Source organism: Gossypium arboreum, chromosome 4, assembly GCF_025698485.1.
Source record: "Gossypium arboreum isolate Shixiya-1 chromosome 4, ASM2569848v2, whole genome shotgun sequence".
NCBI classification, from domain to species: domain Eukaryota; kingdom Viridiplantae; phylum Streptophyta; class Magnoliopsida; order Malvales; family Malvaceae; genus Gossypium; species Gossypium arboreum.
In genome coordinates this window covers 24,011,262-24,155,440 of record NC_069073.1, presented here as the reverse complement: position 1 = coordinate 24,155,440, position 144,179 = coordinate 24,011,262, and the positions used below count along the sequence as shown (strand labels likewise).

The window sequence follows — 144,179 nt, the reverse complement described above, 5'->3', positions numbered from 1 at the left end:
AACCTTAAGGTTAGATTTTGTTTGATCGTCTCACAATCATACCCGATGCCGGTTTACTTTGCCACACACTAGTGGACACATGTTGTTTGATACTTAAATGCCTTGGAGAAAGTATTCCTTCCATAACATCTATCGCGTTAAACTGTTTCTACCAATTTATCTTATTATCCTATTTTCCTGCATTCCCAGACGTAACAAGTCCATTTTGTCTTGTAACTTTTCATACAAGTCACACCGCGACTTCTTCTTAAAACCTTGACAGGTCTCCTGGTTTATTGATTTACAGACTCTACATGCTAACATAGCCAAGCTATGGTCTTACACACATAACCCCATGTTTAATGTCCTGGCGGACTCCACACATTGCCATAGTCGAGCTAAGGTCTTACACATGTACCCCATGTTTAATGTCCTGGTGGACTCCACTCGTTGCCATAGTCGAGCTAAAGGCTTACACATGTACCCAATCTTTAATGTCCTAGCGAACTCCATATGTTGCCATAGCCAAGTTCATGTCTTAACATGTAACCTCTTTTGAGGTCGCCCCGAAAGACCTTATTGTCATCACAGTGTCACTCCATAGAGTCAATAGATCGTAGTTACAATGTCACTGTAGCGAGCCAGTCGATACCATCTCATGATGCCACCCAAAATCCCCTTGGATTCCTATTGTAGTTCGCCCATTCCTCCATACCAGTTTTTCCTATCTTCAACTAACCCCTCACAGTAATTTCTTCCTTCCTCTGCATAAGATAAACATGAATATCATTCAAGTTCTTGCACTTATTACTATGTCATACAATACGCCATTGATTACTTAGCCTATTCATATTCATATAACATCCAGTGTACATAGTTACACGACATGATTCATACTTAGTGTGCTTATGCACCATTTCCAAACACAACCAATAGATTCAGACAAACTGAGATCAACTCAAACACAGACCATTAAAATAATGCAATATTAACAAACACCCAGGGTAGTGCATAGAAACTTACTTGAACTTCTTCATCCTCATCAACTTAGCCTTTCCAAGTGCCTAAGCCTCCATCGTCCTACCAACTAAGCAAGACAACCACATATATAGATTAAATCAAAGGTATTCTAACCTTAAAACCTAAAACCCTTTTATACAGAAACTTATTAAGAAACCCTTACTCTTATTCATCCTTTAATTCCATGAGTACAGAAGGACAAAAAAGCTTACCAGTTTCTCAAATTCACTACTTTCAGACTTCAAATCTCACGACTACTGCTCTATGTAGAGCTCTTCCAAATTTTCCTCTTCTTCAGAACAACCGAAGAAGACAAGGAAGAGGAGAAGAAATTTGCTAACATAGTTGAGAAGAATTTCTTTTGCAGGAATATCCTTTCTAACCCAAATTTATAGCTCTTATTGCACAGTCTTCGATGCTCAAATAACCATCCATCGACAATAATTGTGGCTCCCATTATGGAATCAGTCAGTTCCATTTTAACCAAACCAGATTTGAAACTCAACTAATTGCTCAAAAGTCACAAAATTTCCAAAATTCCTCAACAAGGCCCGTCGGAATCTATTTTTATTTGATTTTTTCTCGTCTCTTCTTTAAATTCGGTGTTGGAGAAAAATTCGATTTGAAAAATATTTTCTTGCACAACAAAAAATTAAAATTTTGAAAATCAACCTATTTGTGATATTTATAGCAAAAAACCCTAACTGAATTCATACATGTGTTTTTGGCTTAGTGGACGTTCATTGTTCCCACTTTTCAACCAAACAATTTTATTCACTATTCTTGCACTATGAATTCCTTCGAGTGTGGGCTCAAACCAATTGAATCAAAACACAGGACTAGAAAAAGTTCTATCTATTTTATTTGGGGTGAAAATGGATATTTTCTCTTCTTTGTTAGAAACTTATAGAATTGTTATTCTTGAAAAATATATTTAATAGTTGAGAATAAATTCTCTCTATTTTTTGGTGGAGTAACAATCTATCAAAGTTGTGTCTAATGCCCTACCAGTGCCATCTATTTATAACAAGAGAAGGTAGAACCCTTGTTAAGCTGTAGTGGTTTATTTCAAATAGAAAAACAACTTTCCACTTAGAGTACGAGTGGGGTGGATGGCACACCCTAGTATTCCTACTAGTGTTGCTGCCAGGGGCGAAGCTAGAACAATTTTTTAGGAGGGCCGAATGAAGTTTTAATTTTTTGTAATCTATATCTTTATAATTTTTAAAGGATTAAATTGAACTTTTATAATTTTAGGAGGGGCCAAAGTGCAATCTTACTTTTATTAATTTTAAATTTTAAAAAAATTTAGAGGGCCTAAATAACAATTTTCCATTTTATGGGGGGCCGGGGCCCATGCCAGCCACCTAGATTCGCCTCTAGTTGCTGCCCCCTTCATGTTATATGAGTGGTTTTGGGCATCTCACATATCAGATCTAATTATGAGTACTTCTTGGCCCTTTTAACCTAGTACTCTGTAATGTGATCCAACCCAATTTGGTTTTTCTATTTCCCAAAATAAAGTTTAATATTCTATATTATACAATTTTCTCATCCCTATTTTACCCTAAATAAAATTTTGACAATTTTACCCATAGTAAAATTTGAAAAAATATGTTTAATATTTCACAACTCAACATGTTCATTGTGACTGAATGGTTTATTTTCATTTTCATGCTTCAAAAATAGCTCAAAACATAAACTCATTCTTCCAATCATTTTAAGTAATCCGTAGAATTGCAAATGAATCATTTCCATTTTGAAAACCTACATTCATTTCCAAATGATTCTATTTTTCCATTTTGGAAAAAAGTATAACCATTTCCGAATATTTCTCATTTATCTTTTCCTATTCATTGCGTTCATTTCTATTCAAACACGTAATTCGTTTCTGGTTTCAATAAGCTAGTGGAGGGATCGACTGGGCATATGTAATTAAGGCTCAAATGATTTATAATTAAGTTCCAGCTTTTCGCCTATTAATTATAAACTCATATAGTCACGAAGCCATTCCACTATAGTATTATGATTGAGCGCTCCCTAATGACATACCATTACAAAAGTATCTACTCAATGCTCGTCCAATAACCTTGTCATAAGTGTGTTACCCTCAAAAGATATTATTGATCTCTTTGGGATAATATCCACTCTCCCAATATGATTCTATTTTATCTCATAGTAACCATTACCTCTTCCTTCATGAAAAGTCAATCACTATCAAATAGTGATCAAGTCATTCATCACAAAGATGAAGAACCCGTGGCCACATTTACTTTTCATCAACCATGTAATGCCAATGAGAGGATATGATTTAACCATGTCTTGGGAAATGAATTCCACTATTTTGAATGCGCTAAGTACTACAAAATTCGTACACCCAATGTATCAAATTTTGGTTCCTTATCTATTCAAACTTGGGATTTTACTTACATCAAAGTGTACTAGTCACACAAACATAGACCACCATCCACTCAGGATTTAGGTATGCCACACTATGAACGTCACAAGTGAATAGATCCATAAACGGATTTAGGATCTATTCTACTTGATTCCAATCCGATGTATTTTCGGTCCAGTCAGTCACTCTATGTCTCTATCTTATGGGAGTCATCCGCTTTCATACCCAAGACAAAACATCTCCCCAATTGGACTTGATAGCCAACATATTATTCTTTCAATCGGTTTGCTCATTTTTTATACTAAGGATATGTTTAGGTTCATCTACTAATACAAGTTGTCTTACTGTATTATGATCCCACCATGTAATACCGCTAAATATTAGTTAAACAATAGACAACCAGTGAACAACATTTGCTTCCATTTTGCTTTGCGTCCAAAAACATGTGAAGACAATATAAAAAGTATTTATGTAATTCAAGAATAGTTTTATTAACTAATTTGTTCGAAAAATTACAAGTGTACTTAGACGAAAATACTACACTTAGGGCACTAAATCCAACATTCGGGCCTTTAATAGGAACCGAGTGTAACAGGATAAACCAATGATACGTATAGTATGAGAATCTACAACAAATTCTAGATCTCGTAACATAATGTAAATTCCTGATCAATTACATATATATATAACCCTAATGGCATGCTATACATATCCTAACCTTTTACAAAGTTCACTTGGGAATCATTCCCGAATAATGACATTATCAATTCTTGTATTCAGTTTTATTTCTCATATGAGAAAATTATTCAGTCAACAATCCCGTTTACATCTGGTTCTATTTCCATATAACTAATATTCTTAAGAATTTTACACTTAAGTCTATTTTGAGCTATAAGTTCCAAATTCACTAATTCATTCCAATGTAACATATAAATGAAATAGAACACAAATTAACATAACATAAAAATGAATAGTAAGTTCCATATGAACTTACCTAACCAAAACAACAAAAAACTTGAATCTTCAAGGACTAATCGACAATTTTGGCTTTTCCTCGATTATCATCGGTTTGATTCAATTCTTAACCTATACAATTATTCCATTCAATTCATCAATACCAAAAATTTATTCACTATTTCATGATATGAATGAACCTATGAAACTTTATTTTTTGATACCCCTAAATTTTTACGTTTTATTCGATTTAGTCCTTAAGATAGAAATAGTTATAACTTTTAATTTTTAGCTTCAGTTTAAAAATCGAATTCTATTACATCCCTTAAGGACTCTCTAATTTATATTATTACCGAAATTTTACATCAATTTTACAATTTATTCACTTTAATCCTTAAGTACAAAACTAATAATTAAACATTATATTCTAGTCCTTTTTCACTTCTAAGCTTAAAATCTATCAATTTAACACCAATTTCTTCAAGAAATCATCAATGGAAACTTTCAAAAACTTTAATAATTTTACGAATTGGTACATGGGCTAGCTAAATCAAGCTCTTATCGCCTCAAAAACATAAAAATTACAACAAAAAGACTTGAATACCTTAATTTCACCATGGTCAAATATTAAAAGCTTTGAAAACCTTATTCTCTTTTGTTTCTTATGAAAGAACAGTGGAGAAGAAAAAAATGACAAATTTCTCTTATAAAAGCCTATTATACTCTAATTAAGTCTTAATCACTTAATTAATTCAATTTAATCAAAATTTATTAACTTGATCCTTTATTAAGAATCCTAAGTGGAAACTTACATCATATCCCCATAAGATATGTTATAAAATGGTTTAATTGCCATTTTGTACCTTTGGTTAATTATAATTCAAGTCCCTAAGTCTGTGGCCAATTAAAAACTTATAGTTATTAGACTTTTACAATTTAGTCAATGTACACTAGTTAAGCAATTAATAGACAAAATTGGAAGACGAAACTTTGATAAAATTTTATAAAACCTTCATAAATATTTTTAGTTAATATTTACGGACTCATTTTACAGAAATGGGATTCTGAAACCACTTTTTTTTGGCACCATTGTAAATCAGGTTGTTACATTGCTTGCTTGTTTATCATCGTTCTTTGAAGTCCATTGTTGATAGGATTTGGTATTTTGAAAATGGTTGTTTTCAACACAAAATAGGTAACCTATTTGACTAATTTTGAAGATTCTCCTATTGAAAATGTTACTTTTGAAGATAGGAAGAAAGGTCAGATACTTGGTAAAGTCACCTAAAACATTCCAGGCATGGCTCGTTTGAAGAATGTTCTATTGGTGGATGATTTTAAAGCCAATTTCGTAAGAATCAGTCAATTATGTGACCAAGTTATACTTTTAAATTTCAATAAAATCAAGTGTATTGTTACTAAAGATGTAACGTCCAAATTTTTAGTGGTACCGGAAAATGCAATTTCAGAATCTCATTTTTGTAAACCGAGTTCATAAATATTAAATAAGGATAATATAAAGATATATTAAAGATTGGTCTAGTAATTTTGCCTAGTTAATAGTTAGTTAAAGCCTAAGAATCGCTATAGTTTTTTAATTGAAAAAAGGCGTAGGGATTAAAATAGTAATTAGCCAAAGGGTTAAAATGGTAAATAAACCATTTTTCAAGAAGAATTGGCAAATGATGATGTCATCTCCATTAAGTTATTAATAATATTAAATTATCTTAATTAACTAAATTAAATTAATTAAGTTAAGTTAAACTAAATTAATAAAGTTAATCTAAAGTATAAATAGAAAGTAAGTGGGAAAAGATGGCAAAACATTGTCATCATCTTCTTCTCACTGTCTCTTTTTTCTAAAGAAAACCTAAACCTTAGCTTGATATTTGAACATTGATTTTAAGGTAAATTCAAGTCATTTTCTTGTAATTTTTATAAATTTGGGGTCATGGGAGATTGATTTAGCTAGCCCATGTACAAATTTGTAAAACTGTTAAATCTTTAGAAAGTTACCATTGTTGATTTCTTGGAAAGTTACCATTGTTGATTTCTTGAAGAATTAGGCTTGAAATTGACAGATTTTAAGCTTAGAATATGGAAAGGACTAGATTGTAAAGTTAATTTAGCTTATTGTTAACATTGTTACAATAAGGACCAAATTGAATAAGTGTAAAACTTGACATGGAATTATGATAGAAATAGAAAGTATAATGTCCTTAATGAAAATATATGAAATCGAATTTAATCCGAAGCTAGGAATCAAAAGTTAAGTTTTTCCCGAGTTTAGGGACTAAATTGAATAAAATAAAAAATTTAGGGGAAATTGAAAACTTAATTTCTATAGGATTATGCATATCATAGTGTAGTATGAGAATGTTTGGTATTGATTAGTGATATAAAATAATTGTTTAGATCATGATTTGGATTAAAGTGGAGTAAATCAAGGAAAAATAAAATTAGTGGATTAGTCCCTAAAGTATCCTCTCTTTTAACATTTTGAACAAGTAAGTTCATATTGAACTTACTACCTTATTTATATTAGTTATGATTTATATATATATGTTTAAACATACTGAATTGTAATATTTTATGATTGGTTATTACGTAATAGCTCGAGGTATCAATGTGAAAATTGATTGATTAAGGGGCAAGTAAATGAAATATGTGATAATGTACATGGTACGTGTTAAATTATGGATATTTATAGATATTGATAATGATATACATATATATATATATATATATATATATATATATATAGAAATGATGCTCGTATGAACTTAGTAAAATGTTAATATAAGTTTGACAAGCCAATAGGGTCATACACAGGATAGAACATGGATTTTACATGTTATAAAGAGTTCTAGCATTTTTTTTGTAGATTCTCAGAGTTATATTTACCATAGGTTTAACCGAGATGGGCAACCTCGATATAACATTAGCTTGTGTGAGCAACTTATTTACCCATGTATTTGGGTCCATTTTACTATAATTCCACTGGAAGATAATGTGAATTTTAAAGCAGACATTATATGTTCGATATGATAGGTGTGTGATTTCATTAATATAGTGATATTACTCATGATATGAAAACATGACTAACATACTTGATTGGTAATGTTGATATGTCACTAGTTATGCCATTATGTGCCAAGGATAGCCATGTTGAGTGCCAAAATGATTAGTTTAATTATGCTTATAACGATCAAGCTAAGTATGGTAATTCCATTTGAACTTACTAAGAATTTGTATGCTTACTTTGGTTGTTTCATTTCCCTGTAAATTGTCACATTGTGGAACTTGTCAAGCCGAATTAGCGTGACACACACACACTATCATCGAGATGGTAGATATATGTTCATTTTGAGTCAAGAAATTATGGCATGTACTTAAGGGTCTTTGTTATGCAAAAGGTCATTTTAAATTAGTTATTATGTGGTAAATGTGGCAATGGTTAAATTTGAATGCTTAAAGTGGTATTTAAGTTATAGTTGCATGTTTTGGTCAAGGTTGCAAGTGAACTAGTTGAAATAACTAGGTTGATGAATTTTTAGAAATGTAAGGTTGAATGATAAGCATGATACATAGCTTAGTTAATGGTTGGGTTAATTCATGTCCTGTTAGCTCCTTTAATGGCTTAGTTCTAGTTTGCATATTGAAACCTATTTGAATTGGTAAATGTAGTATTCAAATATGAATGGATGAATTGGAAATTGAATATGCTTAAATGAAAAGCATGTTTGGTGTTTTATGTTCAATGGTTGGTTCCAAGAGATATAGATTGGTGTTAGCTTAAATTGTATTGATTTGGCATGGGAAGAATTGGTATATGTATAGGTATGGTGATATGTTATGATTGGAACACATGAATTAGGTACCAAATATGTATTTTGTCAAACTAGAGGCAATGTCATGATCATGATGTGGATACATGATCTATCATAATTTAATATGTCAAATTAGGCTTCCCTGTTATACTTAAGGAGCTTGTTTTCGAGCAAATTAGTGTTTTTTCTGTAGTTTAATGTAGATTTAGATTTCAAATTTAATAAGTGCAAATATCTCTTTTTAATCATTTGAGACCCAAATTGGCCAATTGTGCCATTGACTACCCTAATGTATGATGGAGTACTGTAAGTACTCAGTGTGGCCCAAAATTATGCAAAAATATCACTAAAGAAAAGGGTATAATGACATCAGAGCAAGAGAATTGTTCTACCACAAATAGGCCCGAGATAAAGACCACCTACAATGGTATCGTAATATCCACCTTGGGTATCGCAATATCCACATTTTAAAAAGGACCCCATTTCGATACTGATCTCGGTATCGCGATATCCTTTCCTAAGTATTGTGATACCCACATCGTGAAGGGGACAGAAAATGATGCAAAGGGTAATCTTTGTTCAATTGAAGCACCAATCAGAGAAGGCCTATTCAAATGCATTTTGGTCACAAAATAAGGGTCAGAAATTGCTGCTAAATCAACTAATTTTTACTAAGGAGAGAGGAGACACACATTAGGCTTAGTTTTGGATAGCTTTCTCTTTACTTTTCTCTTAGTTTCTCTTGTTTTTTTCTAGGGTTTCATATTTTCCATCTTCTTCTTAGTTATAGATTTAATATTTCTACAATTTTCTTCTTGTTCTTATTAATCATCAAGTAAGTTAAGTTAGTTAACACTGTAGCTAGGGTTTATTTTCATTTTTAAGACCTCTACTTTTCTTGTAATCACACTTTTCAATTTTCTTTGTTTTCAACTATTAAAAATTTCATCGTTAGTGTTATTTGTTTAGTATTTGGATATTAGAAACTTATTTTTACTTTCCTTTTAAGTTTCCTAGATTAAAAATCCTAACTTTCATCTTTTTATCAAGCTTGATGTTCATGCTTGTTATGTTTCTCTCTTTCATGCTTATTAGTTTAGTTTTTAGCATGGGAAACTAAACTCTAAGGGGTTGGTTGATGGAGATGTGCGTAAGCTAATTTTTGGATGAGGGACTAAGTTGCAAATAAACTGGACTAAATCGAATAGAAAAAAACTTAGGATTGACTCCGTTAAAGGAAAATCAAGATAAGTGAGGCTAATAGAATATCTTATTGGGCACCAATTTGATAAGTCCCAGCTTAGCCAGTGAGGTCAAGAGATAATCCAGGCTAATTTGTTTAATTTGTTAAAGTTGAGGCCAAAAGGTAAAACGAAACCACTTTAAAAGTTTAAGCAATTTATATCACTAATTCAAATATTAGTGAACCACATCGAAGTCAATCAACCACCATTTTCTATTCATTTGTTAATTTCATAATTTTGCATATTTTATAATTTAGTCCTCATGTTAATTAACGATAAATTAGTGTAATTATTCTTGATTTTATGGATTGTTTTACTATAGTGTTTAGCGAGTAGTCAATTATACTTTTTATTTTGCATGCTTATCGCTAGAATTTGCTCAATCACCCTCTATTTTGGGTTCAATCCAAGGAGTACTCCCTACCCGTTGTACAAATGTATTAATACTGAGTTGTCACACTTGCAGATACCAGAAGATAATATTTTTTCTGATATTTTGTTTTCTTTAATTTTTGGTTTATCTTTCTCGATTCTAACATTCACGGGTCACGCGCCGAAGGATGCGATCAAGTTGTTGGCACCGTTGTTGGGGATCCAGCACTAGATTGAGCTATTTTTAGTTTTTTTTTTGCATATTACTTAGGGAGATAATTGACGAAAGCTAAATTTATAGATATGAATTTAATTTGATTTTTTTTTGTTTGAATTTTTTGCTAACTTGTTTTACATTCTTTTGAATGTAAGAAGTGATGCATGACTCGAATCGGTAATGATATCATGCCTTTCAAGACTTGAGGGTAGAAAGATAACCACCACAACCACCACCAATGGAATAATAAATTTTACGAGATTACGCTATGCCTACTTTGGAGGTTGTTCGTTATTAATTGCCCCACGATTAATATGTATAAATTCTAAATCAAGCCTGCTATGATCCATATGATACAAGTGAATCTCCAATTTCGGGGATCGACAAAAGAGGATCCTAACCAGCATCTCAAGTGGTTATTAACTATTTGCAATACATTTAAGTATAATGAGGTATCCGATGATGCTATACATCTTCAGTTATTCCCTTTCTCTCTTGCTGACAATGCTTTTATGTGGCTAGCTTCACAGTCGGGTTATTCGATCAACAAAAGGGACTAGTTGGCTAGGAAGTTCTTGGCGAAATACTTCACCCTAGCGAAATAATGAAACTACGGATGGACATAAGGAATTTTAGAAACTAGAAGGCGAGTTGCTTTATAAGGCATGGTAGAACTTCAAAATCATGCTCTTTAAGTGTCCGTACCATGGCCTACAGGATTGGTTACAAGTTTAAGTCTTTTATAACAAGTTGGATGGGAACTTTCGTTCAAGTCTTGATGGAGTGCCTGCTTGGACGTTCATGTGACAAACATACGTAGAACCTTGCCAACTCATCAAAGGGCAATGAATTCCTATATGTTTCCAGTTGAACAGTTCACATATAAAGCCAAACAATCAACCATTGATACGCTCAGTAGTAAGGGTAAGTACCAACAAATCCTCGAAAGGCTCAATCAACAAGAGATGAGGAAAGGACACAAGTTCAAAATTCACCCCTTTTAACCAATTCTAATGTAGGACACGGTAGTGAAGGAACACATTAAGGAGGCACAAATGAGAATAATGAGGTTAACTATATGGGAAACCGAGGGTATAACCCATTCTCCAACACCTACAACCCAAGATGGTGTGACCATCCCAACCTTAGATGGGGAGGGAATGAAGGAAGTCTCTCCAATCATGGAGTCCAAAATTTTAATGCACCTCGACCTAATCATTTATACCAACCTCAACAACCTTATAGGCCACCGCAAGAGGCCGAGAGGAAGCCAACCTTTAATAGCACCCCCTTTACCTATTCACGTAAGTAAGTTAAAGGAGAGTGTGCATACTTTACAAATTAATGTGTGCTAAATACATGGTCGGTTAGACCAAATGTTCCAATGGATGCAAACCCACACCCCTTCTAGCATACCGAGCAATACCGAGACGAATCTAAAATGAAAAAAAAAAGAGCATGCCAATGCCATAACACTTAGATTAGGAGTGGTGATTAAATACCTGATTAGGTTAGTGAGTGGTAAAGAAGAAGGTAAGAAGGAAAATGGTACCCACACTCCTAGTGTTGGAGATAGGGTACAAGAGGAATTGGGACTCGAGGCAACCCAAAGTCAGGATCAATTATACCCCCTAGTCAAGAATCGATTCCTTTTCCATCCCGTTTAGAAGAGCGGGAAAAGATAGAAAGTGAAGAATTTTTAGACTCCCTCAAAATGTTTAAAGCTTTGAACGTCAACCTCCCTTTTTCTTAAGGTCTTAGAAAAAATGCCCAAGTATGCAAAATTTCTTAGAGATGCTGTAACGCTCTCAACCTAACCTGACCTATTGGATCCGAACCTCAGGTGTTACTCCTTATTAAGATTTAACTTAAAACTTTTCTTCCTTATTCATTAATGTAAACATCTATCTCTGTATAACAAAATTTCTTATGGCGTACATTGTATGGCTACTATTTATGGCTACTATAGAAGTTCTTGTAAAAATACAATGTGTGGTTATCGTTTTGAATCAATAACATTTCAAACTTTCCTACTTATCTCTTAGTCTACCAGGTATACTTTCGCATGCTACTTAATGAACTTCAGCGTAGAATTAGACACTACTTGTTTTCCTCTATATGCATAACAGCCTAGTGCATCGCTTCCTTAGCGTAGCCTTGGCATCATCTTTCGGCGTACATTCCTTTACAGACCTAAAAATAGAAACAACTTTTGTAAGTTCGTAAAACTTAGTGAGCTAAACCTTAGAGTACTTTTTCCATTCATTGCACGTTGCATATGTTATTTTGGACATCTTTGGGTATTTATTAACCTTTCTTTCTTCTTTCGTGGGTACAATACTGAGGCTACCGTCTTTCTCTCTTCAGAACCATTTTCTCTTCTCTTGAGCTTACTATACTTAACATTTCTTTACCTTTTATATTGTTTCTTAAATCTCACCTTAACCTCTTCACTTTCCTTCTTGTCAGACTTAATAACTTATTCCATACTAGTCTTATCATAGTCATCGAGTAGGGTAGACTGCACCCAATACTTTAGTAAACTCTTCCTTACTTTAGTGCACTCCCTTTACTTACTTTTAGCTCACATCTTTTCCTCGCCACCTACTCTGACGCACACTAGCCTTTCTATTCAATCCTTGTAACTATACGAGGTTTTCCATTCAATTGGTGTCTGCCAAAGGCGTTGTCTTCAGATGGTTATCATGAGATCCATTCTTTATATTTCGTCATTAAGGCATTCCTTTCCAAAAATAGCCATAGGGCTTGTCTTTTCAGAGTCTCACCATGAAGGCGTTCTTTTAGTAGAGTTTGTCACAAAGCATTCCTTTAACAGAGATGGCCACAAAGGCATCCTTTTGAAATAGATAACCACAAAAGGCATCCTTTTGATAGAGATAACCACAAGATATCCTTTTAACAAAGATAGCCACATAGGCTTCCTTTTCATAGAGATAGCCACAAAGACATTCATTTAATTGAGATAGCCACAAAAGCATCCTTTTAACAAAGGTCACCTCAAATGCTTCCTTATAATAGAGATAGTCATAAAAGCATCCATTCAGAGATAGCCATAAGGCTCACTTATATGAAAATTGGTGTTTTTGACGATAGGGATTTGCCTAAACTCAACATCATGAGGTTTGCCCCTTATTACCAGTACTCACACAACTGTCCTTTACATATTCCATAGATGTCATGGCCTAGCAATGGTCTTACACTATATGGTCTTTAGAGTGCCATGGCTATGGACTTGTCCTTATCAGATATTCATGTTTTTAGTCTTGAGAAACCCCTTTAGATGACTCAGGAGATAGGCACATGCTCAACATGAAAACTCATACTTGATAAACTTATTCCTTTCAGACTTCTTTATGACATATACATCCGTGCTTCTAGACATGTAACACATTCCCTTAAACTTCATGCATAGACCCTTCATGTGGTGACTTATCATGACATACACAATCATGCTTTCAGACATATTTTACACACATATACTTTTCTTATCAAAGTCATATAGTCATGTTTTGTTAGTTTAAGTTTCACGCTCTGGTCACTAGACACAGAAATATCTAGACTATAAACATACATCTAAGAGTCAATCTATGGACTCACCTTACTTGCATCTTTAACATCTCTAAACACCAAATTCAAGCTTCTATCGAGTAGATCGACAACCCCTATTTGACAAAACATGGGAACTCATCAAGATTTGTATATTTAACTCATTTTCTTTCACTTTGAACATCAAAAATCTCTAAATAAAACTTTACCATACTTATTTTACCTATCTAAATTGAGCTGCTCCTTAATAGCTTAGTATGTAAGGTTGCAAATCTTACCTTAACAAGGGACATCTTAAAGCCTAGATTCATATCTTCAACTCAGCTTCAAGGATGATAGGGATTCTCTTTGTTTCTCCTCTTTTTATAAATAGAGATTACTTCTTGAAGAAGAAGGAGAAAGGTCCCCTATTCTTACCTGAGTTATCTTGATATTTTACCTTTGTCCCTATGAATATTAGACTCACATCCCAGTCCTTACAATCCACCTAATAATTTCTTGATAGTTGTAAAGAGATGTGTACAGGGACACATATATTTGCATAGCATACCCTTATGCCTTAATCCATCCTTTGTCCTTAGTCATTACATTAGAGCGTAGCTGGTATCATAACTAATCACACTTGGCGCATCATGCCTTCTTGGCAATAACCCTATTATCCGAGTTTCCTTAATACCTTACTAGACTACTTTTTTCTTAATGATTTATTCCTTTCTAAGGCAATTTCTTACCTTAGTACAATATTGTTTACGCGTCCACTTAACATGCCAAGAGCATCAATGGGGCATACAACACTTCACCCCTTTTAAAGTAACAATTAGTTTACTTATGAAGTTCAGAGCATGCCTAATTACTAGGCGTTATCCTACTCTTAAGGAAATCTTGTTCAATCATCGTGGTCTCAGACTTAGATTAGAGCGGTATCTCGCCTTTTTTCTAGTCCTATTATTTCCAGAAAAGGAAAAGAAAAGATATTTTATCCTTGACCTATCTTAAACACTTAACTAAACCCAAGTCTTTATTGAAACTTTTTAAACATCATATCAGTCATTAGGTGATCTTATCCAAACCTATAATTTTCAAGAAAAATAATCGAGTACTTGCCTTTGATCCTTAGCTATCTCGGTTCTTGTTTGGTTCGTTCCTGACTATTGTTCCTTCCATCTTAATTAGCTTAAATCCAATCTTCTAGGATACTCTACACTGATAACGTAAAATCACATCAGAAATATCGTTTCCTTATCTATAATGAAGTCCGCCTACTCTATGTGCCATAAAAGGTTTTGGGCGAATCCTTCTTAACTCGACACACTTCTTGATTACTATGTACCAACCTAGTGCTCGCCAATATCAAGGCGTCACAAGCGTGCTCAACGGGTTGTTATACTTAGTCTAGTTCTAACATTATACCTATTTGAAACTTATCTCATTCGCCTTACTTACCTAAATAGTATCCAGACACCAAGGTTTAGTCGGGCGGGGTGTTACAGATGTAATATCTCGAAATAAGAAGATAGGGTGAGGAGAGCAAATAGCTCCCAATATTGAATGTAGTGTAATGGTGTACCTTAAGGTATCCCTCAAACTTGAGGACCTCTCTAGCTTTACCATTTCCATAGAATTAGGTGGAGTTAAATTTGGAAGAGCCTTCTACGAATCGTAGGCTAGGCCTAGGTGACCTTAAGGAGACATTAGTAACCCTTGAACTTGTTAATAGGTCTTTAGTTAACCCTAAGAGAGTCTTAGAGGATGTCTTGGTGAGAGTTCGACAGTTATCCTCCCCGTGGACTACATTGGTTTAGATTTTGAGGAGGATCAATATATCTCAATGCTCTTAGAGAGACCGTTCCTAGCCACCTATAAAGCCACATTAGATGTAGGCAATGGAGAGTTGACGATGGAGGTAGGTGGGAAGATAGAAATCTTTATAAGTGTGTTGACCCCGAACCTAAGCCTAAAGAAGTCTCAACTTATTCGTGTAACACCTCATACCCGACCTGGTCACTGAATTTGAACTATAGGTTGTTACGCTTAACATATGATATTTTTAATACCTTCTTGATTAATATTATATATATTTGTATTTATTCTGCCATTCAAAATTAACGGAACTTATATTAGAACAAGATTCTCTAGTCATTCCTGCCACATGCATTCGAATTTCATAATCACATAGTATAGTATCATAGAATCTCAATCATTTAATGAACCTTGCAATGCACATGAATTACTTCCAATTATATGTTAGATCCTCTACTAATTTTACAAGTAATCTTTGACATACTAACCATGTACCTAAGTTGAAAAATAACATTCCAAATGTAGCTAGTTACAATTATAACTAAGACTTTAGGCTTCGCCTCAAGGCCGCCCCACTGTTTGTACATTACGACTAAAAGATAATCTATCTTAGCGCGGTAGATTCTGACCTAGTGCCATCCCGAACTCTCAAATTCCTCTTTTTACATGCAATACATAATAACAAACATGCAAGTCCTAAAGAACTTAGTAAGTTTTCATACATTTTTAATCACAACACGATTACGCTTAAGTTTCACCTTGATTATTCTGTAACAGGACAATTCGCCTATCTCTTTTACGTCATATCTTCCTCACACAAATTGACTTACTTGTATTTGGCATCTCCCCCTCTATGATACTATCACATGTTTGATTTTAATAACTTGAAAGCAGAGATTTTATGCGGGACTATACAAATTCTAGCACACTTATGACTTCCACTGATAAGATCTCATAGATGCAATCTTATTAGCAATTTATCTCTTGGTGGATTTATCCTTGTGGATGCTTTCTTGAATAGTTGACTTCACAGCTCCATATGCATTTATTTCCATTAGAGGAAAACTTTGCAAATGCTTACCTACATACCGGTGAAACATGACCCCTAGAAAATATTCATAACATACCTTGCACTGCTATAAGCAATATGTACTAATGAATTCCTATTCGTATTAAGATCCTTATAGGCTCTTATTCAAACCCACGTAAGCGGATTTATGCTTTTCAAACATAATAGTGGGTTGATAAAGAAAGCCCCATCTCGTCCTGCCTCTATTTTGTAAGAATGAATAACCCATTCTTGGCGGTCTTCTCTTTGAATCAGATAATAAATAAGTGGATTTTTAAGAGCGAACCCCCTAGTTACAAAGATATACATATGAGATAGTCATGGCTGACTGTTATATTCTTCATATACGGCTTACATAAGCATATAACTTATGCACATTAATAAATTACCAGAGAACACATTTATTTTTGGTGAACTCATACAAGTGAACATAGTGTGGAATCATATCTACAAGATAGTTCTGACGAACTTTCCTCACAATAGTAGTCCTGGCAAACTTTCCACATAAGATAGTCTTGGTGGACTTTCACATAAGATAGTCCTGGCGGACTTCCACATAAGAGAGTCCTGGCGGACTACCACATTTAAGATCCTCCTGATGGACTTCCATATTTACAGTAATGCTATGGCCATGGACTTCCATTCGTCCCACTAAGGGTTCTCATACATCCCACACAAGGGGCTCTCATATACTGGTGTGCACCATTATCCGTATCATTTAATCTCCTTTTTTAGCTCAGTCCAACCGAACCTCCCTGAAAGCTACATAAATATAATGCATAAGCAATCCCATGTATGACCATCCGAACCTCCTAAGCCACATAAATAGTATGCATCACATACATGGACCTTCAACCAATAATTACTATTTATCACATGCCATATAACACGCCAATCATTCTATTGATTCATCGTAGTCATACTTACTACCAATCATTCATATCAATTCAATACGCAACAATGCATCACACTAAACCTTCCTTTTACTTAACATAATTAACTCACAATCATTTGGGCTATTGCAAACATAACCGATACAATTATTATACATCATTATTTTCCATAACATACTCATCATTTATAAGTTCATCACATACTGCATGCAATATGACACCTGTAACACCCCAAACCCAGCCTAAACGTTATGGCCAAATCTGCAATGTCACATTGAAGTGTGTTTTGAAAAACATTGTTCTGTTCGAAAAGTTCGTACTATATTAAAACCCTCGTAGTGATCTTTAACAAAACTTTTAAGTTTCTTGTTTGTTAATAAAAACTCAAATAGGTTTTCTCAATTTAGGTTGTTATTACTTTAAAGATATTGTTTGTTGAGGAAGCTTTTGATAGATATTGTAATGGCGAGGTGTTTTGAAAACATTTATCTTTTTGAAAATTCGCGTCCTACTACTACTAGCAGATATAAATTAAAGTAAGTAAACCCCAAGTTAAAGTAAAAATTTAAAGAGGCCTTATTACATAGCAAATACCCAAATTTAATAGCTTAAAGATTAAAAATTAAAACAACAGCAAAATCAGTAGTGTGGCCTCCTCAAGTCCCTCGTAGCACTTACCCACCTAAGGATTACCTGTACAGGAAAGCAGAAGGGTGAGTTTATGAAAAACTCAGTGTGCATTCCCTTTATAATAATCAGTCAAACCATAGGCAAAAACACATTGGGCCTAAGCCTATTTCAGTGACAGTCCAGTATCAGTGTGGCCTTAGCCCATTACAGTAACAGTATCAGTGTGGGCCTTAGCTCATTACAGTAACAGTATCATAAATGCAAATAGAAGTTCTACCCATCCATCCTCTACACTTCACTTCATCCAGCCCTACACTTTATGTGGGGATAAAATCAACCTACCCATCCCTACACTCCAAATATAGCACCAGTTGCAGCATTAAACAGTATTTGTAGCAGAGCTACCAGTACAGTACACTACCTCCAAATATATCAAACCCACCCCCATGCAACATGTCGTGTCATAATATCATACGTGTATGCAAAATGTCATGCTCGAATACAGTTAAAAATATCATAGGGGTATATCAGTCAATTTACCTCTTAGGGGTATAACAATCATTTCATCAGTCTGAGGTCTAAGTGTACTTACCGACCCAATAGTAGGTCCACAGTCGTCTCGGGCGACCCGTGCAACCTTAACAGTCAAACAGTGAAAATGGGCCCAAAGCCCATAACACGGCCCATGTGGGCCCACACGCCCATGTGGCCCAATAAGCCCAAAAATGGCCTTGGCCGTGCGAACTACACGGCCTAGCCCAATAATATTCACACGTCCGTGTGGTTTACCCGTGTAGGCCTACGAGCCCGTGGGACCACATGGCCTATTTTGGCCCACATGGCCCAAAACGACCTAAGCCCATGAAATCGCTCATGGTGGCCTCTACTGTCTAGTGCCCACGTTTTATGCGTTCGAACCACCACACAAGCGAGTGCACGCTCGTGTAGTGTCAGTAGACATATTTTTCAACTTTTTCCGATTAACAGTTATTGTAGTGTGATTACACACTTGATCGCGAAGAGTGCTAAAAGTCTACAAGCACCACAGCCTACATTCATACATGACATACAATCAGTCTTTAAACACTAGGGTTAAACACCCTTTTAATAACACTTAATCCCAACATGGTGATTATTACCTGCCTTGATTGACAAAAGTGTTTCAACCCACTTATCCACTGACCAAGATTAACTTCAAGATCCTTGGAGAATATTTGCATTAAAACCTACTCTGTTAACTAGAACCCTAAACGTAAACAACTTGAACCCGGTATGCAACTTACCGAAATGTAGAACTAAAGTGAAGGGTAGCAGAAATCGGCCTACACAAAGCACAACCTAAACTGAGGTACAAGATGGCGCAATCACCCTTGACAGCAACCGGTAGAGAATAGCAAATGTTAGATAAGAAAGCTATTGAAAGAATAAAGAGTACAAGCAACTGCACTTACACCTACAATGGTATGTTCAGCTAACCCCATAAAGTGAAAAGAGAAGAAAGCCGAAAGTAAGAAGTAAAGAAAAGAGAAGTAAAGAGCACTTACCCAAAAACTGAAACAAGAGGGAGATGGAGAGAACTGATGAGGTATTCAGCCTAAGAACAAGGTGAAAGGAAAAGAAATATTGAGAGGAATAAGAAAGAGAGAATCGGCCAAAGTATACTAAAAAAAAGAGGGAAGTAATAATCTCAAGAAAATTGAGAGGAGGGAACAGAAGGCATTCTGCCAAAAGATCACAAGAGAGAACATGCAAGTTAAAAAAGTAGAGTAAGAAAAAGGAGCCAGCTTAACCAAAAGAATAATCGAAAGAAAACACGATCACAAAATGTAGAACCTGAATGGTCAAGGAAATGTTCGGCTACCAAAAGCACAACTAAAAGAGAGGAAGGAAACAATAGAGGAATAGTTACTAAAAAAGAGAGCAAAAACTAAATAGTTTCGGCACTAATTGCCTATGACTGATTTCGGCACAAAGAGAATCCCACTTTCGGCAAATAATTACCACTCTACCCACTCATTGATCCACTTCTCAAATCCCTCCTATAATCTCTCACCCTACCAATTTTAACCCCTTTCAAACTCCTTAGAGTTTCGGCTAACCTAAAACACCTCCACCACGCTTGCAGCAAAATAAAAACACTCTACCACCCCCACTTGGATTCGAACCCCTGACCTCTAGCCTCCTCAACACACCACTCATCCACTTAACCAACAGGCTTCTTATGCTAAGAAATAACCACATAAATTTAAGAATCCCACTACCAAAAGACAGGGTTAATTCCTTGAAAAAAAATAAAACTTTTGCCCATGCCCAAGCTTGAACCCAAGACTTCTCAGACACTTCCCAGAGCACTTACCCATTAAAGCAAGCAAGCCAATATACAACATAATATACAAATTTAATCACTAAATATTATGGGCGTTATAACACCTTTACTTACAACCATAGAATGATTCATCACTTACATAACATTCAATCAATCATTTTTAGCACACAATATTCAAATAGGAACCTCCGTTTAAGATCTAACTTCTAGAACTCACCTGGAAGTTGTCTCTAAATCCATCTTCTAAGCATATTCCTTACTATGCGAGCCTCTTCAGTTAATAAAACACAACAACCATTTCAAAATCCAATTGAGACCATTCATCACCATAAAAATCTAATTCTTTTGCATGCAGAGACCATTTAAATGATCATTCGTCTCTTTACCCAAAACAAAATAGAATCAATAATCAACTGTAATCCATAACTTCGTTATTTTTCTTAAATCCACTAATGCAGATAGGATAGAAAACTTACCAACATTTAAGATTTCTAATTTTTATTACTTAAACCTTAGTCTTTCCCCTTCATGCAGTAAGTTCCTTGATCTTTCTCTGTTCCATGGCAAGCAAGGGAAAAGAAAAAGAATAGAAAAAAAAAAGAATCATCCCCGGAGAAGAAAGCCTCTCCTATAAATATATAGTCCCTCTGACCCCTTTTTACCGAAACCAATTCATAGTTACCCGTAAATGCCTTAATCATTCTGTCTTCCACTAAGAACTATCTAGTTCTTAAGTAACCAGACTAAATTTGAAAGTCAAATTTTTTTGAACCAATCTGCGAAAAACGTTTATTTACAAAAAAAGACCCGCTAGAATAGAAAAATTTTCAATTTAATATGTAAATCTCCCGTATAACTTAAGATTTAACAAATTCAAGTGTGACAATCCGGGTCACTGTCAAGCCATTGGTGTGTAGTATGATCATGCTGCTAATGAAAGGAGATGTTTCAAGTGGTGTGTGTTTAAAGGTTCCCGAAAAAGAATGCGAGGCATCCAAATGAAGAAAAAAGGTGTCACAACGAGGCGATCGTTGAATCAAATCATACGGCTCAAGAGAATGAGGCATGTGCTAGTACCTGAAAACTTGTGCAAGCACCATTGTGGTGGCGTAGAGTATCGCCCAAAGTAGATTTTTAACTTGTCACATTTGACAATTGGACTTTATTTTGTAATTATTTGAATTTTCGAGCATGGACTCCATTTATTTTTCTTGTTTATACTATGATTTAAATTTGTGTATGTTTAATTTTTAAACTTAGCAGGACAGATTTTGGATGTCTAGGAAAACATGATAATTTTGTACGTGTTTAGGGCACACCTACAGTGAAATTGCGATATCCAATGGAGGTATCGTGATACCCTTACCAGTTTCAAAGGGTGGCCAAAAATTGATTGGGTGATACCAAGCCTTGGATATCGCAATACCTCTAGAATTTCAAAAGTCAAGTTTTGGAAAATTTTATAGTGGTATCGTGATACCAAACCCTCAGTATCGCGATACCTAAATCAATTTCAAAATAAGGGGTCCAAAAATTAAAGGGTATCGTAATATCCACCCCTAAATATTGCGATACCCATGTTGGGTCAAGCGATACTCGGTTCTATTCTCGTGATTCGCATGAGCCTCTAAAACCTCCAAAACCCACTCAAATACCTTATTCCAAACCCTAAACACTCCTATTCTTTCATTTTCCCCCTAAATCCTTTCAACTTTCTTTTCAATCTCTTGCCAAATTTTTTCTAGTTTTACTTTGTTTTTTTTTTCTATTTCTTCTTTTCACTTGCAAGTACTGTTGCTTCTTACCTTGGAAAGATTGGAGAAACAAAGTTTAACCCATCTTGCCACTACCATTAACAACGATTTACAGTTTAAAGTTTCTTTCTCCTTTTACTTTCTTTCATATTTTATTGTTGTTATTCTTTTTTTTTTTTGGTTTACTTTAATTTATTTTTGTGTTATTGGATTGTGGCTAGTTGGTTAGTGTTGTTGATAAATAATTTACATTTAGAGGATAGTAAGGCTTAGTTTAGCATTGCTTCTCAAAAGTTCTTTTGGGCCAATAAGCACTTTTGAGCAAAAGCTAAATTTTCTTGCATCTAATTTTGGCTAAAAAAGTTCTTTTGTAAAGCATTTTTTGTCCCAAAAATAGTTTTAAAAAGCTCAAAAGCATCTTGTTTAGGAATGCTTTTCTCTCAAAAGTGTTTTTTGCCCTAAAATTTGCTGCCTAGAATGTTGAATTTTTTATCGGTTTTGATAAAAGGTGTCCTTAATATTCCTAGTCAAGTGTTATTTATGTGATAATAGGCCTTGGTTAAGTTATGAGTTCGAACTTTGGGGTGAAGGAAATTATAGTTAATAATTAAAAGAACCTTGGTGGCAAGTAGTTTGGTTTTTAAATAAATGAAGGAGGAATTGGACATAAGGAGCCCTATGTTGGAGTGGCAAGTAGCATCACATGTGTGGCTTAGAGGTGGTGTCACATGCATGGCAAGGAGGTTTAGGGTTCGAATCCCTCCTTGCTCAAAAGAAGGATTTATTTTTCCTCAATAAATGGCCAGTAGTGGCGCTGGATGTGAACTCTGAAGGGAGTGATTAGAGGAGAAATTTAAGGAAGGGGTTAAGGAGTTATTAGGGAGAAAAGTATATATAGGTGCCGATTTTGGGAATTCAAGGCTAATGCCGAATTCTTCCTTTTTTTTTTTACCAAAAACACTTTTCTCTTCAAATATCTAAAAGCTGAAATCCCTTATTCTTTCTCTTTTAGTTTGTGCTGATTTTTTCCCTTCCTTTCTCATCAAACTCTTTTCTTTCTCGCTCCTAGTTACTTTCTCTAAAGGCAAATATCTTTTGGCCAAAATCCTGTTGTACCGCCATTTTTTCTTCAACGTTGGCCGATCGATTCTTATGTAAGTGCTTTAATTTCTTTTAATTGGTCTTCCTAGTACCGATTTATTCTCTTCCTCACTCTTTCTAAATCGGTTTGATAGGGGATTAGTATCGAATCTCGGATTTTTCAGATCTCTACCGAATTACTCCTTAGGCGTTTTGGGGTTTTGGGTAAGTATTCTTCTTTTATTGGTTAAGGTTGGTCGAATGGTCATGGATGATTTAAGAGTGACTTAAGATGATTGCAAGTCACTTGTTGTTTGGTTCTTAATGATTAAGATTGATGCGAATTTAAGAAATACTCGTGATTAGTGATTAAGGAAGGTTGTTAAGGCTTGTCGTTCAAGGTAAGGCAAAGGTGAGATTTTTAGTTTTTGGTGATCGTATTTGATAAGCATGTGATTAATCATTGAGTGACATCGTTTGTAGGTTCGTGGCTAAGGAGATTGCGACACGTTTTAGTACCAGGTGTGTACATACACTACACACACACAGTAGACCGACAAATTCTGAAATGTCGAAAAGCTGAAATGCCGAAAAGTCAGAAGTTTTACTACAATAGTCTTGCGAGTGTGCGAACACTCGTAAAGGGGAAATCTATAGGTTATCAGAGGCCCCAGGAGCTATTCCATGGACTTGGGCCGTGTATTGGCCAACGAGGTTAGAACGGGCAAAATGGGCCCGATGGAATGTAAGGCCCATAGTAGGCAAATAGATACTATGTGATGAAAAATCATATGGTTGCATGACTATGAATGTAATTGGGCCTGACGGGCCATATGAAAGTGATTGGGCCCGATGGGCCATATGAATGAGATTGGGCCAAAAGGGGCCAAATGAATAAGTATGGATCTGTTAGTGTTTAGTAAGGGCTTGTGGACCCAGTTTTTTGGTAACTACTCAATCAGGCATAAAACTTAAATAATTAATTAATTGCGACCGTGGATGAATCATAAGGTTAAAGTGTGACAATGGGTATATGCATGTCTAGAATTGGATCTAGGGAGAGTTTGGTACTTAAGCGGTCTTAATGACTCACCTCCTTTTCTCTAGAATCCTACTTGGTGCATAGTATCTGTTCACTTTAGCCAGCGAGGACTTGTTAATGGGCCAAGGTAAATAATAAACCCATAATAAAGAGAAATTTTCGAAAATGGCCCTAAGCGCAGAAAAAACTAAAATACCCCTATGTGTGGAATGTAAGATTTATGGATGTTCATGTATAATTGCTGCATTCATATGATATTCTGTTTAGGTTGCATATGGGTTGGAAATTATGGAATGGAGGAAGTATAAGGGGATCGCATGGTTGCTTGACGACCATGGATCCATCGATGGCTATTAAGCCCAATATTTGAGTAGCAGCTTCCTACAACGTAAGGTAGTACCACAACCGGCCTACCATTGGAGTGTATCGGATGGGTGGGTCGATATTTATATCCTCACATGGTGTGTATCGAGGGATAGAGATGGTGTGTAGCGGTTGGATATGTGGGATTCGTGTATATTTGATTGCTTTACATCTGTTCTGATATTGAATTGGGCTCAGGCCCAAAAATACTTGCTATTGCATGCTTTTCTTTTTGCCGAGGGTTGTACACACTGAGTTTTCGAAAACTCACCCCCTGTAACACCCCGAACCCGAGACCGTCGCCGGAGTCGAACACGAGGTGTTAACAGACTTCAAACCACTTATTAAAAATTTCCCAGACAAGCTGCCAATCTGCGCACTAGTCGCTTCAAAAATCATATCTTGAGTTCTGAAACTCGAAATCCAGTTCCGTAAAATTTCCCCGGAACTAGACTCCTATATCTATATGGTAGAATTTTTGTAGAATTTTTGGTTGGGCCAATTGGTACAGTTTATTAGTTAAAGTCACCCCTGTTTCAGGGTTCGACTACTCTGACCTTCATGCATTACGACTTAGATATTTCCCTTTACAGAGCTTCAATGCTTATGTCGATTGTTTCTAATGAAACTAGACTCAAAAGGAAATCTATACATATAAGGCATGACTTCTAATTGTCTCTGATTAATTTATGGTGAATTTCTAAAGTCGGAATAGGGGATCCAGAATTCGCTCTGGCCCTGTTTCACAAGAGTTTAATTATCTCCTAACATACAGCTCATATGGTCGTTTCGTTTCTTCCATATGAGAATAGACTCATCAAGCTTCGATTACATAATTTATTCCTTATTTAATTCCATTCCTACTATTTTTAGTGATTTTTCAATCTCACATCACCGCTGCTACCAGCATCTGTTACTAAAGCAAACTATGCCTATTTTGTGATTTTTCCTTAATCTAACTAATAATTCATCATACATATCATGAATTTAACACCGAGAATAATCAGCCATGACAACATTATCAAACCAATTTTACTAAGACTTATGACGAAGTATCATAGGACCAAAATTCAACTTAATATTTATGCCATTTTCGCATGGCTAAAGTTTACATACCAAAGTTCAACAAAACATAATAGCCTATACATGCGAAATGTTCTCCTAGACCAACTAAGAAGAAGATACCCCAAAAGTTGAAATCCGGTGTGATGACTTAGATGACGGTCCGAAACGCGCAAAAAGACGAGTCCAAGGAACCTAAAATAGGTGACAAGCAAACACCGAATGAGTATATAACTCGATGAAGTCATAAGCAATGCACTACCATCATTTTGTTTTCGTTACAATCATACAACTAAATGACCTTTCACTTATTCCACGATAATTCTTATGTACGTGACTTCAATTAAATTGTCACATAGGTTCAAAACTTACCAAGCTCAACTCCAAATATAGACATAGCGCCTATTAGCCATGAACTCAAGGTACTTACCCGATCCGTTGTCCGTGATCAACTCAATAATGTCGCACACTCGGTGTCAATAGTGATTCAAAACATATAGTGAGTCCGCACACTTAGTGCTATATAATCAACTCGCACACTTAGTGCTATATAATCAAACTCGCACACTTAGTGCTGTACAAATTTTAAACCCGCACACTTAGTGCCAATCTCATGATCATAAATGTTTATACCCGCACACTTAGTGCCGAAATCAACAACTCAATACATCTCACCTCTTTTCTTTTCATTCAATACTTTCATCACCACATACATACACGTATATAAATTTATCATTCCTTTCGGCATAATTACATAGACATTATGTCTATTTAAATCAACCTTGTGTTGGGTAAAATAGTTCCAAGTCGGCTACTCGATGACCTTCGTCTTTCCCTTGCTTGATTCTCCTCCTTTAACTCCTTGAGCTTAATCAATAAATCAACTAGTTTAACCATCTTGCTAAACATTCATAATTCAATTACACATGCATATGTATGTTTGTATATTCGGCAACCATCCTCACTAATTACCCATTTAGTCGATTATACACATAATTAAAGGTAACATCACGAACGGGCATACTTATGTATATTTATATATACATATATACACTTCAAATGGGCATCACAATTAGATTTAACACCACCTTCATACTCAATTAGATGGCGAATGTATGTATATATATACAATGTCAACTATAACATCTTTTAAACACCTAATTTCATCTCATGAACACTTAATCAAATTTTCCTAATCTAGCATATATTTTCACATCTATTTGTAACATCATGTAAATTCACATATAACTACATTTCTTAAGTTCTACATCTTAATGCCCATTATAGCCACTCCCATGGTCTAAATCTAACAATCGGCAACACCTACCTTTTCACTATGTTAGCAGAATACTCATTCTCTTCTTAGTCCTAAATTCGGCACTTCCAACAAATTAGCTTAACAATTCCAACTTTCATGCTAACATCCCAAGCAACTTAACACATCCATATAACTAGCATGCTAATAGCATCAAGGTATCAACCAAAATTTTTAGGCTCCTTAGCCAAATTCTAACTCTCCATCAACCCCAAATCCAACCATGAGATAGATAGAATTTAGACTCGTCACCCAAAGGTTGTATATACTTCCAAAGATACCCTTGAACATACCTTAATCTAGAGGACCACCTTGGCGAATCTTCCTTCTTCCCTTCCTCTAGTTACGGCAATTGCAAAGAAAGAAAACATGAACACTCCTTCTTCTTCTCAAGTCACGGCAATGGAGAAGAGAGATGAGCATTTTTTTTTCTTTTTCCTTCTTTTACTAACATTATTTTATTTCCAATAACCCAATTTCTTATTATAATATCTAATTAAACATATGTATTGCCCATCAACATTCCATCTTGGCCGGCCACTATAAAGAAATTGGGCAACTTGACATGCAAGTCCACCTTTGTGTTAACATGCACTAATAAGCCATTTAAAATTAGCCTATCATATTTCACTATGTCTCATATTGATCCCTATTTAATAATTTCTCATGCAATTGGCAAAATTAGAGAATGAAACTTCCACATACTCATGTACACACATAACAAGCATAGAATATAGCAATTAATTATTTTTTTATGACTCGGTTTTGTGGTCCCGAAACCACTTTCCGACTAGGGTCACACTAGGGCTATCACAACTCTCCCCCACATAAGAAATTTTCGTCCCCGAAAATCTTACCAGTGAACAATTTAGGATATCGATCCTTCATAGAGTCCTCAAGTTCCCAAGTGGCTTCTTCGATTCCGTGTTTATGCCACAACACCTTCACTAATGGGATCTTCTTATTTCGCAATTCTTTCACTTCACGCATCAAAATGCGAATCGGCTCTTCTTCATAACTCAAATTAGGCCGAATCTCGATCTCAGATGGAGTGATTACGTGCGATGGATCGGACCTATATCGTCGAAGCATCGAGACATGAAAAACGTTGTGAATCTTCTCAAGCTCAGGGGGCAAAATTAATCCGTATGCGACTGGTCCAACTCGTTCGGATACTTCATACGGGCTGATGAACCTCGGACTCAATTTGCCCTTACGGCCAAATCTAAGCACCTTCTTCCAGGGTGAAACTTTGAGAAATACCTTGTCCCCAACCCGATATTCAATGTCTTCTCTCTTTGAATCCGCGTACGACTTTTGACGATCCGAAGCGGCTTTCAAACATTCATGAATTACTCGAACTTTCTGTTCAACATCCTTAATCAAATCAACCCCAAAGATTTTACTTCAACTAAGTTCCGTCCAAAACAATGGGGTTCGGCATTTACGACCGTATAAAGCCTCGTAAGGTGCCATCTTAATGCTTGATTGAAAGCTATTGTTGTAAGCAAATTCAATCAAAGGCAAATATCTTTCCCATGAACCACAAAACTCTAAGACGCAACATCTCAACATATCCTCGAGTATCTGAATTGTTCGTTCAGATTGGCCATCAGTCTGGGGGTGAAATGCGGTGCTAAAATGCATCTTAGTACCCAAAGCTTCTTGTAATTTCTTCCAAAATCGCGAGGTAAATCTTGGGTCTCTATCCGACACAATGGAAATGGGTACCCCATACAATCGAACTATTTGGGAGACATATAATTCTGCCAATTTATCGAGCGAAAAATCCGTACGGACAGGGATAAAATGAGCAGACTTGGTCAACCTATCGACAATGACCCAGACCGAGTCTTTCTTACTCTGAGTCAACGGTAACCCAGATACAAAGTCCATTGTTTTTCGATCCCATTTCCATTCGGGTATCATGATTGGCTGAAGTAATCCCGATGGCACTTGATGTTCCGCTTTCACTTGTTGACATATCAAACACCTTGAGACAAATTCGAAATGTCTCGTTTCATCTTACCGCCACCAAAATTAGCGTTTGGTCATTGTACATTTTAGTACTACCGGGTGGATGACATTCAACTACTATGAGCCTCGTCCAAAATCGTCGAAATAAGTTCCGAATTTCTTGGAACACATAATCGACCTCTGAACGTCAAGCAATCATTGTCGTCAATCCGAAACTCCTATTCCTCATTCGAAGCACATTTAGCTCGTTTAGTGACCAATTCAGCGTCGACTTTCTGAGATTCAAGTATTTGACGAATCAATAATGGTTTGGCCTCTAATTCAGCTACTAGCACCCCATCGGGTGAGACGGATAAGTGAGCATTCACCGCTCTCAAAGCAAACAGTGCTTTCCGACTTAAAGCATCGGCAACCACATTAGCCTTTCCCGGGTGATAATCAATAACAAGTTCATAGTCCTTCAACAACTCAAGCCAACGTCTTTGTCGTAGATTTAGATCTCTTTGAGTCATCAGATATTTTAGACTCTTGTGGTCCGAATAAATATGACACCTTTCTCCAAACAAGTAATGTCGCCATATTTTCAAGGCGAACACTATGGCTGCTAATTCAAGATCGTGGGTCGGATAGTTTCTTTCATGCGGCTTTAATTGTCTCGACGCGTAAGCTACAACTCGATCTTCTTGCATCAACACACAACCTAGCCCAAGTAAGGATGCATCACTATAAATGACAAACTCTTTGCCGGACTCCGGTTGTACTAGCACCGAGCTTCGGTTAAATAGGTCTTTAGTCGATCGAAACTCTTCGACGGTTTTACGTCATTCAAACTCAACATCTTTTGGAGTAGTTTAGTTAATGGTGCAGCTATCATCGAAAACCCCTTACAAACCGTCGGTAGTATCCGCAAGTCCCAAAAGCTCCTAACTTCAGAATATTCCTCGGAGGTTTCCAACCGAGTATGGCCAAATTTTGTTCGGATCCACTCTAACACGATCACGGACACCACGTGCCCCAAAAGCTAACCTCTTTCAACCAAAATTCACATTTATGAATTTTGCGTATAATCGCTTGTCTCATAAAATCGTAATACTAACCTCAAATGCTCGGCGTGTTCGGCTTCACCTTGTGAATAAACTAAAATATCATCAATAAACACAACCACAAATCGATCCAAGTATGGCCTGAACACTCGATTCATTAAATCCATAAATACCGCAGGGGCATTAGTGAGCCCAAACAGCATCACTAAGAATTCGTAGTGACCATACCTCGTTCTACAAGCGGTTTTGGGTATGTCCGAGTCTCGAACCTCAACCGATAATAACCAGATCTCAAATCTATCTTGGAAAATACTGAGGCTCCTTTAATTGATCAAACAAATCATCAATACGTGGCAACGGGTATTTATTCTTTATGGTCACTTTATTCAACGGACGATAGTCGATGCACAATCTCATGGTTCCATCCTTCTTTTCACAAACAATACGGGTGCGCCCATGGAGAGAAACTTCGGTCGGCGAAACCTCTATCCATCAACTCTTGCAATTGAACTTTCAATTCCTTTAATTCCGTTAATGCCATACGATACGGGGCTATTGAGATTGGCGTGGTACCAGGTACAATCTCGATGCCGAATTCCACCTCTCGAACCGGTGGCAACCCCGGTAACTCCTCAGGAAAAACATCTGAATACTCACAAACCACTGGTACTGATTCAAGTTTCCTTTCCGTCTCTTTGCTATCAAATACATTCGCAAGGTATGTTTCACACCCTTTTTTCACATATCCCTGAGCGGTCATTGAAGATATTATCGCTGGCACCCCCTTCAACTCGGTAGACTCAACTCGGACTACCTCATCATTTGCACCCCTCAAATCGATGGTTTTTCTTTTACAATTCACCACTGCATCATGTACGGTCAACCAATCCATACCAAGAATAACATCAAATTCGTCAAACGGTAAAAGCATCAAATCGGCGGAAAAGCAGATTCTCGGATTATTAGAGGCATCTCTTACACACTTTATCAACAAGTGCGTATTGACCCAAAGGGTTTGACACTCAAATTACAAACTCAGTAGACTCAACAGGTAGAGTCTTACTGGATGCTAAGGTTTCACATACATATGAATGAGTAGAGCCAGGGTCAATCAATGCAATCACATTAGTATCAAAGAGAGCGAAAGTACCAAGGATGACATCGGGAGGATGCCTCCTCTCGTGCTTGCGAATGGCATATGCTCTAGCAGAGTACGGGTCTCGGCTCGAACAGTAGTGATCGAGGCCCCTCTCGACTACCACCCCTACCCCTGAAATTCTCGGTGATCTACCTCTAGTCGTCATTCTACTAGGTCTTGTACCTTGCATCTTATTCTTCTCATCAAGCTCGTGCAATCTTTAATGAAGTGGTCCTTGAACCGCATCCATAACAGCCCTGTTAGTAAACTTACCCCAACATTCACCTAGGTGTCGTCTTCCGCATTGGGGACATTCAGTTTCTCTTGACGATTATTGCCCACACTAGCTACCAAGTAGCTCGAGTCCGTCGATGGTCGTGCTCTAATGGAAATTCCGCCGTCATCCTTGATTTATTAGTGTCCTCCACGAACTTCTTTACGGTAGAGAATGGAGCTTTACCCGTCGATCTTTTACGATAGTCTCTAGCTTCAAATTCAGCCTTCTTCTTCTCCTTTCCAAGTTCTTCCGCCTTGCGAGCTCATTCAACTAGTGTTACTTAATTCTTTTATCTCCAAAATACCCACTAGTAGCTTTAAATCTTCATTCAATCCTTCTTGAATCTTTTGCACATAGCAACCTCATCGGCCACACACTCCGAGCATACCGATCGAGTCTTACGAACTCATGTTCAGATTCGGATCTTGTCATACGGCCTTGCTTGAGTTCCAAGAATTCCTTACGTTTTTGATCGATGAACCATTGACTAATATATTTCTTTCGAAATTCCGTTTAAAGAAATCCCAAGTAACTCATTCGTTTGGGACTATGGAAATCAAGGTCCTCCACCAATAGTAGGCTGAGTCCCGCAACAAGGATATAGCACACTTTAGACATTCATCGGGTGTGCATGATAGTTCATCAAACACCGAATGGTGTTATCAAGCGAAACTCGGCCCTTTCGGCATCATCAAGAACTATGGCCTGAACTCCTCGGCCTGCGCTTCCTAATCAAGTCTACAGTGGTGACTCGACCTCACGGGATCGATGAATCGATGGCATTACGGGCTCTTGGGGTGGATTTGTAACAGCCAAAATTGACCCTAGTCGGAATGTGGTTTCGGGACCACAAAACCGAGGCATAAAAATAATTAAAATTTATTTTGATGCCTATAATATGTGTGCTCATGTATGACATTTTATGATGATTGATTTAGTGTTATAAAGGTGAATTTCACTAGAAAGGACTTGTGTGAGAAAATTTAGAATTGAGATAGGCAAATGTGGAAGTGGTCTATTGATGCACACTAGGAAATGTTGTCCTTGCATGTCAAATTCCCCCAAATTTGACTATAGTGGCCGGCCAAGGTGGGCATGATGGGCAAGGGAAAACATGTTTCCAACATGTTTGGCTAGTGAGTTATGTAGGAAGTATTATAATAAAAATAAGCATAAAAAAATGAAAAAAAAAAAGAGAAAGATGAGCTTGGATGCCCCTTGTTGCCGTGAGTGTGGAGAAAGAAAGAAGAATTTTTGTTCATCATTTTTCATTTCCTTTGGGCTGAAAATTCTAAGGAGGAAGGAAGGAATTCTTGTTTCATGTTGGTTTGGAAGAGGTTTAGGAGGAGGTTTGGCCATACTTGTACCTAGATTAAGGTAAGTTTGATGTTTTGCCATGAGATTCATGTATATTTTAGTTGCTAGCTTGATGTTCTTGTTAGCCCATGGTCCAAATCTTTGTTATGTCATGGGAATGAAATTCGGCCAAAGTGAATATGGTGTTAATGCCATTGCATGCTAAATATCAAGCTTGATAATGATTCATGTGATGGTAGATTGAGGATTCTTAGATTTTCTTTTAGCATTTTTGAATGAGATACTAAGTTCTTTGTTTAACCATGACCAAATTGAAACGGTATGGTGTTGTGGTATTCGGCCATGTTGTATCCATAAGTATGATTCATGCATGTTGCATGGTAAGTAAGATTTAAGCTTTGGATATGTGTGTATATTTGGATATAAGCCACTTGAGAATTCGGCCATTGCACCTACATGAATATATGTTTGCACATGATGAATTGGTATGACATGTATACTATTTTAAGGTGTCTATTTGCTTGTGATGTTGTTTGGTTATGAAATAAATGAGAGATGTGTATAGAACTACAATATGTAATGCGTTAATTAGGAAAATGTATGCTGTTTTTTTGTGTAGTATTAAGTGTAAAATTAGCCTCCACATAGACATGCATATTCGCCAAAGGAAGTAGATTGGTGTGCATGTATTCGGTTAGAGGCAACCATATTGAAGCCTTATCTTGGCTTAGATTGTTGACCAAATGGGTAATAAGTGAGGATGGTTGCGAATATACAAACATACATATGCATGTGTAATTGAATTATGAATGTTTAGCAAGAGGGTTAAACTAGTTGATTTATTGATTAAGCTCAAGGAGTTAAAGAAGGAGAATCAAGCAAGGGAAAGACGAAGGTCATCGAGTAGCCGACTTGGACTGTTTTACCCAACACAAGGTAAGTCATTAAGCATATATTTGGTGTTGATTTAAATGATCAATATATATATGCAAATGTGTTTAAATGAGTTGGTGTGTAAATGGAAATGTATGTGTATGGAATGATGCCATTGTTGAATGTATAAAGGCAGCAAAATACATAAGGTATTGGTCTCGGCACTAAGTGTGCGGGTATAAATGGACACGGTGACAAGATTGGCACTAAGTGTGCGGGTTTAAAATTGTACAGCACTAAGTGTGCGAGTTTGATTATATAGCACTAAGTGTGCGAGTTGAATACATATAGCACTAAGTGTGCGGATTCACTATATGTTCTTGCATTACAATTGGCACCGAGTGTGCGACATTATTGAGCTAATCCGGACAGCGGATCGGGTAAGTACCTCGAGCTCTTGACGAATAGAAAATATGTTCATGCTCGGGGTTGAATTTGGTAAGCCTTAAATCTATGTGATGATTGAAATTGTATGGTTGTGGTGGAAAATGAGTTAATGTGTAAAAATGCTTGATTATCTTGTTGTGTAGAATATGAAATGTGGATGTATGACTTGAGTATTTAGATTGGACCGAAAGGTCCGAGGTATTATGGTATAGATTCGATATGGACGAGTACCTAGCCTCATTTGTTGTACATGTAGTAGTAACTTTATCGGTGGATTGACGAATGCTTATGACTTACTGAGTTGTAAACTCACTCGGTGTTTTCTTGTCACCCATTTTAGGTCTCTTGGACTCGTATTGTTGCGTGCTCGGAACCGTCGTTGAAGTCATCACACGGCTGAAATCTTGTGGTATTGTTTTTTTGTTGTTGAAGAACATTTGGCATGTATAGGCTATTATATTTTGTCGAATTGTGGGTTGTAAACTTTAAGCCATGTGAAAATGGCCTATGTGGTCGTCGAGTGGGATGCTAGAACCTATAGCCACGAGTCTTAGAAACTCAAATTTTGTTAAGGTGGCCATAATTTGTGTCACGTATGATGGATGATTAAGGCCAAGGAAAAATTCATGAAATTGGCATAGTCTACTGCAGTAACTGTTGCGGACAGCAGCAGTGAGATGAGATTGAAAAATCACTAAAAATAGTAGAAGTAGAATTAAATAGTGAGTAAATTATGGAACTGAACCTTGATGAATCTATTTTTATATGGACGAAACGAAACGACCATATGAGCAGTATACTGGGAAATATTAAAGTTCTTGTGAGACAGGGCCAGAACGATTTCTGGGTCCCCTGTCGCGACTTTGAAAATTTACCATAAATTATACAGAAAGAATTAGGAGTCATGCCTTATATGTACAGATTCCATTTTGAGTCTAGTTTCATTAGAAACAAACGACACCAGTATTAAAGCCCTGTACAGAAAGATATTCAAGTTGTAACGCGCGGAGGTCAGAGCAGTCAATCCCTGTAAAATGGGTGACTTTAACTAATAAACTGTACCAATTGGCCCAACCAAAAATTCTAAAAATAAATCCATGGATGGGTATATGAGTCTAAATTCAGGGAAAATTTACAAAACCAGTTTCCGAGTTTTGGAACTCGAGATATGATTTTAAGGTGACGGTGACGCAGTTTTCCAGCCTGTCCAGAAATGCCAAATTGGTCGGTACTTTAAGAGGATTTGTCTCGTTAACCCCTCGTGTCCGACACGGCGTCGGTCACGAGTTAGGGTGTTACAATTTTATTGGTATCAGAGCTATGGTTTAGTCGGTTCTAGGACTACCATAGCGCGTGTGAGTCTAGCTATACATGCCAAATTGTTAGCGCTTAATAATGTGATGACTTCGACGGTTGGAATTTTTGTTTTGATTAGCAATGGAACCCGGGGTAGAGACCCTTGGCGGATGACGTTGAAAGTGTAGCGGCTGCTCTGCGCAAGGGACACCGCCCGTTGAGCCTCGATCATCCGCGAATAATCAAAATGAAGGGGCGAAACAAGCCTTCTTCACCATGATGAATGAGTGGGTCGCATAATATGCCCGAACCAACCCGGCTGTCCAACCATTCCAATTTAAATACTCCACCCCAAGAGCCCGCAATGCCTCCGATTCTCGATCCCGTGAGGCTGAGTAAACCACCGTGGACTTGATTAGGAAGCGTGGGGCGAGGAGTTCAAGGCCATAGTTACTTGATGATGCCGAAAGGGCCGAGTTACGCTCGATAACACCATTAGAGTGTTAGATGAATCGTCATGCACACCGACGAATGTCTTAAGTGTGTTATATCCTTGTTGCGAGACTCGACTTACTATTGGTGGAGGACTTTAATTTCCATAGTCCCAAATGAACGAGTTACTTGGGATTTCTTCCAATCCAATTTGAAAGAAATACATTAGTCAACGGTTCATCGATCGAAGCGTAAGGAATTCTTGGAACTCAAGCAAGGCGGATGACCGTATCTGAATCTGAACATGAGTTTGTAAGACTTAGTCGGTATGCTCGGGAGTGTGTGGCTGATGAGGTTGCGATGTGCAAAAGATTTGAAGAAGGATTGAATGAAGAGTTAAAGTTACTAGTGGGAATTTTGGAGATAAAGGAGTTCGTGACACTAGTTGAGCGAGCACGCAAGGCGGAAGAACTTGGGAAGGAGAAGAAGAAGGCTGAATTTGAAGCAAGAGATTACCGTAAAAGATCGACGAGTAAAGCTCCGTTCTCGGCTGTAAAGAGGTTCGTGGAGGACACCATGAAGTCGAGGACGCATCGCGGAATTTCCATTAGAGCCCGACCATTGACGGACTCTCGAGCTACTTGAGAGCTAGTGTGGGCAATAATCGTCAAGAGAGACCGAATGCCCCCAATGTGGAAGACGACACCTAGGTGAATGTTGGGGTAAGTCTTAATAGGGCTGTTATGGATGCGGTTCAAGGACCACTTCATTAGAGATTGCACGAGCTAGATGAGAGGAATAAGACGCAAGGTGCAAGACCTAGTGGAACGACGGTGGAGGTAGGCCCCAGAATCTCTCGAGGTAGGGGTGGTAATCGAGAGGAGCCTCTAACACGGCTGTCCGATCCGAGACCCGTACTCCTGCTAGAGCATATGCCATCCGCGCACGAGAGGAGGCATCCTCCCCTGACGTTATCACTGGTACTTTTACTCTCTTTGATACTATTGTGATTGCATTGATTGACCCCGGCTCTACTCACTCATATGTATGTGAAACCTTAGCATCCAAGAAGACTCTACCGTTGAGTCTCTTGAGTTCGTAATTGAGTGTCAAACCCTTTGGGTCAATACGTGCTCGTTGATAAAGTGTGCAAGAGATGCCCCTAACAATTCGAGAATCTGCTTTTCCTACCGATCCGATGCTTCTACCATTTAATGAATTCGATGTTATTCTTGGTATGGATTGGTGACCGTACATGATGCATGGTGGATCGCAAAAGGAAAACCATTGATTTGAGGAGTGCAAATAATGAGGTAGTCCGAGTCGAGTCTCTTGATTTAAAGGGAGCGCCAATGATAATATCTTCTATGACCGTCAAGGTATGTGAAAAGGGTGTGAAACATACCTTGCGTATGTGTTTGGAAGTAAAGAGACGGAAAGGAAACTCGAATCGGTACCGGTGGTTTGTGAGTATTTAGATGTTTTTCCGAGGAGTTACCGGATTGCCACCGGTTCGAGAAGTGGAATTGACATCGAAGTTGTACCGGTACTACGCCGATTTCAATAGCCCCGTATCGTATGGCATTAACGGAATTAAAGGAATTGAAGGTTCAATTGCAAGAATTGACGGATAGAGGTTTCGCTCGACCGAGTTTTTCTCCATGGGCGCTTTGTATTGTTTGTGAAGAAGAAGGACGGAACCATGAGGTTGTGCATCGACTATCGTCAACTCAATAAAGTGACGATAAAGAATAAATATCCATTGCCACGAATTGACGATTTGTTTGATCAATTAAAGGGAGCCTCGGTGTTTTCAAAGATAGATTTGAGGTCGGGTACTATCGGTTGAGGGTCCGAGAATCGGACATACCCAAAACCGCTTTTAGAACGAGGTACGGTCACTCTGAATTCTTGGTGATGCCGTTTGGGCTCACTAATGCCCCTGCGGTGTTTATGGATTTAATGAATAGAATTTTCAGGCCATACTTGGATCGGTTCGTAGTTGTATTTATCGATGACATTTTGGTCTATTCGAGAGATGAAACTGAGCATGCTGAACACCTGAGGCTAGTGTTGCAAATCTTACGGGATAAGCAGTTATACGCAAAGTTCAGTAAATGTGAATTTTGGTTGAAAGAGGTTAGCTTTTTGGGGCACGTGGTGTCCGTGACGGTGTCGGGTGGACCCAACAAAATTCGCCATAGTCGATTGGAAACCACCAAGGAATGTTACCGTTAGGAGCTTTTGGGGCTTGCGGTTATTACCGACGATTTGTAAAAGGTTTCTCGACGATAGCCACGCCAATGACGGCTTACTCCAAAAGGATGTTAAGTTCGAATGGACGGAGAAATGTCGAAAAGTTTCGATCAACTGAAAGCTTATTTGATGAAGCCCCAATTCTAGTGCAACCGAATCGGGCAAAGAGTTTGTCATTTATAGTGACGCATCTCTACTTGGGTTAGGTTGCGTATTAATGCAAGAAGGTCGAGTTGTGGCCTATCGTCGAGGCAATTAAAGCCACATGAGAAAAATTATCCGACTCATGATCTCGAATTGGCGCCATCGTATTCGCCTTAAAGATTTGGCGACATTACTTATTTGGTGAAAGGTGCCATGTATACTCGGATCACAAAAGTCTCAAATATTTGATGACCCAAAGAGACTTAAATCTGCGACAAAGACGTTGGCTCGAGTGTTAAAGGATTATGAGTGATCATTGACTATCACCCGAAAGGCGAATGTGGTTGCGGATGCCTTGAGTCGTAAATCGTTATTCACTTTACGAAGCGATGAATGTGCACTTGTCCGTCCGATCCGACAGTGTGTTAGTGGCTGAATTGAAAGCCAAACCATTATTGACACACCAAATTCGAGAAGCTCGAAAGTCGACGACGAGTTGGTTGCAAAACAGTGCATGTGTTCGAACAAGGACTCGGAGTTTCAAATCGACGATGACGATTGTTTGAGGTTCAAAAGTCGTTTGTGTGTCCCAAAGAATTGAACTCATTTCGATAATTCGAATGAAGCCCATTGTAGCCGAATGGCAATCCACCCGGGAGTACGAAGATGTACAATGAATTGAAACGTCGGTTTTGGTGGCATGGTATGAAGCGAGACATCTCCGACTTTGTTTGAGATGTCTAATATGTCAACAAGTGAAAGCGGAACATCGTGCCTTCGAGGATTACTTGACCAATCACGATACCCGAGTGGAAATGGGATCGAGTCACAATGGACTTTGTATCCGGACCGCCATTGTCGCAAGTAAGAAGGATGCGGTTTGGGTCGTGGTAGATCGATTGACTAAGTCGGCCCACTTTGTCCCCTCAGACGCACGGATTTTCAATGGACAAATTAGCGGAATTGTACGTTTCTCGATTGTGAGATTACACGGGTGCCTATTTCTATCGTGTCGGATAGAGATCCGAGATTTACCTCGCGATTTTGGAAAAAGTTGCAAGAAGCTTTGGGTACCAAGTTGCATTTCAGCACCACCTTTCACCCCCAAACCGATGGTCAATCCGAACGGATAATTCAAATACTCGAGGATATGTTGAGATGTTGTATCCTTGAGTTTAGTGGTTCATGGGAACAGATCGCCTTTGATTGAATTCGCTACAACAATAGCTTTCAATCAAGTATTAAGATGGCGCCTTACGAGGCTTTATACTGATCGTAAATGCCGTACCCCATTATTCGGACCGAACTTAGTGAAGGTAAATTCTTGAGGTTGATTTGGTTAAGGATGCCGAGCAAAGAGTTCGAGTAATTCGTGAAAGTTTGAAAGTCGCCGGATCGCCAAAAGTCGTATGCGGATTTGAAAAGAAAAGATATTGAATATCGGGTTGGAGACAAGGTCTTTCTCAAAGTTTCACCTTGGAAGAAGGTGCTTAGATTTGGCCGTAGGAAAATTGAGCCCGAGGTTCATCGGGCCATATGAAATATCTGAGAACGAGTCGGTCCGATCGCGTATCGCTTGATTTTGCCCCCTGAACTTGAAAGGATTCACAACGTCTTCCATGTTTCGATGCTTCGACGCTATAGATCCGATCCATCGCACGTGATTAGTCCATCAGAAATTGAAATTCAAGCTAATATGAGTTATGAGGAAGAACCGATTCGTATCCTATCACGAGAAGTGAAAGAGTTATAAACAAGCGGGTTCCGCTAGTGAAAGTGTTATGGCTCAAGCACGGGATAGAAGAAGCTACTTGGGAGACCGAGAACTCTATGAAAGAACGATATCCAAACCTATTTACCGGTAAGATTTTCGGGGACGAAAATTTCTTAAGTGGGGGAGAGTTGTAACAGCCCAAAATTGACCCTAGTCGGAATGTGGTTTCGGGACCACAAAACCGAGGCATAAAAATAATTAAAAATTTATTTTGATGCCTATAATATGTGTGTGCTCATGTATGACATTTTATGATGATTGATTTAGTGTTATAAAGGTGAATTTCACTAGAAAGGACTTGTGTGAGAAAATTTAGAATTGAGATAGGCAAATGTGGAAGTGGTCTATTGATGCACACTAGGAAATGTTGTCCTTGCATGTCAAATTCCCCCAAATTTGACTATAGTGGCCGGCCAAGGTGGGCATGATGGGCAAGGGAAAACATGTTTCCAACATGTTTGGCTAGTGAGTTATGTAGGAAGTATTATAATAAAAATAAGCATAAAAAAATGAAAAAAAAAAGAGAAAGATGAGCTTGGATGCCCCTTGTTGCCGTGAGTGTGGAGAAAGAAAGAAGAATTTTTGTTCATCATTTTTCATTTCCTTTGGGCTGAAAATTCTAAGGAGGAAGGAAGGAATTCTTGTTTCATGTTGGTTTGGAAGAGGTTTAGGAGGAGGTTTGGCCATACTTGTACCTAGATTAAGGTAAGTTTGATGTTTTGCCATGAGATTCATGTATATTTTAGTTGCTAGCTTGATGTTCTTGTTAGCCCATGGTCCAAATCTTTGTTATGTCATGGGAATGAAATTCGGCCAAAGTGAATATGGTGTTAATGCCATTGCATGCTAAATATCAAGCTTGATAATGATTCATGTGATGGTAGATTGAGGATTCTTAGATTTTCTTTTAGCATTTTTGAATGAGATACTAAGTTCTTTGTTTAACCATGACCAAATTGAAACGGTATGGTGTTGTGGTATTCGCCATGTTGTATCCATAAGTATGATTCATGCATGTTGCATGGTAAGTAAGATTTAAGCTTTGGATATGTGTGTATATTTGGATATAAGCCACTTGAGAATTCGCCATTGCACCTACATGAATATATGTTTGCACATGATGAATTGGTATGACATGTATACTATTTTAAGGTGTCTATTTGCTTGTGATGTTGTTTCAGGTTATGAAATAAATGAGAGATGTGTATAGAACTACAATATGTAATGCGTTAATTAGGAAAATGTATGCTGTTTTTTTGTGTAGTATTATGTAAAATTAGCCTCCACATAGACATGCATATTCGCCAAAGGAAGTAGATTGGTGTGCATGTATTCGGTTAGAGGCAACCATATTGAAGCCTTATCTTGGCTTAGATTGTTGACCAAATGGGTAATAAGTGAGGATGGTTGCGAATATACAAACATACATATGCATGTGTAATTGAATTATGAATGTTTAGCAAGAGGGTTAAACTAGTTGATTTATTGATTAAGCTCAAGGAGTTAAAGAAGGAGAATCAAGCAAGGGAAAGACGAAGGTCATCGAGTAGCCGATTTGGACTGTTTTACCCAACACAAGGTAAGTCATTAAGCGTATATTTGGTGTTGATTTAAATGATCAATATATATATGCAAATGTGTTTAAATGAGTTGGTGTGTAAATGGAAATGTATGTGTATGGAATGATGCCATTGTTGAATGTATAAAGGCAGCAAAATACATAAGGTATTGGTCTCGGCACTAAGTGTGCGGGTATAAATGGACACGGTGACAAGATTGGCACTAAGTGTGCGGGTTTAAAATTGTACAGCACTAAGTGTGCGAGTTTGATTATATAGCACTAAGTGTGCGAGTTGAATACATATAGCACTAAGTGTGCGGATTCACTATATGTTCTTGCATTACAATTGGCACTGAGTGTGCGACATTATTGAGCTAATCCCGGACAGCGGATCGGGTAAGTACCTCGAGCTCTTGACTAATAGAAAATATGTTCATGCTCGGGGTTGAATTTGGTAAGCCTTAAATCTATGTGATGATTGAAATTGTATGGTTGTGGTGGAAAATGAGTTAATGTGTAAAAATGCTTGATTATCTTGTTGTGTAGAATATGAAATGTGGATGTATGACTTGGTATTTAGATTGGACCGAAAGGTCCGAGGTATTATGGTATAGATTCGATATGGACGAGTACCTAGCCTCATTTGTTGTACATGTAGTAGTAACTTTATCGTGGATTGACGAATGCTTATGACTTACTGAGTTGTAAACTCACTCGGTGTTTTCTTGTCACCCATTTTAGGTCTCTTGGACTCGTATTGTTGCGTGCTCGGAACCGTCGTTGAAGTCATCACACCGCTGAAATCTTGTGGTATTGTTTTTTTGTTGTTGAAGAACATTTGGCATGTATAGGCTATTATATTTTGTCGAATTGTGGGTTGTAAACTTTAAGCCATGTGAAAATGGCCTATGTGGTCGTCGAGTGGGATGCTAGAACCTATAGCCACGAGTCTTAGAAACTCAAATTTTGTTAAGGTGGCCATAATTTGTGTCACGTATGATGGATGATTAAGGCCAAGGAAAAATTCATGAAATTGGCATAGTCTACTGCAGTAACTGTTGCGGACAGCAGCAGTGAGATGAGATTGAAAAATCACTAAAAATAGTAGAAGTAGAATTAAATAGTGAGTAAATTATGGAACTGAACCTTGATGAATCTATTTTATATGGACGAAACGAAACGACCATATGAGCAGTATACTGGGAAATATTAAAGTTCTTGTGAGACAGGGCCAGAACGATTTCTGGGTCCCCTGTCGCGACTTTGAAAATTTACCATAAATTATACAGAAAGAATTAGGAGTCATGCCTTATATGTACAGATTCCATTTTGAGTCTAGTTTCATTAGAAACAAACGACACCAGTATTAAAGCCCTGTACAGAAAGATATTCAAGTTGTAACGCGCGGAGGTCAGAGCAGTCGATCCCTGTAACATGGGTGACTTTAACTAATAAACTGTACCAATTGGCCCAACCAAAAATTCTAAAAATAAATCCATGGATGGGTATATGAGTCTAAATTCAGGGAAAATTTACAAAACCAGTTTCCGAGTTTTGGAACTCGAGATATGATTTTTAAGGCGACGGTGACGCAGTTTTCCAGCCTGTCCAGAAATGCCAAATTGGTCGGTACTTTAAGAGGATTTGTCTCGTTAACCCCTCGTGTCCGACACCGGCGTCGGTCACGAGTTAGGGGTGTTATAGGATTATTCAAATTCGGGAATTGTTGGACAGCCGGATTGGTTCGGGCATATTGCGCGACCCACTCATTCATCATGGTAAAGAAGGCTTGTTTAGCCCCCTCACCTTGATTATTCGCAAATGACTGAGGTTCAACAGGCGGCGTCCCTTGTGCAGGAGCAGCCGCTACACTTTCAACGTCATCCGCGAAGGTTCTCTCTACACTGGGATCCATTTACTAATTAAAATAAAAATTTTAACCGTCAGAAGTCATCACACATTTAAACATTAACATTAAGGCATGTATAGCTAGACTCATACGCGTTATGGTAGTCCTAGAACCGACTAAACCATCACTCTGATACCAATTAAATTGTAACACCCCAAACCCGAGACCGTCGCCGGAGTCGAACACGAGGTGTTAACAGACTTCAAACCACTTATTAAAAATTTCCCACACAAGCTGCCAATCTGCGCACTAGTCGCTTCAAAAATCATATCTTGAGTTCTGAAACTCAAAATCCAGTTCCGTAAACTTTCCCCGGAACTAGACTCCTATATATCTATGGTAGAATTTTTGTAGAATTTTTGGTTGGGCCAATTGGTACAGTTTATTAGTTAAATTCACCCCTGTTTCAGGGTTCGACTACTCTGACCTTCATGCATTACGACTTAGATATTTCCCTTTACAGAGCTTCAATGCTTATGTCGATTGTTTCTAATGAAACTAGACTCAAAAGGGAATCTATACATATAAGGCATGACTTCTAATTGTCTCTGATTAATTTATGGTGAATTTCTAAATTCGGAACAGGGGATCCAGAATTCGCTCTGGCCCTGTTTCACAAGAGTTTAATTATCTCCTAACATACAGCTCATATGGTCGTTTCGTTTCTTCCATATGAGAATAGACTCATCAAGCTTCGATTACATAATTTATTCCTTATTTAATTCCATTCCTACTATTTTTAGTGATTTTTCAATCTCACATCACTGCTGCTACCAGCATCTGTTACTAAAGCAAACTATGCCTATTTTGTGATTTTTCCTTAATCTAACTAATAATTCATCATACATATCATGAATTTGACACCGAGAATAATCAGCCATGACAACATTATCAAACCAATTTTTACTAAGACTTATGACGAAGTATCATAGGACCAAAATTCAACTTAATATTTATGCCATTTTCGCATGGCTAAAGTTTACATACCAAAGTTCAACAAAACATAATAGCCTATACATGCCGAAATGTTCTCCTAGACCAACTAAGAAGAAGATACCCCAAAAGTTGCAATCCGTGTGATGACTTAGATGACGGTCCGAGCACGCAAAAAGACGAGTCCAAGGAACCTAAAATAGGTGACAAGCAAACACCGAATGAGTATATAACTCAGTAAGTCATAAGCAATGCACTACCATCATTTTGTTTTCGTTACAATCATACAACTAAATGACCTTTCACTTATTCCACGATAATTCTTATGTACGTGACTTCAATTAAAATTGTCACATAGGTTCAAAACTTACCAAGCTCAACTCCAAATATAGACATAGCGCCTATTAGCCATGAACTCAAGGTACTTACCCGATCCGCTGTCCGTGATCAACTCAATAATGTCGCACACTCAAGGTCAATAGTGATTCAAAACATATAGTGAGTCCGCACACTTAGTGCTATATAATCAACTCGCACACTTAGTGCTATATAATCAAACTCGCACACTTAGTGCTGTACAAATTTTAAACCCGCACACTTAGTGCCAATCTCATGATCATAAATGTTTATACCCGCACACTTAGTGCCAAATCAACAACTCAATACATCTCACCTCTTTTCTTTTCATTCAATACTTTCATCACCACATACATACATGTATATAAATTTATCATTCCTTTCGGCATAATTACATAGACATTATGTCTATTTAAATCAACCTTGTGTTGGGTAAAATAGTTCCAAGTCGGCTACTCGATGACCTTCGCCTTTCCCTTGCTTGATTCTCCTCCTTTAACTCCTTGAGCTTAATCAATAAATCAACTAGTTTAACCATCTTGCTAAACATTCATAATTCAATTACACATGCATATGTATGTTTGTATATTCGGCAACCATCCTCACTAATTACCCATTTAGTCGATTATACACATAATTAAAGGTAACATCACGAACGGGCATACTTATGTATATTTATATATACATATATACACTTCCAAATGGGCATCACAATTAGATTTAACACCACCTTCATACTCAATTCGATGGCCGAATGTATGAATATATATACAATGTCAACTATAACATCTTTTAAACACCTAATTTCATCTCATGAACACTTAATCAAATTTTCCTAATCTAGCATATATTTTCACATCTATTTGTAACATCATGTAAATTCACATATAACTACATTTCTTAAGTTCTACATCTTAATGCCCATTATAGCCACTCCCATGGTCTAAATCTAACAATCGGCAACACCTACCTTTTCACTATGTTAGCCGAATACTCATTCTCTTCTTAGTCCTAAATTCGGCACTTCCAACAAATTAGCTTAACAATTCCAACTTTCATGCTAACATCCCAAGCAACTTAACACATCCATATAACTAGCATGCTAATAGCATCAAGGTATCAACCAAAATTTTTAGGCTCCTTAGCCAAATTCTAACTCTCCATCAACCCCAAATCCAACCATGAGATAGATAGAATTTAGACTCATCACCCAAAGGTTGTATATACTTCCAAAGATACCCTTGAACATACCTTAATCTAGAGGACCACCTTGGCCGAATCTTCCTTCTTCCCCTTCCTCTAGTTACGGCAATTGCAAAAGAAAGAAAACATGAACACTCCTTCTTCTTCTCAAGTCACGGCAATGGAGAAGAGAGATGAGCATTTTTTTTTCTTTTTCCTTCTTTTACTAACATTATTTTATTTCCAATAACCCAATTTCTTATTTTTAATATCTAATTAAACATATGTATTGCCCATCAACATTCCATCTTGGCCGGCCACTATAAAGAAATTGGGCAACTTGACATGCAAGTCCACCTTTGTGTTAACATGCACTAATAAGCCATTTAAAATTAGCCTATCATATTTCACTATGTCTCATATTGATCCCTATTTAATAATTTCTCATGCAATTGGCAAAATTAGAGAATGAAACTTCCACATACTCATGTACACACATAACAAGCATAGAATATAGCAATTAATTATTTTTTTATGACTCGGTTTTGTGGTCCCGAAACCACTTTCCGACTAGGGTCACACTAGGGCTATCACAACTCTCCCTACATAAGAAATTTTCGTCCCCAAAATCTTACCAAGGAACAATTTAGGATATCGATCCTTCATAGAGTCCTCAAGTTCCCAAGTGGCTTCTTCGATTCCGTGTTTATGCCACAACACCTTCACTAATGGGATCTTCTTATTTCGCAATTCTTTCACTTCACGCATCAAAATGCGAATCGGCTCTTCTTCATAACTCAAATTAGGCGAATCTCGATCTCGATGGAGTGATTACGTGCGATGGATCGGACCTATATCGTCAAGCATCGAGACATGAAAAACGCTAGAATCTTCTCAAGCTCAGGGGGCAAAATTAATCCGTATGCGACTGGTCCAACTCGTTCGGATACTTCATATGGGCCGATGAAACTCAGACTCAATTTGCCCTTACGGCCAAATCTAAGCACCTTCTTCCAGGGTGAAACTTTGAGAAATACCTTGTCCCCAACCCGATATTCAATGTCTTCTCTCTTTGAATCCGCGTACGACTTTTGACGATCCGAAGCGGCTTTCAAACATTCACGAATTACTCGAACTTTCTGTTCAACATCCTTAATCAAATCAACCCCAAAGATTTTACTTTCACTAAGTTCCATCCAAAACAATGGGGTTCGGCATTTACGACCGTATAAAGCCTCGTAAGGTGCCATCTTAATGCTTGATTGAAAGCTATTGTTGTAAGCAAATTCAATCAAAGGCAAATATCTTTCCCATGAACCACAAAACTCTAAGACGCAACATCTCAACATATCCTCGAGTATCTGAATTGTTCGTTCAGATTGGCCATCATTCTGGGGGTGAAATGCGGTGCTAAAATGCATCTTAGTACCCAAAGCTTCTTGTAATTTCTTCCAAAATCGCGAGGTAAATCTTGGGTCTCTATCCGACACAATGGAAATGGGTACCCCATACAATCGAACTATTTGGGAGACATATAATTCGCCAATTTATCGAGCGAAAAATCCGTGCAGACGAGGATAAAATGAGCGACTTGGTCAACCTATCGACAATGACCTGCATCGAGTCTTTCTTACTCGAGTCAACGGTAACCCGATACAAAGTCCATTGTTTTTCGATCCCATTTCCATTCGGTATCATGATTGGTCAAGTAATCCCGATGGCACTTGATGTTCCGCTTTCACTTGTTGACATATCAAACACCTTGAGACAAATTCGAAATGTCTCGTTTCATACCGCCACCAAAATTGGCGTTTGTGTCATTGTACATTTTAGTACTACCCGGGTGGATGACATTCAACTACTATGAGCCTCGTCCAAAATCGTCAAATAAGTTCAATTTCTTGGAACACATAATCGACCTCTGAACGTCAAGCAATCATTGTCGTCAATCCGAAACTCCGATTCCTCATTCAAGCACATTTAGCTCGTTTAGTGACCAATTCAAATACGACTTTCTCGAGATTCAAGTATTTGACGAATCAATAATGGTTTGGCCTCTAATTCACTACTAGCACCCCATCGGGTGAGACGGATAAGTGAGCATTCACCGCTCTCAAAGCAAACAAGTGCTTTCCGACTTAAAGCATCGGCAACCACATTAGCCTTTCCCGGGTGATAATCAATAACAAGTTCATAGTCCTTCAACAACTCAAGCCAACGTCTTTGTCGTAGATTTAGATCTCTTTGAGTCATCAGATATTTTAGACTCTTGTGGTCCGAATAAATATGACACCTTTCTCCAAACAAGTAATGTCGCCATATTTTCAAGGCGAACACTATGGCTGCTAATTCAAGATCGTGGGTCGGATAGTTTCTTTCATGCGGCTTTAATTGTCTCGACGCGTAAGCTACAACTCGATCTTCTTGCATCAACACATAACCTAGCCCAAGTAAGGATGCATCACTATAAATGACAAACTCTTTGCCGGACTCCGGTTGTACTAGCACTGGAGCTTCGGTTAAATAGGTCTTTAGTCGATCGAAACTCTTCTGACAGTTTTCTGTCCATTCAAACTCAACATCTTTTTGGAGTAGTTTCGTTAATGGTGCAACTATCATCGAGAAACCCCTTACAAACCGTCGGTAGTATCCGCAAGTCCCAAAAAGCTCCTAACTTCAGAATATTCCTGAGGTTTCCAACCGAGTATGGCCAAATTTTGTTCGGATCCACTCTAACACTGATCGCGGACACCACGTGCCCCAAAAGCTAACCTCTTTCAACCAAAATTCACATTTATCAATTTTATGTATAACTTCTTGTCTCGCAAAAATCGTAATACTAACCTCAAATGCTCGGCGTGTTCGGCTTCACCTTGTGAATAAACTAAAATATCATCAATAAACACAACCACAAATCGATCCAAGTATGGCTGAACACTCGATTCATTAAATCCATAAATACCGCAGGGCATTAGTGAGCCCAAACAAGCATCACTAAGAATTCAGTAGTGACCATACCTCGCTTCTACAAGCGGTTTTGGGTATGTCCGAGTCTCGAACCCTCAACCGATAATAACCAGATCTCAAATCTATCTTGGAAAATACCGAGGCTCCCTTTAATTGATCAAACAAATCATCAATACGTGGCAACGGTATTTATTCTTTATGGTCACTTTATTCAACCGACGATAGTCGATGCACAATCTCATGGTTCCATCCTTCTTTTCACAAACAATACGGTGCGCCCCATGGAGAGAAACTCTCGATCGAGCGAAACCTCTATCCATCAACTCTTGCAATTGAACTTTCAATTCCTTTAATTCCGCTAATGCCATACGACACGGGCTATTGAGATTGGCGTGGTACCGTGTACAATCTCGATGCCAATTCCACCTCTCGAATCGGTGGCAACCCCAGTAACTCCTCGGAAAAACATCCAATACTCACAAACCACTGGTATCGATTCAAGTTTCCTTTCCGTCTCTTTGCTATCAAATACATACGCAAGGTATGTTTCACACCCTTTTCACATATCCTCGAGCGGTCATTGAAGATATTATCACGGCACCCCTTCAACTCGGTAGACTCAACTCGGACTACCTCATCATTTGCACCCTCAAATTGATGGTTTTTCTTTGCGCTTCACCATCGCATCATGTACGATCAACCAATCCATACCAAGAATAACATCAAATTCGTCAAACGGTAAAAGCATCAAATCGGCCGGAAAACAGGATTCTCGGATTATTAGAGGGCATCTCTTACACACTTTATCAACAAGTACGTATTGACCCAAAGGGTTTGACACTCGAATTACAAACTCGGAGACTCAACGGTAGAGTCTTCTTCGATGCTAAGGTTTCACATACATATGATTGAGTAGAGCCGGGTCAATCAATGTAATCACATTAGTATCAAAGAGAGTGAAAGTACCAAATGATGACATCGGGGAGGATGCCTCCTCTCGTGCGAATGGCATATGCTCTAGCAGAGTACGTGTCTCGGCTCGAACAGTAGTATCGAGGCCCTCTCGACTACCACCCCTACCCCCTGAAATTCTCGGTGATCTACCTCTAGCTGTCATTCCACTAGGTCTTGTACCTTGCATCTTATTCTTCTCATCAAGCTCCGTGCAATCTCTAATGAAGTGGTCCTTCGAACCGCATCCATAACAGGCCCTGTTAGTAAACTTACCCCAACATTCACCTAGGTGTCGTCTTCCGCATTGGGGACATTCAGGTTTCTCTTGACGATTATTGCCCACACTAGCTACCAAGTAGCTCGAGTCCGTCGATGGTCGTGCTTCTAATGGAAATTCCCGCCGTCATCCTTGATTTATTAGTGTCCTCCCTGAACTTCTTTACAGCCGAGAATGGAGCTTTACCCGTCGATCTTTTACGATAGTCTCTAGCTTCAAATTCAGCCTTCTTCTTCTCCTTTCCAAGTTCTTCCGCCTTGCAGGCTCATTCAACTAGTGTTACGAATTCTTTTATCTCCAAAATACCCACTAGTAGCTTTAAATCTTCATTCAATCCTTCTTCGAATCTTTTGCACATAGCAACCTCATCGGCCACACACTCCCGAGCATACCGATCGAGTCTTACGAACTCATGTTCAGATTCGGATCTCGTCATACTACCTTGCTTGAGTTCCAAGAATTCCTTACGTTTTTGATCGATGAACCGTTGACTAATATATTACTTTCGAAATTCCGTTTGAAAGAAATCCCAAGTAACTCATTCGTTTGGGACTATGGAAATCAAGATCCTCCACCAATAGTAGGCTGAGTCCCGCAACAAGGATATAGCACACTTTAGACATTCATCGGTGTGCATGATTCATCAAACAACCGAATGGTGTTATCAAGCCGTAACTCGGCCCTTTCGGCATCATCAAGAACTATGGCCCTGAACTCCTCGGCCCGCTTCCTAATCAAGTCTACAGTGGTGACTCAAATTCACAGGATCGAGAACTAATGGCATTACGGGCTCTTGGGGTGGATTATTCAAATTCGGAATTGTTGGACAGCCGGATTGGTTCGGGCATATTATGCGACCCACTCATTCATCATGGTAAAGAAGGCTTGTTTAGCCCCTCACCTTGATTATTCGCAGATGACTGAGGTTCAACATGTGACACCCCTAATTTGACCCTAGTTGAAAAGTGGTTTGGGACCACAAAATCGAGTCATAAAATAATTAGCCGTCATATTTTATGACTATTATATGTGAATACTGAATGTGTGAAAGTTTTAAGCTTTGATTTAGTAAATTGCATGTGAATTTAGTCAATAGGACTTATGTGCGACACTTTTGAAATGTGATAGGACATAATATAAGGATCTATTAGTGCATGAAATAAAAAGGGGGGACTTGCATGTCAATTTCCCCCCTAATTTGGTAGTGGCCGGCCATGAGCATGAGAGGGGACAAAATGTTATGGGGTGAAACATGTTGGAAACATGTTGTGTTAGTGTGTTAGGGAGAAAGAATAAAATAAAGGGTTAGTAATAAAGAAATGAAAAGGGAGGGTGATGAGAAAAAAAAAAAAGGTTGTCTCATCCATGTTCCCCCCATTGCCGTGACTTGAGAAGCAAAAGAAAAGAAGAAATCGGTTCTTCTTAGCTGAAATGAAAAGAAGAAGAAAGGAATGAAGCTAGAAAGGAGAGGGCAAATGCATGTAGTGGAAAACCATGGAATTTGTTTGCTTAGAAGTTAAAATTTTCAAGTAGAAGGGTAACTCTTCTAAACTCTCCCTTGCCCATAGCTTTTCGTTGACAAATTCTGGTTGCATTGTTGATTTGAGCTTGACGAATATGTGGGAGAAGAGAAGATTCTCTTTTCTAGTTGCAAATGTTGCATGTCTAGTAGATGAAGAGTTTCTCACTTGTGTTAAAAGAATCTAGTGAATGCTTGTGTTGTTATAATCTATTTTTGTAACTTTGGGGTTGATTGTATTTAGCTAACAAGGTAGGAGAAGGTGGTAGTAGACAAGGAAAGAGCAAATTGAATAGGTGGAATCGGAGTTGGGAGCCTTGGTGAGTTTTCCTTGAACTTTTATTTTCTTGTGTTTGATAATTGTTGAAACCGTTAAATTGCTGTCCGAATTTTACCTTGTTGGTATCGTTAATTGCTGCCCTGTTCATGCTGTCTAAATGTTGTACTATTAATGCTGTCCTAATCAGCCTCCGAATGTGATATATTACAGCAATTAAGCCAAGTGTTATGGGTCCTCTTAGGCTGCCCACAACGCAACCTTTCAATACTAATGTTACCATGAATTAACCTTCAATTGATGGTGTGGTGTATGATCTCATAACTCGGTTTGGTATTGAGATAAAGATTAAATGATATGTGATTGTTAAGTGAATAATATTAGTTAAGTACTTAAGCAAATCTATTGTTTTACTTAAGCTTAAGAGCAAAGAGGATCAAAGTCGGATAGGGAAAAGAGAGTAAACGAATAGTCATGGACATCTAATCGTCGACCACTCCCGAGGTAAGTTTTAAGTATTAAACGTTGAGTAAATTCAATCATATTAGGACATAATGAGTTGATTTAATAAGATATGATGTGGCCATGATATGTCTTAAACTCAAATGGTAAGTTCATAAGTGTTTGGACTTGGAAATTTAAGAGCAAAATGTAATAGTTTGCTTGGGACAGCAGCAGTAACGTGATTTTAGAAAATCACTATAAATTGTTTGTGTGGAATTATAGGCTGAATAAAATATGTAATCAAAGCTTAGTTGGTCTAGTTTCCTATAAAAGAGACCGTGGAAGCAAAGAAATTTCCTATAAAGAGATATTTAAAGTTGTGTGGGACAGGGTCAGAATGACACCGAAATCCCCTGTTCTGTTTTGAGAAAATCACTATAATTTGTACAAAAATGGTTACAAGATAAAATTTATATGCTTAGACTCCTTAATGAGTCTAGTTTCAAATGAAATCAAATAGAACATACTTTGAATTCTGTACAATGAGAATTTTGATTCGTAGTGAAGACTGGTCAGGTTAGTCAAACAGTGAAACAGGGGAAACTTTAAGAAAAATCTGGTATTGATTGGCCAAACCAAAAATTCTGAAAAATTTATAGATGGAAGATATACGAGTCTATATTCAGGGAAAATTAACGGCACTTCATTTGGAGTTTCGTAGCTCCATTTATGAATAATTTAATGACTGTTGCTCAGGAAAAACAGCTTGTGCTGAATTTGGGATTTTGTTGTAAACCTTAATAAAACCATTTGAGTTGCTTATAAGCCATTGCTGAAATTGATATACAAGTTAAATATATATATGTGTGGTAAAGCCAAATGGCTAGTGTGAAATATGTATGTGATATATGTGTGGTAAAGCCAAATGGCTAGTGTGAAATATGTATGTGATATATGTGTGGTAAAGCCAAATGGCTAGTGTGAAATATGTATGTGATATATGTGTGGTAAAGCCAAATGGCTAGTGTGAAATATGTATGAGATATATGTGTGGTAAAGCCAAATGGCTAGTATGAAACATGTATGAGATGTATATATGTGATAAGGCCGAATGGCCGATGTGATGAATGTCAAAGTGTATATAAGTGATAAGGCCGAATGGCCAATGCGATGAATATGAAAGTGTATAAATGTGATAAGTCCCGAGGGGCATTTGTGTCAGTACTATATCCGGGTTAAAACCCCGCAGGCATTATGCGAGAATATTATCCTGATTAATGTCCGTAGGCTTCGTTGCTCGCACTAGATCCGAGCTTTAAAGACCCGATCGCTAAAGGCTAGGATTCAAGTAAGACTTTGATATTGAGTATCCGCATTAAGTTACCATCAAATAAGTATTATGTATTTAAGATGTTCAGTATCGTATTACTTACCCATCGGTGGGGTGATTTCGAGGTGAATTATCAAGATCGAGAGGTAGGTAAATGTGACTAATATTATAACTCCAAATATGAGAATGATCTAATTGGTAATGGTATGTTGTATAGTAAAGTATGCGATGAAATATTCTTATGTATTAGTGCATATTCGCCCAAAAGCCTATGATTTGAGTATGGGTTGGGTTGAGCTAGATGTGCCAAGACAAGGTAAGGATTATGATTTGTAAGCTTACGTATATGTGATAAGGAATATGTTTGGTTCTTTATGTGCCTATGGTAATTTAGTACTTGTCATGTTGAAATACTTAAAAGCATGGATGTGATTATGAACAAGTGGAAAGGATTATTGAAGTTGAAAATCGATGAAGAATGTGCTTGGGAAATATTTGACCATCTAGGTCATTATTATTCAAAGTATTTATGTTGCGTTTAATGATATTATAGATCGAGATGAAGCCCGGATTAACTTCATCGAACAGTTGATATGAACGACCAATGATAGTGATTGAGAACACTTTGTTTTGCTTAAAACTTACTAAGCATTAAATGCTTACTCCGCTTTCTCTGTTTCTCTGTTTTATAGATTTTGCTAGTTAGCTATCGGATTCGGGATCATTGAAGTCGAAGTCATCCACACTATCAAAGCCCCCATTTTGGTACAATTTTGGTTGAACTTTGAAATGGCATGTATAGGACTACCCTTTTGTTGTAGGTTATGTACCTTTCGGTTTTGTGTAAATTCGGATAGCCATGCGAAAATGGCTTATATATGCTTTCTAGCATAGTACTATAATCGTTTGTATGTTGATCATTATGAGGTATGGAATTGTTTTGAAACGATTAGCCATTGGAATGGTTAATCATGATCACACCTTGTGCTATGTATGCAAAAGGGGCCAATTGAATCATGGAAACCATGAAATAGGTCAAGCCTACCTTAAAGGCAGATGCTGACAGCAGCAGTGATGTAGATGTGAAAATCACTAAAAATAGTAGGAATGGTATTAAATAGTGAATAAATTATGTAAATGAACCTTGATGAATCTAATTTCATATAGAAGAAACGAAACGGTCATATGAGTTATATATTAAGAGATATTAAAGTTCTCGTGAAACAGGGCCAGAACGGTTTCTGGATCCCCTGTTCCGACTTTGGAAATTCATTTTAAATTAACCAGAGATAATTAGGAGTCATTCCATATATGTATAGATTCCTCTCTGAGTTTAGTTTCTATAGAAACAAACGGCATCAGTATTGAAGCCCTGTACAGGAGATATCCAATTCGTAATGCACGAAGGTCAGTGCAGTCGGTCCCTGCAACAGGGGAGACTTTAACTAATAAACTGTACTAATTGGCCCGACCAAAATTCTAGAAAAAATATGTTGATGGACTTATGAGTCTAGTTTCAGGAAAAATTACGAAACTGATTTTCGAGCTTTAAAACTCAAGATATGATTTTTAAAGCGACAGTGACGCAGTAACCAGCTAGTCTGGAAAATTTTTTTATGGACCGTGAAAACAATTAAGCTAAGTCTGTGTGTACCTTGTGTTCGACTCGAACGGACTCGGCACGGGTGTTACAATTTTATTGGTATCGAGCTACGGTTTAGTCGATTCTAGGACTACCGTAATACGCTTGGGTCTAGCTATACATGCCATTATGTGATTATTTGATAGTGTGGTGATTTGACAATTGAAAATGTGTTTATTTATTGTAATGAATTCGATCCCGATCGAGTCAGTAGCAGATGGTATTGAGAGGACTGAGACATGCTTATGATGTGTCAATATTAAGAAGGGTATAACATAAGTACGCTTTTGAGTAAGTGAATTTGGTATTTAATTTAAAATGCCATGATATACATGTATGATAGATGAATGATGTCCCATTGTCCTTATCATAATAAGGTTATTAGAGAAATGAACAAAGGAAGAGATTGGGGATATATGCTTTTGTGTGATTACTTATTGAGCTGAAAGTTTAGTAAAAGAAGCATACATGTATTAGATTTGAATGATATTTACGACTTAAAGTCAAGAATCATGTTATATGTTTACATGTGAATGAATTGATTAAATTATAAATGTGATTTGTGCCATGTGAAACATGATAACATGTGAATAAATATGTATGAGACTCAGTGATGTGAATCCGAGTTTAAAGACCCGCTGACTGTATGAAGAGATTATGTCCGGGTAAAGACCCGATGGCTAGGTACAGAGATTATGTCCGGATTAAAATTTGCTGGCTTTGTGTGGAGATTTCATCCGAGCTAAAGGTCTCGACGATGATCCGGTTAAGTCCCAAGAGCATTCGTGCTAGTGATATATCCGGCTAAGTCCCAAGAGCATTCGTGCTAGTGATATATCCGGCTAAGTTCAAGAGCATTCGTGCTAGTGATATATCCGGCTAAGTTCAAGAGCATTCATGCTAGTGACGTATCCGGACTAAGTTCCGAAGAGCATTCGTGCTAGTGATGTATCCGGACTAAGTTCCGAAGAGCATTCGTGCTAGTGATGTATCCGGGCTAGGTCCCGAAGAGCAATCATGTCGGTGACGTATTCGCCTCCGTGCCTAGTAGGCTTCGTGCCGGTAAATTGAGCAAAGTTTAAGTGTTCATTATTATACGAATTCAAATTTATATGAGACGATATGTTTAAAAGTGTACATACGTGATGTTTATAGACTTGGGTAAGTCATTTCAATGTGTAATAACGAATGAATAAGAGCACTAAGTGTGTGAAGTGGAATTATGTAAGACCTCGTCTGGGACGAAGGCATTGATTTGAGATAATGTGTAAGACCATGCCTGGGACATGGCATCGGCTCGATATGTGAGAATATGTAAGACCATATCTAGGATATGGCATTGTAAGAGCCATATGTGCTTGAATTAGTTGAGCCCTTACAAGTAAGTATTCGCCGCTTGATAAACGAGCTACCGCCTTTGGCTAAGTTGATCTTTTGTGTATGAACATAAGGGTTGGTAATGTGAAGTAAGTTCTTGAGTAAATAGAGCTTAAATTATGATTTGATTAGATCATGTTTTAAGCAAATCGAAATCATGCTCTTGGTGTGTGGCTATTGAGCCGAAATTGTAAATATGATAGGTGTCTTGTGTTTGAGCTTTGGTAATGAGAATGTAATAAGAATGTGTATTGATTTGTTGATATATGTGCTTGGTTATTCGAATGGTATCTCGGCTAAGTCCCAAGGCTTTTGTGCGAAGTTACTAAATCCGGGCTAATTCTCAAGGCAATTGTGTGAATCACTATAACCGGCTATGTCCCAAGACAATCGAGTGAGTCGCTATATCCGGTTAAATCCAAGGTACGTGATTCGAAATGAGCAATCTTGCTGTAAAATTTCAGTTAATACTCTTGCAAAAATTCTAGCAATGAGGTATGTTAGTATGTCTTGAATGAATTAAATGTTCAGTGTGTGGAAGTTGAATTTTCTGTTGGAAATAAGTTAAGTTGAATATTGAGATACGATGGAGTTATAAAGGATATTTATTGGGATGTTTGAGTATATTTATACTTTCGGTCAGGTTACAGCTTATACATGAATGAAAATGTGGGTTACAAATATGTGGGTTGATGATGTGAATTATACATGTTAATATGTGCTTAATATGTGTTTGAAATGCATTTGTGAATTAAATTAAGTGATTATTGCTTATGAAATCAAGAAAATGAGATATATGTGCATACTTGTAGAAATGCTCATATGAATATAATTCAATAAGAGGACGTTATCCTAAACTATGCATCGGTAGAAATTTTCGGGGACGAAAATCCCTAAAGGGAGGGAGAGTTGTGACACCCCTAATTTGACCCTAGTTGAAAAGTGGTTTCGGGACCACAAAATCGAGTCATAAAAATAATTAGCCGTCATATTTTATGACTATTATATGTGAATACGAATGTGTGAAAGTTTTAAGCTTTGATTTAGTAAATTGCATGTGAATTTAGTCAATAGGACTTATGTGCGACACTTTTGAAATGTGATAGGACATAATATAAGGATCTATTAGTGCATGAAATAAAAAGGGGGGACTTGCATGTCAATTTCCCCCCTAATTTGGTAGTGGCCGGCCATGAGCATGAGAGGGGACAAAATGTTATGGGGTGAAACATGTTGGAAACATGTTGTGTTAGTGTGTTAGGGGAGAAAGAATAAAATAAAGGGGTTAGTAATAAAGAAATGAAAAGGGAGGGGTGATGAGAAAAAAAAAAAAGGTTGTCTCATCCATGTTCCCCCCCCCCCCATTGCCGTGACTTGAGAAGCAAAAGAAAAGAAGAAATCGGTTCTTCTTAGCTGAAATGAAAAGAAGAAGAAAGGAATGAAGCTAGAAAGGAGAGGGCAGCTGCATGTAGTGGAAAACCATGGAATTTGTTTGCTTAGAAGTTAAAATTTTCAAGTAGAAGGGTAACTCTTCTAAACTCTCCCTTGCCCATAGCTTTTCGTTGACAAATTCTGGTTGCATTGTTGATTTGAGCTTGATTTAATATGTGGGAGAAGAGAAGATTCTCTTTTCTAGTTGCAAATGTTGCATGTCTAGTAGATGAAGAGTTTCTCACTTGTGTTAAAAGAATCTAGTGAATGCTTGTGTTGTTATAATCTATTTTTGTAACTTTGGGGTTGATTGTATTTAGCTAACAAGGTAGGAGAAGGTGGTAGTAGACAAGGAAAGAGCAAATTGAATAGGTGGAATCGGAGTTGGGAGCCTTGGTGAGTTTTCCTTGAACTTTTATTTTCTTGTGTTTGATAATTGTTGAAACCGTTAAATTGCTGTCCGAATTTTACCTTGTTGGTATCGTTAATTGCTGCCCTGTTCATGCTGTCTAAATGTTGTACTATTAATGCTGTCCGAATCAGCCTCCGAATGTGATATATTACAGCAATTAAGCCAAGTGTTGCGGGTCCTCTTAGGCTGCCCACAACGCAACCTTTCAATACTAATGTTACCATGAATTAACCTTCAATTGATGGTGTGGTGTATGATCTCATAACTCGGTTTGGTATTGAGATAAAGATTAAATGATATGTGATTGTTAAGTGAATAATATTAGTTAAGTACTTAAGCAAATCTATTGTTTTACTTAAGCTTAAGAGCAAAGAGGATCAAAGTCGGATAGGGGAAAAGAGAGTAAACGAATAGCCATGGACATCTAATCGTCGACCACTCCCGAGGTAAGTTTTAAGTATTAAACGTTGAGTAAATTCAATCATATTAGGACATAATGAGTTGATTTAATAAGATATGATGTGGCCATGATATGTCTTAAACTCAAATGGTAAGTTCATAAGTGTTTGGACTTGGAAATTTAAGAGCAAAATGTAATAGTTTGCTTGGGACAGCAGCAGTAACGTGATTTTAGAAAATCACTATAAATTGTTTGTGTGGAATTATAGGCTGAATAAAATATGTAATCAAAGCTTAGTTGGTCTAGTTTCCTATAAAAGAGACCGTGGAAGCAAAGAAATTTCCTATAAAGAGATATTTAAAGTTGTGTGGGACAGGGTCAGAATGACACCGAAATCCCTGTTCTGTTTTGAGAAAATCACTATAATTTGTACAAAAATGGTTACAAGATAAAATTTATATGCTTAGACTCCTTAATGAGTCTAGTTTCAAATGAAATCAAATAGAACATACTTTGAATTCTGTACAATGAGAATTTTGATTCGTAGTGAAGACTGGTCAGGTTAGTCAAACAGTGAAACAGGGAAACTTTAAGAAAAATCTGGTATTGATTGGCCAAACCAAAAATTCTGAAAAATTTATAGATGGAAGATATACGAGTCTATATTCAGGGAAAATTAACGGCACTTCATTTGGAGTTTCGTAGCTCCATTTATGAATAATTTAATGACTGTTGCTCAGGAAAAACAGCTTGTGCTGAATTTGGGATTTTGTTGTAAACCTTAATAAAACCATTTGAGTTGCTTATAAGCCATTGCTGAAATTGATATACAAGTTAAATATATATATGTGTGGTAAAGCCAAATGGCTAGTGTGAAATATGTATGTGATATATGTGTGGTAAAGCCAAATGGCTAGTGTGAAATATGTATGTGATATATGTGTGGTAAAGCCAAATGGCTAGTGTGAAATATGTATGTGATATATGTGTGGTAAAGCCAAATGGCTAGTGTGAAATATGTATGAGATATATGTGTGGTAAAGCCAAATGGCTAGTATGAAACATGTATGAGATGTATATATGTGATAAGGCCGAATGGCGATGTGATGAATGTCAAAGTGTATATATGATAAGGCCGAATGGCCAATGCGATGAATATGAAAGTGTATAAATGTGATAAGTCCCGAGGGGCATTTGTGTCAAGACTATATCCGGTTAAAACCCCGCAGCATTATGCGAGAATATTATCCTGATTAATGTCCGTAGAGCCGTTGCTCGTACTAGATCCGAGCTTTAAAGACCCGATCGCTAAAGGCTAGGATTCAAGTAAGACTTTGATATTGAGTATCTGCATTAAGTTACCATCAAATAAGTATTATGTATTTAAGATGTTCAGTATCGATTACTTACCCATCGGTGGGGTGATTTCGAGGTGAATTATCAGTATCGAGAGGTAGGTAAATGTGACTAATATTATAACTCCAAATATGAGAATGATCTAATTGGTAATGGTATGTTGTATAGTAAAGTATGCGATGAAATATTCTTATGTATTAGTGCATATTCTGCCCAAAAGCCTATGATTTGAGTATGGGTTGGGTTGAGCTAGATGTGCCAGTACAAGGTAAGGATTATGATTTGTAAGCTTACGTATATGTGATAAGGAATATGTTTGGTTCTTTATGTGCCTATGGTAATTTAGTACTTGTCATGTTGAAATACTTAAAAGCATGGATGTGATTATGAACAAGTGGAAAGGATTATTGAAGTTGAAAATCGATGAAGAATGTGCTTGGGAAATATTTGACCATCTAGGTCATTATTATTCGAAAGTATTTATGTTGCGTTTAATGATATTATAGATCGAGATGAAGCCCTGGATTAACTTCATCGAACAGTTGATATGAACGACCAATGATAGTGATTGAGAACACTTTGTTTTGCTTAAAACTTACTAAGCATTAAATGCTTACTCCGCTTTCTCTGCTTCTCTTTTATAGATTTTGCTAGTTAGCTATCGGATTCGGGATCATTGAAGTCGAAGTCATCCACACTATCAAAGCCCCCATTTTGGTACAATTTTGGTTGAACTTTGAAATGGCATGTATAGGACTACCCTTTTGTTGTAGGTTATGTACCTTTCGGTTTTGTGTAAATTCGGATAGCCATGCGAAAATGGCTTATATACGCTTCTAGCATAGTACTATAATCGTTTGTATGTTGATCATTATGAGGTATGGAATTGTTTTGAAACGATTAGCCATTGGAATGGTTAATCATGATCACACCTTGTGCTATGTATGCAAAAGGGCCAATTGAATCATGGAAACCATGAAATAGGTCAAGCCTACCTTAAAGGCAGATGCTGACAGCAGCAGTGATGTAGATGTGAAAATCACTAAAAATAGTAGGAATGGTATTAAATAGTGAATAAATTATGTAAATGAACCTTGATGAATCTAATTTCATATAGAAGAAACGAAACGGTCATATGAGTTATATATTAAGAGATATTAAAGTTCTCGTGAAACAGGGCCAGAACGGTTTCTGGATCCCTGTTCCGACTTTGGAAATTCATTTTAAATTAACCAGAGATAATTAGGAGTCATTCCATATATGTATAGATTCCTCTCTGAGTTTAGTTTCTATAGAAACAAACGGCATCAGTATTGAAGCCCTGTACAGGGAGATATCCAATTCGTAATGCACGAAGGTCAGTGCAGTCGGTCCCTGCAACAGGGGAGACTTTAACTAATAAACTGTACTAATTGGCCCGACCAAAAATTCTAGAAAAAAATATGTTGATGGACTTATGAGTCTAGTTTCAGGGAAAAATTACGAAACTGATTTTCGAGCTTTAAAACTCAAGATATGATTTTTAAAGCGACAGTGACGCAGTAACCAGCTAGTCTGGAAAATTTTTTTTATGGACTGTGAAAACAATTAAGCTAAGTCTGTGTGTACCTTGTGTTCGACTCCGGTAACGGACTCGGGTACGGGGTGTTACACAACAGGCAACGTCCCTTGTGCAGGAGCAGCCGCTACACTTTCAACGTCATCCGCGAAGGTTCTCTCTACACCGGGATCCATTTACTAATCAAAACAAAAATTTTAACCGTCAGAAGTCATCACACATTTAAACATTAACATTAAGGCATGTATAGCTAGACTCATACGCGTTATGGTAGTCCTAGAACCGACTAAACCATAGCTCTGATACCAATTAAATTGTAACACCCCAAACCCGAGACCGTCGCCGGAGTCGAACACGAGGTGTTAACAGACTTCAAACCACTTATTAAAAATTTCCCACACAAGCTGCCAATCTGCGCACTAGTCGCTTCAAAAATCATATCTTGAGTTCTGAAACTCGAAATCCAGTTCCGTAAACTTTCCCCGGAACTAGACTCCTATATATATATGGTAGAATTTTTGTATAATTTTTGGTTGGGCCAATTGGTACAGTTTATTAGTTAAATTCACCCCTGTTTCAGGGTTCGACTACTCTGACCTTCATGCATTACGACTTAGATATTTCCCTTTACAGAGCTTCAATGCTTATGCCGATTGTTTCTAATGAAACTAGACTCAAAAGGGAATCTATACATATAAGGCATGACTTCTAATTGTCTCTGATTAATTTATGATGAATTTCTAAAGTCGGAACAGGGGATCCAGAATTCGCTCTGGCCCTGTTTCACAAGAGTTTAATTATCTCCTAACATACAGCTCATATGGTCGTTTCGTTTCTTCCATATGAGAATAGACTCATCAAGCTTCGATTACATAATTTATTCCTTATTTAATTCCATTCCTACTATTTTTAGTGATTTTCAATCTCACATCACTGCTGCTACTAGCATCTGTTACTAAAGCAAACTATGCCTATTTTGTGATTTTTCCTTAATCTAACTAACAATTCATCATACATATCATGAATTTAACACCGAGAATAATCAGCCATGACAACATTATCAAACCAATTTTTACTAAGACTTATGACGAAGTATCATAGGACTAAAATTCAACTTAATATTTATGCCATTTTCGCATGGCTAAAGTTTACATACCAAAGTTCAACAAAATATAATAGCCTATACATGCGAAATGTTCTCCTAGACCAACTAAGAAGAAGATACCCCAAAAGTTGCAATCCGTGTGATGACTTAGATGACGGTCCGAGCACGCAAAAAGATGAGTCCAAGGAACCTAAAATAGGTGACAAGCAAACACCGAATGAGTATATAACTCAGTAAGTCATAAGCAATGCACTACCATCATTTTGTTTTCGTTACAATCATACAACTAAATGACCTTTCACTTATTCCACGATAATTCCTATGTACGTGACTTCAATTAAAATTGTCACATAGGTTCAAAACTTACCAAGCTCAACTCCAAATATAGACATAGCGCCTATTAGCCATGAACTCAAGGTACTTACCCGATCCGCTGTCCGTGATCAACTCAATAATGTCGCACACTCAGTGTCAATAGTGATTCAAAAACATATAGTGAGTCCGCACACTTAGTGCTATATAATCAACTCGCACACTTAGTGCTATATAATCAAACTCGCACACTTAGTGCTGTACAAATTTTAAACCCGCACACTTAGTGCCAATCTCATGATCATAAATGTTTATACCCGCACACTTAGTGCCGAAATCAACAACTCAATACATCTCACCTCTTTTCTTTTCATTCAATACTTTCATCACCACATACATACATGTATATAAATTTATCATTCCTTTCGGCATAATTACATAGACATTATGTCTATTTAAATCAACCTTGTGTTGGGTAAAATAGTTCCAAGTCGGCTACTCGATGACCTTCGTCTTTCCCTTGCTTGATTCTCCTCCTTTAACTCCTTGAGCTTAATCAATAAATCAACTAGTTTAACCATCTTGCTAAAGATTCATAATTCAATTACACATGCATATGTATGTTTGTATATTCGGCAACCATCCTCACTAATTACCCATTTAGTCGATTATACACATAATTAAAGGTAACATCACGAACGGGCATACTTATGTATATTTATATATACATATATACACTTCCAAATGGGCATCACAATTAGATTTAACACCACCTTCATACTCAATTAGATGGCCGAATGTATGTATATATATACAATGTCAACTATAACATCTTTTAAACACTTAATTTCATCTCATGAACACTTAATCAAATTTTCCTAATCTAGCATATATTTTCACATCTATTTGTAACATCATGTAAATTCACATATAACTACATTTCTTAAGTTCTACATCTTAATGCCCATTATAGCCACTCCCATGGTCTAAATCTAACAATCGGCAACACCTACCTTTTCACTATGTTAGCCGAATACTCATTCTCTTCTTAGTCCTAAATTCGGCACTTCCAACAAATTAGCTTAACAATTCCAACTTTCATGCTAACATCCCAAGCAACTTAACACATCCATATAACTAGCATGCTAATAGCATCAAGGTATCAACCAAAATTTTTAGGCTCCTTAGCCAAATTCTAACTCTCCATCAACCTCAAATCCAACCATGAGATAGATAGAATTTAGACTCATCACCCAAAGGTTGTATATACTTCCAAAGATACCCTTGAACATACCTTAATCTAGAGGACCACCTTGGCCGAATCTTCCTTCTTCCCCTTCCTCTAGTTACGGCAATTGCAAAAGAAAGAAAACATGAACACTCCTTCTTCTTCTCAAGTTACGGGAATGGAGAAGAGAGATGAGAATTTTTTTTTCTTTTTCCTTCTTTTACTAACATTATTTTATTTCCAATAACCCAATTTCTTATTATAATATCTAATTAAACATATGTATTGCCCATCAACATTCCATCTTGGCCGGCCACTATAAAGAAATTGGGCAACTTGACATGTAAGTCCACCTTTGTGTTAACATGCACTAATAAGCCATTTAAAATTAGCCTATCATATTTCACTATGTCTCATATTGATCCCTATTTAATAATTTCTCATGCAATTGGCAAAATTAGAGAATGAAACTTCCACATACTCATGTACACACATAACAAGCATAGAATATAGCAATTAATTATTTTTTTATGACTCAGTTTTGTGGTCTCGAAACCACTTTCCGACTAGGGTCACACTAGGGCTGTCCCATCCCCTCTTTTATTTTTCTTAAGTGATCTTCAGTAAGTGGTTCGACGGTTGGAGGGACTCCGAGGTGGCCAGCTAGCAAGACAACTTGGACTTCTTTTCTTAAGCCTATAATTTCTCGTATTTAAAGTTATTTCATTCCGGAATGTAATAAGGCCTTTCCTCTGGTTATTATTCAAATTAGGATTATATTTATTATTATGCTTTATATTTTCTAGAAGTAGAACATGGTTTTCTTTAAACCATAACTGTTTTGAATACTACGTTTCCACAACTCAATTTTTAAATGACAAGTTTTTATAGATCATCTATTTTAAAGAAAGCTTCCACAACTGAAAAGAGATTTTAGAAAGTAATTATTATCACACAAGAAGGAATATTTTTTCTTTAAAATACACCTTGCTTTGAAAGCAACAAGTACAAGCTGGGATTTTACTCAAGGTTTTTATTTCAAAGAAGGGTTTTCAATGAAAACAAGGTTTTCGATAAAACACTTCAATGTGACACGCTGGATTTGGCCATAACGTCCGGCCGGGTTTTGGGTGTTATATTTAGTGGTATCAGAACCAAGTTACAAAACTTGGGCTGTGAAGTGGGCCTTATTATTCGGGTTTTTTTTTTAAAAAAGAATTGGATCACAATGTTTTGGAAAAAGTTCTTACTGTGCGGCACACCGAGTCTCCGACGTCGAACCAAGTAAGTTCCTTTATAATTAAGGTTGTTTAATTTGATATACTGTAGATAGTTAGTGGGCTACTTTAGATGATTATACTAAGGCTTTTAGTTGGAGTGAAACTGAAGCCTGTAGGACCTTGAAATTGTAGAGAATTTACGAAAATAACTTTTTTTTTAATACTTTCATAAAACATCAGCTTAATTATTGAAACTAATTAAAACTTCGTAAAATTTCTAATCCAAATAATACGCGAATCAACGATGATTGCTAGGAGAGGTGCAAGAGGCCATGGCTGAGGCCTCAAAGGTGTTAGGGCTGGATCGTCTACATCGGGCCATATACCCAATGTTAGAGTAGGAGAGGCTCCAGCCTCACCCGTGTCTGAGACTAGACTGTATGAGGCAATGCTGAGGATTTTGGAAATGGTCGCAGGGCCCAATAATGGCACAGGAAATCGAAGGTCAATTCTGGAGCAACTTCGATAAAATGGGGCTGAGATCTTTAAGGGTGTGGCTGGTGTGGCTCCTAACGTGGCTGAATTCTGGTTAGAGGCCACTAAAAGGATAATGGAGGACTTGGACTGTTCACCTGAACAAAAGTTGAAAGGGGCAATATCACTGCTTAGGGAAGAAGCTTACCAGTGGTGGCTGAAAGTGAAAGAGGACACCCAACCTGAGCATGTCACTTGGGAGTTCTTCAAAACTGCATTTCAAGGGAAGTATGTGGGTACGAGTTATGTGGATGCTAGAAGGAAGGGTTTCCTGAACTTGACCCAGGGAAACAAATCTGTGGCAGACTATGAGGCGGAATTTCTACGCCTTAGTAGGTATGTAAGAGTTATGGTGGCAACGGACTATGAACATTGTGTTAGGTTTGAGGATGGTCTTAGGGATAGCCTCAGAGTATTGATAGCTTCACAAAGGGAGTGAGTTTTCTAGGAGTTGGTAAAACTTAAGGCACAGATTCAGGAATTGTTGGATCGAGGTTTCATCCGACCAAGTGTGTCTCCGTAGGGAGCAACGGTGTTATTCACAAAGAAGAAAGATGGGACGTTGCAAATGTGCATCGACTACCGGCTGTTGAACAAGTTACCTATTAAAAACAAGTACCCTTTATCAAGAATCGATGATCTTTTTGATTAGTTTAGGGGAGCTTTCATTTTCTTGAAGATTGATCTACATTCAGGGTTTATAAGACAACTTTCAGAACTCGTTATGGGCACTACGAGTTCTTGGTGATGCCATTCGAGCTGACAAACGCACCTGCCACTTTCATGGATCTCATGAATTAGGTCTTTCAACCCTACCTGGATCAGTTCGTGGTGGTTTTTATAGATGACATCTTAGTGTATTCAAGAAATGAGGATGAGCATGATGCACACTTAATGATTTTGTTGCAGATTTTGAGGAAGAAGCAGTTGTATGCCAAATTCAGTAAGTGCGAATTTTGGCTAAAGGAGGTTACGTTTCTAGGACATGTGGTATCAGTTGAGGGGATTAAGGTAGATCCCCAGAAAGTTGAAGCAGTGTTAGACTGGAAAACACCTAAGTCAGCGTCAGAAATCTGAAGTTTTCCGGGCTTGGCAAGGTATTATAGGCGGTTTGTTGAGGGCTTTTTATTAATTGCTGCACATTTAACTAAGTTTTTGAGGAAGGGGGTACCGTTTGATTGGACGGACAACCAGCAAGAAAGTTTTGGAAAGCTTAAGAAGGTTTTAACTGAGGCCCCTATGTTGATTCAGCCAGAGCCTGAGAAGGAATTTATGGTTTTTAGTGACGCGTCGCATGTGGGCTTGGGCTGTGTATTGATGCAGGAAGGAAAGGTGGTTGTGTATGCATCACGTCAACTTAAGACTCACGAGGTGAATTACCCAACCCATGACTTGGAGCTAGCTACGGTGGTTTTCGCGCTAAAAATATGGAGGCATTATTTATACGGAGAGAAGTGTATAATTTAATCGGACCATAAGAATTTGAAGTACCTCCTTACCCAAAAGAGCTAAACCTTAGGCAGCGTAGGTGGGTAGAATTATTGAAGGATTATGATTGTACGATTGAATACCACCCTGGCAAAGCAAATGTGGTGGCTGACACGTTGAGTCGTAGGGTTAAGTCAGACTTAAAGGCTATGCTCGCCCGTTTAAGCTTGTTGGATGATGGTAGCTTGTTAGCTGAGCTTCAAGTAAAGCCGGTGTGGGTCGAGGAGGTAAAGAGTAAGCAATTAGTGGATGAGACCTTGGGTGCTCGTTTTAGACAAGTAGAAAATAGGGAGACGTCAGACTTTGGGATAAATAGTGAAGGAGTGTTGTGTTTTCATGGGAGAATGTGTATACCAAAGGATGATGATCTAAGGGAGTCTATTCTGCGGGAAGCGCATAGCAGTCTCTATACTATGCATCCTGCAGGAAATAAGATGTATCGAAATTTGCGTGAGCTTTATTGGTGGCCTGGACTTAAGCGCGAGGTTATGGAGTTCGTGAGTAAATGCTTGATTTGTCAAAAGGTGAAGGCGGAACATCAGTTGCCTTCAGGATTGCTTCAGCCAGTAAAGATTCCACTTTGGAAGTGGGAAAGGGTTACTAAGGACTTTGTTAGTGCGCTACCCTTGATGCCTACTAAGAAAGACTCGATATGGGTTATAGTGGATCGATTAACCAATTCTACCCATTTTGTACCGGTCCGTACCGATTACTCTTTACAAAAGCTGGCTAGGTTATATGTGGCAGAGATTGTAAGATTGCATGAAGTGTCAGTTTCTATAATATCTAATAGGGACCCATGTTTCACTTCGCGATTTTGGAAGAAGCTGCACGAGGTGTTTGGTACTAGGTTGAACTTCAGTACGACATTCCACCCTCAGACTGATGGACAGTCGGAAAGGGTGATCCAAGTTTTGGAAGATATGTTGAGGGGATGTGTAATTGAGCCAAAGGTAGCTGGGACAACTATTTGCCATTAGCCAAATTTGCGTACAATAATAGTTATCAAGCAAGTATTAGGATGGCTTCGTATGAAGCACCGTATGGGCGAAGGTGTTGAACTCCAACATGTTGAACAGAATTAGGTGAACAAAAAGTTTTGGGCCCTGAGTTAGTAGCAGATACTGAGCATAAGGTAAAATTGATTCAGGATCGGTTGAAGGAGGCCTCGAATAGGCAGAAAATGTATGCAGACCTTAAGTGTCGAGAGTGCACAGTAGGGGACTTAGTTTTTTTTAAGGCCTCTCCGTAGAAGAAGGTATTAAGGTTTGGACGGAAGGGGAAGCTAGGCCCAAGGTTCATTGGGCTATATCGGGTTGTAAGGTGGATTGGGCCAGTCGCTTATTAACTAGAATTACCTTCTGAACTAAGCCAAATCCACGACGTGTTTCATGTTTCCATGCTAAGGCGGTATCGCTCGGATCCTTCATGTGTCATGTCGGTTGAGGAGATCTAGGTTAGGCCAGACCTAACTTTCGAGGAAGAGCCCATACAAATAATTGGTCATGATGTTAAGGTACTGAGAAGGAAGTCTGTCCTATTAGTCAAATTACTTTGGCGTAATCACAAGGCTGAGGAGGCTACTTGGGAACCTAAGGAACTGATGCGACATCAATATCCTCAACTGTTTGGGTCAAGTAAAATTTCGAGGATGAAATTTCTTTTAGGGGGTAGAGTTGTAACACCCCCAAAATCCCAAACTTTCTTTTTTATTGGTTTTGATAAAAGGTGTGCTTAATATTCCTAGTCAAGTGTTATTTATGTGATAATAGGTCTTGGTTAAGTTATGAGCTCGAACTTTGGGGTGAAGAAAATTATAGTTTAATAATTAAAAGAACCTTGGTGGCAAGTAATTTGGTTTTTAAATAAATGAATGAGGAATTGGACACAAGGAGCCTTGTGTTGGAGTGGCAAGTAGCGTCACATGTGGGGCTTAGAGGTGGCATCTTATGCATGGCAAGGAGGTTTGGGGTTCGAATCCCTCCTTGCTCAAAAGAAGGATTTATTTTTGCTCAATAAATGGCTAGTAGTGGCGTTGGATGTGAACTCTGAAGGGAGTGATTAGAGGAGAAATTTAAGGAAGGGATTAAGGAGTTATCACAGAAAAAACTTAAGAGATGAGGGGGGTAGAGAAGTGGAGCCGAATTGGGTATTTGGGTATAGGTAAATTCGGATATAGAATATATAGGTGCCGATTTTGGGAATTCAAAGCTAATGCCAAATTCTTCCTTTCTTTTTACCGAAAACACTTTTCTCTTCAAATATCTAAAAGTCGAAATCCCTTATTCTTTCTCATTTAGTTTGTGCCGATTTCTTCCCTTTCTTTCTCATCAAATTCTTTTCTTTCTCGCTCCTAGTTACTTTCTCTAAAGCCGAATATCTTTTGGACAAAATCCTGTTGTGCCGCTACTTTTTATTCAACGTTGGTCGATCGATTCTTGTGTAAGTGCTTTCATTTCTTTTAATTGGTCTTCCTAATACAGATTTCTTCTTTCCCTCACTCTTTCTAAATCAGTTTGGTAGGGGATTAGTATCGAATCTCGGATTTCTCATCTCTGTCGAATTGCTCCTTAGGCATTTTGGGGTTTTGGGTAAGTATTCCTCTTTTATTGGTTAAGGTTGGTCGAATGGTCATGGATGATTTAAGAGTGACTTAAGATGATTGCGAGTCACTTGTTGTTTGGTTCTTAATGATTAAGATTGATGCAGATTTAAGAAATACTCGTGATTAGAGATCAAGGAAGGGTTGTTAAGGCTTGTCGTTCAAGGTAAGGCAAATGTGAGATTTTCGAGTTTTGGTGATCGTATTTGATAAGTATGTGATTAATCGTTAAGTGACATCATTTTTAGGTTCGTGGCTAAGGAGATCGCGGCTCGTTTTAGTATCAGGTGTGTACATACACTACACACACATAGTAGACCGACAAATCCCAAAAAGCTGAAAAGCCAGAAGTTTGGCTACAATAGTCTTGCGAGTGCGCGAGCACTCGTAAGGGGGGAAACTGATAGGTTATCAGAGGTCCCATGAGTGATTCCATGGACTTGGACAGTGTATTGGCCAACCGGGCCAAAATGGGCTAAATTGGCCCGATGGCCTGTAGGGCCCATATTAGGCAGAATTGGCAAATTGACACTATATGATGAAAAATCATATGATTGCATGACTATGAATGTGATTGGGCCTGATATGAAAGTGATTAGGCCTGATGGGCCATATGAATATGATTGGGCCTGATAGGCCATATGAATGAGATTGGGCCTAAAGGGGCCAAATGAATAAGTATGGATCTGTTAGTGTTTAGTAAGGGGTTGCGGACCCAGTTTTTTGTTAACTACTCAATCAGGCATAAAACTTAAATAACTAATTAATTGCGATCGTGGACGAGTCATAAGGTTAAGGTGTGGCAATGGGTATATGCATGTCTAGGATTGGATCTAGGGAGAGCCTGGTACTTAAGAGGTCTTAATGACTCACCTCCTCTTCTCTGGAATCCTACCTGGTGCATAGTATCTGTTCACTTTAGCCAACGGGGACTTGTTAAAGGGCCAAGGTAAGTAATAAACCCATAATAAAGAGAAATTTTCGAAAATGCCCCTAAGGGCGGAAATGACTAAAATACCCCTATGTATGGAATGTAAGGTTTATGGATGTTCTTGTATACCTATTACATTCATAGGATATTCTGTTTAGGTTGCATATGGGTTGGGAATTATGGAACGGAGGAAGTATATGAGGATAGCATGGTTGCTTGACGACCATGGATCCACCGATAGCTATTAAGCCCAATATTTGAGTAGCAGCTAGCTACAACGTTAGGTAGTACTGCAACCGGGCTACCATTGGAGTGTATCGGATGGGTGAGTCGATATTTATATCCCCACATGGTGTGTATCGGGGGATGCAGATGGTGTGTAGCGGTTAGATGGGTGGGATCCGTGCATATTTGATTACTTTACATCTGTTCTGATATTGAATTGGGCTCAGGCCCAAAAAAACTTGCTATTGCATGCTTTTCTATTTGTTGAGGGTTGTACACACCGAGTTTTCGAAAATTCACCCCCTCTTTTATTTTTCTCAGGTGATCCTCAATAGGTGGTTCGACGGTTGGAGGGACTCCGAGGTGGCCAGCTAGTAAGACGACTTGGACTTCTTTTCTTAAGCCTATAATTTCTAGTATTTAAAGTTATTTCATTCCGGAATGTAATAAGGCCTTTGCTCTGGTTATTATTCAAATTAGGATTATATTTATTATTATGCTTTATATTTGCTAGAAGTAGAACATGGTTTTCTTTAAACCATAACTGTTTTGAATACTACATTTTCGCAACTCAATTTTTAAATGACAAGTTTTCATAGATCATCTGTTTTAAATAAAGCTTCCGTAACTGAAAAGAGATTTTAGAAAGTAATTATTATCACACAAGAAAGAATATTTTTTCTTTAAAATACACCTTGCTTTGAAAGCAATAAGTACAAGCTGGGATTTTACTCAAGGTTTTTATTTCAAAGAAAGGTTTTCAATGAAAACAAGGTTTTCGATAAAACACTTCAATGTGACACGCTGGATCTGGCCATAACGTTCGGGCTGGTTTTGGGGTGTTACAATTACGATCTCGGAGATGATTAATAGTTACATGTTTACGCATTTATTTTTATTTTTATGTGTGTGACATGTAAACTATTTAAACTACCAAACTACTTTTGGATTTGTTTTTTTATTTTTTTTATTTTGCCATTATTTGTTTTTGTTTGTTTTTGTGTGTTCGTTTATTTTGTGTGCAGCCACTTATGTCGAGAGCTACACAACCTTTTTTACCATCAACAAAGAGGTGGAAAACCTGAGCTAGTCTGGCACTCCTTCTAGGGAACTCCAATAACCTTTTAATCTTTAGTTGTGAACACTTTTGAGGACAATATGTAGCTTGAGTGTAGGGCGATACACATAGTTTTCATTTTTCTTGTTTTGGTGCGTTTCGCGTGTTTATTTTTCATTTTTATGCATTTTTCAAAAAAAAATCCAAAAATATTTTTCTTTTCTTGTATTTCCTTAAATTTTTATTTTGTGTGTTTGTATGGTGCTTGGACAATAATTGGGCAATAGGTCATTGCTTGTACAAATCAAATAAGTATGATTAAACTACCAAGCATGTAAATTTTGACTGATATTAGATAATTCAGTTTTCTTAATGGTAGATTAATTAGTTCAAGTAGTTAATCTGCATATAAGACTAGAGGCAATAACCTTTAATGAAATTGTACAAAGTGTGTCAGGATGAATGAAGTGTGTGGATACTTGTAGATAAATAAATTTTATTTTTAATTATTCATTTTAATAAATGTATGCATGATAGAATTTGTGTTTTTTGAACATTTCAGTAAAGACCTTAGATATTTTTTACTTAGCCTAGAGCCTAAAAGCTTACCTTTTGCTATATACAACTAGTTCTTGTATTTTGAGCCTCAAGTACCCTTTTCTTGATAAGCCTTAATCTTGAAGACTTGAGCCTAAATGAGTCAACAATTCAAACCTTTGTTGTCCTAATGCTAAAATGCACTATACAATAGACATTGGGCATTGAGGGTTAGGTAGAGACGTTATGGTGGCTTCATGTGCGGTAAAAAGAAAAAGAAGAGACTATGCGATATAGTACATATAGAACCTTGTTAAGTCGAGTTATAAAAAAATAATGTGTGTTATGAAAATAAAAACAAGGTGAGGGTTAAAAGGATTGTGAGTGAAAGAGTTCAAAAAGTATAAAAGAGCTTTAAATTAAAATCGAGCTCAGAAAAAAAAAACCCTTTCAAGTAACAATTTATTAACACTTTCTAGTTTTGTACGTGTTGATATTTCATAATATCTTCTAAATTTTTAGAGAAATAAGGAGCCGAGCTTAAGAATCATTTGGGGGAAAACGGGAGACAATGTCATGCGCTTAACCATTATTGATGCTTGGAACCATTTTGAGCTACCTTTTGTTTGAATGTCGAACCATTCTTAGCCTCTAAACATTACAACCCTAGAAGACCTTTGGGACTCTAATAGTTTACTAACACAATGATTCTTGAATTGTTTTCATTTATTCGAATGAAGACTCGTACATACATTCATTTTAATTTGCCTCTACATTTGTTAGCACTTTAACTTATTAAACTAATTATGTTTACATTAAGGATGCCTGAGTTATCAAAATATCACTCTTAAGTTGTATGTGAGGTAGTTCTCATACAAATTTGATATTTTACCACTATGTGACCTAGTTGTCCTATTTAGTCCAAGATCCGTCTATTGCATGTTTAGTGTGTTTGCTTGAGTACAAGAAAAGGCTTAAGTGTAAGGGGGTTTGATTTGTCGTAATTTGATATGTCAAATTAGGTTTCCCTTCTATATTTAACTAGCTCGTTTTTGGGAAAATAACATATTTTTCGTAGTTTAGTGCAGATTTTAGATTTCTAATTTAACAAGTGCAAATATCCCTTTTTAATCATTTTGATACCCAAATTGGCCAATTGTGCCATTGCCTAATGGAGTGTTGTAGGAACTTGCTGATGGCCTAAAATTGTGCAAAAACATCACCAAAGAAAGGAGTATCATGACATTAGAGCAAGAGAATCATGATACCCCAAACAGGCCCAGGATGATGACCACTTACATTGGTATTGTGAGTAATTGCTTATTATTTTCATATGAACTTACTAAGCATAAAGCTTACCTATCCTCTCCATTTCTTTAGTATTGGCAAGTCGGCTCGGGGTTGGAGATCGTCGGAGGCAAAATCACACTATCAAACTATCATTTTTGGGAAAATTAATTCAAATATTAGAAATATCAAGTGAGTGGCATGTATAGGAAGTTGGTTTGTGATAAGTATTTTTATTATGATTTTGACCTTACGTATTAGTCTGCATTGAGTTATCGTATATGATCATGAGATGTGGTCCTTATCCATTATGGTTTATAAGTTTAATTAATCGTGCCATGTCCTATGTTTTGATGTGATGATATAGTTAGCTTTGTTTGTTATGCATGTGTTCGAAAAGTTTTGAATTAAATGAAATTTTATGGCCCGGTTTTCGTCTATGTGTATTGTTAAGTATGGTAATGCCTCGTACTCTGTTTCGGCCTTGGATACGGGTAAGGAGTGTTACATGTTCAAACTCCCAAGCTCGATTGTAAGTGCTCATTAGCCTCGTTTTTAAAGTTCTTTACATTTTTGAAATCCCGGTAACTTGGTTAAGCTTATTCTAGCAATAATTTAACCTAAGGTTTATATTTGGAAAAATACCCATAGGTGATATGTGTTTATTTTGATGTTTTATGGTAGAATATGAAGCTTGAAATTGTGTTAAACAACTTTTACTAAGCGATTTTACGTGAAAACGAGTAAAACGACATAATCGGTAAAAATACCTAATGTTCATAAGTACATGTTAGAGTGTGAATTTGATGTTGCTATAGAAGGGAAAAATGATCAGTATGTCATAAAACATAAGAAAATAGAATGAAGTTTAATTTACGAGCCTAGGGACAAAAATGTAATTTTGACAAAGTTTAAGGGCAGAATTGTAATTTTTCCAAAATATGATTTTGGGTCAATTTGAATAATGTGAGTCCTAATTAGGCTATATTTGTAATGATAGAGCAAGGAAAATTGAAATTTAGGCTAAAATCGGTAAAATACCAAGTTGGGGACAAAAAGGTAAAAATGGTCATTTTCGTATACGAGGTAAGTTCGTGTGTTAATAATAATGCAATACCATACTTGAATAGTAATTTTCTATTGTTATGGCATAAATTGTATGATTTAATATGTTTAGGAGAAGTTGATGGATGGTGTATATGATATGGAAAATGTGATGCTTGTTGTGTCATGTGAAATTGAATGGCAAATTATTGTTACATGAATTGAATGTTAAATTACTATTACATGGGTTGTATGAATTGCTACACGGTTGTACCTGATGAGATTTCGACAAGTTTGTACGTAAATAATTTATCGATTCTTTTTATTTTATTATATTTTGTTATCATATGAAATGTGGCTGAGAATGATTATTTGTTGTAAATTGCAAATTGAAAAAGGACTATAAATAAATTTGTAACATGTTGGAAAGTGAGGAATTTCCTGGTTGAGCCTTAGGAATAGAACGATACAATTGATCTATTGTGAGGTCACATGTGTAGTACTAAGTGCAGGCTACTATGTGTACTGGATAATTGGTCGCATATGTAGTACTAAGTGCAGGCTACTATGCGTACCCGATAACTTCGATCACGTGTGTAGTACTAAGTGCAGGTTACTACGTGTATCAGATGGTTAGGTCACATGTGTAGTATTAAGTGCAGGCTACTACGTGTATTGCATAATTGGTCGCATGTGTAGTACTAAGTGTAGGCTACTATGCGTACCAAATAACCTTGTCTACAAGTGTGAAAATATGTGCAGGCAACTGAGTATCAGTTATTATTCCGAAGAGTTCAACGGGAAAATCGATTAAGTAAAAATACATGTGAACATGATTATATGATGAATAACTGCAGGTATATGTTTATGAAAATTATGAGCAATGTGCTCGATATTTGAGTGAACTTCGATAAGACAAAATGGATTAACTGAAATTATGTAAGAGTGAATTTTAGTAGTAAAATAGTGTTGGATAGTAGCAGTTGTGTGACTTTGAAAATTCACCAACAATTGTGTAAGTTGAATTAAATTTCAAAAAAATTATATAATTAAATATTAATAAGTCTATTTTCATATAAAAGAAACATGGGGAGCAAAAGAGTTATATATTATGTGATATTCTAATTTTTGTGAGACAGTGTCAGAATGAATTCGAGATCCCCTGTTTTGACTTGGAAAAATAGTTAAAAATTGTAAAAAAAAATAATTATGAGTTATAATTTATATGAATAAAATCCTCAATGAGTATAATTTCATGAGGAATTAAATGAACATCATCCGATTCCTGAAATATGAGATAAATAATTTTTAGTGAAGAGAATTCAGAGCTGTTGGACAGCAAAACAGTGGAAACTTTAATGAATAAACTGTATTAATTGGCTAAACTAAAAATTCTGGATATTTTATGGAAGAAAGGTATATGAGTCTAGTTTCAAGGAAAATTAACAAAACTAAATTTGGAGTTTTGTAGCTCTAGATATGAATGATTTAGTAATTGTAACTCGATAAAACAACTTAACCTGACCATGTGTAATTGTACAATTATAGTGTTTTATCTTGAAAAGCATGTTAGTAATTGCTTATTAATTTCATATGAACTTACTAAGCGTAAAGCTTACCCATCCTCTCCATTTCTTTAGTATTGGTAGTTTGGCTCGGGGTTGGAGATCGTCGGAGGCAAAATCGCACTATCAAACTATCATTTTTGGGAGAATTAATTCAAATATTAGAAATATCAAGTGAGTGGCATGTATAGGAAGCTGGTTTGTGTATGTATTATTATTATGACTTTGACCATACGTATTAGTCTGCATTGAGTTATCATATATGATCATGAGATGTGGTCCTTATCCATTATGGTTTATAAGTTTAATTAATCATGCCATGTCCTATGTTTTGATGTGATGATATAGTTAGCTTTGTTTGTTATGCATGATTGATAATACATTAGGTAAGTTAAATGCAGACCAATGAATCATGAATTAAATGGAAATGAGTAATGTTGCCTTGAATATGGATGTTTAATGGACAAAATGGTAACTACATTATGATGTTATAAAATGAGAATAAGATTCAGCATGTCTAGTTCTGGTTAATGTAAGAATGTATATTATATACAGGATGGTAAGAAAATATGTTTTACTTAAATAACATGTTATTGCATGATTATAGATGTGTAAGTGCTCATTTATTCCATGTTTTATGCCTTTAAATATAAGTCTATGCATGTGTCCAAAAAGTTTTGAATTAAATGAAATTTTATGGCCAGTTTTCGTCTATGTGTATGGTTAAGTCTGGTAATGCCTCGTACCCTGTTCCGGCCTTGGATACGGGTAAGGGGTGTTACAACATTATTACACATTCATTTGACCTTGTCATCTCATTAATCACTTATACCTTTAAACTATGGTTACTAACTTATACATCAAACATCCATGTTCAAGGCACTATCATCTTATTACCATATTACATGTTTAATTCATGGTTATGACCACCTCGATTGGTTATAAAACATGCATTCAACACACATGACATATTACAAACCATGCATGACAAACAAACATATTCATATAATCACATCATATGCATTAAAACTAACATGATTAGCTAGACTTACAGACCATAATCAATATGAGCCACCTCTCATGGCCATATACAATAGCTCGATATAGGCCAATACATTTAGCCAAATCATAATAACACATGTCATAGAACTAGGTCCTTATACAAGCCACTCACTTGATATTTCTAACATATGTATCAATACTCCAAAGGTATTGGCTTGATAGTGTGATGCTACCTCCGACGATCTCCAACGCCGAGCCGACTTGACAACACTAAAAGAAATGAAAAGGAAGGAGTAAGCTTTACGCTTAGTAAGCTCGCATGAAAAATAATAAGCAATGTATTAACATGTTATTTTTCAATTCCTCTCTATTTATTCAAAGTCCAGTTAAATTGTTTTCTCGAGTCACAGTCACTAAATTATTTATATCCGGAGCTACGGGACTCCAAATTGAGAATTTCTAATTTCCCAGAAACTAGACTCACATATATTCTTACCATAAAATTTTCAGAATTTTTGGTCTAGCCAATAAGTACAGTTTATTCTTTAAAGTCACCCCTGTTTCACTATTCGACAGTTCCGACCCCTCTGCACTAAAAATTAATTATCTCTTTGTACAAGATTTGGATAATGTTTTGGTTTGTTTCTTTTGAAAATAGACTCATTAAGTATTTTAAGCATATAAATTACAAGCCATAATTTTTTTTTACAATTTTTAATGATTTTCCCAAACCAGAACAGGGGATTCCTAAATCATTTTGACTGTCTCACAAAAATTCAAATATCTCATAATATGAAATTATTTTTCTTACACCGTTTCATTTATATGAAAATAGACTCAATAAGATTTTATTTCATATATTATTCAACTTCTAATTATATTTCCTCCATTTTTGGTGATTTTTCAAAGTCACACAACTGTTGCTGCCCAAAATTGTTTTATTACTAAATTTCACTCTTTCATGTTTTCTTTATAGTAACTTTAATTGTAACACTTACTCCATATCAATCTTACCAATGTTTGATCATATATAGAGCACGTTGCTCATAAGTTTACACACACGGACCTTCATTTATTTATCACATAGTCATATTCAATTACACCTAGTCATATCCCGTTGAACACATCGGAATAATAACAGATGCCCGGTGGCCTGCACAAAGTACCACACTTGTAGTCAAAGCTACCTTCTTCACAAAGTGGCCTTCACATAGTACCACACTTGTGATCAAAGCTATCTTTTACACAAAGTGGCCTGCACTTAGTACCACACATGTGATCAAAGCTATCAGGTACGTATAGTAGCCTACAGTTAGAACTGCACATGCGACCTAACCATCTGGTACACGTAATAGCTTGCCTTAGTACTACACACGTGACATAAAACCATTTTAAACACATAGTAGCCTTCACATAGTACTACACATGTGTTCTTACAATGGATCATTCGTATCTTTTCTTTTCCGAAGGTCCAACCGGGAAATTCCTCACTTTTTAACATTTTACCAATTCATCCATAATCAATTTCAATTCATAATTTACATCAAGTGATCATTCAATATGCAACCACCTCTCATATAATAACAAAATATTATAACATAAGTAAAAATGATATATTATTTACATACAAACTTACCTTCCTTTTACTCTTTCACAAGTTATCCAACTTAATAAAACATCATGTTATATAAAATTTTCAATATATTCAACTATTATAGCAAGCCATCAATGATTGAACCATCAAACATTTCATGTGCTACTAGTCATATATCATTGTTCTCACAAATTTTATATACCATTCTTTCATCACTTTTTAATATATTAAATCATGACATTCGTGCAATAATAATATAGAATTTTCAATTCAAATATAGCATTGCAATATTATTGAAACACGAACTTACCTCGGTACCAAAATAGCAAAAAGGAACCTAACCGTCGATTTTCCATTTTTCACCCGATCTAGGTCCAATCCTCATTTTCCTTGATCTATAATATCACATTTAATCCAATTATTAGTCACATTATTTAATGTGATCCAAAAATAACATTTTGGAAAAATTATATTTTTCCCCTAAACTTTGTCAAAATTACACTTTTTCCCCTAGGCTCGTAAAGTGATTTTTATTCAATTTTCTCACTCTATAGGCCTAGCTAAACCATTTTCATAACTATAGTAAAACATCCTTTTATACTATTTTTACAGCTTTTACAAAATGGTCTTTTCAGACGTTTTCATCAAAAATCGCTTAGTAAAAGTCGTTTATTTAACACCCAACACTCATTTTCTACCATTAGACATCAAAATGCATGCATGTCACACACTGGTCAATTTTTAAACATGAACCCTAGCTCAAATTAATGCTAGAAATAGATAGATCTTGTTTCAGGGATTGCAAAAACGTAAAAATCATTAAAAACGGGGCTAGAACAGACTTACAATCGAGCTTGGAAGCTTGAAAACCCTAGCCATGGTTTCTCCATGCAAGTTTCAGCCAAGAGGTTGAAGATAGAAAAATATTGGCTTTTAAATTTGTTTTTAATTCATTTTAATAATTAAATGACCAAGATGCCCTTAATGAAAAACTTTTGAAAAATGCCTAACCATGTCCATTTTTGTCCATCAACTTAACCAATGGTCTAATTACCATATAAGGACCTCAAATATAAACTTTCATAACAATTGGACACCTCTAGCATGTAGAACTCAACTTTTGCACTTTTTCCGATTTAGTCCTTTTGACTAAATTTAGTGCCCAAACGTCAAAATTTTCGAATGAAATTATCACGAAATCATTCTGTGAAATTGTATACCATAAAAATATAATAAAAATAAAATTTTCCTTACCATATTTGTGGTCCCGAAACCATTGTTCCGACTATGCCTGGAATCAGAATGTTAAATCGGGACTAAATCGGAACCTAAGAGAATTTTCGCAAAACTTCAAAAATTTTCTAAGGCGCAAGGGACACACGCCCGTGTGGCCAGGCCGTGTGGCTACACGGTTAAGAGACCCGCCTATATCTCAGGCTGTGTGGGCATTCAAAATAGGGGCACACGGTTGTTTCCCAACCCGTGTCCATGCCAGTGTAACTGTAACAGCCCGATTTAGACCCTAGTTGGAATAGTGATTTTGGGATCACAAATTCAAATTTAAATAATTATTTTAATATTATTTTCTGTGTTTACAGAATGTGTTTAAGCATGTGTGAAAGTTTCGTGTGGAAATTTTATTGATTGTGTGCTTAATTTGATAAAAGGACTTAATCGCGTAAAATGCAAAAGTTGCATTCTATTTGTTCAAGTGCTTAATTTCCATGACTTATTAATTATAAAATCCTTATGATGTTATAAAACCATTTAAAGAATGGATGGACCATTATGCCTATAGTTAGTAGAATTTTAATGTTAATTCATTAAGGCTAAAATGGTAATTATATTATTAAGCCATTTATAATAATACATAGTGAAAATAATGGCCATTTTATCATCTTTTATGATCGAATGAAGCAAGGGAAAAAGCTTAAAATAGGGTTTTGATATTCGGTTCATGTGTGGCCAAATTGAGGTATGTATTTTGCTCGGTTTTTGATAATTTTTTCTTTTTTTGTGATCGTTGTTAAGTGTTCTAGCAAGCCCATGCCTAAATTCATGAAATTTTTTAAAATTTTATGAGATTCCATTGATGAATTCAAGAACTTTGCGATGTTAAATGGTGAATTATGAAAGCTTAGCGCTTGATAAACATGCTTTGTAAAGTGATTTTGAGTAAAAATGTATATTAGGGATTAAATTGAGAAAAGTATATATTGAGGAATTAAAATGTGAAATAAATAAAGTGTGGGGGCTTATATGAACACCACGTATATTCGGCTAGGCATGGTACAAAGAAATTTTGTGTATTTTGCGATTTCGTGAATTAGGGACTAAATTGTCAAAATGTGAAAATGTAAGGTTAATTTGTAAAATTCCCTAAACATGTGTATATGGATTGAATTGAATAATTTTTTGAACAAAAGATTTAATATTGAATAAATATAGATCAAGAAAGGAGGAATTCAGACCTAGATCGAGGTAAAAACAAAGTGCTCGATTGATCGACTAATATCATCATTTTTACGTTTGAGGTAAGTTCGTGTATAATACATATCATTTATACAATGTTTGTATGTGATGAAATAAATAGAAATTAGATTGAGAAGTTGGAATATGTGAAATACGAATAGAATTTGAGGCACTAAGTGTGCGAAAAATGAAGCAGCTACGGCCATTAAAAATGGCACTGAGTGTGCGAGAATATAATAGTGATGGCTGAATAAATAGCACTATGTGAGCGATACAGATATAAGTTCGGTTTAATGAAATTGCACTAAGTGTGCGATAATATTATAGCTTCGGCTAATTAAATTGGCACTAAGTGTGCGAGTTCATTGAATGTTTGAATATGATCGAATGGAGTAGTGCGTCGAGCATTGAAGTGATAAATGTGATAGGTAAGAACGTGATGATACAGGTATGTAGGAACCTATGTGGTTGATGATATTGAGTATGAAGTAGATGAAAGGTTATGTAAATGAAGGATGAGATGAGTTACATTAAGTGTTAGCTAACTGATATAATTATATTTTAATTGATGAGTTAAATGTGTTATATCATGAACTTACTAAGCTTAAAAGCTTACTGTGTGAAATGTTCTCTATTTTACACTATCATAAAGCTAGCTCGGATCCGGGGATCGTCAACAACTCATTCACACTATCAAACTTCTAATTTGGTACCATTTTGAGAGTTGTATTTATGGTATATGGCATGTATAGGCTAGTGTCATTTTGGTATGTTTTGTGTTGTGGTTAGCCATGAGACTTGGCTTGTAAATAGTGGTATGTATGACATCTTAAGTTGGCCTAATTGGTATGTTTGATAAGTAAGAAATGTGATGTTTATAATGTTCATGTGATAGTTTAAATATGGGATGTTGAATTGGCAAGTTTTGTGGTATAAAATAGGTGATAAGATGATGAGATTATACTTTTGAAACTTATGTGAGTTTTAATGATTTTGGTATATTTAGGTTGTGGAATTGAGTAGTCAATTGAATGGTGGAGGTTATGCAATATGTATGAAATTGTTGATTTGGTTTTCTATAAATGATGCAAAAATGTTGTGGTTTTGGTGTGATTGAAATAGGTGGGAAATGTGGCTTAAACCAAGCCTAATTTCACCCCACAGGGTTGAGCATACGGCCATGTGTCTATTGTAATTTAGTTATTCAAGTCAGTCTCGAGCACGGCCTAGACACACGGGCGTGTTTGGTGGCCGTGCGAGGCACACAGCCTTTGTACATAGGCTTCTGTGGCCATTTTGAAGGGTTCACGGGCTAGACACACGGGCGTGTAGTCGACCGTGTGACCCAAGTCAGTTTCGACCACGGCCAAGGCACACAGGCGTGTCTTGTTGCCGTGTGGACAAGTCAGTATATATGCCCTATTTTGCCACGGCCTAGACACACTGGTGTGTCTAATGCCGTGTGAGGCACACAGCCTGTTCACACGGGCATGTAACTTTTATAACTTTAAAAAATGTTTAAGTTTTGAAAAATTTTGTATGAGCTCGGTTTAGTCTTGACCCCTTTCTAAAGCATGTTTGAGGTCTCGTTGACCTAATATAAGGGACTTTGTAATGATGTATGACCTATGATGTTATTATGATTGAGAAATGAATGCTAAATGTGTCGATCTATCCGGTAACGTCTTTAACCTTATTCCGGCGATGGATACGGGTTAGGGGTGTTACATTTGATTAGTATTAGAGCTACGATTTAATCGTTTCTAGGACTAACGTAGCGTGTGAGAGTCTAGCTATACATGCCATATATATGAATTACAATAGTGTGATTATTCCTGATAGTTAAATGTGTTTTTCATATAGCTAATGGATCCTGAACGAGTGATAGCTGATGATGTTGAGAGTAATGTGCCTGCTCCCACTCAAGGGACAGCGCCAGTTGAATCTAGGCTGATATCTAGTAGTCAGTGAGGAGTGGCTAAGTAAGCCTTCTTCCAAATGATGACTGAGTGGTTCATAGAATTTGTACGAATGAGTCCGACTGCTCAACAACCTCCACCCTACCTGTTCCTCAACAAGTCCTGGTTATGCCACAAGTAATAGATCCGATTCGACTAAGTAAGCCACCTGTTGATAAGATTGGTAAACACGAGGCTGAAGAGTTTCGGCCAATGGTTGATGATGATGCCGAGAGGGCTGAGTTCTGGCTTGAGAACACTATCCGAGTATTCGATGAGTTCTCTTGTACTCCAGACAAATGTATTAAATGCGTAGTATCCTTGTTTAGAGATAATGCATATCACCGGTGGAAAACATTAACATCGGTGGTTCCTAGAGAAAGAGTTACCTGGGAATTCTTTCAGACTGAATTTCGAAAGAAGTACATAAGGTAGAGATTCCTCAATCAGAAAAATAAAGAGTTTTTTTAGTTGAAACAGGGTCAGATGACAGTTACAGAATACGAAAGAGAATTTGTACGTTTGAGCAAATATGCTCGAGAATATGTGTCTATTGAAGAGATTATGTGCAAAAGATTTGTTGATGGATTGAACAAAGATATAAAGCTGTTAGTTGGGATACTTGAGCTGAAAGAATTTGTAATACTGGTTGAGGGGGCTTGTAAAGCCGAGGACCTCAACAAAGAAAAGAGAAAAGTGGATGCGAAGGTGAGAGATTCGAGGAAGAGATCGATGAATAAATCTTATCATTCCTCGTCGAAGAAATCAAGAGATTACTTTAATTGATCAACAGCTTCAACGGGATATTAGAATAGAGATCGCAGGAAGCAATACACTAATCTTAAAGCTCAAGCCACATCGATATCGAGCCTTGGTAACATAAAAGATGTTAAGCCTGAGTGTCAACAATGTGGAAGACAATATTTTGGAGATTGCTGGGGAAAAGTAATAACTGAGCTTGTTACAGTTGTGGTTCATGAGATCACTTTATAAAAGATTGTCCAATGCTAGTTGAAAAAGATAATGTTCAGAACATGAGGCCGAGTAACACTGTAGCTAGAGGTAGACCACCGAGAAACACTGGAAATGTGAGTGGTGGTGGAGGTATGAAGTGAGACACTGCAGTAAGATCTGATTCTAGAGCATCTACACGAGCTTACGCTATTCGAGCATGTGAAGAAGCTTCATCTCCAGATGTTATTACCGGTACTTTTACTCTCTATGATACTAAAGTTATTGCATTGATAGATCCAGGGTCTACTCATTCGTATATGTGCATGAATTTAGTATCCAGTAAGACTTTGCCTGTAGAGTCTACTGAAATTGTAATTATAGTATCGAACACCTTAGGCAAGTGTGTATTGGCTGATAAAGTGTACAAGAATTGTCCATTGATGATTCAGGGTAATTATTTTTTGGCCGATTTGTTGTTGCTACCATTTGACGATTTTGACCTAATTCTGGGTATGGATTAGCTAACGTTGCATGATGCGGTCGTGAATTGTAAACAAAAGATGATTGATTTGAGATGTCAGAGTAATAAGATTATCCGAATTGAATCAGATGGTTTGAACGGATTGCCTGTAGTGATTTCAATGATGCTAGCTCAGAAATATGTGAGAAAGGGTTGCGAAGCTTATTTAGCCTATATACTTGACACGAAAGTTACTGAAAAGAAGATTGAATCAGTGCTAGTTGTTTGTGAATATTCAGATGTATTTCCTGATGAGTTACCGAGTTTACCTCCGATCCGAGAAGTTGAGTTTGATATCAAATTAATACTGGGAACTACTCCAATATCGATAGCTCCATATAGAATGGGACGACTGAATTAAAAGAGTTCAAAGCTCGGTTGCAAGACTTGATAGATAGAGGTTTCGCACAACCGAGTTATTCTCCCTGGGGTGCACTGGTTTTATTTGTGAAACAGAAAGATGGAACTATGAGAATGTACATTGATTATCGACAGCTCAAAAAAGTGACGATCAAGAACAAATATCTTTTACCGTGGATAGATGATTTGTTTGATCAGTTGAAATGAGCTATCGTGTTTTCAAAGATAGACCTGAGATCACGGTACTATCAGTTGCAGGTAAAAGATTCAGACATTTCAAGAACTGCATTCAGAACGAGGTATGGACACTATGAGTTTCTACTTATGCCTTTTGGATTAACGAATGCACTTGTTGTTTTCTATGGACTTGATGAACAGAATTTTCAAACCATATTTAGATCGATTTGTTGTCGTATTCATTGATGATATTTTGATTTAGTCACGTGATGAAACTGAGCATGCTGAACATATGAGAATAGTGCTACAGACTTTGCGATATAAGCAATTATATGCGAAGTTTAGCAAATGTGAATTCTGGTTATGAGAAGTCGGTTTTCTGGGACATGTTGTGTTAGCATCTGGTATCCGAGTTGATCCGAGCAAGATTTCGACTATTTTGTATTGGAAACCTCCAAGAAATGTTTCTGAAGTTCGTAGTTTTCTTGGACTTGCTGGTTATTATAGAAGGTTTGTAAAAGGCTTTTCAATGATTGCGACTCCGTTGATGAAACTATTTCAGAAAGATGTGAAATTTGACTGGTCTGAAAAGTTTCAGAAAAGTTTTGATCAGTTAAAAGTTCTATTGACTGAAGCTCTGGTGTTAGTGCAACCAGAATCAGGTAAAGAATTTGTGGTCTATAGTGATGCTTTATTGAACGGTTTAGGTTGCGTTTTGATGCAAGAAGACAAAGTTATAGCCTATGCTTCGAGACAGTTAAAGCCGCATGAAAAGAACTATCCTACACACGATCTTGAGTTGGTTGTGATTGTATTTGCTTTGAAGATTTGGCGCCACTATCTTTTTGGTGAGAAATGTCACGTATATTCTGATCATAAATTCTTGAAATATCTAATGACTCAGAAAGATTTGAATCTATGACAGTGAAGATGGTTAAAGTTGTTAAAAGACTATGAGCTTGTAATTGACTACCATTTAGGAAAGGCCAATATTGTTGTTAATGCTCTAAGTCGAAAATCATTTTTTGCATTTCATACGATGAATATTCAGTTAACTTTGTTTGAAGATGGTTCAATTTTAGCTAAGTTGAAAGTAAAACCGTTATTTATTCGTCAGATTTACGAAGCTCAGAAGGTTAATAATGAATTTTTAGAACAACAGGCTCAGTGTGATCTAAATACTGATTCAGAATTTTGATTGATGGTGAAGGTTGTTTGAGATTTAGAGATCGAATATGTGTTCCGAGAAATTCAGAGTTGATTCAGATGATTTTAAATGAAGCTCATAGCAGTCAGTTATCTGTTCATCTAGGTAATACTAAAATGTATAATGATCTGAAACAACTTTATTGGTGGCGTGGTATGGAACTACCTATCTCGAAATTTGTTACAAAATGCTTAATTTGTTAGCAAGTTAAAGCTGAACATCAAGTTTCGTCTGGGTTACTTCAACCGATTATGATTCCTGAGTGAAAATGGGACGAAATCACGATGGATTTTGTATCAGGTTTACCTCTGTCACCGAGTAAGAAAGATGCAATCTGGGTTATTGTGGACAGATTGACTAAATCGGATCATTTCATTCCGGTTCGTACAGATTATTCCCTTGATAAGCTTGCTAAGTTGTATATTTCTCAGATTGTGAAATTACAGGGCTGTTGTTTCGAATAGAGATCCGAGGTTTACATCACGATTTTGGAAGAAACTGCAAGACGCATTAGGTACGAAACTACATTTTAGCACTGCTTTCCACCCACAGACGGATGGTCAATCCGAATGGATTATTCAGATACTCGAGGATATGTTGAGATGTTGTATTCTTGAGTTTGAAGGAATGTGGGAACAATACTTGTCATTAATTGAATTTGCATATAATAATATCTTTCAATTGAGTATCAAAATGGCTCCTTACGAGGCTTTATACTGTCGAAAATGTCGAGCACTGTTGTACTAGATAGAGCTTAGTGAGAATAAGATTCACGGGATTGATTTGATCAGAGAAACAGAAGAAAAAGTGAAAGTAATACGAGATAGTCTAAAAGAAGTTGCGGATCGTTAGAAATCGTATGCAAATTTAAAAAGAAAAGATATTGAGTTTGAGATTACTGACAAAGTGTTTTTGAAAGTCTCACCATGAAAGAAAGTACTTTGATTTGGAAGAAAAGGCAAGCTGAGTACGAGGTTTATCAGGTTGTAATTATCGAGCGTATCTGGCCAGTTGCTTATATATTCTTGTTGCCACCAGAGCTAGAAAAAAGTCACAATGTATTCCATGTATTGATGCTATGAAGATACAGATTAGATCATTCGTATGTTATTTCCGCAACTGAGATTGAAATTCAGCCTGATATGTCTTATGAAGAAAAACCGATACAGATTTTAGCTCGTGATATCAAAGAGCTAAGAAATAAAAGAATAGAGTTAGTGAAAGTTGTAACACCCCAAACTCGGCCCGGATGTTATGGCCGGATCTGGCACATCACATTGAAGTGTTTTAGCGAAAACCTTGTTTTCATTGAAAACCCTTCCTTGAAAGAAATATGAAACCTCAATTATCTTATTAAACTCTCATTTCAATCACAAAAACCTGTTTATAACATATGATTTTATGAAAACCTGTCATTTTGAAATTTAGTTGTGGAAACGTAGTTTATAAAAAAAAACTATGGTTTAGAAAATCCATGTACAACTTCTCGTAATTACAACGCACAAAAATAATAATCCAAATAATAATAAAAAAGAAGCCTTATTACAATCTGGACTGAAAAGTAAATAGAATCTCGTATGCTTCTAAAAAACAAAATACAAGTCCATGTTGTCTTACTAGCTGGCCACCTAGAGTCCCTCCAAACATCGAACCTTCTACTGAGCATCACCTGAAAATAAAATAAAAGAGGGGGTGAGTTTTTGCAAACTCAGTATGTACAATCTTCAACGAAAAACAAGCATTCAAAAATCACCATACATCAAACATGCAATGTAATCCCATCCCAATTATCCATCCGCTACACACCAGCTCCGTCCCCCGTCACATCATGTGGGGATATAAATATCGACCCACCCAACCGATACACATCCATGGTAGCCCAGTTGCGGAACTACCTTCATTCACATATTGGGTTTAAAAGCCACCGGTGGATCCACGATTGTCAAGCAACCATGCAATCCTCATATACTTCCTCCGTTCCATATTTCCCATCCCATATGCAACCTAAGAATAATATCATATGTATGCAGCAGATATGCATGTCACATTCATAAAACTTACATTCAACACATAGGGGTATTTTGGTCATTTTCGCCCTTAGGGGCATTTCGATAATTTTTCCCTTATTATGGTTTTCACTTACCTTGGCCCGTTAACAAATCTCGTGAGCTAAGATGAACGAATACTATGCACCAGGTAAGACTCCAGAAAATAGGAGGTGGGTCATTAAGACCGCTTAAGTACCAAGCACTCTCTAGATCCAATCCTAGACATGCATATACCCGATGCCACACCTTAACTCTAAGACTTGTCCACGAGCTTAATAATTTAATTAAGTTTTATGTAGTCATCATATACTAGGCCCAAAACCCCTACATACATACACATGGCCCACTAGGCCTAATCTCATTTATATGGCCCATCCAGCCCAATTCACGTTCATATGGCCCATCAGGCCTAATTTACATTCATATGGCCCGTTAGGCCCAATCTCATTTATATGGCCCATCCAGCCCAAATCACATTATATCCATGCTCACACACAAATTTTCTATCACATAGCATCACTTACCAAATTTTGCCTATTATGGGCCCAACAGCCCATCGGGCCTATTTAGCCCATTCTGGCCCATTTGGCCTATTCACAACCCAAGTCCATGGAATCGCCAATGGGCCTAAGACAACCTATCGGTCTCCCCCTTATGAGTTTTCGCGCGCTCGCAAGACTACCGTAGCAAAACTTTCGACTTTTCGGCATTTCGGCTTTAAGGCTTTTACCAATCTACTTGTGTGTGCAGTGTAAGTACACACCTGGTAAGCAAGCATGCTGCGATTCCCTTAGTCACAACCTACGAACGATATCACCCTTCAATTAATCGTATGCTTAATACATATTTTACCCAAAAACTGAAACCTCACCTTAACTTTACCTTGAACACCAATCTCTAATAGCTTTTCCTTGATCACGTACTCCCTAGATCTGCATTAATCTTACTCATTAAAACCAAATACTAGGGGACTAGCATCCAACATAATTCACCCTGTTATCTCAGTTAAGACTATTCGTCCAACCTTAGCCAATAAGAGAGGAATACTTACCAAAACCGCAAAACACCTAAGGAGCGATTCAGTAGAGAGCTAAAATCTGAGATCCGATACTAATTCCCTACCAAGTTGATTAAAAAGAGTTAGGCATAGGAGTAATTGGTATTAACAATACTAGCCAAAAAAGAGATAAGGTACTTACCCCAAAAGAGTAATCGGCCCAAGGGAGATTCACTTTTCGGCTTTCAAACTAATATGGTGAATAAGGTTTATTTGGCACAAATTAAAGAAGAAGGGTAGAAGAAGGAATCGACTAATCTAAAGGGTAAATCAGAAGAGATCTGAGGAGAGAAAGAATGGTAAAAGAATCTGCTAGAAAAGATGGAAAAGCCAGTCGGCACTAAAAAAAATGAAGAATTTGGCATTAGCCTAGGATCCCAAACTCAACACATATTTATACCCTCTAGCCAAATTGCCTGACCCTCAATTCCCAATTCAGCTCCATCACTTCCCCCTTCTCATCTCCTCGTTCTTCTCCCTGATAACTCCTAAATCTATTTCCTAAATTTTCTCTTCTAAACACTCCCCTTAGAGTTCATTTTCACGCCACTTCCAATCTTCTAGAAGGCCAAAATTAAACTCCTAAAAAATACTAAGCTAGGATTCGAACCTCGGATCTCCTTGCTAGCCACTAACGCTACCTCCCTACACCCTAAGTGGCGTCACTTAGCCACTCCTCCATAAGGCTTTTTTATGCCATTTTCCCTTATATTTATTTAAAAGCCCAACTACTCCCGACCTTGATTCTTTTAATAATTAAATTAAAATTCCTCCACCAAAAAACTCGAACCTAGAACTTCTCCAACAAACCTAGACACTTCAAATTCCTTAAACCCTTAAAGCCAACATGTCTTTTGTCATTTTCTTGCTCACTTAAAAATTTTATGAAACCCAAAGCCCAAAGCCCAATTCATCTAGGCCCAAAATTCAGGGAGTTACAACTCTACCCCCTAAAAGAATCCTCGAAATTCCCAACTATTAGTACAGCTGCATAACATAGTCTACCACACCATGCTCCTGCTGCACACACCAATTCCAAACTAAGTAAATAACACATTATGGATAAAGTACGTACCAACGCTGGTTGTCTCGCCTCAACATGACCGGCACCTCTGCCCAGTGCTCCACGGCCCAAACCATTTCCACCCCTGGCCTGACCATGGCCTCTGGGCGGCTACTGACCACCCCTCAGTGGTTGAGCACCACCTTGACCCACTATTGGCACTCGACCCAGTATTCTAGGGCAATCCCTGATCCTATTGCTCCATAGACCCACAAGCTAAACAAGCTCCCATCCTCTTCCAACACTCGCCTCCATGGCTTCTCCCACAATCAGCACAGGTGGCACCCCTGGATTAACAACAAGGGGCCTTGTTCTAACTGGCCCATTATCTCTAGCCCTAGCCCTAGGCCTCTCTCCAACACCAAGAGTCTCAGCCTCCCTTTTATTCTTACCCCTTTCTTTTTCCAGATTCAGGCGCTCAGTGCGTTTTACCTCCTCCATTATTTTTGCTTTCTCCACCAATTCTGAGAATACTCACTCCCTTTGTGGAGCTATCAATACCCTGAAGCTATCTTCTAGTCCATCCTCAAACCTAACGTAACGCTCATAGTTCGTTGCCACCATAACTCTTGCGTACCTACAAGGCGTAGAAATTTCGCTTCATACTCCGCCACCATTTGTTTCCCTATGTCAAGTTCAGGAATTCCTTCCTTCTAGCGTCTACGTAACTCACACATACATATTTCCCTTGAAATGTCACCTTGAAGAACTCCCACGTGACCTGCTCAGGTTGGGTGCCCTCTTTCACTATTAGCCACCACTGGTAAGCGTCTTCCCTAAGCAGTGACACTGCCCCTTTCAGCTTTTGTTCCGGTGAACAGTCCAAGTAATCCATTATCCTTTCCGTGGCCTCCAACCAATATTCAGCCACGTTAGGAGCCACACCAGCCACGCCCTTAAAGATCTCAGCCCCATTTGATCGAAGTCACTCTAGAATGGACCCCCGATTTCCCGTGCCATTATTGGCCCCGGCGACTCTCTCCAAAATCCTTAGCATTGCCTACGACAATGCATCTTATCCCGTAGCTCGATCATACAATCCATTCCCAGCCACAGGTGAGGCCGGAGCCTCTTCTACTCTAACATCGAGTATATGACCCGATACTGATGATTCAGCCCTAACACTTCTGCGGCCTCGGCCACGGTCTCTTGCACCTCTTCTAGCACTCATCGTCGATTTGAATATTATCTGGATTAGAAATTTTATGAAGTTTTAGTTAGTTTAATAATTAAATCGATATTTTATGAAAATATTTAAAGAGAAGGTTATTTTCGTAAATCCTCTATAGTTTCAAGATCCTACGGGCTTAGTTCCATTCTAACATAATCATCTAAAGTAGCCCTCTAACTATCTAATGTATAACAATTTAAACAAGCTTAGGAACAGAAGAGCTTACTTGGCTCGACATTAGAGACTCAGTGTGCCGCTCAATAATTTTTTTTTCAAAACAGTGTGATCCAAGATTTTTTTTTAAGTAGAAAAAGAAACCAAATAATAATAAGGCCCACTTCACAGCCCGAGTTTTACAACCTGGGCTCAGATACCACTAAATGTAACACCCCAAACTCGGCCCAGACGTTATGGCCGGATCTGGCGTGTCACATTGAAGTGTTTTAGCAAAAACCTTATTTTCATTGAAAACCCTTCCTTGAAAGAAATATGAAACCTCAATAATCTTAGTAAACTCTCTTTTCAATCACAAAAACCTATTTATAACATATGGTTTTATGAAAACCTATCATTTTGAAATTTAGTTGTGGAAACGTAGTTTATAAAAAAAACTATGGTTTAGAAAATCCATGTTCAACTTCTCGTAATTACAACACACAAAAATAATAATCCAAATAATAATAAAAAGGAAGCCTTATTACAATCTGGACTGAAAAGTACTTAATAAAATAGAATCTCGTATGCTTCTAAAAAACAAAACACAAGTCCATGTTGTCTTGCTAGCTGGCCACCCAGAGTCCCTCCAAACATCGAACCTTCTACTGAGCATCACCTGAAAATAAAATAAAAGAGGGGGTGAGTTTTTGCAAACTCAGTGTGTACAACCCTCAACGAAAAACAAGCATTCAAAAATCATCATACATCAATCATGCAATGCAATCCCATCCCAATAATCCATCCGCTACACACCAGCTCCGTCCTTCGTCACATCATGTGGGGATATAAATATCGACCCACCCAATCAATACACATCCATGGTAGCCCCGTTGCGGAACTACCTTTATTCACATATTGGGCTTAAAAGCCGTCGGTGGATCCACGATTGTCAAGAAACCATGCAATCCTCATATACTTCCTCCGTTCCATATTTCCCATCCCATATGCAACCTAAGCAGAATATCATATGTATGCAGCAGATATGCATGTCACATTCATAAAACTTACATTCAACACATAGGGGTATTTTGGTCATTTTCGCCCTTAATGACATTTCGATAATTTTTCCCTTATTACGGTTTTCACTTACCTTAGCCCGTTAACAAATCTCGTGAGCTAAGATGAACAAATACTATGCACCAAGTAGGACTCTAGAGAAGAGGAGGTGGGTTATTAAGACCACTTAAGTACCAAGCTCTCCCTAGATCCAATCCTAGACATGCATATACCCGATGCCACACCTTAACCCTAAGACTTGTCCATGAGCTTAATAATTTAATTAAGTTTTATGTAGTCATCATATACTAGGCCCAAAACCCCTACATACATGCATATGGCCCACTAGGCCCAATCTCATTTATATGGCCCATCCGACCCAATTCACGTTCATATGGCCAATCAGGCCCAATTCACATTCATATGGCCCGTTAGGCCCAATCTCATTTATATGGCCTATCCGGCCCAAATCACATTATATCCATGCTTACACAAATTTTCTATCACATAGCATCACTTATCAAATTTTTCCTATTATGGGCCCAACAGCCCGTCGGGCCTATTTAGCCCATTCTGGCCCATTTGGCCTATTCACAACCCAAGTCCATGGAATCTCCCATGGGCCTCAGGCAACCTATCGGTCTCCCCCTTACGAGTGTTCGCGCACTCGCAAGACTGCCGTAGCAAAACTTTCGACTTTTCGACATTTCAGCATTCTGGCGTTTCGGCATTTCGACTTTTCGTCTTTTGCTGATCTACTTGTGTGTGCAGTGTAAGTACACACCTGGTAAGCAAGCGTGTTGCGCTTCCCTTAGTCACCAACCTACAAATGATATCACCCTTCAATTAGTCGTATGCTTAATACATATTTTATCCAAAAATCGAAACCTCACCTTAACCTTACCTTAAACACCAATCCCTAATAGCTTTTCCTTGATCACGTACTCCCTAGATCTACATTAATCTTACTCATTAAAACCAAATACTAGGGGACTAGCATCCAACATAATTCACCCCCTTATCTCACTTAAGACCATTTTGCCAACCTTAGCCAATAAGAGAGGAATACTTACCAATACCGCAAAATACCTAAGGAGCAATTCGCCAGTAAGCTAAAATCTGAGATCTGATACTAATTCCCTACCAAAGTTGATTAAAAAGAGTGAGGGAGGAGAGTAATCAGTATTAACAATGCTAGCCGAAAAAGAGATAAGACACTTACCCCAAAAGAGTAATCGGCCCAAGGGAGATTCGGCTTTTCGGCTTTCAAATTAATATGGTGAATAAGGTATATTTAGCACAAATTAAAGAAGAAGGGTAGAAGAAGGAATCGGCTAACCCAAAGGGTAAATCAAAAGAGATCTGAGGAGAGAAAGAATGGCAGAAGAATCAGCTAGCAAAGATGGAAAAGACAATCGGTACTAAAAAGAAAAGAAGAATTTAGCATTAGCCTAGGACCCCAAACTTAGCACATATTTATAGCCTCTAGCCAAATTTCCTGACCCTCAATTCCCAATTTAGCTCCATCACTTCACCCTTCTCATCTCCTCGTTTTTCTCCCTGATAACTCCCCAATCTATTTCCTAAATTTTCTCTTCTGGACACTCCCCTTAGAGTCCATCTTCACGCCACTTCCAACCTTCTAGAAGGCCAAAATTAAACTCCTAAAAGATACTAAGCTGGGATTCGAACCTCAGATCTCCTTGCTAGCCACTAACGCCACCTCCCTAAACCCTAAGTGGCGTCACTTAGCCACTCCTCCACAAGGCTTTTTTGATGCCATTTTCCCCTATCTTTATTTAAAAGCCCAACTACTCCCAACCCTGATTCATTTAATAATTAAATTAAAATTCCTCCACCACACTCGAACCCAGAACTTCTCCAACAAACCTAGACACTTCAAATTCCTTAAACCCTTAAAGCCAACATGTCTTTTTTCATGCTCACTTAAAAATTTTATGAAACCCAAAGCCCAGAGCCCAAAGCACAATTTATCTAGGCCCAAAGTTCGGGGCATTACAAAAGTGTTGTGGCATTGTCACTGGGTTGAAGAAGCCACGTGGGAACACGAGAAAGCTATGAGAAAGCAATATCCAAACCTATTCACTGGTAAGATTTTCGGGGACGAAAATCCCTAATGGGGAGGGGAGTTGTAACAGCCCAGTTTAGACCCTAGTTGGAATAGTAGTTTTGGGACCACAAATCCAAGGTCAAAAAATTATTTTAATATTATTTTATGTGTTTACAGTACGTGTTTAAGCATGTGTGAAAGTTTCATGTGGAAATTTTATTAATTGTGTGGTTTATTTGATAAAAGGACTTAATCGCGTAAAATGCAAAAGTTGCATTCTATATGTTTAAGTGCTTTATTGCCATGACTTATTAATTATAAAGTCCTTAAGATTTTATAAAACCATTTAAAGAATGGATGGACCATTATGCTTATAGTTAGTAGAATTTTAATGTTAATTCATTAAGGCTAAAATGGTAATTATATTATTAAGCCATTTATAATAAAACATAGTGAAAATAATGGCCATTTTATCATCTTTTATGATCAAATGAAGCAAGCGAAAAAGATTAAAATAGGGTTTTGATATTCGGTTCTTGTGTGGCCAAATTGAGGTATGTATTTTGCTCGGTTTTTGATAATTTCTACATTTTTGTGATCGTTGTTAAGTGTTCTAGCAAGCCCATGCCTAAATTCATGAAATTTTTAATAATTTTATGAGATTTTGTTTATGAATTCATGAATTTTTTGATATTAAATGGTGAATTATGAAAGCTTAGTGCTTGATAAACATGTTTTGTAAAGTGATTTTGAGTAAAAATGCATATTAGGGATTAAATTGAGAAAAGTATATATTGAATGACTAAAATGTGAAATAAATAAAGTGTGGGGGCTTATATGAACACCATGATATTCAGCTAGGCATGTGTGCAAAGAAATTTTGTGTATTTTGTGATTTTGTAAATTAAGGACTAAATTGTTAAAATGTGGAAATGTGAGGGTTAATTTATAATATACCCTAAATATGTGTATATGGATTAAATTGAATAATTTTTTTGAATAAAAGAGTTAATTTTGAATACATATAGATCAAGAAAGGAGGAATTCGAACCTAGATCGAGGCAAAAACAAAGTGCTTGATTGATTGACTAATATCATCGTTTTTACGTTTGAGGTAAGTTCGTGTATAGTATATATCATTTGTACAATGTTTGTATGTGATGAAATAAATAGAAATTAGATTTAGAAGTTGGAGTATGTGAAATGTGAATCAAATTTAAGGCACTAAGTGTGCGAAAAATGAAGTAGCTACGGCTATTAAAAATGGCACTAAATGTGCGAGAATATAATAGTGATGGCTGAATAAATAGCACAATTTGTGCAATGCCGATATCAGTTCAGTTTAATGAAATGCCCCTAAGTGTGCGATAATATTATAGCTTTGGCTAATTAAATTGGCACTAAGTGTGCGAGTTCATTGAATATTCGAGTATGATCGAATGGAGTAGTGCATAGAGCATTGAAGTGATAAATGTGATAGGTAAGAACGTGATGATACATGTATGTACGGAACCTATGTGGTTGATGATATTGAGTATGAAGTAGATGAAAGGTTATGTAAATGAAGGATGAGATGAGTTGCATTAAATGTTAGCTAACTAATATAATTATATTTTAATTGATGAGTTAAATGTGTTATATCATGAACTTACTAAGCTTAAAAGCTTACTGTGTGAAATGTTCTCTGTTTTGCACTATCATAAAGCTAGCTCGGATCCAAGGATCGTCAGCGACTCATTCATACTATTGAACATCTAATTTGGTACCATTTTGAGAGTTGTACTTATGGTATATGGCATGTATAGGCTAGTGTCATTTTGGTATGTTTTGTGTTGTGGTTAGCCATTAGACTTGGCTTGTAAATATTGGTATGTATGACATCTTAAGTTAGCCTAATTGGTATGTTTGATAAGTAAGAAATGTGATGTTTATAATGTTCACGTGATAGTTTAAATATGGGATGTTTAATTGTCAAGTTTTGTGGTATAAAATAGGTGATAAGATGATGAGATTATACTTTTGAAACTTATGTGAGTTTTAATGATTTTGGTATATTTAGGCTGTGGAATTGAGTAGTGAATTGAATGGTATTTGGAGGTTATGCAATATGTATGAAATGGTTGATTTGGTTGCCTATAAATGATTCAAAAATGTTGTGGTTTTGGTGTGATTGAAGTAGGTGGGAAATGTGGCTTAAACCAAGCCTAATTTCGCCCCACAAGGTTGAGCACACGGGCGTGTGTCTATTGTAATTTAACTATTCAAGTCAATCTCGAGCATGGCCTAGACACACGGGCATGTCTGGTGGCCGTGCGATGCACACAGCCTTAGTACATGGGCGTGTGTGGCCATTTCGAAGGGTTCACGGGCTAGACACATGGGCGTGTGGTCGACAGTGTGACCCAAGTCAGTTTCAACCACGGCCAAGGCACACGGGCGTGTCTTGTGGCCATATGGAAAAGTCAGTGTATATGCCCTGTTTTGCCGTGGCCTAGACACACGGGTGTGTCTAATGCTGTGTGAGGCATACGGCCTGTTCACACGGGTGTGTGACCTTTATAACTTTGAAAAATGTTTAAGTTTTGAAAAATTTTGTATGAGCTCGTTTAGTCCCGACCCCTTTCTAAAGTATGTTTGAGGTCTCGTTGACCTAATATAAGGGACTTTGTAAAGATGTATGACCTATGATGTTATGATGATTGAGAAATGAATGCTAAATGTGTTGATCTATCCGGTAACGCCTTTAACCCTATTCCGGTGATGGATATGGGTTAGGGGGTGTTACAGTAGCTCCCTGACTTGGGTCACCCGGCCAAGCCACACGCCCGTGTGCTAGGCCTTGTGAGCACACTGACTTGTAAAATTAAGGTGTAGGGGTCACACAGCCAAGTGACACGCCCGTGTGCTAGACCGTGTGAAAATACCTGGGCATTTTGTTTTGAAATTTTAAAGATGCAAGAGACACACGGCCAAACCTTACACCCATGTGCTAGGCCGTGTGTGTAACACCCCTAGTCCGTGTCCGTCGCCGGATTAGGGTTAAAAGGCATTACTAAACATTTTACAGTTCATATAACATGCACTATATATATTACAAATCAAAATTTTAATCGCCTCAAAGCTTACAATTTAATCAAATATAAGTCTAAATTAATTATGTCATTCACAACACAGCTCAAATAAAATATAATCCAAAATGTATCAAAACAATTTATACATATACAAAAATATAATACATTAATAACTTCATTACTAAATATTAAATTTATTTTTATACAAATCATGCACAAACTTATACAAGCAACCGCATATCATTTACTTACCTACAAAAGATACATTCCATAATAAATAATTATATATATATCATCAACTCAATTAATTACACTACTCAAATAACTAACTAAAACTTACAAATAATGTACCATTAGAAACCGAAACTTTCTTATTCATATTTATTGATTTCAGTTAACCAAGAAGCCACATAGTCAAACATATTCGTTTACTTCACTCAATAATCATAAACCAAATACATCTCATATAAATGACATATATTTTAATTTCAAAACATAACACATATCCATTATTATTTTAAAAGCTGAAATACATGATCAACACCATTATACATATATATATATATATATATATATATATATATCCAATAGATTATGAATCTGCATATATCTTTTCCACATTATAAACCAAAGCATACAAATATAATCAAGAACCAAATTACCAATCAAGTAACCACCTTATTTTAATTTCAGCTTATAACCGAACATATCTAACAACTAAACTTAATTATTAAAAATCAACTTCACATAAGTATCTAATCTTAGATTGAACCACATTCAAATTATCCAAATATTCCATATATATATACTTATTAAGGCCAATACATTCATACCACTTCCAACGTCATTAATCAATTTTAATACTCAAAACACATATCATAAATGCCTCTCATCCATAGCACACAACGTGATAATCAAAATAAGCTCAACCCATAATTTAACCAAAACCAAACTCAAACATAATAATTAAGCCATTTCAATGCGTAAAACACCTACCAAGAACATCATCTATTCATAATACTTAATACTTTAACTAAAATGAATTTAACCCACAATCAAGCATAATCGAATTATCAAAACCAAGCTCACTAAACATTATAATTAAGCACATATAAAACCAAGTCTAAGCATAATTAGTAAGCCATTTTCGCATGGCTTTATATACATAACCAAGTTCCACATTTCAAAACTATGTTCCAGCCTATACATGCCATAGTTCAAGTTCAACTATTTAAATACCAAAGTTGTGGATAGTGTGATAGACTTTGCTGATTATCCTCGAGTTTGTAACTTTAATCCAAGAAATCTATAAGATAGGAACACACATAAAAACATAGGGTAAGCTTTTAAAGCTTAGTAAGTCATAAGCAAATAAACAACTCTATAACATTATCAACCAAATTAAACCAAGATAACTTATAATAGTATAACACATTTAAATCCAAACATATAAAGTTCATAATATATATAAATATTCATTCATAAAAGTCACCTTGACCGAATGCTCATATCACCAAATTATCATATTACCATTTAATTTCCAAAGCCAAATAAATTATTATCAACCTAATTCACATACACACAAACTCATGAGTCACAATATATTTCCATATACATTTATAAACTATGTAACCAAATACACATAACCACTCATGCAAAATTTTAAGGCTCATTTCAATAATAGTTTCAAGACCGAATACACTTACCTCATTTTAGGTAACAACAAGCTAATTCATACTTGGCTATTTAGCTCGTTTTACACATTCGATCTCAACTCATCTATGCCCTATGAACCACTCGGAATTGGATAGGACACTCAGATAATCACATATATATATCGTACAATGCCAACATCCCAGACGTGGTCTTACATGTAATCACGAATCGGTACCACTGTCCCAGACAGGGTCTTACTCATACACATATATCGGAATCACATATCGATGCCATGGTCTTACTCGCACACATATATCAGAATCGTATGTCATGACATATGTATCCTAGCTATTCCTAATGTTCATACGGGGCTTTCGGGCGTCGTAACTCTATCTAAACGAATTCGGAAATGTAGTAGTCAAGCCTTTTCATATTCGGCCATAATAAATATAAATTCATACCTTTCATAAAAGCATACATATATAGCATTTAACTACAATTAAATACGTCTATTTACTCATAAACTTACCTCGGATGTTATAAAACGAAACAGGGCAACTAGTCGACGACTTTTGTTTTCCCCCAATCCAAATCCCATTTCTTTGGTTCTTGATCTAAAAATATTCAAATTAAGTTCATTCAAACATATTTTCATTCAATTTAGTCCAAAAACACATATATGGACAAATTACCATTTTACCCTAGACATTTACAATTTTTACAATTTAGTCCCTATTGCACAAAACACAAAATACACCAAATTTCTCCATACCCAAGCTATGCCGAATATTACCTATGTCTATAAAATCCCATATAATTCATTTATTTCACATTTTAGTCCCTCAAATTATTATTTTTGCAATTTAGTCCTAATTACTCAAAATCATCAAAAACTTCAACACAAAATATGTTAATCTAAAACTTATCTTTCATATTTCATCATCAAACAAAAAAAATCAAAGCTCTCAACAATGGCATAACTCAAAATATTCACCAAAATAAAAAATTCAAGCATGGGTTTTGTAGTACTCAAAGCAACAATCTCAAAAACGTAAAAATTATCGAAAACTGAGCAAAAACAAACCTTGATTGAGCTTCCAAAGTGTCGAATACCCTAGCTTCTTTTTCTTTTCTTTCTTTATTTGTTATTTTGGTGGATGAAACAAGAATATGAACATTAGTATTTAATTATATGTTTTATTATAACATATATAAGTTATTAGCTATTTTACAAATTTAACCTTTTAAAATTAATATAAAACCATTATAACATATGCCTATTACCGTCCAAACAATATACTAATGGAATATTTACAACATAAACACTCCAATTTAGAAAGCCATTAACAATTAGGTTCCTTTTAGAAATGACCACCAAATTTCCCTTTTACGATATTAAGTCCTTTTATTTAATCGGATACCTAAACGGCAAAATTAAATCATGAAAATTTCACATATATAAATTCACACAAAATAAACACAAAGAAATAATTTTAAATATTTTTCTAACTCGTATTTGTGGTCCCAAAACCACCGTTCCAATTAGGTTCTAAATCGGGCTATTACAGTGTGTCACACACGGCTGAGACACACGCCATGTCTCTCCCCTTGTGGATGAAAACAGACTATTTTAAGGCCACATTTCTCACCCATATTTGATTTCAACCTAAACACTTCAAATTTCATACTCATAGGCCATAACAATACCTTTAATACACTCAACTCAAGCTCTAAGAATGTCATATTATCTCATATATCATAGCATATCAAATTTACCATATTGATCAAAACACATATTTGCATATTTATACCATTTATACTATACTATCTTATTCACCAACATGCCTATAAACAATCAATCAATTAACCACACCCAAACATACATAAAGCATGATAAGACTACACAGACATATATAAGTTGATTGGAAATATAAACAAAATATAATTCATAATATTTACATGAACCCGATAATTCTTCAGGAAACACATTAACAAACTCACTAACAACCAGTAACTGATCTAGCTTTGATTCTAAATCCTGGGTATCAAGAATGTAAGCTAGAAATGCCTTATTACCTTTTTGTATCAATCTCTGAGCAGAAAAAGCTGAAATAATTCTAACAATTCCTTTCGGATTCTCAAACTCAACTGAAATCATCTCTCCTGTCTAACATTTCAAATCAATACGTTTCTATTTGCAATTTACCATAGCATCATGCAAAGATAACCAATCCATTCCCAGAATAGTATCAAATTCCCGAAAGGGTAGCAATATCAAATCAGCAGGGAATTCATAACCTTTCACTTTCAGTGGACAATTATGACACACTAAATTAACTATTACACTTTGACCTAATGGATTAGGAACTTTAATATCATAATCAGTAGATTCAATAGATGACATCTTTTTCGCTACTAATGCAGTGAAAATGTAAGAATGAGTGGACCTAGGGTCAATCAATACATACACAGTAACATCAAAGAGATAGAGTGTACCAACAATCACATCTAGAGCAGTAGCTTCCTCTCTAGCTCGAATGGCATAGGTACGTGTAGGTGCTCTAGCCTCTGACCGAGCAGCAGTATCTTTCATTCCTGAACGAGTAGTCCCGGTAGCACTATTTTAACCCGAACGCCTACTTCTTTGAGAATTAGCCAATTGTTTTTCTTTTTGCTCTTCATTCACTCTTTGCAATTGAGGACAATTTCAAATAAAATGAGCAGTTCCTCAACATTTATAACAAGCTCCCACTTTACTTCTACACTCAACAGGGAGGTATTTCCCACAGTGTCTGCATTTAGGCTTAGGAGTATTTTGCATACTACCCACACTAACAGCAGGTCTAGTAGTTACCCCAAAATCTTGTTGAATCGTCTTGTTTTTATTCAAACGTTCAGGCAATGAGGTGACTCAATTGAAATCATCTTTAGACTTTTTCACCAATAATGCAGAAAATGATTTAGTAGAACCTCTTTTGCAAGATTCTCGATTCTATCTATTTCGTTGCATTCTTCTATTGTACACCTCTTCCATCTTCTGTGCACGATCTGACAAAACAAAAAATTCTCGTATTTTAGTACCTCCAATCATCTGTCAAATTTCATTATTTAACCCTTCTTCAAACCGGATGCACATTTCTTATTCGGTTGGCACAATTTCCTGGGCAAATTTATTGAGATATACAAATTCTCTCTCATACTCAGCTACTGATCTATTTCCTTGTCGCAACTCAAGAATTTCCCTCTTTTTCTTATCTAGATACCTTTTACCGAAATATTTCTTCTTAAATTCAGTTTGGAAAAATTCCTAGGAAATTTTCTCCTTTGGCACTATAGCCACTATTTTTGAACACCAATTATATGCTTCCTCTTTCAATAATGAACCAACACATCTAAGATAATCATTAGAGGAGCAAACCATTTCTTCAAAAACCCTTATTGCATTTTGAAGCTAATATTCAGCTTTAACAGGATCATCCTCTGATCTGCCTTTAAATTCTTCAGCTCCATACTTTCTGAGTTTCTCAATCGAAGTATGTTTACTAAATTCAGTCATTGAAGGAGGTGGAGGTGCAATCGGAAGCATTACAGGTGGTATAGTAGGGGGTGGAGGTTGTTGAGCCAGATTTCTTTCTTGCATAAATTCACTAAACCACTGGTTCCTATACCCAAAAAACATATTTTTTAAGTTCTTATTTTTGAGTCGGAGGGATCGGGACATTACTACTTGTCCCATGTTCAGAAGTCTGTGCTCTACTATTAACTTCATCATTGTAAACACATTTAGACTCGTTTGACATATTTACAATCTATAAGAAAACAAAGGTTAGATCGAACCATACACATCACACTATCACAAAGCTCGAGTGAGCAGACCCGTGAGTAGCTCAAAAGAGAGCAACATGTGATATGTGATATGAGGTAGTGTTGGCTACATACGGGGCACTTAGGTGCGAGATTTTGATGTATCCGATGATATTCCAAGTGTTCAACGGGTAGTCCAAAGAGAAGTTCAATGGGTAATCTTAATGAATACGTCAAAGACAAGAAAGAAAGTTATTATGTGCAAGTGGGCACAGGTATGTACATCGAAATCAGGAGAATACCATAGGATATGATGAACTTGTGGTAAGAGTATATATATATATATATATATATATATATGAAGAATAAATTTAAGTGATTTGATAATAAAATGCAAGATTGTGTTCATTATGTTAAATGTATGGTTAATGCTTGTTTAAATTGCATTTTTTTTGCATGTGAGCTTACTAAGCTTTAAAGCTTACCCCCCTTTCTTTTCCCTTTTCTTATAGTGTCGCCAAGCTAGCTTGGGGATCGGAGGACGTCGGAGTTTTCGATCATACTATCAATTGGAAAAATTGGGTATAGTTAATCTTAACATTTTGAGTATGGCATGTATAGAGACTTGGTCTTTTTGTTACATGTCATATTGGTTTAGCCAAATGTGTTTGTTTATGGTAATATTTGATTCATTTTATATGTGGCCATGTGATATGGTTCATATTGATTATTTGGATTGTAATCCTAATTAATTATGCATGCATGCAATGTGTTATGCTTGATCTGGTTACTTATGGACGATATGTGAGATGACTGGCATATATGCTTAATGAATGAATTGTGGCTAATAAGTATGACCAAAGATATGGTATAATTGAATAAATTGAAAGTAGGTTTATCATGATGAATAAATATGAAATTGGTGTGGAACACCATATGAAAGCATGATGGTTTGGATATGTGATATTTTGACATTACAAAGTCATGGATTAGTCATGTTTATGAGTATTTGAGTGACTAAATATACTATGTTGCATGCCATAAAAAATGTATGAGCGAGTGAGCATTTAAGGGTGATAAATGGCTTGGAAATAGCCTCAAGGTTGTCCACACGGGTAGACACAAGGGCATGTGTCTAGGCCGTGTGTGACACACGGTTTGCCTCATGGGCGTGTGATTCGACCATGAGTCCCCTGCACCCTAATTAGGTGAAATAGAATGCTCAGTAGTAAACACATGGGCAGAGACTCGATCTTGTGTCTTAGTCGTGTGGAGGACACAGCCTTAGAACCTGGGCGTGTGCCCAGGCTGTGTGAAGTCTGCACTTAATTTTGGAATTTAATTCATCACACAGCCTAAGCACTCGGACGTGTGACTTAGCCGTGTGATCTTACTTGGGTGATGACGTCACAGTCAGAGAGTTACATGGGCTGAGGACACAGGCTTGTCCCAAGCCACACGGGCGTGTGTGGCCATACGGCTTACCCACATGGGCATGTGACTTTCCAAAGTAAGAAAATTTTCTAAGTTTTTCCAAAGTTTTCTAAAGTTCTCGGTTTAGTCCTGAACCACTCCCGGTGTATGTTTTGGGCCTCGTAAACCTATATAAGGGACAATTTGCATATGTATGAATGAGTTTGATTTGAACGAAATTTAATGGCTCGATTTTGTATGTTTGTTTAAGTTTAAAGTCCGGTAACGCCTCGAACCCTGTCCCGGCGTCGGATACGGGTAAGGGGTGTTACAACCAGGCCGTGTGGCTTACACGATCACAAGACATGCTTGTGTCTCAGGTCGTGTAGGCATTCAAAATAAAATAGGGGCACACAACCATGTCCCAGCCCGTGTCTATGCCGGTGTAACTCTCTAACTTGGGTCACACAGACAAGCCACATGCCCATGTGCTAGGCCGTGTGAGCATACTACTTGTAAAATTAAGGTGCAGGGTTCATATGGCCAAGTCACATGCCCGTGTGCTAGGCCGTGTGAAAATATGTGGGCATTCTATTTTGAAATTTTAAAGATGCAGAGGACACACGGCCAACCCATACGCCCATATGCTAGGTTGTGTGCCACACACGGCTAAGACGCACGCCCGTGTCTCTACCTGTGTGGACAAAAATATGTCATCTTAAGGCCACATTTCTCACCCATATTTGATTTCAACCTAAACACTTCAAATTTCATACTCGTAGGCCATAACAAGACCTTCAATACACTCAACTCAAGCTCTAAGAATGTCATATTATCTCATATATCATAGCATATCAAATTTACCATATTTATCAAAACATATATTTGCATATTTATACCATTTATACTATACTATCTCATTCACCAACATGCCTATAAACTATCCACCAATTAACCATACCCAAAGATATATCAAGCATGATAAGACTACACACATATATAAGTTGGTTGGAAATATAAAAAAAATATAATTCATAATATTTACATGAACCAACTTTACTCAAAATCATTCCAACCCTATACATGTCATATAAACTATAGTGTATGTTTCAAAAGCTACCGGAATAAGCTGGATAGTGTGACAGCCTTAAAACGACCCTAGTCGAAATGTGGTTTCGGGACCACAAAACCAAGGCATAAAAATAATTTAATATTTATTTTATTGCCTATAATGTGTGTTAACTCATGTGTGATATTTTTTATGCTTTGATTTAGAATTATAGATGTGAATTTCACTAGAAAGGACCTAGTAATAAACTTTGAAAGTATGAGGGGAAATGTGTGATGACTAATTAAAGGATGCATGCAAAACAATGGACTTGCATGTCAAATTTCCCCCCCCATAGCTAGTGGCCGGCCATGACAAGGATTTATGGGCAAAAATCATGTCATGAAACATGTTTGGTAAATGGGTTATGATGGAAAGAATAAAATAAGGGTTATGGAATAAACAATTAATGTTAGTAGATGAGAAACAAAAAAAAAAAGTGTCCATCTTCCTCCATAGCTTGGCCGAATGTCCTAAAGGAAGAAAGAAAAATTTTGTTCATCTCTTTTCACTCTCTTGTTGGCGAAAATACTAAGGTTAAGGAAGGAGTTTTGCTTCATACTTGGTTTGGAAGAGGATTAGGAAGAGGTTGGCTAAACTTGCATCAAGATTAAGGTATGTTTGAGGTTCATGCATGTTTTTAGTTGCTAGCTTAATGTTCTTGTTAGCCCATGGTTCAAATCCTTGTTATGTCATGGGAATGAAATTCGGCCAAAGTGAATGTGGTGTTAATGCCATTGCATGTTAAATAACAAGCTTGAAAGTGATACATGTGATGGAGGATTGAAGATTCTTAGATTTTCTTTTAGCATTTTTTTGAATGAGATACTAAGTTCTTTGTTTCACCATGACCAAATTGAAATGGTGTGGTGTTGTGGTATTCGCCATGATATATCCATAAGTATAATTCATGCATGTTGCATGGTAAGTAAGATTTAAGCTTTGGAAGTGTGTATATATTTGGATATAAGCCACTTGAGAATTCGCCCTTGCACCTACATGAATATATGTTTGCACATGATGGATTGGTATGACATATATACTAATTCAAAGTGTATATTTGCTTGTGATGATGTGTTGATTATGAAGTAAATAAGAGATGTGCAATGAATTACGATATGTAATGTGTTAGTAGTAAAATGTATGCTGTTTTTTTGTGTGGTATTAAGTGTATATTCGCCACATGAGGGGTAATTAGTGTGCATGCATTCGGTTTGAGGCAAGCATATTGATGCCTATTCTTGGCTTAGAAAATTCGGCTAAGAGGAATATTAACTAATGTGTTGAGTTCGATTTATGATTTCGTACATATACAACTTTGATGCCTAATGTATATAAGGGCCAAGTACTTTGAACTTCACGTTGATGTTTGAATGTATTGAATTGCTTGTTGTGATGTAAAATGTGCATGACCATTGTGTATTTGAGCTAAAGGATGGCCATATGACCATTTACACTCCTTGTCATATTCGCCATAAGCTATCATGATGAGATTTTAATAAGTTAAATTTGTGTAAATTAGCTCAAGAGCAAAGGGGAGCTAAATCCGATAAAGGGAAGGAAAAAGTAGTTGAATAGCCGTCGAAATCGCTCGACAACATCCAAGGTAAGTCTTCGAGTGATGACCCTACTTGAATTATATCAAAATTATGCTCCTTGTTTGTGTGGCCATTGAGCCGAAATAGTAAAGGTTGATAGATATTTTGTGTTAGAGCTTTAGTAACGAAAATGAACTATGGACGTGTCTTGAATATTGATATATATGTAAGTGAACATTGGAGATATATCCGGCTAAGACCAAGGCATTCGTATGAGAGTTGATATATCCGGGCTAAGACCAAGGCATTCGTGCGAGTTGATATATCCGGCTAAGACCAAGGCATTCGTGCGAGTTGATATATCCGGGCTAAGACCAAGGCATTCGTATGCGAAGTTGATATATCCGGCTAAGACCAAGGCCTTTGTGCAAGTCACCAAATCCGGGTTATGACCCGAAGGCAATCGTGCGAGTCGCTATATCCGGTTAAATCCCCAAAGTATGTGATTCGGAAGTGAGCAATCTTGCTGTGAAAATTTCAGCCTATACACTTGTGAAAATTCCAGCAATGAGGTATGTTTGTATGTGCTTGTACTAATTGAATTCTTACAAGTAAGTATGCGCTAAGTTGATAAACGAGCTACCGGCCTTGGGCTAAGTTGTTCTTTTGTGTATGAACATAAGGGTCGGTGATGTGAAATAAGTATGAGTATGGGAATGTGAATTAGTAAAGTGGTTTAATTAGCCATGTGAATAAAATACCTTAGTCAAAGCTGATTTCATTGCTTGAGACTTACTAAGCATTAAAATGCTTACCCGTTGCTTTGGCTCTCTGTTTTATAGGTTTCGCTCGTTAGCTATCGGATTCGGGATCAAAGAAGTCAAGTCATCCACACTATCGAAGCCCCATTTTGGTACAAATTTTGGTTGAACTTTGAAATGGCATGTATAGGACCATCCTTTGTTGAAGGTCATGTACCTTCCGGTTTGTGTAAACTTGGATAGCCATGCGAAAATGGCTTATATAATGTTTTAGCATAGAACTATAATCGTTTGTATGTTGACCCTTATGAGGTATGGAATTATTTTGAAACGATTAGCCATTGGAATGGTTAATCATGATCACGCTTTGTGCTATGTATGTAAAAAGGGCCAATTGAATCATGGAAAGTATGAAATAGGTAAAGCCTACTAAAGGCAGATGCTGACAGCAGCAGTGACGTGGATGTGAAAAATCACTAAAAATAGTAGGAATGGTATTAAATAGCAAATAAATTATGTAAGTGTACCTTGATGAATCTACTTTCATATGGAAGAAACGAAATGGTCATATGAGTTATAAGTTAACAGATTTTAAAGTTCTTGTGAAATAGGGCCAGAACGGTTTCTGGATCCCTGTTCCAACTTTGGAAAATCATTGTAAATTAACCAGAGATAATTAGGAGTCATTCCATATATGTGTAGATTCCTCTCTGAGTCTAGTTTCTATAGAAACAAACGGCATTAGTATTGAAGCCCTGTACAGGGAGATATCCAATTCGTAACGCACAAAGGTCAGTGTAGTCGATCCCTACAACAGGCGAGACTTTAACTAATAAACTGTACTAATTGGCTCGACCAAAATTCTAGAAAAAATATGTAGATGGACATATGAGTCTAGTTTCAGGAAAAATTTACGGAACTGATTTTCGAGTTGTAAAACTCAAGTTATGAATTTTGGAGCGACTAGTACTCAGATTGGCAGCTTGTCTGAAAATTGTCAATAAGTGGGTTGAAGTTCATTAACACCTCGCGTTCGACTCGTGACGGTCTCGGGTTCGGGTGTTACAATTTTATTGGTATCAGAGCTACGGTTTAGTCGATTCTAGGACTACCGTAATGCGTTTGGGGTCTAGCTATACATGCCATTTTATGTGATTATATGATAGTGTGGTGATTTCGACGTTTGAACTTGTGTTTATTTATAGTAATGGATCCCGATCCCAACCGAAGCGATAGCTGATGATGTGGAGAGTGTGGCGCTGCTCCCGACAAGGGACAGCGCCGGCGGACTCTCAACCTGTTGCTAGTAATCCGAATGACGAGGCTAGACAAGCCTTTTATAGCGTGATGAATGATTGGTTCAACCAATACATTCGAACTAATACTACTGCTCCACAACCTCCATTCCCAACAAACACAAACCGCACCTACAATGCCTCCGTAATTGACCAAATAAGGTCGAATAAGCCCCAGTTGATAGAATCCGAAAACATGGGGCTACTGAATTTAAAGCTACGGATAGTGATGATGCCGAGCAAGCGAATTTTGGTTGGACAACACGATCCGGTACTCGATGAGCTATCTTGTACACCGATGAATGCCTAAAGTGTACCATCTCCTTGCTACGTGATTACGCCTACTATTGGTGGAGTACTCGACTTGTTGTGCCCGCGAACAAGTAACTTGGGAGTTCTTCCAAACCGAGTTTCGGAAAAAGTATATCATCGAGATTTATGGACCAAAACGAAAGGAATTTCTCGAACTTAAACAAGGTTCCATGTCGGTTATCGACTATGAACGAAAATTCGTGAGGCTTAGCCAGACGCGAGAATGCATTTCTTCGAAGTCGTGATGATGTAAACGCTCAAGATGGACTGAATGATGAGATAAAGTCGTATGTTGGCATTTTGGAAATCCGAGAGTTTGTGACTCTCGTCGAGCGAGCGTGCAAAGCCGAGGAGTTTAGTATGGAGAAAAGGAAAGCGGAAGCGGGAGCAAGGAGTTTCAGAAGAGGTATTCGGGAAGCCCTTCCAACAGTCATCAAAGAAACTTAGAGATGGCTTAGGCCGATCTAGAGACACTTCGGCTTTTCTAGACGAGATCGCGATCGACCCCGTGACCACACGAATCACTTGATCGCCAGAGAGTGGGAATGATCGACGAGAGAGGACGGAGTGCCGATTGTGGCAAATGGCATTTTGGAAGTAGATTCCGTGACCGCTCTGTTACAAGTGTGGATCAGTTGACCACTTCATTAAAGATTGCCCGAGGTTGTCGAGCAGAATGTAGATCGGAGTGGGAAGCGGGTACTACCACTGCCGAGGTAGACCATCCGGAAATACGGGCAAGGCTAGTGGTGGTCGAGAGGATCTAGAGATGTCATGACCAGATCCGAGGCTCGCGCTCCAGCTAGGACTTATGCTATCTGCGCACGCGAGGATGCCTCCTCGCCAGACGTTATTACTGGTACTTTCACTCTCTTTGATACTAATGTGATTGCTTTGATTGACCTGGTTCTACTCATTCTTATATATGCGAAACCTTAGCATCCAAAGAAGACTTTACCTATTGAGTCTCTTGAGTTCGTAATTCGGTGTCAAATCCTTTGGGTCGTTATGTGCTGGTCGACAAAGTGTGTAAGAAATGCCCCTAGTAATTCGAGGTACTGCTTTTCCATGGACTTGATGCTTTTGCCGTTCGATGAATTTGATGTTATTCTTGGGTTGGATTGGTTGACCGTGCATGATGCGGTTGTGAATTGCAAAAGCAAGACTATTGATTTGAGATGCAAACAACGAGATGATCCGAGTTGAGTCTACGAACTTGAAGGGTTGCCACCGTAATATCATCAATGTTGGCCCGAAATATGTAAGAAAAGGGTGTGAAGCATACCTTGCGTATATACTTGATGATAAGGAGTTAGGAATAGAACCCAAATCTGTCTTGGTGGTTTGTGAATACCGGACGTTTTTCCCAAGAATTGCGGGTTTGCCACCTGTTCGGGAGATAGAGTTTGGCATTGAGCTTGTACCTGGGACCACACCGATTTCGATAGCTCCATATCGTATGGCACCAACGGAATTAAAGGAGTTGAAAGCTCAGTTGCAAGAGTTGATGGATAGAGGTTTTGCTCGCCCGAGTTTTTCACCTTGGGGTGCACCAGTGTTGTTTGTGAAAAAGAAGGACGGAACCATGAGGTTGTGCATCGACTATCGTCAGCTTAATAAAGTGACAATAAAGAACAAGTATCCGTTACCACGTATCGATGATTTGTTCGATCAACTGAAGGGAGCCTCAGTGTTCTCAAAAATAGATTTGAGATCGGGCTATTATCAGTTGCGAATCCGAGATTCGGACATACCCAAAACCGCCTTCAGAACGAGATATGGTCACTACGAGTTCTTAGTGATGCCGTTTGGGCTCACTAATGCCCCTGCGGTATTTATGGATTTGATGAATCGGATCTTCAGATCATATTTGGATCGGTTCGTAGTTGTGTTCATCGACGACATCTTGGTCTATTCAAGAGATGAGACCGAACATGCGGAGCACCTGAGATTAGTGTTGCAAATTTTACGGGATAAGCAGTTATATGCTAAGTTTAGCAAGTGTGAGTTCTGGTTAAGAGAGGTTAGCTTCTTGGGTCACGTGGTATCTCATCGGTATTCGAGTCGACCCAAGCAAAATTTCAGCCATACTTAACTGAAACCTCCAAGAAATATTATCGAGGTTCGAGCTTTTGGGACTTGCTACTTACCGACGGTTTGTAAAAGGATTCTCGATGATAGCCACACCCATGACGAAACCGCTTGAGAAAGATGTCAAGTTTGAATGGACGGAAAAGTGTCGAAAAGTTTTGACCAATTGAAAACTCATTTGACTAAGCTCCAAGACTAGTACAAATTTAATCGGCAAAGAGTTTGTCATCTATAGTGACGCCTCCTACTTGGGTTAGGTTGCGTATTGATGCAAGAAGGTCGAGTTGTGGCCTATGCGTCGAGACAATTAAAGCCACATGAGAAAAATTATCCGACCCATGATCTCGAATTGGTCGCCATCGTATTCGCCTTAAAGATATGGCGACATTACTTATTTGGTGAGAAGTGCCATGTGTTTCGGATCACAAAAGTCTCAAATATTTGATGACTCAAAGAGACTTAAATCTGCGACAAAGACGTTGGCTCGAGTGTTAAAGGATTATGAGCTGGTCATTGACTATCACCCGGAAAGGCTAATGTGGTTGCGGATGCCTTAAGCCGAAATCACTGTTTGCTTTTACTGACGATGAATGTACACTTGTCTATCCTACCCGACAATGTGTTAGTAGCGAATTAAAGGCCAAACCATTGTTGACTCATCAAATTCGTGAAGCTCAAAAAATTGATGAGGAGTTGCGTGCAAAACGGGCTGAGTGTGTTCTGAACAAGGAATCGGAGTTTCAAATTGACGATGACGATTGTTTGAGGTTCAGAAGTCGTTTGTGTGTTCCAAAGAATTCGGAACTTATTCCGATAATTCGAACGAAGCTCATTGTAGCCGAATGGCAATCCACCCGGAGTACGAAGATGTACAATGAGTTGAAACGTCGGTTTTGGTGGCATGGTATGAAACGAGACATCTCCGACTTTGTTGCAAGATGTTTAATATGTCAACAAGTGAAAGCGGAGCATCAAGTGCCTTCGAGGTTACTTCACCGATCACGATACCCGAGTGGAAATGGGATCGAGTCACAATGGACTTTGTGTCCGGACCGCCGTTGTCAACAAGTAAGAAGGATGCAATTTGGGTTATTATTGATAGATCGACTAAGTCGGCTCACTTTATCCCTCGTATGTATGGATTTTCATTGGATAAACTAGCTGAATTGTATGCTTTCTCGATTGTGAGATTACACGGGTACCGATTTACATTGTGTCGGATAGAGATCCGAGGTTCACCTCGCGATTTTGGAAGAAATTACAAGAAGCATTGGGCACCAAGTTGCATTTCAGACCGCCTTTCACCCCCAAACCGATGGTCAATCCGAGCGTATAATTCGGATACTTGAGGATATGTTGAGATGTTGCATCCTCGAGTTCGATGGTTCGTGGGAACGGTACCTACCTTTGATTGAATTCGCCACAACAATAGTTTTCAATCAAGTATTAAGATGGCGCCTTACGAGGCTTTGTACGCGCGTAAATGCCGTACACCATTGTTTTGGACCGAGCTCGGTGAGAACAAAATTTTTGGAGTGGATTTGATTAAAGATGCTGAATGTAAAGTAAAAGTAATCCGTGAAAATCAAGATAGCCTCCGATCGTCGTAAATCGTATGCGGATCTGAAACGAAAGGACATTGAGTATCGTGGGAGATAAAGTGTTTCTTAAAGTTTCGCCGTGGAAAAAGATACTCGATTCGGTAGTAAGGGCAAGTTGAGCCGAGATTCATTGGGCCGCATTTAAATCTCCGAACGAGTTGGCCCGGGCCATGTATCGTTTGATCTTGCCCCGAACTTGAAAAGATTCACAACGTCTTCCATGTTTCAATGCTTCGACGCTATAGATCTGATCCGTCGCACGTAATTAGTCCATCAGAGGTTGAAATTCAAGCCGATATGAGATATGAAGAAGAACCGATTCGTATCCTAGCTCGTGAAATGAAAGAGTTGCGAAACAAAAGGGTTCCGCTAGTGAAAGTGTTATGGCTCAAACACGGGATAGAAGAAGCTACTTGGGAACCCGAGAACTCTATGAAAGAGCAATATCCAAACCTATTTACGGTAAGATTTTCGGGGACGAAAATTTCTAAAGTGGGGAGAGTTGTGATGACCTTAAAACGACCCTAGTCGAAATGTGGTTTCGGGACCACAAAACCAAGGCATAAAAATAATTTAATATTTATTTTATTGCCTATAATGTGTGTTAACTCATGTGTGATATTTTTATGCTTTGATTTAGAATTATAGATGTGAATTTCACTAGAAAGGACCTAGTAATAAACTTTGAAAGTATGAGGGAAATGTGTGATGACTAATTAAAGGATGCATGCAAAACAATGGACTTGCATGTCAAATTTCCCCCATAGCTAGTGGCCGCCATGACAAGGATTTATGGGCAAAAATCATGTCATGAAACATGTTTGGTAAATGGGTTATGATGGAAAGAATAAAATAAGGGTTATGGAATAAACAATTAATGTTAGTAGATGAGAAACAAAAAAAAAAAGTGTCCATCTTCCTCCATAGCTTGGCCGAATGTCCTAAAGGAAGAAAGAAAAATTTTGTTCATCTCTTTTCACTCTCTTGTTGGCCGAAAATACTAAGGTTAAGGAAGGAGTTTTGCTTCATACTTGGTTTGGAAGAGGATTAGGAAGAGGTTGGCTAAACTTGCATCAAGATTAAGGTATGTTTGAGGTTCATGCATGTTTTAGTTGCTAGCTTAATGTTCTTGTTAGCCCATGGTTCAAATCCTTGTTATGTCATGGGAATGAAATTCGCCAAAGTGAATGTGGTGTTAATGCCATTGCATGTTAAATAACAAGCTTGAAAGTGATACATGTGATGGAGGATTGAAGATTCTTAGATTTTCTTTTAGCATTTTTTTGAATGAGATACTAAGTTCTTTGTTTCACCATGACCAAATTGAAATGGTGTGGTGTTGTGGTATTCGCCATGATATATCCATAAGTATAATTCATGCATGTTGCATGGTAAGTAAGATTTAAGCTTTGGAAGTGTGTATATATTTGGATATAAGCCACTTGAGAATTCGCCCTTGCACCTACATGAATATATGTTTGCACATGATGGATTGGTATGACATATATACTAATTCAAAGTGTATATTTGCTTGTGATGATGTGTTGATTATGAAGTAAATAAGAGATGTGCAATGAATTACGATATGTAATGTGTTAGTAGTAAAATGTATGCTGTTTTTTTTGTGTGGTATTAAGTGTATATTCGCCACATGAGGGGTAATTAGTGTGCATGCATTCGGTTTGAGGCAAGCATATTGATGCCTATTCTTGGCTTAGAAAATTCGCTAAGAGGAATATTAACTAATGTGTTGAGTTCGATTTATGATTTCGTACATATACAACTTTGATGCCTAATGTATATAAGGGCCAAGTACTTTGAACTTCACGTTGATGTTTGAATGTATTGAATTGCTTGTTGTGATGTAAAAATGTGCATGACCATTGTGTATTTGAGCTAAAGGATGGCCATATGACCATTTACACTCCTTGTCATATTCGCCATAAGCTATCATGATGAGATTTTAATAAGTTAAATTTGTGTAAATTAGCTCAAGAGCAAAGGGAGCTAAATCCGATAAAGGGAAGGAAAAAGTAGTTGAATAGCCGTCGAAAATCGCTCGACAACATCCAAGGTAAGTCTTCGAGTGATGACCCTACTTGAATTATATCAAAATTATGCTCCTTGTTTGTGTGGCCATTGAGCCGAAATAGTAAAGGTTGATAGATATTTTGTGTTAGAGCTTTAGTAACGAAAATGAACTATGGACGTGTCTTGAATATTGATATATATGTAAGTGAACATTGGAGATATATCCGGCTAAGACCAAGGCATTCGTATGAAGTTGATATATCCGGGCTAAGACCAAGGCATTCGTATGCGAAGTTGATATATCCGGCTAAGACCAAGGCATTCGTATGAAGTTGATATATCCGGGCTAAGACCAAGGCATTCGTATGAAGTTGATATATCCGGCTAAGACCAAGGCCTTTGTGCAAGTCACCAAATCCGGTTATGACCAAGGCAATCGTCTGAGTCGCTATATCCGGTTAAATCCCCAAAGTATGTGATTCGAAGTGAGCAATCTTGCTGTGAAAATTTCAGCCTATACACTTGTGAAAATTCCAGCAATGAGGTATGTTTGTATGTGCTTGTACTAATTGAATTCTTACAAGTAAGTATGCGCTAAGTTGATAAACGAGCTACCGGCCTTGGGCTAAGTTGTTCTTTTGTGTATGAACATAAGGGTCGGTGATGTGAAATAAGTATGAGTATGGGAATGTGAATTAGTAAAGTGGTTTAATTAGCCATGTGAATAAAATACCTTAGTCAAAGCTGATTTCATTGCTTGAGACTTACTAAGCATTAAAATGCTTACCCGTTGCTTTGGCTCTCTGTTTTATAGGTTTCGCTCGTTAGCTATCGGATTCGGGATCAAAGAAGTCAAGTCATCCACACTATCGAAGCCCCATTTTGGTACAAATTTTGGTTGAACTTTGAAATGGCATGTATAGGACCATCCTTTGTTGAAGGTCATGTACCTTCCGGTTTGTGTAAACTTGGATAGCCATGCGAAAATGGCTTATATAATTTTAGCATAGAACTATAATCGTTTGTATGTTGACCCTTATGAGGTATGGAATTATTTTGAAACGATTAGCCATTGGAATGGTTAATCATGATCACGCTTTGTGCTATGTATGTAAAAGGGCCAATTGAATCATGGAAAGTATGAAATAGGTAAAGCCTACTAAAGGCAGATGCTGACAGCAGCAGTGACGTGGATGTGAAAAATCACTAAAAATAGTAGGAATGGTATTAAATAGCAAATAAATTATGTAAGTGTACCTTGATGAATCTACTTTCATATGGAAGAAACGAAATGGTCATATGAGTTATAAGTTAACAGATTTTAAAGTTCTTGTGAAATAGGGCCAGAACGGTTTCTGGATCCCCTGTTCCAACTTTGGAAAATCATTGTAAATTAACCAGAGATAATTAGGAGTCATTCCATATATGTGTAGATTCCTCTCTGAGTCTAGTTTCTATAGAAACAAACGGCATTAGTATTGAAGCCCTGTACAGGAGATATCCAATTCGTAACGCACAAAGGTCAGTGTAGTCGATCCCTACAACAGGCGAGACTTTAACTAATAAACTGTACTAATTGGCTCGACCAAAAATTCTAGAAAAAAATATGTAGATGGACATATGAGTCTAGTTTCAGGAAAAATTTACGGAACTGATTTTCGAGTTGTAAAACTCAAGTTATGAATTTTGGAGCGACTAGTACTCAGATTGGCAGCTTGTCTGAAAATTGTCAATAAGTGGGTTGAAGTCTGTTAACACCTCGCGTTCGACTCCGGCGACGGTCTCGGGTTCGGGGTGTTACAGATAGTGTGACTTGATGTGCTAATCTGATCTTTCGACCTCTCGAAAATATACAAAGACATTAAATAACACGAGTAAGCTTAATGAAGCTTAGTAAATTTGATGGGTTAAACATAAATCTTACCGAACCTACTATAATAAATCAATTAGATAAATTCATTTAATGTAAACTCCCTGCCAATCACAACTTCAAATGCTAAATATATTTATTCAGATCAATACAAATAACAAACAAAATGTCTCTCAATTTCAATTACATAATCACTTACCAAATCTTCCCAAATCAGAGAATGGCTTACGAATAGGAGTACATCGTTTTCAGAAGCCCGAAGGCTAAATAGAAGCTCATGAGAGCTAAACAGAAACCTATAAGGGTTGAATGAAAGCTTGTAAGAGCTGAACGGAAACCCATAAGTGTTAAGCAGAAGCTCAAAAGAGCTGAACAAAAACTCATATGAGTTAAACAGAAGCTCATGAGATCTAAACGGAAAGTAAACACAAAAGTTCACAAAAAATGCTAAACCTCAGTTTACTTGGGTAATTTACCATCAATTCCTCCAATGCCGTCTTGCCCCACACAACGATTGTACTTAAATTCCGTGTTCCATTTAATCTGGATATTCAATTCAAAAGCATAACTCCAAAAATAATTCATTTATAGCAATATAATAAATACAAAATACCATTCACCAAATCAATGTAAATATTAAAGTTTAACCGTACAAACTTACCTGGGTTAAATTGTAAGATAGAGACTATTCTGCTAATTTTCCTTTTTCACGAGTATCTACAGGCTCTTGATCTAAAATATAAAATTTCTCATTCATTAGTATATATTTCAGTTCCCATTCACTTCACAATTAATGCCCCTCAATTTTTTGAAATTACACAATTACCCTAACTTTTACAACTTTTGCAATTTAACCCCTTAACTAGATAGTCCATTAAATGAACTAATTTTTCTTAATTGATAATTTATCTAAATATTCTAGGCTATTATATAGCCCTTGATAAACAAAAATTTAATACCAAAACCAAATATTTAACCTTTTCACAATTTGGTCCTAAAATCAATATATAACATAAATCACTTTATAAAATCGTCATACAACGAAATCAATGCTTTAAATCCATGTTATTTTATCAAAAATATAGTATTCATCAATGGTAATTTTCAAAATTCTCAATAAAATAAAAAAATTTAAGGCAATAACTTGTTGGACCTAATTGTAAAAGTCTCAAAAACATAAAAATTACAAGAAAATGGCAAGAATTAAACTCACTTGAAGTAAAAATATAAAAATCAACTTAAGGAGCTCTCCTATGGTTGTTTTTGGCCAAGAATTGAAGAAGAATTTGTCTAGAAACCTTTAAAATTTCAATTTGTAGTTTTAATTTTGCTTTATTTACTATGTTGCCATTAAATGGCTATTTATTATTATTATTTTCACTACTTATGCTGCCTCAGCCATTTCATTTGGACTTATTTACTCTTTATGCCTCCCTATTTACCATTTAAGCCATTTAATCACTATTTTTTTAATTAGTAAGTTTTACACCTTTTTTAATTTAGTCCTTTTGAATTAATTAACTATGAAAACGTTAAAATTTTCTAATGAAACTTTAATACTACCTTAACAACACTCTATAAATATTTATAAAAATAATTATGACTCTGTTTATAGAATTGAGGTCTCGATACCTCATTTTCTAAACCACTTGACCTAATAAATCCTTATAAAACACAAATTACTTATTCAAAAATCTTTCTAAAACCACATTTGATTCGTAAATACTAAATATTAAAATTTACGAGCTTACTCGTCAGATTTGGTGGTCTTGAACCACTATTTTTGACACCACTAAAAATCAAGTTGTTACAGTAAATGCCTTATGTTGTTTGTTAGACCCAAATTGGCTAATTATGCCATTGGGGTGCCTAACTTTCGATTGAGTGTTGTAGGTACTTGATAAAGGCCCGAAATTGTGCAAAAACATCACCGGAGAAAAGGGTATCATGATATCAGAGCATGGGGATCGCAATACCCCAAACGAGCCTAGCATGAAAACCACCTACAGTGGTGTTGTGATATCCACCTTCGGTATCGCAATATACACCTTCTAAGAGGGACCCTATTTCGATATTGATCTCGATATCGCGATATTGCGATACCCACACCTTGAAGGGGAAAAAATGACGCCAGGGGTAGTGTTTGTCCAACCAAAGAACCAATCAGAGAAGACCCATTCAAGGGAATTTTGGTCACAAAATAAGGGTTAAAAATTCTACTAAATCAACTGATTTTAGTTGGGGAGAAGGGACACACACATTAGCTTTAGTTTTAACTTTGTTTTCTCTTTAGTTCTCTTAGTTTTTCTTCTCCATTTTTAGGGTTTCTTTTATTTCCATTTTCCTTAGTTGTAGAAGTTATTTTTCTAGAAATTTCCTTCTTGTTCTTATTGTTCTTCTTGTTAGTTAAGTTAGTTATTATTGTAGCTAGGGTTTATTTGCACTTTTAGTCCAGTTCCTTTGCTTGTAATGTAACACCTCTTACTCGTATTCGATGCCAGAACAAGGTACAAGGCATTACCGGACTTAAACATAAGCAAACATACAAAATCGAGACATAAATTTCCATCCAAATTTAAAACTTTTCATTTACATTCACATCATTCCTAAAACGAGTCTACGAGGCCCAAAACATACATTGGGAGTAGTTCAGGACTGAACCCAAAAATTTGGAAAATTTCACCACACTTAGAAAATTTTTCATGTTTTAAGAGTCACACGCCTGTGTGGCTTGGGACACGCCCGTGCGGGTAGGACACATGCCCGTGTCCCTAACCTGTGTAACTCTCTGTTTGTCATCCAAGAACAAATTGATGTCACATGGCCATGACATACGCCCATGTCCCGAGGCTGTGTCCTCCACATGGCTGAGACACATGCCCATGTCTCATACCCGTGTGCTCAATACTGAGCATTCTATTTTGCAGCAATTTAGGTGCAAGGGTCACATGGCTAGAACACACGCCTATAGGGCTGACCGTGTGTTCCACATAGCTGAGACACATGCCCGTGTGGACAAAAACAAGGCTATTTACCAAGCCATTTTTGCCACCCTCACTTGCACACATCTACATAACAACAGATGGCACAATTTCAAGCATGTAAGAGCTACCAAACCATTCACAATTATGACCATCACATACCAATACTATATCAACATCTATCATACACACAACATTATCATGCCATAAATCATTCATGTCAATTTCACCCTCATTAGGCTTCATTTAACTACTCTCTAGTTACCTTATTGTACACATAAATTTATCAACTCATCAATAGACCACATTACCAAACATTTCACATTCATGCCATAAATCACACTTCCAAACAATTCACATTAACCAAGCATACCATGATCATATCACCATAGACATTGACACATATATGAATATACTTAGGCTTACAACCATGTTGCCACTATAAACCAACTTACATCGCCAAACAGCAAAACAAGCCTTTGACGATTACAAGCCATTACAATGGCTAAAGTCATATGACGCATATAACAAAATGACCAAGTTCCTATACATGCCATAACTCAAAATACTTGAATTCATCAATACCCAAAATTGATAGCTTGATAGTGTGATAGGATCTCCGGCGATCTTTAACTTGAGCTAGCTTGATGGCACTATAAAACATGAGAATGGAAAGGGGAAAGATATATAGCTTAGTAAGTCCGCATGAAAATAATAAGCAACTCTTATTAAGCATTTATAAAGTTCAACACTTTAAACAAAAAATAATACCAATTGCTATAAATCTCATAGTTATAATTTTATTTAATCAGGATGTTTACTCTATTAACATATAAGCATAATTTAACATATATTGGCATTAGCCTAACAACCGTAACCTCTTTCTCGTAACATATCACATCAATTAACAAGTCATGTCAAACCTCATAGTAAACATGTACATTAAATTATGAGTATTCACATTTCAAGCATATATTTTAACAATTTTCAATTGTTTAAAGCCCATATCTTCCCATACTTCCGTAATCATTTTATTAGGCAATTATGCCAATCTTTCCTTTTTATCTGTCTGGTAAATCACAATTTGTACGAACAAAACATGTTATATCATAACTCAATTTGGCCCGAAAACTAATTACACAACCGTCAACCGAATTTACCATGTATTTCATACATCCCAAATATAGACCAATAATCACAAGGCTTTTATAAAAACATTCTCATGGAAACTATGAACTCACAGTATCATGAAGTCAATGCTTATAAACTTATGTACATACCTGTACAAATTCGTAATACTTACATGCTCTTTCTCTTCTTTGACATAACCATTGAATTTCCCGTTGAACCACTTGGAATACTAAAGGATACTTGGGAATCTCGAACTCACAGTACCGTACCAATGCTATATCCCAGATATGGTCTTACATGTAATCTCGTATCAATGCTAATAGCCTAGATATGGTCTTACACGAAGTCTCATATCGATGCCATATCCCAAATATGGTCTTACACGAAATCTCATATAGATGCCATATCCCAGATATGGTCTTACACGTAATCTCAGTAACCCTAATGTCATGACATTTGTATCCTATTTAGTCCTAAGGTTCAGCCGGGACTTTCACTGCATCGAACCTCTATCGGCCATTTCCGTAGTGTTGTACTCAATAACATTCACATTTTATTTCAGTAATATAGCATTTACCACAATTTTATCAATTAAGCATTTATACATATATAATTTAATGCTTATTAAACATACGAACTTACCTCGACATAAAAATCGTGAAAAGGGCTTAACCGTCAAATACTTGTTTTTCCCCCGTTCTAATTCCAAACCTAGTTTTTCTTGATCTATATTATCACATTCAACTTATTTAATCATTAAAATATTCAAATTAGCCCAAAATCACATTATGGAAAAAGTACATTTTTCCCCTAAAGTTTCACATTTAAATGAAATGTACTCAATTTCTTCAACGCCCATGCCTAGCCGAACCTTATACATCCTTATAGTAGCCCACATTTTTCTTTTATTTGCATTTTAACACCCATTTTATAACTTTTTACAAATAGGTCCTTTTAGGTATTTTCATCGAAAATCACTTAGCAAAAGTTGTTTATCTAACAACTAACATGCATTTTCTACCATTAAACATCAAAATACGCAAATATCCATCATGGGTAAAATTTAGATTGTGATTATGTCTTAAATTAGTGGTAGAAATAGATAGATCATGTTACAAGGATTTCAAAAACGTAAAAATCATTAAAAAAAAGGCTAGAACGGACTTATAATCAAGCTTGGAAGCTTGAAAAACCCTAGACGTGGTTTCTCCTTGTAAAATTTCAGCCATGGGGTAGAAGATGGACAAAATTTGGCTTTTAATTTGGCTTTTTAATTCATTTATTTACCAAATTATTAAAATGTCCTTAATGAAAAACTTTAGAAACATAAATAACCATGTCCATTTTGTCCAACAACTTAACAAATGGTATAATTCCATTTAAGAACCTCTAATTTAAAATTTCATAACAATTGGACACCTTTAGCATGTAGAACTCAACTTTTTCACTTTTTACAATTTAGTCTTTTTGACTAAATTGAGTGCCCAAACGTCAAAATTTTCGAACGAAATTTGCACGAAATCATTCCATAAAATTGTAAACCATAAAAATATAATAAAAATAAATTTTTTTATGTCGAATTTGTGGTCCCGAAACTACTGTTCCAACTAGACCCAAAATCGGGCTGTTACATGTAATGACATTTCAACCTTTAGCTTTATGTATTTCAGTTTCTTTTAGTTTAATATGTTAAAGACTTTACCTTTTCCATTTCTTAGTCTTCATTTTACCATTGAATGCTCATCTTTACTTTTCTTTCAAGTTTTATATCTTAAAATCCAATTTTTTTTATCTTTTTATTATGCTTTATGTTCATGCCTGTTATGTTTCTTTCTTTTATGTTTGTTAGCTTAGTTTTTAACATGAGTAACTAAACTCTTAAGAGGGTTGGTTCACGGAGATGTGGGTAAGCAAATTTTTGGTTAAGGGACTAAACTGCAACAAATTGGACTAAATTGAATGAGCATAAAAACTTAGGATTGATGCCCCTAAGGGAATATTTAGGCAATGGAGACCGATTGGTAATCTTGTTGAGCACCAATTCTTTAGTTCCAGGTTAGCCGACGAGATCAAGAGATAAACCAGACTAATTTTTCTAATTTGGTAAAGTTGAGACTAAGAGGTAAAACAGAACAACTTTAGAAGTTTAAGCAATTTAGAAGCTTAATTAAATGATTAGTGAACCACATCAAAGTCAAACAACCACTGTTTGTTAGTTATTCGTGAATTTTATAACCTTGCACTTTTTACGATTTAATCCTTTAGGTTGTTAATAGATAATTTAGGTTAATCACTCTCAGTTTATGATTTTCTGTAATATAGCTTTTAGAGATTAGTTGTTTAGACTCCTTTTGCATGCTCGTAACTAGGAATTGCTAAATCGCCTCTTCCTTTGGGTTCGACCCCTTGGACTATTTCATGTTCCATTGGAACTATAAATATTACAATTGACACTGTACGCTTGCAATTAAAAAATACTCTTTTAAATTGCTATCATAAAATTTTGTATTTTTACATACACGCACGATAGTGGTCAAGTTGTTGGTGCCTTTGTCGAGGAACTGTTGCAAGATTGAGCATTTTTTTTAGTTTAGTTGTATGTTTTGTAGGAGATAAGTGAAAAAAGTTAAATCTATAAATATGACTTCTTCTTGTTTTGTTTTTATTTTGTTTTAAATTTTTGAAATTTGTTTATTTTCTTGAGTTTGTAGGAGGTGGTTTATGACTCAAACTAGTAACGGTGTCTTGCCATTTAAGCTAGAATGGTAATGTATCATTACACATACAAGAAAGGCTCAACATCTGAGGATGCCCAACCCCCACAAAGAGACTAACTATTGGAAGACCAAGGAGTAGAAAGGCAACCAGCACAACCACCATCGATGGAACAAAAATTGTGTGACTATGCTATGCCCAACTTTAAGGATATTTGGGGAAGCATTAATCCCCCAACTATTAATGCGAATAACTTTGAAATCAAACCAATGATGACCCAAATGAAACAAGAAAATCTCCAATTTCAGGGATCAATGAATAAGGATCCTAACCAGCATCTCAAGCAATTCTTAACTATTTGCGATACCTTTAAGTATAATGGAGTATTCGATGACACCATTTCGGTTATTCCCTTTCTCTCTTACTAACGATTTATTTATGTGGTTAGATTCACAATTGGTAAATTTAATCAATACGTATGACGAGCTCACAAGAAAGTTCTTGGCTAAGTTCTTCCCTCTAGCAAAACAATGAAGCTCCGTATAGACATAACAAATTTTCGGCAACTAGAAGAGGAGACACTTTATGAGGCATGGGAGCGCTTCAAACTCATTCTTCGTAAGTGATCATATCATTTCCTACAGGATTGGTTACAACTTCAAGTCTTTTATAACATGCTAGATGGGAACTTGCATTCTAGTCTTGATAGGACATCTACTGGGGCATTCATGTCAAAGATGTATGTTGAAGCGTGCTAACTCATCGAAGATATGGAAATGAATTCGTATATACAGCTAGCTGAATGGTTCACATATAGAGCCAAGAAATTAACCGTGAATGCAATCGATAGTGAGGATAAGTACCAACAAATCCTAGGAAGGCTCAATCAATTTGAGATGAGTTCGACAAGAATGCAAGCTTCGAATCCACCCCTTTTTAACCACTTCTCATGCATGTAATGAAGGCGACGATGCACATTGAGGAGGCACGAACGAGAATAATGAGGTTAAATATGTGGGAAATCAAGGATATAACCCATACTCTACCATCTACAATCCGAGATGGCATGACCATCCTAACCTTGGGCGGAGAGGGAACTAATAGGGTCTCTTTATCAAGGAGTCCAAAACTTTAATGCCCATTGACCTAACCTCCATACCAACCTCAATAACCTTATAGGCCACCGCAAAAGGCTGAAAGGAAGCCAACACTTTGCAAGCCAATGTGCATCAAATATAAGGTCTACTAAACCAAATGTTCCAATGGATGCAAAACCACAATCCCTCTAACATTCCGAGCAATACCAAGTCAAATCCCAAATAACAATGAAAAGAGCATACTAACACGAGTGCTGCAACAATGCCAGGAAGACCGAGTCAAACATTTCATGCATAGCTATTTTAGTTTGAAATCTAAATTCGTACGAGATAAATCACCCTAGAAAAGAGGAAAAGATTGACACAAACTGATTGGTTGAACTCTATCTATAAAATGATGATGAAGGGAACCTTAAAAGACATCTCAGAGAGAAGTAAAAGAGTAAGGGATCTCGAGTGAAAGAGGAAGTCATCCTCTCGGTCAACGTAGGATTATGCTGCTGAAGTGTGGACCAGCGAAAGCTATTTTCCTGAAGTTCTTCTGTTATTTCCTTAGTGCTCTCTTGTGAAACTATTTGGTTATAAATGATGGTGATGGTTTGGAATTATATTTTTCCAATCGATGAGTTAAATCTCATCAGGTTGGGGTTATTTTGATGATACTTAACTGTTTTAAATTTCCATGGTATAAATTTGATTATTTTACTACCCATTCAATTGTTTAAGTGCAATCCCTAGGAATAGTCGATGGCATTTATTCTTGTTAAGTTGATTTAATATGGGAAATGTTAGATTACTTAACTAATATTGAGTGGCATGGGCAACATTCGAATGATGCTTGCATCATAAAGAAAGAATTACATAGGTTACTGTAATAAGACTCTGTATGAGTAATGACAGTGACTTGAGGTTTTGCCCCTTAAAAAGGTAGGCCATTCTAGGACTCTTCTACATAGTAAGTTAATCAAGATTTTTCCAAGGCATTATTGCCAGTAACGTTTGTTTTTTTTAGTAATCCCAACCTTCTACATAAATATCGTAAACGCTGTACTTGATTCTCTACCAAAATATCTTCGCCTTAGCATTCTTAGTTGATTATTTGTTTATTTATATATTATTCACGCAATAGTTCCCATATTTAGATTTTTGTTATCACTTTTTCCATAGCAATTCCAGTTATCTACCTATCTCGCATATTTACCTTCGTTTTTCCATAACATTTCCTTCAATCATTTTACTATAGCATTAACTTAACTATTAAGATAACTTGATCAATTTTGTGCCTCAGTTTGATCCTCGTGGGAATGATACTCACTTAACTCTTTATTACTTGAATCGACATGTATACTTGCACAAAAATCGCACACCATTTTATACGTAACACCCACACTCCTAGTGTTGGAGATAGGTTACAAGAGGAAGTGGAACCCGAACCAGCCAAAAGTTAGGATAAGCCAATCAGACCTCCTAGTCAAGAAGCGATTCTCTTTCTATCTCGTTTAGAAGAGTGAAAAAAGAAAGAAAGTGATGAGTTTTTAAAATTCCTCAAAATGTTTAAAGCTTTGAATGTCAACTTCACTTTACTTGAGTGCCTAAAAAAAATGCCCAAGGACGCCAAATTTCTTAGAGATGTAATATCTTGAAGGAAGAAAAGAGTGCAAAGAGAGCAAATAGCTCTCAATGCTGAATGTAGCGTGGTGGTGTCTCATAAGATACCCTCAAAACTTAAGGATCCTGGTAGTTTCACCATTGCCATAAAAATAGATGGAGTTAAATTTGGAAGAGCCCTCTGCGACTTAGGATAGAGCATCAACCTTATGTCTTTATCTATTTATCGTAGATTAGGCCTAAGTGACCTTAGGGAGACTTTTATAACCCCGAATAGCTAAACGATCCTTAGTTTACCCTAAAGGAGTCTTAGAGGATGCCTTGGTGAAAGTTCAATAGTTTATCCTCCCTATGGACTTTATTGTTTTAGACTTTAAGAAGGATTTAAAAATCCCGATTCTCTTAGGGAGACCGTTCCTAGCCACCTCTAAGGCCAAAATAGATGTAGGTAAGGTAGAATTAACGATGAAAGTAGGTAGGGAGGTAGAAATCTTTAGGTGTGTTGGCCCCCACCCTAAGCCTAGGAAAGCCTCAGCTTATTCGGGTCAATGTCAAGCTATTGGTGTGTCATTTGATTGTGCTACTAACAAAAGGAAATGTTTCAAGTGGTGTATGTTTGCAAGTTCTCGACCAAGGATGCAAGGCATCTGAGTGAAGAAAATGAGTGTTGTAGGGCTTAAGAAAACAAGACGCGTGTTGGTACCTGAAACCTTGTGGAAGCACTATTGTTGGGGCGTGCTGTATCTCCCAAAGATGAATTTTTAACTTGCTGCATGTGGCAATGAAACTTTGATTTGTAAATATTTGAATTATCGAGCATGGACTCCATTTATTTTCTTGTTTAGATTAGGATTTTGGTTTGTGCCTTTTTAATTTTTGGACTTAGTAGGTAAATTTTGTATTATTGGAAGTTAAAATGAATTTTTGCAAGGGCACCTCTATAGTGAAATTGTAATATCCAAGAGGGGCTATCACGATTCCCTTAATAGTTTAGAGGGGTGGTCGAAAATCGATTTGGTATCACAATACCAAACCCTGGATATTGCGTTACCTTTGGAATTTTAAAAGTTAATTTTTGGCAAAACGTACTGTGGTATTGCGATATTGAACCCTTGGTTCGTGATACCTAAATTGGTTTCAAAATAAGGGGTCCAAAAATCAGGGGATATTATGATACCTATGTCAGGTTAAGTGGTACCCGGTTGTGGTATCGTGATCTGTGTGTTTTGGAGGGCCTCCAAAACCCCTCAAATCCCTCATTCCAAACCCTAAACTCTCCCCATTCCCTTATTTTTCCTCCCAAATCCTCTTTAATCCTCTCAACTTTCTTTTCAATTGCTTGCCAATTTTTTTTCTAGTTTTGCTTTATGTTTGCCATTTCTTCTTTCTATTTGTAGGTACTATTGCTTCTTGCCTTGGGAAATATGGAGAAACAACGTCCAACTCGTCTTGCCACCACCATTAACAATGATTTACAGTTTAAAGTTTCTTTCTTCTTTTACTTTGTTTAAAAATTCATTATTGTTATTTTTTATTTTGTTTATTTTAGTTTATTTTAGTGTTATTGGATTGTGGCTAGTTGGTTAGTGTTAGTGATAAATAATTTGAATTTAGAGAATAGTAAATATGCCGCCTAGAACATCGAAGAGGGCGCAATCTAGATCGGAATCACCTCTGTCACTGGAGTGTGTTCCAGTCAAAATTAAATTAAAAGAGGCCATAGCCTTTTTCCTCACTATTCTAGGACAAACATTTATCAATGAAAGAGGCTTCAACCCATCCGCATCTCATTGCAAAAAAGTTTGGGATCTCGTCCACTTCCATCATTGGATGAACTTTTCTTTCATTCTGACAACACCTGTCGTTACACCGGTAGTTTTGGACTTCTACTGCAATTTAAAATTTTCTTACAAAAATTCAATATATGTTCAAAAGAAGAAAGTTGACATTTCCCTTCAGGCCATTAGTGACTTTTATGGCATCCCTTATTATGAAAAGGGACTACTTGTTAGATATGAACTTGAAAAATTAAATAATGTTGACAAGGATTCCATATTGGTATATTTGACTAAAAACTAGGGGGAATAGAAGCGGGAAAAGTTTATGAACTATCCTCTATCATTTACTCAGGCCAAGATGTTCCCAGTGGCCAAAATGTGGATGCAATTCATTTACACCCGAGTCATTCCCCTACTTAATACGAACGCTGTTAATGTGTTTTGAGCTGCCCTGTTATATTGTATTTTGCAGCGGAAAAGAATTTGTCTTGGAAAATGGATCAATAGGAAGATAAAGAAATGCTTGGAGGGTTCCACGACGAGAATATATTTCCCACACCTAATCACGAACTTATGCTGTTGAGCGGGGGTAGAGATGGATCCCACTGAACAATTCCACTGCCCTACCTGTAGTGTCATCAGAGACACAATAATCCACCAATTTCAGGAGCTGCAAAGAGAGAAAACACGTGAGTGGAATTAGAGGTGTAAAAATAAGATAGAAATTCCTTCGACCCCACTGAAGAAACCTATGAAAAAGAGGGTCGAGGAAGGCACGAATTGGCAACAAAAGTTGTTCAAGGAAATGTGTCACACTATTCACATGGTCAGGGCCATGAAACCATTTTTAAATCGGTAGGAAGTGAGGTAAGGGATCAAGGGCCTACAATGCCTCGAGGACTCGAGTGATTCATTTATAGGGGGAGCAGCCAATGAGGAAGAGAAAGAAGCAGAAGGAGAAGAAGAGGATGACGAGGCGATGGAGGATGATGACTTCGAGCCATATCACGACGATTTTCAGGAGGCCTTTGTGCCCGCGCGCCCCTCCATAGCAAGTTTCATCATCTGAGACCCTAGCGATCGACTGAGAATGTCTTATAAAAGGAAGGCCGTTAAAGGCAAGGGAAAAAGGATCGCGGATCCAAAATATGGTCCTAGAGATGATCAATGGTTACATATTTACGGATTTATTATTATTTTTATTTGTGCGACATGTAAACTATTTAAACTATTGAACTACTTTTGGATTTGTTTTTTTTTTTATTTTGCTATTATTTGCTTTTCTTGTGTATTTTTTTTATTTGGTGTGTAGTCACTTATCCCGAAAGCTACACAACATTTTCGAGCTTCAACAAAGAGGTGGGCGACTTGAGCTAGTTTTGACGCTCTGTCTAGTAAGTTCGATAACCTCTTAACCTTTATTTGGAAAGGCATTGGGGACAATTTGTAGCTTAAGTGTGGGTGGATGCACATAGTTTTCATTTTTCTTGTTTTAGTGTGTTTTCACTTTTTCAAAAAAACAAATCAAAAACATTCTAAAAGTATTTTTCTGCTATTTCTTTGTTTTGCGTGCTTGCATGGTGCTTAGACAATAATTGGACAATAGGGCATTTGTTGTACATATCAAATAAGTATGACTAAACTACCAAACATGTAAATTTTGATTGATACTAGGTAATTTGATAATCTTAATTGTAGATAAACTAGTTCGATTAGTTAATTTGTATAATAGATTAGAGGCAATCACTTTTAATGAAAATGTACAAAGTGTGCCATAGGATGAATGAAGCATGTGGATCATTATAGATAAATAAATTTAATTTTTCAATGTTCATTCAAATAGATGTATGCATGATTGAAATTCTCTTTTGTGAATATTTTGGGAAAGAACTTAGGCATTGTTTAATTTAGCCTAGAGCCTAAACGCTCTACCTTTTGCTCTATACCACTAGTTCCTATATTTTGAGCCTCAAGTATCATTTTCTTGTTAAGCCTTAATACGAAAACCTTAAGCCTAAACGAGTCGATAACTCAACCCTTCACTGTAACTTATGCTAAAACACGCTATATAATGGACGTTGGGCCATGGACATTGAAGGTTAGGTAGAGATGTTATGGTGGCTTTTTGAGTGATAAAAGAAAAGAAGATACTACGCTATATACTACATATAAAACTTGCTAAGTAGATTATAAAGCAAAAGAGAAAAATACAAAAACAGAAATGTTTAGTGAATAAAAGAAAGCTAAGGGTTAAAAGCATTGTGAGTGAAAGAGTGCAAAATGCAAAATGTAAAAAAAGAGCTTAAACGAAATCAAAGTAGAGCTTGGAAAGAAAACCTTTCATGTCATAATGTATTAACGCTTGTTAATTTTGTATGTGTTAATAATGCATAGTATCATTTAAAATGTTGGAGAAATAAGGTAGGTGAGAGAAGGAGAAGTAATGAGGCTACTTGTAAATAAATTAAGGACGCATGGGAAACAATTTCATGTGCTTGAAACCGTTTTGAGATGAATTTTGTTTGAGCTTTGAACCGTCCCAAGCCTCAGAATGTTACAAGCCTAGAAGACCTTTGGGATCCGAATAATTGACTAACACAATAATTCTTGAATTGCTTGCATTTTTCCGGATGAACTTGACCAATTCTTTTTAGATATCTATGAGCGATCCACATAATTCATTTTGATGGACAACATTTGTACATACATACATTTTTATTTCCTTGATATTTATTAGAAATTTAATTTATCAAATTAATTGTGCTTGCATTAAGAATACCCAAAGTTAGCTAGATATCACTCTTAAGTTGCATGTAAGGTAGTTCTCGTACAAGTTTGATGTTTTACCACCATGTGACCTAATTTTCTAATTTAGTCCGAAAGGTTGTCTTCTTGCATGTCTTGTGTGTTTTCTTAAGGGCAAACAAAAAGTTAAGTGTAGGAGAGTTTGATATGCCGTAATTTGATATGTCAAATTAGGATTCCCCTTCATACTTAAAGAGTTTGTCTTTGGGTAATTTCGTATATTTTCCATAGTTTTTGGTGGCTTTTAGGTTTTCAATTGAATAAGTGTAAATATCTCATTTTACTTATTTTTTATACCTAAATTGGCCAATTGTGCCGTTGGGGGCCCTAACGTTCGATTGAGTATTGTAGATACTTAACAGAGGCTTGAAATTGTGTAAAAACATCACTAAAGAAAGGTATCACAGCATCGAAGCATAGGAATCATGATACCCAAAATAGGTTCGGGATGAAGATCACCTACAGTGGCATCGCGAGACCCACCTTAGGTATCGCGATATCCGCCTTTCAAGAGGGACCCTATTTTTATACTGATCTCGGCATCACAATATCCTACCCTGGGTATTGCAATACCTACATTGTGAATGGGACAAAAAATGATGCTAAGGTAATGTTTTTCCAACCAGAACACTAATCAGAGAAGACTCGTTCAAGGGAATTTTGGTCACAAAATAAGGGTAAGAAATTTTTGCTAAATCAACAAATTTTGGTTTAGGAGAAAAGATACACACATTAGCTTTAGTTTTGGCTTTGTTTTCTCATTAGTTCTGTAACACCCCGAACCCGAGACCGTCGCCGGAGTCGAACACGAGGTGTTAATAGACTTCAAACCACTTATTGAGAATTTCCCAGACAAGCTGCCAATCTGTGTACTAGTCGCTTCAAAAATCATAACTTGAGTTTTACAACTCGAAAATTAGTTTCGTAATTTTTCCCTGAAACTAGACTCACATGTCCATCTACATATTTTTTTCTAGAATTTTTGGTCGAGCCAATTAGTACAGTTTATTAGTTAAAGTCTCCCATGTTATGGGGGTCGACTACACTGACCTTCGTGCATTACAACTCAAATAACTCCCTGTGAAGGGCTTCAATACTGATGCCGTTTGTTTCTATAGAAACTAGACTCAAAGAGGAATTTATACCTATATGGTATGACTCCTAATTATCTCTGGTTAATTTATAATGAATTTTCAAAGTCGGAACAGGGAATCTAGAAACCGTTCTGGCCCTGTTTCACGAAAACCCAAATATCTTTTAACATACAACTCATATGACCGTTTCGTTTCTTCCATATGAAAATGAATTCATCAAGGTTCATTTACATAATTTATTCACTATTTAATTCCATTCCTACTATTTTTAGTGATTTTTCACATCCACATCACTGTTGCTGCCAGCATCTATTTCTAGGGTAGACTTTCTCTAACACATAGTTTCTATGATTCAACCACCCCTTTTTCATATATAGTCCAAAATATAATCATGATGACCCATTCTAATGGCTGGTCATTGCCAAACATTTCCGTGCTTCTTAATGAGCATATACATACCAAATGATTATAACATTATGCTCAAAACATTTATACGCCATTTTCGCATGGCTATTCAAAATTTTACATACCAAGTTCAAACAAAACATAATAGCCTATACATGCCGTAATGTACTCCAAGACCAACTACGAAGAAAATACCAAAAGTTGTTAGCCGGTGTGATGACTTGATGACGGTCCCGAATACGCAAAAAGTCGAGTCCAAGAAACCTAAAATAGGTGACAAGCAAACACCGAATGAGTATATAACTCAGTAAGTCATAAGCAATGCACTAACAACCATTAATAACATTATCGCAAGAGGAAACAAAATGGAACGAGGCTAATTACTCCATTCAAACCGAACTATAGCATAGTTCCTTAGACCTTCGATTCAATCATACATCTACATGACCTTTCACTCATTCCGCGATAATTCTTATGTACGTGACTTCAATTTACATTGTCACATAGGTTCAAACTTACCAAGCTCAACTCCAAATATAAACATAGCGCCTATTAGCCATGAACTCAAGGTACTTACCCGACCAGCTGTCCGTGGTCAACTCAATAATGTCGCACACTCAAGGTGTCAATAGTGATTCAAAAGCATATAGTGAGTCCGCACACTTCGGTGCTATATAATCAACTCGCACACTTAGTGCTATATGATCAAACTCGCACACTTAGTGCTGTACAAATTTTAAACCCGCACACTTAGTGCCATTCTCATGATCACAAATGTTTATACCCGCACACTTAGTGCCGAAATCAACAACTCAATACTTCTCACCTATTTTCTTTTCATTCAATACTTTCATCACCACATACATACATGTATATAAATTTATCATTCCTTTCGGCATAATTACATAGACATTATGTCTATTTAAATCAATACAAAATATATGCTTAGTGACCTACCTTGTGTTGGGTAAAACAGTCCAAGTCGGCTACTCGATGACCTTCGTCTTTCCCTTGCTTGATTCTCCTTCTTTAACTCCTTGAGCTTAATCAATAAATCAACTAGTTTAACCATCTTGCTAAACATTCATAATTCAATTACACATGCATATGTATGTTTGTATATTCGGCAACCATCCTCACTTATTACCCATTTAGTCAATTATCTAAGCCAAGATAAGGCTTCAATACGGTTGCCTCTAACCGAATACATGCACACCAATCTACTTCATTTGGCCGAATATGCATGTCTATGTTGAGGCCAATTTTACACTTAATACCACACAAAAAAACAGCATACATTTTACTAACTAACGCATTACATATTGTAGCTCAATACACATCTCTCATTTACTACATAACCGAAACATCATCACAAGCAAATATACACCTTGAAATAGTATATATGTCATACCAATTCATCATGTGCAAACACATATTCATGTAGGTGCAAGGGCCGAATCTCAAGTTGTTTATATCCAAATATAAACACATATCCAAAGCTCAAATCTTACCTACCATGCAACATGCATGAATCATACTTATGGATATACCATGACCGAATACATCACAACACCATAATTTTGGTCATGATTAAGCAAAGAACTTAATGTCTTACTCAAAAATACTAAAAAGAAAGTCCAAGAGCCATCAATCCCCCATCACATATACCATTAACAAGCTTCATATTTAACATGCAATGGCATTAACACAAAATCCACCTTGGCCAAATACCATCCCCATGATATAACAAAGATTTGAACCATGGGCTAATAAGAACATCAGCTAGTAACTAAAAACATGCATGAATCTCATGGCACAACCTCAAACATACCTTAATCTTGATGCAAGTATAGCCAAACCCCTTCCTAATCCTCTTCCAAACCAAACATGAAGCAAAAATTCCCTCTTCTTCCTTAGGATTTTCGATCAAGAGAGAATGAAAGGATGATCAATTTTTTTTTTCTTTTCTTTTCTTCAATACACGGCAATAGGGGGGTTCACTCACACACATTTTTTTTTTCATTCTTTATTACCCATGCTTATTTGTTTATTTCTTTTCTCCCTAATGCACCAACAAAACATGTCTATAACATGTTTTGCCCATCCCTCATTGTCATGGCCGGCCACCTCTTATAAAAAGAGGGATATTTGACATGCAAGGCCATTGTTTTGCATGCATGCTTTAATTAGTCATTACACATTCCCCATCATACTTCCAAAGTTTTCTACTAGGTCCTTTCTAGTGAAACTCACATTTATAACTCTAAATCAAAACATCAAAATGTCACACATGAGTTAACACATATTATAGGCAATAAAATAAATATTAAATTATTTTTATGCCTCGGTTTTGTGGTCCCGAAACCACATTCCGACTAGGGTCGTTTTAAGGTCGTCACAACTCTCCCCACTTAAGAAATTTTCGTCCCGAAAATCTTACCGTAAATAGATTTGAGTATCGCTCTTTCATAGAGTTCTCGGGTTCCCAAGTAGCTTCTTCTATCCCGTGTTTGAGCCATAACACCTTTACCAGCGGAACCCTTTTGTTTCGCAACTCCTTCACTTCACGAGCTAGGATACGAATCGGTTCTTCTTTATAACTCATATCGGCTTGAATTTCAACCTCTGATGGACTAATTACGTGCGACGGATCGGATCTATAGGTCGAAGCATCGAAACATGAAAGACATCGTGAATCTTTTCAAGTTCAGGGGGCAAAATCAGACGATACGCAACTGGACCGACTCGTTCGGATATCTCATATGGCCCGATGAACCTCGGACTCAATTTGCCCTTGCGCCCAAATCTGAGTATCTTTTTCCAAGGCGAAACTTTAAGAAACACTTTATCTCCCACCTGATACTCAATGTCTTTTCGTTTCAGATCCGCGTCGACTTCGACGATCGGAGGCTATCTTGATTTTCACGGATTACTCTTACTTTCTGCTCAAAGATCTTTAATCAAATCCACTCCGAAAATTTTGTTCTCACCGAGCTCGGTCCAAAACAATGGTGTACGGCATTTACGCCCGTACAAGGCCTCGTAAGGCGCCATCTTAATACTTGATTGAAAACTATTGTTGTAAGCGAATTCAATCAAAGGTAAAAATCGTTCCCATGAACCACTCGAACTCGAGGATGCAACATCTCAACATATCCTCAAGCATCCGAATTATTCGCTCGGATTGACCATCGGTTTGGGGGTGAAAGGCGGTCTGAAATGCAACTTGGTACCCAAAGCTTCTTGCAATTTCTTCCAAAATCGCGAGGTGAACCTCGGATCTCTATCCGACATAACAAATCGGTACCCGTGTAATCTCACAACGAAACGTACAATTCAGCTAGTTTATCCAATGAAAAATCCGTACGCACAGGGATAAAGTGAGCCGACTTAGTCAGTCTATCAACAACAACCCAAATCGCATCCTTCTTACTAGCTGACAATGGCAGCCCGGACACAAAGTCCATTGTGACTCGATCCCATTTCCACTCGGGTATCATGATCGGTTGAAGTAACCTCAAGGCACTTGATGTTCCGCTTTCACTTGTTGACATATTAAACATCTCGAAACAAAGTCGGAGATGTCTCGTTTCATACCATGCCACCAAAACCGACATTTCAAATCGTTGTACATCTTCGTACTCCCCGGGTGAATTGACATTCGGCTACAATGAGCTTCGTTCAGAATCATCGAAATGAGTTCAATTTCTTGGAACACACAAACGATTTCGAACCTCAAACAATCGTCATCATCAATTTGAAACTCCGATTCCTTGTTCGGAACACACTCAGCCCGTTTTGCAACCAACTCATCGTCAACTTTCTGAGCTTCGCGAATTTGATGAGTCAATAATGGTTTAGCCTTTAATTCGGCTATTAACACATTGTCGGGTAGGATAGACAAGTGTACATTCATTGCTCGTAAAGCAAACAGTGATTTTTGGCTTAAGGCGTCCGTAACCACATTAGCCTTTCCCGGGTGATAATCAATGACCAGCTCATAATCTTTCAACAACTCAAGCCAATGTCTTTGTCTCAGATTTAAGTCTCTTTGAGTCATCAAATATTTGAGACTTTTGTGATCCGAAAATACATGGCACTTCTCACCAAATAAGTAATGTCGCCATATTTTCAAGGCGAATACGATGGCAGCTAATTCGAGATCATGGGTCGGATAATTTTTCTCATGTGGCTTTAATTGTCTCGACGCATAGGCCACAACTCGACCTTCTTGCATCAATACGCAACCTAACCCAAGTAGGGAGGCATCACTATAGATGACAAACTCTTTGTCAGATTCAGGCTATACTAGTACTGGAGCTTCCGTCAAATGAGTTTTCAATTGGTCGAAACTTTTCTGACACTTTTCCGTCCATTCAAACTTGACATCTTTCTGAAGCAGTTTCATCATGGGTGTGGCTATCATCGAGAATCCTTTTACAAACCGTCGGTAGTAACCGGCAAGTCCTAAAAAGCTCCGAACCTCGATAATATTTCTTGGAGGCTTCCGGTTAAGTATGGCTGAAATTTTGCTCGGTCGACTCGAATACCCGATCACGGATACCACATGACCCAAGAAGCTAACCTCTCTAACCGAACTCACACTTGCTGAACTTAGCATATAACTGCTTATCCCGTAAAATTTGCAACACTAATCTCAGGTGCTCCACATGTTCGGTCTCATCTCTTGAATAGACCAAGATGTCGTCAATGAACACAACTACGAACCGATCCAAATACGGTCTGAAGATCCGATTCATCAAATCCATAAATACCGCAGGGGCATTAGTGAGCCCAAACGGCATCACTAAGAACTCGTAGTGACCATATCTCGTTCTGAAGGCAGTTTTGGGTATGTCCGAATCCCGAATTCGCAACTGATAATAGCCCGATCTCAAATCTATTTTTGAGAACACTGAGGCTCCCTTCAGTTGATCGAACAAATCATCGATACGCGGTAACGGATATTTGTTCTTTATTGTCACTTTATTAAGCTGACGATAGTCGATGCACAACCTCATGGTTCCGTCCTTCTTTTTCACAAACAACACTGGTGCACCCCAAGGTGAAAAACTTGGTCGAGCGAAACCTCTATCCGTCAACTCTTGCAACTGAGCTTTCAACTCCTTCAACTCGGTTGGTGCCATACGATACGGAGCTATCGAAATTGGCATAGTCCCAGGTACAAGCTCAATACCAAACTCTACTTTCAGAACAGGTGGTAAACCCAGTAATTCTTCAGGAAAAACATCCGGGTATTCACAAACCACCGGCACCGATTCGGGTTTCTTTTCCAATTCCTTATCATCAAGTACATACGCAAGGTATGCTTCGCACCCCTTTCTTACATGTTTCTGGGCCAACATTGTTGATATTACAGCTGGCAACCCCTTTAAGTCCGTAGACTCAACTCAGATTATCTCGTTATTCGCGCACCTCAAATCAATAGTCTTGCTTTTGCAATTCACAACCGCATCATGCACGGTCAACCAATCCAAACCAAGAATAACATCAAATTCATCAAACGGCAAAAGCATCAGGTCCGCCGGAAAGCAGGACCCTCGGATTACTAGGGGACATTTCTTGCACACTTTGTCGACAAGCACGTAACGACCCAAGGGATTTGACACCCGAATTACGAACTCAGTAGACTCAATAGGTAAAGTCTTACTGGATGCTAAGGTTTCGCATATATAAGAATGAGTAGAACCAGGGTCAATCAAAGCAATCACATTAGTATCAAAGAGAGTGAAAGTACCAGTGATAACATCAGGGGAGGATGCTTCCTCTCGTGCATGGATGGCATATGCCCTAGCAGGAGTACGGGTCTCAGATCGAACAGCCGTATCAGTGGCCCTCTCTCGACTACCACCCTACCTCCTGAAATTCTTGGTGGTCTACCTCTAGCTGTCATTCCACTAGGTCTTGCACCTTGCATCCTATTCTTCTCATCAAGCTCCGTGCAATCTCTAATGAAGTGGTCCTTCGAACCGCATCCGTAACAAGCCCTATTGGTAGACTTACCCCAACATTCACCTATGTGTCTTCTCCCACATTGGGGCATTCAGTTTCTCTTGACGGTTATTGCCCACACTAGCTACCGAAGTAGCTCGAGAGTCCGTCAATGGTCGTGCTCTAATGGAAATTCCCGAAGTCGTCCTCGATTTATTGGTGTCCTCCCTGAACTTCTTTACAGCCGAGAACGGAGCTTTACCCGTCGATCTTTTGCGATAGTCTCTAGCTTCAAATTTAGCCTTCTTCTTCTCCTTTCCAAGTTCCTCCGCCTTGCAGGCTCGTTCAACTAGTGTTACGAATTCTTTTATCTCCAAAATACCCACTAGTAGCTTTAGATCTTCATTCAATCCTTCTTCAAACCTCTTGCACATAGCAACCTCATCAGCCACACACTCCCGGGCATACCGACTGATTCTTACAAACTCATGTTCGTATTCAGATACTGTCATACGGCCTTGCTTGAGTTCCAAGAATTCCTTACGCTTTTGATCGATGAACCGTTGACTAATATATTTCTTTCGAAACTCCGTTTGAAAGAAATCCCAAGTAACTCGTTCGTTTGGAACTATGGAAATCAAGGTCCTCCACCAATAGTAGGCTGAGTCTTGCAACAAGGATATAGCACACTTTAGACATTCATCGGGTGTGCATGACAGTTCATCAAACACCCGAATGGTTTTATCAAGCCAGAACTCGGCCCTTTCGGCATCATCGATAACTATGGCCTGAACTCTTCAGCCCCGCTTCCTAATCAAGTCTCTGGTGGCTTACTCACCTCACGGGTCGATGAATCGATGGCATTACGGGCTCTTGGGGTGGATTATTCAAATTCGGGAATTGTTGGACAGCCGGATTGGTTCGGGCATATTATGCGACCCACTCATTCATCATGGTAAAGAAGGCTTGTCTAGCCCCCTCACCCTGATTATTCGCAGATGACTGAGGTTCAACAGGCGGCGTCCCTTGTGCAGGAGCAGCCGCTACACTTTCAACGTCATCCGCCAAGGTTCTCTCTACACCGGGATCTATTTACTAATCAAAATAATAATTTTAACCGTCAGAAGTCATCACACATTCAAACATTAACATTAAGGCATGTATAGCTAGACTCATACGTGCTATGGTAGTCCTAGAACCGACTAAACCATAGCTCTGATACCAATAAAATTGTAACACCCCGAACCCGAGACCGTCGCCGGAGTCGAACACGAGGTGTTAACAGACTTCAAACCACTTATTGAGAATTTCCCAGACAAGCTGCCAATCTGTGTACTAGTCGCTTCAAAAATCATAACTTGAGTTTTACAACTCGAAAATTAGTTTCGTAATTTTTCCCTGAAACTAGACTCACATGTCCATCTACAGATTTTTTTCTAGAATTTTTGGTCAAGCCAATTAGTACAGTTTATTAGTTAAAGTCTCCCATGTTACGGGGGTCGACTACACTGACCTTCGTGCGTTACAACTCGAATAACTCCCTGTGAAGGGCTTCAATACTGATGCCGTTTGTTTCTATAGAAACTAGACTCAAAGAGGAATTTATACCTATATGGTATGACTCCTAATTATCTCTGGTTAATTTATAATGAATTTTCAAAGTCGGAACAGGGAATCTAGAAACCGTTCTGGCCCTGTTTCACGAAAACCCAAATATCTTTTAACATACAACTCATATGACCGTTTCGTTTCTTCCATATGAAAATGAATTCATCAAGGTTCATTTACATAATTTATTCACTATTTAATTCCATTCCTACTATTTTTAGTGATTTTTCACATCCACATCACTGTTGCTGCCAGCATCTATTTCTAGGGTAGACTTTCTCTAACACATAGTTTCTATGATTCAACCACCCCTTTTTCATATATAGTCCAAAATATAATCATGATGACCCATTCTAATGGCTGGTCATTGCCAAACATTTCCGTGCTTCTTAATGAGCATATACATACCAAATGATTATAACATTATGCTCAAAACATTTATACGCCATTTTCGCATGGCTATTCAAAATTTTACATACCAAGTTCAAACAAAACATAATAGCCTATACATGCCGTAATGTACTCCAAGACCAACTACGAAGAAAATACCAAAAGTTGTTAGCGGTGTGATGACTTGATGACGGTCCCGAATACGCAAAAAGTCGAGTCCAAGAAACCTAAAATAGGTGACAAGCAAACACCGAATGAGTATATAACTCGATGAAGTCATAAGCAATGCACTAACAACCATTAATAACATTATCGCAAGAGGAAACAAAATGGAACGAGGCTAATTACTCCATTCAAACCGAACTATAGCATAGTTCCTTAGACCTTCGATTCAATCATACATCTACATGACCTTTCACTCATTCCGCGATAATTCTTATGTACGTGACTTCAATTTACATTGTCACATAGGTTCAAACTTACCAAGCTCAACTCCAAATATAAACATAGCGCCTATTAGCCATGAACTCAAGGTACTTACCCGACCCGCTGTCCGTGGTCAACTCAATAATGTCGCACACTCGGTGTCAATAGTGATTCAAAAGCATATAGTGAGTCCGCACACTCGGTGCTATATAATCAACTCGCACACTTAGTGCTATATGATCAAACTCGCACACTTAGTGCTGTACAAATTTTAAACCCGCACACTTAGTGCCATTCTCATGATCACAAATGTTTATACCCGCACACTTAGTGCCAAATCAACAACTCAATACTTCTCACCTATTTTCTTTTCATTCAATACTTTCATCACCACATACATACATGTATATAAATTTATCATTCCTTTCGGCATAATTACATAGACATTATGTCTATTTAAATCAATACAAAATATATGCTTAGTGACCTACCTTGTGTTGGGTAAAACAGTCCAAGTCGGCTACTCGATGACCTTCGTCTTTCCCTTGCTTGATTCTCCTTCTTTAACTCCTTGAGCTTAATCAATAAATCAACTAGTTTAACCATCTTGCTAAACATTCATAATTCAATTACACATGCATATGTATGTTTGTATATTCGCAACCATCCTCACTTATTACCCATTTAGTCAATTATCTAAGCCAAGATAAGGCTTCAATACGGTTGCCTCTAACCGAATACATGCACACCAATCTACTTCATTTGGCGAATATGCATGTCTATGTTGAGGCCAATTTTACACTTAATACCACACAAAAAACAGCATACATTTTACTAACTAACGCATTACATATTGTAGCTCAATACACATCTCTCATTTACTACATAACCAAACATCATCACAAGCAAATATACACCTTGAAATAGTATATATGTCATACCAATTCATCATGTGCAAACACATATTCATGTAGGTGCAAGGGTCGAATCTCAAGTTGTTTATATCCAAATATAAACACATATCCAAAGCTCAAATCTTACCTACCATGCAACATGCATGAATCATACTTATGGATATACCATGACCGAATACATCACAACACCATAATTTTGGTCATGATTAAGCAAAGAACTTAATGTCTTACTCAAAAATACTAAAAAGAAAGTCCAAGAGCCATCAATCCCCATCACATATACCATTAACAAGCTTCATATTTAACATGCAATGGCATTAACACAAAATCCACCTTGGCCAAATACCATCCCCATGATATAACAAAGATTTGAACCATGGGCTAATAAGAACATCAAGCTAGTAACTAAAAACATGCATGAATCTCATGGCACAACCTCAAACATACCTTAATCTTGATACAAGTATAGCCAAACCCCTTCCTAATCCTCTTCCAAACCAAACATGAAGCAAAAATTCCCTCTTCTTCCTTAGGATTTTCGGTCAAGAGAGAATGAAAGGATGATCAATTTTTTTTTCTTTTCTTTTCTTCAATACACGGCAATAGGGGGGTTCACTCACACGCATTTTTTTTTTCATTCTTTATTACTCATGCTTATTTGTTTATTTCTTTTCTCCCTAATGCACCAACTAAACATGTCTATGACATGTTTTGCCCATCCCTCATTGTCATGGCCGGCCACCTCTTATAAAAAGAGGGATATTTGACATGCAAGGCCATTGTTTTGCATGCATGCTTTAATTAGTCATTACACATTCCCCCATCATACTTCCAAAGTTTTCTACTAGGTCCTTTCTAGTGAAATTCACATTTATAACTCTAAATCAAAACATCAAAAATGTCACACATGAGTTAACACATATTATAGGCAATAAAATAAATATTAAA

General features: G+C 37.1%; 1 protein-coding gene across 1 annotated transcript; it reads right to left on the bottom strand.

Moving 5' to 3' along the window:
• Positions 1 to 102,694: 102,694 nt before the first annotated feature.
• LOC128291571 (uncharacterized) lies at positions 102,695 to 103,096 on the bottom strand. The gene has a single exon (XM_053026751.1). The coding sequence runs from the start codon at positions 103,094 to 103,096 to the stop codon at positions 102,695 to 102,697; it is 402 nt and encodes a 133-aa protein (XP_052882711.1).
• Positions 103,097 to 144,179: the final 41,083 nt, after the last annotated feature.

Excerpts from the sequence above, each read along its gene's own strand:
- LOC128291571 (XM_053026751.1), bottom strand. The coding sequence starts at position 103,096 with ATGAAAGATACTGCTGCTCGGTCAGAGGCTAGAGCACCTACACGTACC.